This window comes from Engystomops pustulosus, chromosome 3 (genome assembly GCF_040894005.1).
Source record: "Engystomops pustulosus chromosome 3, aEngPut4.maternal, whole genome shotgun sequence".
Lineage (NCBI taxonomy): Eukaryota > Metazoa > Chordata > Amphibia > Anura > Leptodactylidae > Engystomops > Engystomops pustulosus.
Genome location: NC_092413.1, coordinates 209,978,801 through 210,090,301, shown reverse-complemented (window position 1 = coordinate 210,090,301; position 111,501 = coordinate 209,978,801). Strand labels below are relative to the sequence as shown.

The 111,501-nt window shown below is 44.1% G+C and overlaps 1 protein-coding gene across 1 annotated transcript; it reads right to left on the bottom strand.

Moving 5' to 3' along the window:
- Nucleotides 1–4,738: 4,738 nt before the first annotated feature.
- On the bottom strand, nt 4,739–87,449 carry PTCHD4 (patched domain containing 4). Its single transcript, XM_072143697.1, has 3 exons — nt 86,122–87,449; nt 37,835–38,315; nt 4,739–7,560 (listed from the first exon to the last, which is right to left on the bottom strand). Exons 1-3 carry the CDS (start codon nt 86,728–86,730, stop codon nt 5,927–5,929), a joined length of 2,724 nt encoding a protein of 907 aa, XP_071999798.1. The 5' UTR covers nt 86,731–87,449; the 3' UTR covers nt 4,739–5,926.
- Nucleotides 87,450–111,501: the final 24,052 nt, after the last annotated feature.

The following is a 111,501-nucleotide window of genomic DNA, read 5'->3' as shown; positions in this document are numbered from 1 at the left end:
TAGAAGGGCCCAAGTGATTAAGTAAAACAACAGCAACTTCCACCATTGCCAAAATTTCCTTGAAATACTATTGGTGGACCATTTCGAGGCCGTCTATTGCTACAAAACAGTGAACATCGAATCGTGGGGGTTTCAGGTTCCCAACGCAACATTTCTTCTAAGGCTACATTCAAACGATGTATGCCTGCCGAACCGTAGTGTGGCGGGCATACATTGGCGTCGGGGAGAGGAGGAGGGGATGAGCGGCACTCACCCCCCCCCCCTCCATAGCAATATATGGCTACGGCGCCGTATTACGGGGTAAGATAGGACAAGTCAAATCTTTCTCCAGGCTACGGAACGTGTGCTACACCGTAACGCTTCCGTAGAGCGCCGTGAGCCCATTGCTGTGAATGGGGGGGCATATATACGATATATATACGCCGGCCGTATATACGCCCCCCATTTGTTTGTGTGACTATAGCCAAAGTCCTACACCCACAGGACTACATGTATTTTAGAATATTTTTGTGATTTTATGAGGAAGAGGACCTATTAGGCCATCTCAGACCTCAGGGCCTGGACGCAACTGTTATCTTTGGACCCCCTTTAGCTATACAGAAATATCATGCTGCATGTTTAGACTAATCAAAAGATCTAAAAGCCTAGGACTTTGTACCATAACTTACATTGCATTGCATTTATGCTAATTTTGAGGGATCTTTTCTTAGATTTCTGCATTGTGCAGAATAGATCGGCAACTAGGTATTACTGTTGCCCATGCCGTTTCTTGCCTGAAATGTGGAAGGGCTTTTTGAGTGACTTCTCCTTAGCTGCTCTTTCTCCCCTCTCACAGCATGCAATCTCAGAGACCAAAAGAGAGAGATATTGCAGCTGAAGCTCCTTACAGCAATTATTGCGTCATAAATGATTCACTATGTTTAGTCTCCTAACTGGACCAGAATTGTTGAAGATAACTTTAAACTCTGACAACCTGGAGTGATAGTTGTGTATGGTTTACATATGCTCTGTAGTAGTTTAGGCAACGTCTAATAGGGTTGTCACCTCTGAAATATAGAAATGTCCACCATAGGAGGAAGGCCTCAAAAAATATGGGTCACAATAGGAGGCGGGACTCAGAATATGGCCACAATAGGAGGCGGGATTCAAAAATAACTGCCACAAAAGTTGTGTGTGTGTGTGGGGGGAGGGGGGGCTCAAAATAACTGCCACAATAGAAGGTGGGACTCAAAAATAACTGCCACAATAGAAGGTGGGACTCAAAAATAACTGCCACAATAGGAGGTGAGATTCAAAAATAACTGCCACAATAGAAGGCGGGGCTTAAAATGAATGGACCCAATAGATGGAGGAGGCTGCCTTGGTTTATTAATACATGAGGTCGGGGCTTGCATAAGAGGGTTGTGTTCTGTTGCACTGGGCAGAGCCGGTTTGGCCCCCGGGGTTGGTTCGGCTGACAAGCCCATGTCCATGATCACCGATACTCCGGATTGACATCCACATTCCACTCGGCTCCTGCTATCCTGTGGCAAGGTGAAACATTTCATGGCTGAATGTTTGGCTTCTGCACACAACACCAAAATAAATAAAAAAAATCATAGGAATGAAATACATCAAGAATGTAAAATATTTCCGACATTGGATATTGCATAGAATTCATCTTCCCTCTGGATTCACCCTGAAAAATATTGATCATTTTTTTCGGATTTTCAGGGTAAAACTTTTTTTTTTTTCATTTTCTTCATATTTTTTTCTAAAAAAAAACTAAAAATGGCTAAAAATGAGAATAAAATATCTGTTTTGTGGAAATTGAGAGGCGCGGCGATCCCTGACAAGTTCTGTAACAGTCAAATGTTCACATTTTGCTCATATTTTTTGCAGAATTCTAAAGGTTAAATAACATATTTGTAATATTATGTCTACGTTTTTAATTATTAATTATTGTTATTAATATAGAATGCAAATTAGGGGAAACTAATATTCAGAGTCATGTTTCAAGAATAACAATTTACCTGCCTGTAGGTTTCACCGGAGAGTTATTTTTATTTCCTTTAGAGATGATTAGCATATCTTTTCCCAGAATGCATTTCCTGTAAGATTGTAATAGTATCCAAGAGAACTTAAATTGTCAACCAAATTTGAATGAATCAGTAATACAAGTGACTCTGAGTCCCTGTGTAATATATATTATTAGAGGAAAGTGCTTCCACCTCCACTTACTTGGCTCCTATTATCCTTCCTCTAATCTGCTTTACAATCTGAAATATCGGCTGAATTCTGTCTTGCAAGCAAATTGGCTACATACTATTGGAGGTGTCAGTTTACATAAATAATCTTTGAAGAGGGGAGGGAGAGCCATGAGTCACTGCAGGTAGGTCTCCACTCACCGTGGTCACAGCAGGTAGGTCTCCACCCATAAACAGTGAATTACAGCAGGTAGGTCTCCACCCACAAGCAGTGAATTACAGCAGGTAGGTTTCCACCCACCGTGAGTCACAGCAGGTAGGTTTCCACCCATAAACAGTGAATTACAGCAGCTAGGTCTCCACCCACCGTGATTCAGAGCAGGTAGGTCTCCACCTATAAGCAGGCAGTCACAGCAGCTATGTCTCAACCTACAAGTAGCGAGTCACAGCCGCTAGGTCTCCACCAATTGTCATTCACAACTGCTAGGTCTCCACCCATCGTGAGTCACTGCAGCTAGTTCTCCCCCCACAAGCAGTGAGTCACAGTCGCTAGGTCTCCATCCATCATGAATCACAGCAGCTAGGTCTCCACCCACAAGAAATGAGTCACAGACGCTAAGTCTCCTCCCATTCTGAGTCACAGTAGCTAGGTCTCCACCCACCGTGAATCACAGTAGGTAGGTCTCCAACCAAAAGCAGTGAATTACTTCAGTTAGGTCTATACCCAACATGATTCAGAGCAGGTAGGTCTCCACCTATCGTGATTCACACCTACCAGGTCTCCACCCATCATGAGTCACAGCAGCTAGATCTCCACCCACAGTGAATCACAACAGCTAGGTCTCCACCCACAAGCAGTGAGTCACAGACTCTAAGTCTCCTCCCACCGTGAGTCACAGCAGCAAAGTCTCCTCCCACCGTGAGTCACAGCAGCATGGTCTTGACCACGAAGAGTGCAAATTACAGAGACAGACTGTACAGATGAGAGATGCTAGAAAAATAAGAATAAATGTTGCATAAAATCCATGAATAATGTTACTGTTCGTGCACACACAATGGATTCCTGATTATGATGTAAAACGTTCCAACTGCCTATCGTAAAAATCTCTGCTTGTTGTCAGTGAAACCTATTTATATATATTTACAATGATCCAGATTTGTTAGAATCTATGAGTGTAAAAGATATCAGCCAAGTGGGCTAGTAAATGAGGGTCCTGAGCGGGGGACCCCCAATCCATAACTCATAGCTGCTCTGAACTTCTGTTGTTACTGGAGTTATATAATATGTAAAAAGTTGGTTTGGCTGTAGCTGCCAGTGCAGACCACTAGGTGGAGCTGAAGTTACAATTACGGATTAAGAAATGATAAAGTTCTGATCCTTAGATAATGCGATTCCTCACTTTATACGTGACATTAAAATGACATGAGTGTAGCGTCACCTTTCACCACAGCTACAATATAATTCATAACGCCACGGAGGGAACGATATCTGCATTAAATCTACATCATTTCTTCAACTTCTCTTAAAGGGATTGTTACAATAACCCTTTCTTTTGTTGCAAGATTCCCCAAATTTTGCACATATTAAAGGATATCTACCGCAAGTCCTGCCCGAACGGCGGCGAGTGAATACGTTAAAATACCAGGCCATCAAAATCAAGCATGCATAGATCCAGGCACCGTGACTGTGGTAATCTTCTTATATTTGTTATCCACAGCCTCCTCCTTCTAAAATCAACTCTTAAAATTAGGCTTATGAGCCAGAAGAACTCTGGGGTTGTTACCAGCGTCCCTCGGTGCTTTGGCTTCACAGGCTGTTACACTGTTTCACACTTTGCACCCCGAACACTTACCCCCTCCCTCTGCCTGATATCAATGACTCAATGGGAGGTAGAAGTGCTCCTGCACAGTGTATCAGCCTGTGAAGCTGCAGCATAGGGAGAGGGTTTGGTAACACTTCCCAAATTCATTCTGGCTCTATTAGCATAATTGTAAAACATTATTTTAGAAGGAATGAGGCCATGGATAACAAATATAAGAAAATTACTACAGTCCCGGTGCCTGGATCTATGAGTAAGTGTCCCTGGTTTATCATGAATGATTTGAGGGTAGATTTCCTTTAATGGGGTGGTTAAGGACTATCAAAAAAACCAACAAAAAAACTGATTGTGGTATAACATCTCAATGGCAGTGTAAAGGGTTGTCGGGGATCAGGAAAAGCTTCCTTCTTTTGGATGCTTTTGCTCCTGTAGTAGCAGCACACACCATGGTCAGCACCATGGTCATAGTCAGAGAGCTTCAAGATATGGACAACTCCTTTTAGTGAATGGGGCTGAACTGTAATACCACACACTACCTGTAGGAGGTACAAATGCAGCCCCAACAATGCAGCCCCCTTCAGTAGAGAACATGTGTGTACATGAGGAGTAACACTCATTCCGGCCACTATATAATTTATATATTACATAAAAATTGTGAAGAAATTGTAATTCCTGCAGTTACCCTCTAACTCTCAGCTGTCCCTTAATTAATAAAGTCACAGAGCTTCTCCCACAGAGAACACAGAGATAAGAATGGAAATTCTGCTCGTTAACTCAGTCATTGAGGATATTACAGAGAAGCACGGGACATTGCTGATGTGAATAAAGCACTTACTGGTAGCTGCTGCGGTCTCTCTAGCTCAACTCTTAATTCACCCTCCCCTCTCCAAGACATCATTGCATTTGATACATCCAGAAAACCAAGATATATTGTGGGTGAATTCATTGCTGACCCCCGGTCATGCGCCATATTCACTACGCTCATAAATGCGGGTGCAAACTCTGCCAGTTCAGACCTGTAGACCAGATCAGCACTGGAGGAGTTTTTTGTGGATGTGTGAACGCCCATCCATCCTCCACCCACCCCAAAGTGGCGTGCGGGTCTGAGAATCCCGGAAAACTGTCGGGAGGGGGATATGTGTTTTCTCTGCCGGATAACTGATGGAGAAGGCATAATGAATCTCCCCCATTCTGCAGCACCATCAAAATGAATTCTTTTGGGAAATCAGGTATTGTAAACCAAGCAAACTCTACAGATCCCTCAGGTTTTCCACGGTTGGAATATTGGGTATCAGAAGAAATATACTGTATGTAGCAGAAGAATATCAGCAATAAACTGAATTCATCCCTTCCCTTAGGCTCTGTTCACATTAACATTTTGCTAATGGGGGTTTTCACAACAAAAATGTCAAATTCTGCCAATGTATTATTGCCATGAAAGACATTGGGACTATCTCTAATGAGACCAGAAAAACCTGCCCGATGGGTTTGCCTAGGGGGCCAACTTAGATCATGACTGAGAGAGACTCTACACGTCATGTTGCTTTAGAGAGATAAAATTGAGGACTTATTCATGGCTAAGAATGTAAACAAAAAATTGGTCAAAAAAATCTAAAAATATATAGAACATGATCATAGAAATAGAGTTTAATAAATTACACTTTTTGCAGATAAAGAGGATTGGTAACTCCGCCCCTATTTCCACCAAACAGAGTCATTATGAAAATGAGGTAATAGAAAATCCAACCGTAGACTTTTTTTTTTTGCTCTTATAAAAAGATATAAAAATCTTGCACCTTGATGTTTCAAAAAAAATACCCCTTCTTAATATAACTTGCAACTTTGGCCGGAGCAAGCAGCTGAATTTTTTTGCCTACTTTCCCTGTGAAGGTCCAGTCAATGAGACTTGTTAAGAAGAGCTCAAACTGAAGTCACATGATCTGCATTTTCCTGAATTTCGATGCATTCGATCTCCTCTCTCTCCTTCCTTTTGGCTCTTTTCTTTTTCTTGTGACGCTTTTTAGAAGGAGGGAAGAAGGTTAAGAAAACAGGCAAAATGACAAAACAGTGCAGTAGCGTGCAACTACCAGTCAGCAGCAAGCATTTGAACAGTGTGGAGGTCAAGTTCGAAGGCACAAACAGAAGGGGTACCAGCCCGATGAGAAACGTTACGACATTCTGGATTATAGCCGTGCCATGCTCCTTGAGGGAATCTTGTATGCATAGAGTTCTCGTGTGCTCAGTGGCTAAGACGAATGTGTATAGCAGAGGGGAACAGTGATCTATGGCGAAATTCAAAGAGTACATAAGGCACAGGATGGATACACAATCCATGTCAACTTTCCATAACGTCATTAAACCCAACACACCCAACTCAATAGACGTGACCGTAATTATTAGCCAAAAGTTCCCCAGTGGGTGAATAACCAAGAAGAAAGTCAAGATTAACACGAGCAAGACACTAAAACCAGAAATCAGCACGGGCATAGTAACAGCCAAGCCATAGTGGTCCATAAAAACAAAGGTGGGGTTGAACACAATAAACTTGATGCTTTGTATCAAGGAAAGTGGTCTCAACTTCTCGAGAAGCTCAACCACCTCTCGTTGTGTGTTTTCGCTCGTTCTGGCCACTAGATACATTCGAGACGCAATAATGTTCAACTCTTCCCCCGATCTGGATATGATGATGTCATTCTTGAAGTGCTGAAATTCCGTTTTCCTCAGAAAGCCGTTCTGGAGCACGTTAATAAATTCAGTTTTGTTCGACGCCGATATGTTGCCAACTTTTAAAAATTGGTAAAATTGTTCAATCCAAGACTCGGTATTGAATCCGAAACTTAAAGTCTTCAAGTCTTCCTGAACTGTCGTATTCCAATATTCAAGAGGTTCATATATATAGAATCCAATCACGGGACTATAGTTGCTAAAATACTTCTGCTGTATAAATGCATAAGAAACACTTGGAGAGTCACTGGCTAAAAGATTTATAATATTCGACCCACCAGTAATTTGGAGGCAGCCCATGAATGAGAACGATGCATAGATGAGGTAAACTATAACCACAAATGGCTTCACGTATGTATTCGTGATCCAGTCATTATAATGTTCTCGAAGGAAATGTTGAATGAAATGGTTCTCATAAGGGTCCGGTTCATGGTGGGTGGAATGTTGATGACCATCACTCATCATGGCCTGAAACCAAATCGGTTGTCTATCCAAATACTCTTCGGAAGGGATTTTACAACAAAAAATGCTGTGGTACCGATTTTGCTCCAACTGGCCGGCAAAGACCAGGCATGAGCCATAGAAGGAGAAGACGTAGAAGTAGTTTAGGACAATGGTGATGCACATGTTTTGGCAAAATATCTTGACCGCTTCAATATTGGTAAAAGGACTTGCTCCCATTCCGAAAGTGATGATGTAGAGGGAGCTGGTCATCGTATAGGAAACCATTACATCGGAGTAAGCATCGGCCACTCTGTCCTTAAATGGCAAAGTTTCTCTGGTTCTTCTCCATCCTGAAAGAAGTTCAAAAACTCCTTTAGTCCCATGACCTACAAAACATAAAAACAAAACACTGTTACCTTAATTGAACATGATAGTCGACAATGAAAGGGGCAATAAAATGGCGTTAAATGGAGACAGATATTAGATTATTAAGGGTCGGTTTCTGTGGATATAGCCCTATCCTGTGGTCTTACTGATACATTACGTTTCATTAACTTCATTATATTTTGCTACAGGGTGGTGGGAGATCACAAAATATATGAAGGTCAGTGCCATATAAAATGTTAATGTCAAGTAACTACAGGCTAAGATCCATTATGCTTCGGGAAAAGGTCATGGGTGAGTCATTGTGCCGATGCTTGGAAGACTTAAGGTTGCATCTGCTTGACACAGAGTGAGGACACCTCCGGTCTACCTCCATCTCAGGTTTATGAAAAATCAAGTCAAACTCTATGAATAAAGGATGAAGGTGAGAAATTGTAATTGGGGGAGCTGCCAGACGGATCTATGCAAACTCCTGAATATTTTATTCTCTAGGAGATGACAAGGTGTCATTCATTTCCAACATTGCGGTTTAGCAATCAATCACGATGATGGAGCACAGACTAAACCAACACAAAGTTTGCATTGTCTAATCAGAAGGAACTTTTTTTTAAACCATCGTAGAGAATAAAATGGGATCAATTCACAAAAATGTTTATAGGTCCAGATGGTATTATCTGGATGGGGGAGGGGCAGCCTAATCATTAAGTGGTATTTCCATTAGGTACATTTATTTTGTATCCACAGAGTAAGTGTCTAATCATAGGTGGTCTGACTGTTGGGAACCTTGGTGATCATAAGAATACTACATTACGATCGCTGTACCAGTTGGCATGCTTGACCCGTACTCCCATCACTTCTATGGAGCTTCGGGAGAAAGTTGTCCTGGAAATCCCATAGAAGTGAAAGGAGCATTGGTTGATCATGTGAACCTGCTTTCATATGTAGTACCTGGTGGCACTTATACATCCAAGTTATTGTGATCACTGGGGGTCCCCCATTGAGTAGGCCCTCATTTCTTATCCACTTCTTCAACAACTCATTGCCTTTGCACTGGTAGTTGCCAAAGATGAGTCCAGGAACCTGAATTCCTGAGTGCAGCAATCATCTCCACCAGAGTAATAGATGGTGGTCAACTTTTATGCTGTCTATCTCCCCTAGGACAAATGGAGAGGGTTGTCCAGCTCTCCTAGGACAAATGGAGAGGGTTGTCCATCTCCCCTAGGACAAACAGAGAGGGTTGTCCAGCTCTCCTAGGACAAATGGAGAGGGTTGTCCATCTTCCCTAGGACAAATGGAGAGGGTTGTCCATCTCTCCTAGGACAAATGGAGAGGGTTGTCCAGCTCTCCTAGGACAAATGGAGAGGGTTGTCCATCTTCCCTAGGACAAATGGAGAGGGTTGTCCATCTCTCCTAGGACAAATGGAGGGGGTTGTCCATCTCTCCTAGGACAAATGGAGAGGGTTGTCCATCTCTCCTAGGACAAATGGAGAGGGTTGTCTTAGAGAGGCAGCCATATTGGTAAAACCACAAAGTCAACAGGGAATCAATACACAAATGGCAGCCATACCTACGATTACATAAATGAGGACTCTAGAAGTAGAAGATGGTTAAAGAGATTTTCCAGTATGAATTATTGGCCAAGTGGAGGTAAAGGATAAAAGAAATATGAAGCTATATCAGCTTTTTTGTATATTTCCAAAATATAAGCCTTCGTCCGCCTTCGTTTCACTTTGTTCCTTTTTTCCACTGCGATTATTACCTTGTAAATTGACTTTACACCTTAGAGGAAAATGAAGTCTGTTTATACAAAACCTCTGCCAGGAATGTTAATGAGTAAAGTGATTTACTGAAAAGAAGTACAACTTCACTTTCATGTTTTAATTGGCTAAATTAATATGGGAATTCTAAAAAAAACAGGAGATGGTGAACTGGATAAAAAGTATACACTGAGGAGAATGTAGCCCTGATTACAAACTACTTCCTCTCGCGGAGGTGCGGATGTAAAAAGTAAAGAGGTTCTACAAAAATTGTGATATTAAATGCATGTAGAGATGAGTGGACTTGATGTTTCTGCTCGGGTTTGGGTTTAGGGTGAGGCCTGTGCAACCTGGACACATGGTCGTGTTGCTGGCCGTATCTGGCAATATGTGTGGGTCATGGGGGCTGAACCTGATTAGAAACAATGGGTAAGTTCATCCCTAATGGCACATGTCTAATACAAACATGACAGACAGTGCTTAACAATTCAGAAGCAAGGTTCGATATATTGGCCCAACTCTAAGGAGAACTGAAGGCTGATACCTTTAGGAGGTCCCAGTGTAGATAGCAGTTTACCCAACAGGCCAAGTGACCTGTGCATAGCACTAAAGGAACAAACAAGAGAACATTGAGGGACAGGGTGAGGTCAGAACAGCCACAGAACAAGCAAGTCTGCCCCCCTCCTCACTGGCCCCTCCCATGGGACACAGGGCCCAGTTTTGCAAACAGAAAGGTAAACTTTCATTTAACTTATCTTTTTGTCAGAAAAAGCCAGTTGTTCAGTACTATAAAAACTCTTTGGCAATGTGGACACCATTCTCTATGGGGACATAGGGGAACCAGACAAAGGTGCTCCTGATGGCAGGTTCCCTTTAAGGATGCAAAGAGTTGCAATTGAAGGAGATGGTGAAAAGTCCTTTTTTGGCTACATTCACATGGCATTTGTAAGGATATGTCGGGATGATTCCTGATGTGTCCTTACAACATATGGCTAGAAGGTGCTCCACTGTATGCTGATCTAGTGGGATCTGTCCTCTGGTCCCTTCTCCTCCCCATGAATGGGGAAGGGGTGGAGAGTTGCCAGTGATTGGCTACTGCCAATGTTCTGGGTGTTTCCATAGTGGTGTCAGTGTCCTTATATGGTCAGTGACATCACTAGGGTCCAACCTGAGCATTCGGTAAGTAGAGCTCGGAGAGGAGGCATTTTTAAGACGGAGCTTTCTGTGTCTTTCTATTTTTTTTTCCGCTCAGTATTTGACATAAAGGGGCAGATTTACTTACCCAGTCCATTCGCGATCCAGCGGTGCGTTCTCTGCGCTGGATTCGGGTCCGGCCGGGATTTATTAAGGCAGTTCCTCCGACGTCCACCAGGTGGTGCTGCTGCGCTGAAGTTCCCTGGAACGCACTGGAATACACCGAGCCGGGCTGAATGAAGGTAAGTGCAAGCTCCGCGACACATTTTTTTTTTAAATGCGGCGGTTTTTCCGAATTCATTTGGCCACGCCCCCCGATTTCCGTCGCGTGCATGCCAGCGCCGATGCGCCACAATCCGATCGCGTGCGCCAAAATCCCGGAGGAAATCCAGGGGAAATCGGCGCAAATCGGAAATACTCGGGTAACACGTCGGGAAACCGCGAATCGGGCCCTTAGTAAATGACCCCCAATATGTGCAGATAGAGGCAAAATAGCAGCACAATGAAGCCCTCCTCCTTAAAAAATTTTTTTTTTTCAATGTCGATTTTTTTTTTCCCAATTCTAATCTATGGAAGCTGCCCCCCTATGGATATGGATACACTCATCATATATACTGGAAGCTTTCCCGGAATATACACTGACCATATACATAAACGCCATGTGGACCTTGCCTTAACAGCATTAGGTATAGGAGTTTATAGAAAGCCAAGTCTCCAGTAAGTTGGGTTCCCATCGCCCTCGCCCATCCTGTTTTGCCAATGTCACACACAATTCTCCCGGGAGGAGCGGAAGAAACTAAACACGTTGAAGAAACTGATGACATCTTTACATTGCTCAGATGTTCCTGTGTGAAATTAATTTATCGTAGTCGGTTAATAAGCTCCTCTCTTAATTAGATATGTTCTGCTATAGATTCCTGTGGAATAGTCATTCTCCCCGCGTACCAGCCGCCAGCCTCACGCTGAAATATTAATCTAATTATTTCATTATCACATTACCATTTATTCCTGGCCTCAGAAATTAATCTCTCGAAGGACTGTCCTGGAAACTTTCTCATGAGGATAGGCCGGTTAAAGGTCAAAACTAGAGATGAGCGAACACTAAAATGCTCGGGTACTCGTTATTCGAGACGAACTTTTCCCGATGCTCGAGTGCTCGTCTCGAATAACGAACCCCATTGAAGTCAATGGGAGACTCGAGCATTTTTCAAGGGGACCAAGGCTCTGCACAGGGAAGCTTGGCCAAACACCTGGGAACCTCAGAAAAGGATGGAAACACCACGGAAATGGACAGGAAACAGCAGGGGCAGCATGCATGGATGCCTCTGAGGCTGCATAATCGCACCATTATGCCAAAATTATGGGCAACAGCATGGCCATGACAGAGTGACAGAATGAAGCTAGATAGCATCTAAAACATCCAATAATTGACCCTGACACTATAGGGGACGGCATGCAGAGGCAGCGGCAGCAGGCTAGAGAGTGTCATGGCGACATACCCTAAATGGACTCAGGCTTCAAACCAATGGGTGGCAGAGAGGAACCAAAGGAGGTGAGCAAGAAGCGCTCAAATAATATCGGTACATGATAAAAGTTTGCCAGTATATTTTGTGGATTACACAGCAGGGTGGCGACAAAGTTAACATGGAAGCCATGAAAACAACCCAAAATTCTGCCTGACACAGCTCGTTTGATAAGGGGACCATGTATGGAGGCAGTGAACTAGTAGTAGATTAAAGGTGCTGCAGTTAAAACTATGTTAGTTGGATCTTGGCATGGAGCTGGCGCTCCGCTGCCAGGCGAGCTTTCGCCAATCCAAGCCCCTGTCTCTAGGCTACTCCCCAAACAGCACTTCTAAGAACCTTTTGTATAAGATCAAGTGTAGTAGCGTTCTTATAAGTTTAGGATATGCCGGGTGAGGGGAATGTAAACAGATGCGCAAGAAGCGCTGAAATAATATCCCTAAATGGTAAAAGTTTGCAAGTATATTTTGGGGATTACACAGCAGGGTGGCGACAAAGTTAACAACTTTGATGTGGAATGCCCTGTAATAGCTCTTGGGCGGTGTGCCTTTTATCGCCTAGGCTCAGCAGTTTCAGCACCGCCTGCTGTCGCTTAGCGACGGCACTGCTGCTGTGCCTAGAGCTACCGACTGATGGCGCCATGCCCACGGATGGTAATTCGGAGGAGGAGGAGGTGGAGGAGGGGTGGGAGGAGGTATAGTAGGCCTTTGAGACCTGGACCGAGGTAGGCCCCGCAATTCTCTGCGTCGGCAGTATATGACCAGCCCCAGGGTCAGACTCGGTCCCAGCCTGCACCAAGTTAAGTGTAGTAGCGTTCTCATAAGTTTGGGATATGGCGGGTGAGGGGAATGTAAACAGATGCGCAAGAAGCGCATGATGCGCATGGAGCTGGCGTTCCGCTGCCAGGCGAGCTTTCGCCAATCCAAGCCCCTGTCTCTAGGCTACTCCCCAAACAGCACTTCTAAGAACCTTTTGTATAAGATCAAGTGTAGTAGCGTTCTTATAAGTTTAGGATATGCCGGGTGAGGGGAATGTAAACAGATGCGCAAGAAGCGCTGAAATAATATCCCTAAATGGTAAAAGTTTGCCAGTATATTTTGTGGATAACACAGCAGGGTGGCGACAAAGTTAACAACTTTGATGTGGAATCCATGAAAACAACCCAAATTTCTGCCTGACACACCTCGTTTGATAAAGGGACGATGTATGGAGGCAGCTATATGGACGACTTTTGGAGGTAGCAATGGAGACAACGTGTGGAGGCTGCTATGGAGACAATTTAATTTGGATAGTGCCTGTATGTGGCAGTCCCAAACATTTTTCAAACCAGAGGAGCAGGTAGGTGGCCCTCCAGTAAAATGGGATAGATTGAGTGCCTGTATGTGGCAGTCCCAAAAATGTTTCAAACCAGAGGAGCAGGTAGGTGGCCCTCCAGTAAAATGGAATAGATTGAGTGCCTGTATGTGGCAGTCCCAAAAATTGTTCAAACCAGAGGAGCAGGTAGGTGGCCCTGCAGTAAAATGGAATAGATTGAGTGCCTGTATGTGGCAGTCCCAAAAATTGTTCAAACCAGAGGAGCAGGTAGGTGGCCCTGCAGTAAAATGGAATAGATTGAGTGCCTGTATGTGGCAGTCCCAAAAATGTTTCAAACCAGAGGAGCAGGTAGGTGGCCCTCCAGTAAAATGGAATAGATTGAGTGCCTGTATGTGGCAGTCCCAAAAATTGTTCAAACCAGAGGAGCAGGTAGGTGGCCCTCCAGTAAAATGGAATAGATTGAGTGCCTGTATGTGGCAGTCCCAAAAATTGTTCAAACCAGAGGAGCAGGTAGGTGGCCCTGCAGTAAAATGGAATAGGTTGAGTGCCTGTATGTGGCAGTCCCAAAAATTGTTCAAACCAGAGGAGCAGGTAGGTGGCCCTGCAGTAAAATGGAATAGATTGAGTGCCTGTATGTGGCAGTCCCAAAAATGTTTCAAACCAGAGGAGCAGGTAGGTGGCCCTGCAGTAAAATGGAATAGATTGAGTGCCTGTATGTGGCAGTCCCAAAAATTGTTCAAACCAGAGGAGCAGGTAGGTGGCCCTGCAGTAAAATGGAATAGATTGAGTGCCTGTATGTGGCAGTCCCAAAAATGTTTCAAACCAGAGGAGCAGGTAGGTGGCCCTCCAGTAAAATGGAATAGATTGAGTGCCTGTATGTGGCAGTCCCAAAAATTGTTCAAACCAGAGGAGCAGGTAGGTGGCCCTGCAGTAAAATGGAATAGATTGAGTGCCTGTATGTGGCAGTCCCAAAAATTGTTCAAACCAGAGGAGCAGGTAGGTGGCCCTGCAGTAAAATGGAATAGATTGAGTGCCTGTATGTGGCAGTCCCAAAAATGTTTCAAACCAGAGGAGCAGGTAGGTGGCCCTCCAGTAAAATGGAATAGATTGAGTGCCTGTATGTGGCAGTCCCAAAAATTGTTCAAACCAGAGGAGCAGGTAGGTGGCCCTCCAGTAAAATGGAATAGATTGAGTGCCTGTATGTGGCAGTCCCAAAAATTGTTCAAACCAGAGGAGCAGGTAGGTGGCCCTGCAGTAAAATGGAATAGGTTGAGTGCCTGTATGTGGCAGTCCCAAAAATTGTTCAAACCAGAGGAGCAGGTAGGTGGCCCTGCAGTAAAATGGAATAGATTGAGTGCCTGTATGTGGCAGTCCCAAAAATGTTTCAAACCAGAGGAGCAGGTAGGTGGCCCTGCAGTAAAATGGAATAGATTGAGTGCCTGTATGTGGCAGTCCCAAAAATTGTTCAAACCAGAGGAGCAGGTAGGTGGCCCTGCAGTAAAATGGAATAGATTGAGTGCCTGTATGTGGCAGTCCCAAAAATGTTTCAAACCAGAGGAGCAGGTAGGTGGCCCTCCAGTAAAATGGAATAGATTGAGTGCCTGTATGTGGCAGTCCCAAAAATTGTTCAAACCAGAGGAGCAGGTAGGTGGCCCTGCAGTAAAATGGAATAGATTGAGTGCCTGTATGTGGCACTCACAAAAATTGTTTCAAACAGAGGACCGGGTAGGTGGCCCTCCAGAAAAATTAAATGCATGAAGTACTATAGCAAGAGCCAGTGGGCCCTGTCAAAAAATAGCCAGTTTCCTCTGCTTTACTGTACAAAGAGGAGGAGAAGGAGGAAAATGAGGAGGAGGAGGAGGAGTGGATCAATTATTCAGGTTGAGCTTCCTTCACCTGGTGGAGATTGGAAATTCTGAGAAATCCAGCCTTTATTCATTTTAATAAGCGTCAGCCTGTCAGCGCTGTCAGTCGACAGGCGTGTACGCTTATCGGTGATGATGCCACCAGCTGCACTGAAAACCCGCTCGGACAAGACGCTAGCGGCAGGGCAGGCAAGAACCTCCAAGGCGTACAGCGCCAGTTCGTGCCACATGTCCAGGTTTGAAACCCAGTAGTTGTAGGGAGCTGTGTGATCATTTAGGACGATGGTATGGTCAGCTACGTACTCCCTCACCATCTTTCTGTAAAGATCAGCCCTACTCTGCCGAGACTGGGGACAGGTGACAGTGTCTTGCTGGGGTGACATAAAGCTGGCAAAAGCCTTGTAAAGCGTACCCTTGCCAGTGCTGGACAAGCTGCCTGCTCGCCTACTCTCCCTCGCTACTTGTCCCGCAGAACTACGCACTCTGCCGCTAGCGCTGTCAGAAGGGAAATACTGTTTCAGCTTGTGCACCAGGGCCTGCTGGTATTCATGCATTCTCACACTCCTTTCCTCTCCAGGGATGAGAGTGGGAAGATTTTGCTTGTACCGTGGGTCCAGGAGAGTGAACACCCAGTAATCGGTGCTGGAATAAATTCTTTGAACGCGAGGGTCACGGGATAGGCAGCCTAGCATGAAATCTGCCATATGCGCCAGAGTACCAACGCGTAAGAATTCACTCCCCTCACTGGCCTGACTGTCCATTTCCTCCTCCTCCAACTCCTCCAACTCCTCTTCTTCTGCCCATACACGCTGAACAGTGAAGGACTCAACAATGGTCCCCTCTTGTGTCTCGCCAACATTCTCCTCCTCTTCCTCCTCATCCTCCTCCACCTCCACCTCCTCCGATATGCGCTGAGAAACAGACCTCAGGGTGCTTTGGCTATCAACAAGGGAATATTCTTCCCCCGTCTCTTGTGACGAGCGCAAAGCTTCCGACTTCATGCTGACCAGAGAGTTTTTCAACAGGCCAAGCAGCGGGATGGTGAGGCTGATGATGGCGGCATCGCCACTGACCATCTGTGTTGACTCCTCAAAGTTACTCAGCACCTGACAGATATCAGACATCCACGTCCACTCCTCATTGTAGACTTGAGGAAGCTGACTGACCTGACTACCAGTTCTGGTGGAAGTTGACATCTGGCAGTCTACAATCGCTCTGCGCTGATGGTAAACTCTGGATAACATGGTCAGTGTTGAATTCCACCTCGTGGGCACGTCGCACAACAGTCGGTGAGCGGGCAGTTGGAGGCGGCGCTGCGCTGCCCTGAGAGTGGCAGCATCTGGGCTGGACTTCCTGAAATGCGCACAGATGCGGCGCACCTTCGTGAGCAAATCAGACAGATTGGGGTATGTCTTGAGGAAACGCTGCACTATCAGATTTAACACATGGGCCAGGCATGGCACATGTGTCAGTCTGCCGAGTTGCAGAGCCGCCACCAGGTTACTGCCGTTGTCACACACAACCATTCCCGGCTTGAGGTTCAGCGGTGCCAGCCACAGATCAGTCTGCGCCGTGATGCCCTGTAATAGCTCTTGGGCGGTGTGCCTTTTGTCGCCTAGGCTCAGCAGTTTGAGCACCGCCTGCTGTCGCTTAGCGACGGCACTGCTGCTATGCCTAGAGCTACCGACTGATGGCGCCGTGCCCACGGATGGTAGTTCGGAGGAGGAGGTGGAGGAGGGGTGGGAGGAGGAGGAGGCATAGTAGGCCTGAAACACCTGGACCGAGGTAGGCCCCGCAATCCTCGGCGTCGGCAGTATATGAGCAGCCCCAGGGTCAGACTCGGTCCCAGCCTCCACCAAGTTAACCCAATGTGCCGTCAGCGATATATAGTGGCCCTGCCCGGCAGCACTCGTCCACGTGTCCGTGGTCAGGTGGACCTTGTCAGAAACGGCGTTGGTCAGGGCACGGATGATGTTGTCTGACACGTGCTGGTGCAGGGCTGGGACGGCACATCGGGAAAAGTAGTGGCGGCTGGGGACCGAATACCGAGGGGCGGCCGCCGCCATGAGGTTGCGAAAGGCCTCGGTCTCTACTAGCCTATAGGGCAGCATCTCCAGGCTAAGCAATCTGGAGATGTGCACATTAAGGGCTTGGGCGTGCGGGTGGGTTGCACTATATTTGCGTTTCCGCTCCAGCGTCTGGGGTATGGAGAGCTGAACGCTGGTGGATGCTGTGGAGGATCGTGGAGGCGACGATGGGGTTTTTGTGGCAGGGTCCTGGGCAGGGGGCTGACTAGCAGCTGACACAGGGGAAGGAGCAGTGGTGTGCACGGCCGGAGGTGAACGGGCTTGTTGCCACTGAGTGGGGTGCTTAGCATTCATATGCCTGCGCATACTGGTGGTAGTTAAGCTAGTAGTGGTGGAACCCCTGCTGAGCCTGGTTTGGCAAATGTTGCACACCACAGTCCGTCGGTCATCCGGTGTTTCCTTAAAGAACCTCCACACTTCTGAAGATCTAGCCCTCGCCGCAAGAGCCCTCACCACGGGAGCTTCACTAGTTGACAGTGGCGCTGATGCACCAGCTCTGGCCCTGCCTCTCCGTCTGGCCCCACCACTGCCTCTTCCAACCTGTTCAGGTCGAGGACTCTCCTCCGTCTCAGAAGCACTGTGTTCACCCGGCCTCTCAACCCAGCTTGGGTCTGTCACCTCATCATCCTCCGATCCCTCAGTCTGCTCCCCCCTCGGACTTCCTGCCCTGACAACAACTTCCCCACTGTCTGACAACCGTGTCTCCTCATCGTCGGACACCTCTTTACACACTTCCACTACGTCAAGAAGGTCATCATCACCCACAGACTGTGACTGGTGGAAAACCTGGGCATCGGAAAATTGCTCAGCAGCAACCGGACAAGTGGTTTGTGACTGTGGGAAGGGTCCAGAAAACAGTTCCTCAGAGTATGCCGGTTCAAATGCCAAATTTTCCTGGGAGGGGGCAGACTGGGGGGGAGGAGGCTGAGGTGCAGGAGCTGGAGGAGTGGCGATTTCGGTGACATGGGTGGACTGCGTGGAAGACTGACTGGTGGTGGACAAATTGCTCGAAGCATTGTCAGCAATCCACGACATCACCTGTTCGCACTGTTCTGGCCTCAACAGTGCTCTACCACGAGTCCCAGTAACTTCAGACATGAACCTAGGGAGTGTAGCTCTGCGGCGTTCCCCTGCTCCCTCATCAGCAGGTGGTGTCTCACCCCGCCCAGGACCACGGCCTCTGACCCCTGCAGTAGTTGGACGCCCACGTCCCCGCCCTCGTCCTCTACCCCTAGCCCTCGGGTTAAACATTTTTAAAATGAGAGTTATAACTTTATTTTTTTTTTTACTTTTTTTTGTTTTTTTTTGTGTTTTTTTTTTTTTTTTTGTGTTTTTTGTTTTTTTTTGAGTTTTTAAAACCAAACAATGCTATCCTATTGCTATGGCTATTTTCTAGCCAAGTATCAAAGGAAGCACAGTACTATGCCAGATGAGATGACACTGAGTTATTGCCTAATAGAAATCCAACCCCTACTGAATTTTGCCACTTCGGCCTTTGCTATGGATATGTGCGCCACTAAGCGCAGAACACAGCGGTCGCAAGTCCCACTACAAATTGCTCAGAATTGGCAAGTACATGCACTGCAGAAACTACAGCCACCAGCAGATCAACCAGAAATCAAATATATAGAACGCTACTGTAGGCTTCAAGATCAAGAAGCTGTTTGTATTCTCCTATGGCTATTTTCTAGCCAAGTATCAAAGGAAGCACAGTACTATGCCGGATGAGATGACACTGAGTTATTGCCTAATAGAAATCCAACCCCTACTGAATTTTGCCACTTCGGCCTTTGCTATGGATATGTGCGCCACTAAGCGCAGAACACAGCGGTCGCAAGTCTCACTACAAATTGCTCAGAATTGGCAAGTACATGCACTGCAGAAACTACAGCCACCAGCAGATCAACCAGAAATCAAATATATAGAACGCTACTGTAGGCTTCAAGATCAAGAAGCTGTTTGTATTCTCCTATGGCTATTTTCTAGCCAAGTATCAAAGGAAGCACAGTACTATGCCGGATGAGATGACACTGAGTTATTGCCTAATAGAAATCCAACCCCTACTGAATTTTGCCACTTCGGCCTTTGCTATGGATATGTGCGCCACTAAGCGCAGAACACAGCGGTCGCAAGTCCCACTACAAATTGCTCAGAATTGGCAAGTACATGCACTGCAGAAACTACAGCCACCAGCAGATCAACCAGAAATCAAATATATAGAACGCTACTGTAGGCTTCAAGATCAAGAAGCTGTTTGTATTCTCCTATGGCTATTTTCTAGCCAAGTATCAAAGGAAGCACAGTACTATGCCGGATGAGATGACACTGAGTTATTGCCTAATAGAAATCCAACCCCTACTGAATTTTGCCACTTCGGCCTTTGCTATGGATATGTGCGCCACTAAGCGCAGAACACAGCGGTCGCAAGTCCCACTACAAATTGCTCAGAATTGGCAAGTACATGCACTGCAGAAACTACAGCCACCAGCAGATCAACCAGAAATCAAATATATAGAACGCTACTGTAGGCTTCAAGAAGCTGTTTGTATTCTCCTATGGCTATTTTCTAGCCAAGTATCAAAGGAAGCACAGTACTATGCCAGATGAGATGACACTGAGTTATTGCCTAATAGAAATCCAACCCCTACTGAATTTTGCCACTTCAGCCTTTGCTATGGATATGTGCGCCACTAAGCGCAGAACACAGCGGTCGCAAGTCTCACTACAAATTGCTCAGAATTGGCAAGTACATGCACTGCAGAAACTACAGCCACCAGCAGATCAACCAGAAATCAAATATATAGAACGCTACTGTAGGCTTCAAGAAGCTGTTTGTATTCTCCTATGGCTATTTTCTAGCCAAGTATCAAAGGAAGCACAGTACTATGCCAGATGAGATGACACTGAGTTATTGCCTAATAGAAATCCAACCCCTACTTAATTTTGCCACTTCAGCCTTTGCTATGGATATGTGCGCCACTAAGCGCAGAACACAGCGGTCGCAAGTCTCACTACAAATTGCTCAGAATTGGCAAGTACATGCACTGCAGAAACTACAGCCACCAGCAGATCAACCAGAAATCAAATATATAGAACGCTACTGTAGGCTTCAAGAAGCTGTTTGTATTCTCCTATGGCTATTTTCTAGCCAAGTATCAAAGGAAGCACACTACTATGCCAGATGAGATGACACTGAGTTATTGCCTAATAGAAATCCAACCCCTACTGAATTTTCCCACTTCGGTCTTTGCTATGGATATGTGTGCCACTAAGAGCTAAACACAACGGTAGCAAGTCCCCCTGCTAATTCCTCACAAAATGGTAAAAGATGCAAATTAAAATAAAAAAAGTAGAACGTTATTGTAGCCCTAAGAAGGGCTGTTGGGTTCTTTGAGAATCACTCCTGCCTAACAGTAAGCTAATAGAACACCCTAACGCTTTCCCTGAGCAGCAGCAGCTCTCTCCCTAGCGGCATCCAGACACAGAATGATCCGAGCAGCGCGGCCAGCGGCTAGTCTATCCCAGGGTCACCTGATCTGGCCAGCCAACCACTGCTATCGACGTGTAAGGGTACCACGTCATGCTGGGTGGAGTGCAGAGTCTCCTGGCTTGTGATTGGCTCTGTTTCTGGCCGCCAAAAAGCAAAACGGCGGGAGCTGCCATTTTCTCGAGCGGGCGAAGTATTCGTCCGAGTAACGAGCAGTTTCGAGTACCCTAATGCTCGACCGAGCATCAAGCTCGGACGAGCATGTTCGCTCATCTCTAGTCAAAACCTGATATTTTGGGCATTTTTAGATACATATTTCTATAAGCGTTGCATAAGCAGAATAGTGAGTATAATATAGGATGTAACTCAGGATTAGTACAGGATAAGTAATGTCATGTATGTACACAGTGACTGCACCAGCAGAATAGTGAGTGCAGCTCTGGGGTATAATACAGGATGTAACTCAGGATCAGTACAGGATAAGTAATGTCATGTATGTACACAGTGACTGCACCAGCAGAATAGTGAGTGCAGCTCTGGGGTATAATACAGGATGTAACTCAGGATCAGTACAGGATAAGTAATGTCATGTATGTACACAGTGACTGCACCAGCAGCAGAATAGTGAGTGCAGCTCTGGAGTATAATACAGGATGTAACTCAGGATCAGTACAGGATAAGTAATGTCATGTATGTACACAGTGACTGCACCAGCAGCAGAATAGTGAGTGCAGCTCTGGGGTATAATACAGGATGTAACTCTGGATCAGTACAGGATAAGTAATGTCATGTATGTACACAGTGACTGCACCAGCAGCAGAATAGTGAGTGCAGCTCTGGAGTATAATACACGATGTAACTCGGGATCAGTACAGGATAAATAATGTCATGTATGTACACAGTGACTGCACCAGCAGCAGAATAGTGAGTGCAGTCCTGGAGTATAATACAGGATGTAACTCAGGATCAGTACAGGATAAGTAATGTCATGTATGTACACAGTGACTGCACCAGCTGCAGAATAGTGAGTGCAGCTCTGGGGTATAAAAGTGCAGTTTTCCATATAAAGAGAAGTGTATCCAGGCTCACACTTCTATTCAGTGAGATTTATAGTTCTAGTCTAGAGCTTAACTTTCTCTTACTGTATGAAGTAACTGTCTGTTGCTGTGAGAGGCTGTGTGCTGCTGCTGCTCTGAGCTCCAGGAATAATCCACCTCCACCTGGGGCCTGCTCTCTCCCTTCCCAGGGAGGGTGTGGGTTTCCAGGCATGAGCCAGAGCGGCAAGCCCCAGGCTCCTGCTTCCCGGGCCAGGCCGGCGGGGGGAAGGGTAGCCAGCTACCGGCCAGCGCTATGGAGGACTCAGGGGTAAGACGTTCCACCAGGAGTCGCAGCAGTGTGACTCCTACTCCCCCTGAGTCTAGTGTGAAGAGGCAAACCCAGAAGCTGGATGTCCATGAAGGTGCGGGTGAGAGCGGTCCTTCCAGGGCTGGAGCCATGAAGCGGAGTGCTCACAGAGGTAAGGCTGACCATGCAGGGGGAGGCTGGGCGGTGCAGGGGCCCCAGAAGTCTTTGTCCACCTGTGCCTCCCGGGTCCAGAGCCACCTCTGTGAGTACGAAGAGGCGACCAAGACCATCAGGAGGCTCCGGGAGGAGCTGCGATGTGCCCGCGCCAGGGCGAACACAGCGCCAAAGAAGAGAAAAATGGAAATTAATGGAGAAATGAACCACCTGAAGGCAGAGATTGCTAAGCTTGATAAAAGAAAAACTTTAATATTAGATAATAGCGGTCCGTTTAAAGAAAAACTTGTTAATGATGATAGATTTGCTCAAATGGCTGACATCAGAGAGCAAAGGCTGAAGGGGTTGCAGCCTGCGAGCCAGGTGGAGGAGGAGGATGATGATAACGAGCAACAGTTACCACCTGGCAGCCTGCAGGAAGATCAGCAGGCCTTGTGCAGTGGGCCCCCTGCAGGACAGCCAGCAGTAACACCTTGCTCGGGGGAGGACAGTGAGGGGCGCTCATGGCAGAGATCCGAGTCCCCAGTGCGCATGGAGAACTTTTCTTTTGGCGATGAACTCCCAGAGGAAGCCGCTGGGGGGAGCAGCCGGAGGAAGAGTAAGAAGACCAGGCCAAAGCAGCAAAAGAGGTACGATTCATCTTTACCCCCCTCCCTGTAAACCCCCCTGGGCAAAGCGCAGGGTCAGCTCACTGTGCAAGCCCTGCTACCCAAACCCCCCCGAGTTCTGCTGTGGACCCGGTGCAAAGGTGCAGGGAGATTACAGGTATGACATCTGATGTGGCGATGGGCTCCGTCTCTGTTTGTGGTAACAGTGGGGGAGTAGGGGAGGCATTGGCCGCAAGGCCGGACAGTCAGGGCGGCTTGGACGTGGCGATACAATCAAAATCCAGTGCTGTGGTGCGTCCCCCAGTGGGATAGCCCGGCACTGGTGGCAGCTTCCGGTGCCTCTTCATGCTGTTGCCACTGATCAGTGTGGAGGGGTTGCTGAGGCTGAAGGCTCCGAACCTCCCAGACAGAAAGTATTATTCTGTGTCGGTGTTGGGGATAATGCACATTCTGAGGAGACTGAAAATCAGCGGCGCCTCACACCGGCTAAAGAGCAGCGGCGAAGTCCCAGAAAAAGCAAAATAACATCTGCTACTGATGATGCGGAGGGCACAAGTGCGACAAGAGTTGTGGTCCCCTCTGGGCGATGCTCTGCGGGGGGACCCCCATCCCTTGTGCCTAAAGATGCGGAGGTGGTCATGTCCCCTGATTTTGATGCTGGTCCAGCCAGTGTGAATGGTGTCAGTAATGTTGTGGTGGATAATGTGAATGGAGTGAGTGGTGCAGAACCATTACCAGTTATGGGGGTGAGTGATAGAGTAACTGGTGGTGTGAGTGGCATGGAGGTGGGTAGTGTTAATGTGGTGGGTGCAGGGGTTGGTCCGGTTACTCCCCCAGTAGCGGCCCCCATTAAGAGCTATGCCAGTGTTGCTGCTGGGGGAAGTAGGGTTCCATCATCCTCATCTCTGGGCTCTGGGGGCGGCTTTTTGCAACGGCGCCTCCTGCAGGCCTTACAGAAGGGAGAAAGGACGATCAATGTAGCGGGGCAGGAGGTTGATTTGTCGTTTTGGATAGAGAGGCAAGGCCTGTCTGCCTTCCGAGAGCAAAGAGGCAGGGAGACATCATGGTCGCTCCTGACAACCGGGCTGGGTGCTAAACGTAGGAATGGGGTCCGTCTTCGGTGGTGTGGCAGTGATGTGTGTCCCCCTCGGGCACGGGTAGTTGAGCTGCTGCTGAAGATGGACTTCAAGGCGGCTGACATCTTTGCCTTGATCCATCCCTATGGTACATCTGAGTTCGCCAGAGCGAACTCAAGAAAGTGACCGTTCTTACCCGTAACGAATCACTATCTTGCTTTGACATCATGACCTGGATGAATCGTTATGGAGAGGTGCTAGGATTACCCGAGAAAAATCGAGATGAGTATGGTATCTGGTCAGGGGCCTGGACCTTAATGGTGAAGTTGAGGCGTTCAGGTAACTCAGTCGACCACATCCCTTCATCAGCCTTCCTGGGGAGGGATCGGATCCTGATCTTCTACCGGGGCAGCCTAAGCTGTGTCACAGGTGCGGCGACCCCACACATTTCAGCGCAATATGCAGCGTGCAGAAGTGTGCGTTGTGTGCGGGTTTCGGCCATCTCGCTGCATCCTGTACAGGACAGATTAGGTGTAACCTGTGTGGTGATCTCGGTCACCCATACAGTCGTTGTCCTCTTTCCTTCGCTAATGCGGGCTCAACCTCAGCGTATGAAAGCCATGAGGCTGAATCTGCTGGTGAGGGGACTAGCAGAGGCAGAGGAATGGAGGGTCCAGGGAAGAAAGACAGGGAAAAGACGCCTGCCCAGCTAAGGCGTGTAGAGAAGCGTCAACAGGAGAGAGAGCGGGGGGAGTCTCGGGCTACTGGGACAACCTCTGGCGCTGTCCTGGAGAGCACACCTGTCGCTGAGGCCCCAGGGGATGATGTCCTGGATGAGGAGGTCAGGAGGATCGAGAGAGAGGAAGGTGCCACGTCCTCAGACTCCTCCCATTAAGAGAGTATGGATGAGGACAATAGGGCGTGGCTAGAGGAAAAGCGTAAGCGTGGCACCAAAAAGAAGAAAAAGGGTAAAAAGAAGGGAGGCGTAAGATCTCCTGACTAAGGTACCCAAGGAAGGTGCAACCAACCCCCCGCTGGTCGAACTTTCAAATCGATTCCTGGCCCTGGATGGAGCCTCTCCTGCCGATGGAGGGGCTGAGGCTGAAGGGCCAGAGGTGGCGGAGGGGCCTGCAGGGGGTGCCGAGTCTCCCCCTGGGGAGTCAGGGTCCTCCGGATGGGAGACTGGCCCAGAGTCTGGAGACGAGGATGAGGAGGCAGGTCCTGGATCTGCCCCTGAAGCAGATGAGGAAGATGGACACCACAATATGTCTAAAAAGGGGGTGTTCATTTCCCGAGGGTGGTGGTAAGATGGGTAAAAAGAAAGCCGTCTAACTCAATCACTCATGATGGCGGCACCCACTCCGTTGACGCTGGCGTTCATTAATGTCGCCAGCATTAAGTCTGATGCGGCTAGATTTGCGACCTTTGATTTTCTCGGCCCGTTGAAGCCGACATTTTATTTTTGCAGGAGACCAGGCTGCCAGATTTGGCGGCCGTGTTTAAAGCTAAGAGGGAACGGAGACACGGGCCTTCCTATTGGTCTCTTGCGGCCGAGCCGTATAGCGGAGTGGCTGTCCTTTTTACCGCACCGGTAGAATGCCGACGAGTTATTGAGTTAGAAATGGGGAGATGCCTGATCCTGGATGTCCTCATGAAGGGATAAGAACTTCGCCTAATTAACATCTATGGTCCCCAGTCCAAGTGGGACAGGTAGTGTCTCTTTATGAGGATCAAGCCCTACCTTTTTACATGTTGGCAGGTGGTCTCTGGAGGGGACTTCAATGCTGTCACGAGGTCCCAGGATAGGGGAGGTTCCAGAGACAAGCTGACTTATGATAGCGTCGCTCTTAATAGCATAGCTAGTGAGGCTCGCCTGGTGGATGTCCACATCCGGCACACCCCAGGCCACGCGGGATTCACCTATTATAGGGGTAGCTGCAGGTCTAGAATAGACAGGTTTTATTTAAAGGAGGAAGCCATTTCTTCACCAGTTTCTGTTGTTGAGGTGGAGTTCTCCGACCACTGTTTAATTTTGTTTTCTCTGAATGCTACAGAGACCCCCCGGATGGGAAGAGGCTACTGGAAGCTCAATTCGTCTCTCCTGGAAGAAGCAGAGGTAAGACAATCCTTTGAGGACTTTCTTCAGAGCCAGGTACAATTGCTGGGCCTTTGTAGCAGTAAGTCAGAGTGGTGGGAGATGCTCAAGAAAAGGGTGGTGACATTCTTCCGCCAGCTCTCGAGCCTCAGGAGCCTGGACAGGTACCGCCTGTATCAGGGCCTGAGGAGGAAACTCGAGCATCTCGTCTCGACTGGAGGTAGTCGTGAGGACATCTCCAGAGTGAAATCCTCGCTGAAGAGGTGTCAGTACGATAGACACGCATTTTTGGTTTTTGAGAGGGATTACGGGAAATACCGCTCGCCCGACCCTTACAGAAACTGCAAGATGTCAGTGAATGGTAAAGTTGTCATGGGACTGGTTGACAGTACGGGATCCCTGAAAAGGTCCAGATCAGGGATTCTGGAGGTCGTCAGATCCTTCTACTTACACCTCTTGGGCAGGAAGGATCTAGATCGGGATGTGATGTTGGCTTTCCTGGCTGAAACTGTCCCTGAGCCAGGAGTAGACCCCTCTCTTGATGTTTTGACAGATATGATTAGGGAAGAGGAAGTCAGCCTGGCAATTGAAGGGCTCGCCCTCAAGAAATTGCCAGGTCCGGATGGCTTAACATCTGAGTTTTATAAGACCTTTAAGGACGCCTTGGTTCCCCTCTTGACTGAGGTATTCAATGAGTGTCTTTCCTCGGGAGCTCTGCCGAAGTCAATGAGGAGGTCAGCCCTGATCATTCTGTCAAAGGGTACGGACCGATCTCGTGTTGAGAACTGGCGCCCCATAGCGCTTCTCAATACGGACAGAAAGGTTTTGGCAAAGGTGCTGTTTAATCGGCTGGTGCAGTTTGCGCCCCGGATCCTTTCGGGGACCCAGCACTGCTCTGTTCCAGGCCCCAGTACATTTAGTGCTGTGCTTTGTGTCCGGGAGGCAGTGGAGCAGGGCGGGGCTGGTAACTGGAAGGGGTACTTGCTGTCCTTGGATCAGGCAAAAGCATTTGATCGGGTTAACTATGAGTACCTCTGGTCTTTCCTTCTGAGGTATGGCCTGCCTGGTGGGTTTGTCAATAGGCTGAAAGTTTTGTATGCAGGGGCAGAGAGTTTCCCACTTGTGAACGGTTGGATTGGCCGCTCTTTTGAGGTCGGGTCTGGTGTTCGCCAGGGTTGTCCTCTGAGCCCACTACTGTACGTGTTCACGATTGACCCATTCCTTAGGAGGGTTGATCGTGGGTCGGGATGAATCGGGCAGCACCGGAAGCCACTCTTAGAGTGGTAGCGTATGCCGATGATGTCACCGTTTTCGTGTCCTCGGGAGGGGAGGCGCAATGGGTGATGTCAGAGGTTGACCGCTACTCAGAGGCTTCTGGGTCCAAGATCAACCGGGATAAGTGTGAGAGTCTCTGGCTGGGAGAGGGGGATCCAGGCTTTGAACTCCCGGACACTCTTCAAGGGCTCCAGGATTCTGCCAAAGTTCTCGGCATCGAATTTGGCCAGGGGGATTACCCCATGCAAAACTGGGACGGCAGGCTTAAGATCGCCGCTCAGAAGGTGGACCAGTGGAAGGGTTGGTCTTTGACCCTCAAAGAAAGGGTTAACCTGATTAAAACTTACCTGCTCCCGTTGCTGATTTATCTGGGCAGTGTGTGCATGTTGCCAGAACCCCTCTGGACTCGGGTGTACAGTCTGTTCTTCCAGCTGTTATGGGGGAATAGGCTGAACCTAATCAAGAGGGAGGTTACTTACCGCACGAGGAGACAAGGAGGGTTGTGTATGGTCAACCCTGTGGTGTTCCTAGTGAATACCTTTCTTAAGATCAATGTAGCAAACCTCTGGAAAGAGAGGGCTCCTCCGTGGGTATACTCCTGCAGGGGATGGTTTCGGCCTTTCTTCCAGGAATGGGAGACAGGAGGACAAGTGAAGGATCTCCGTACACCGCATGGGCATCTTCCGGCTTACGCTACCCCGGTTCTGAAGGTGATTCGCCGGTGGGGTCTGGGAATGTGGGAGATCAGGACCATGTCGAGGAAAGTCCTTGACAAGAGGGTTCTGTTGACCCATTTCCAGAAGCCTCTGGCCCTCAGGGATTGCCCAAGTCGGGATCTGGGGGTGGGTTTGAGTTTATTGTATTCCATCAGGATCCCCTTGAAGTTTTGGGATGTGACTTGGCGCTGCTTCCATGGAAAGCTGTGTGTGAGGGACAATCTGAAGTGTAGGAGCTCTGAGGAAAGGGGTTGTCCCCGGGAGGAGTGCGGTGGCCTGCTGGAGAGCATGGACCACTTCCTGCTTCATTGTCCCTTATACACAGAGGTGTACAACCGGGTGGGCGCTTCCCTCCATTGGCCCGGGTTGGCCGGTCTCTCCTATGCGGAGTGGGCCTATGGAGCATTCAGAGGCCTGGGTGGCCGGGACCGCTGCACGTTATTCCTAGTTAGCCTAGTGGTCAGGTACCACACGTGGAACGCACGGTGTTTAGTATCGACGCAGCGTAAAATCCTCCCGGTGGATGAGGTGGTTAGGAACATTGTGGGTGACCTGGTGAAGGTGCGCTCTCTGGAGTATGAGAGGCTGGGCACGGGGAGGGCCTCTCTCCTTTGGATGGGGTTCTCCTTTAGTGTCCCTTAGTCTGTCGTCTCCTCTCCTGGTGTTGGGCTGATGCTGACACTGTAGATTTTTGTTTTGTGTTGTGAGGTTATAGTGATGTAGGGGCTTGCAGGCGCCGAACCTGGGCTTTATGTGGTTTTGATTGATGTTGTTGAGATTTAATTTGTATTCTGTTTTCTTTATGTTGTGTTGTAAATACTGTATATAGTGTGTATATTGTATATAGTGGGGTTTGGGATTAGTGTTAGGTTGGGAGGGGGGTGATGGTGGTGGGATTTACGAACTGACCTTGGACTCTATGACCCTGGGCACTGGTCTGGACTACTTAACGCAAACTTTGGACGTTAGACCAGTGTCTGGGGGGAAGGGGAGGGTGCGGGCGAGGGATTTAGTTTAGTGTAGTGTTGTGTGTATTTGTTATTATATATTTAAAAAAAAAAAAAACGGGTGTGGGATGTGATCTGTGTGGGGTGGTTTGTTATTAGAGGGTGTGGGGTGGGTTTATGTATATTTATGGTCATTTATGTTTTATTTGCGGGTGTGGCTTGTGTTGGGTGGGGGTTGTGGTAATTGGTGTTCATTTCGGTGTATTGTAAGTTATTATTTTTACTAGGTGTGAATGTGGCTGGACCAGCAGGTAAGATATTGTATATAGTGTATATTATGTTTTGTTTGTATTGTTATGTTTTTTACTTTTATATAAAATAAAAGATCTACAGGATGTAACTCAGGATCAGTACAGGATAAGTAATGTCATGTATGTGCACAGTGACTGCACCAGCAGCAGAATAGTGAGTGCAGCTCTGGAGTATAATACAGGATGTAACTCAGGATCAGTACAGGATAAGTAATGTCATGTATGTACACAGTGACAGCACCAGCAGCAGAATAGTGAGTGCAGCTCTGGAGTATAATACAGGATGTAACTCAGGATCAGTACAGGATAAGTAATGTCATGTATGTACACAGTGACTGCACCAACAGAATAGTGAGTGCAGCTCTGGAGTATAATACAGGATGTAACTCAGGATCAGTACGGGATAAGTAATGCCTGTATGTACACAGTGACTGCACCAGCAGCAGAATAGTGAGTGCAGCTCTGGGGTATAAAAGTTCAGTATCCCATATAAAGAGAAGTGTATCCAGGCTCACACTTCTATTCAGTGAGATTTATAGTTCTAGTCTAGAGCTTAACTTTCTCTTACTGTATGAAGATCATTTGTCTCATTTACATAAATAAATAAAATAATAATTTAATTCAGTGATTAGTAATTCATCACTGCACCACGGAAAAGCTTTTCTGAACTTCAGACTAATGAACCTTGAATCCACCATCTCCTTCCATTTTATTGGTAAAATATAATTTCGGTTGCAGTTTATTTTTATTCTCGCTTCGCACCAAAAGAAAAGCTGCTTTAATTAGTGAAGTTTACGCAGATTTCTGCCCCCCCCCCTCCCCTGCCGGGAGTTACATAATGTATATCTGCACGGAGAAAGCCTTATCAATACTCCAGTCAGATGCAGAACCCCAAGCCAATTACAGAGAAGTGCTCACCAGGAAAGATTTACATCTTCAGGAGATGCCGGACGCCTGAAGTAGAAACCCGATAACTGATTTCTAAAGACTTCTCCACGTGGAATTGAAGCAAGGTCCTCCAATCAATCATGAGATACGATCAAGGTCAGACCGAGCCCCCAAATTGTACTTCAGTGGTCCCAATTTTAAAGGGAACCTGCCACCAGGAGACCCATTTTTAGCACTCCCCCAGTCCCCACAGAGCATAGTACATACACTGCCAAAGTGTTTTTGTATTAAAAATTGGTTTTACAGAAAAAAAGATATGTTATATTGTACCTTTCATTAGCATCTGCTGTGTGACTAGGCAGTTGCCCAATGGGAGGAGCTGGAAAGGAGCAGTTACCCCCACCCTTGTGAAACTGCTTCTCCATGTGACCTTTTCAAATATATGAAAACACCCATCACTGGGCTTAGCGACGCCCCCTGCTCCTCTACAGCCAATCCCGAGTGAGGGGAGTTATTCATATATTTGAAAAGGTCACATGTTTCCCAAGGGTGGGGGGGGGGGAACTGTTCCTTTCCAGACCCTCCCAGGGGACGAGACCTAAATGTCCAGTAGAAGACAATTGCACATCGAGGAGACATTGAAGAAAATCAGTTACCCCTAAGGTTATGGGATAATTCATCACTCATCTGCTGAAGATGACTCAAGACTCTTCTTATACTCCAAGGATGGCTTTCAGCTGAGGACCCACATGGCCAAGGCAGATCCTTAGGTGACAACGTGATTTATAGGGGATTTTGAAGACCAAAATATTGATGAACTATCTTTAGGATCATCCGTATCCTATCGGTGGAGGTCCAACAACTGGCAACCCCACCAATTAGATGTTTGTAACATTAAAGGGGTATTCTCGTCTGGGCATTCACATTCAGTTTCATTGATCAGCCATATGTATACATTTCTTCAATGAGAAAATGTAGTCATATGGTCCCTTAGAAACAAGACTATGTCCTTGGATATGACCCCCTCTGCTGGACTGATTGCTCAAAGAAACAAAAGGTTTTTGTATATGAAATGTCTGGAAGTCTCACAGCCGCCCCGTAGTTATGAACGCTGAAGCCAGGCAGGGCTCAATAGCACATGTCTGGCCACCTCTCCCAAAATGTGAGGTGGTCGTATCCAAAGGAAGCTATCTCGTTTTATCATGACTACATTTATGAGAAATTATCTTCACACATGAACATTTTTTTTAATAACATCCAATTGAAGAAGTGGTTGAGTGTGGTCTATATCAATAGATGCCATGCATGGTTACTGTGGAGGTTTTAAAAGGGAATATCAAGGACTAAGGTCCTGTATCAATGACCAATTTTACAATATAATAGTTTGGTGTACCTGTATCTGACACCACCATTGCCTCTAAGCACAACACCGCAGATTTGACAGTGGTTGTGCTTGGTATTGCACGTGGGTTGAAACAGTCTAGTTGACTGTTAGGTGGGACTATACTTGTTAGGGAATGAGAAACTTTGAGTTGTTGGTCAATCCCCAAAGCTAAACTTAAACTGGACCCCAACTTTCACTAAGAGGCACAGCATATATTAGGTCCCAAATTCTGTAAGTAGTATCTTCCTAATTAATTTGAAACTATTTTCCCTGAAAGCCTCCACCACTAGAAGGGACAGAGCCATAACTTAGATCTCCTTGACTCGAATATGAACTCTTTATCAAAGCTCCGCACCTACTGTCTATAATACCATTATCTTCTTATGTGGCAGATCTACCTTGGTGGCTCCTCATTCAACAGGACATATGTGCACCTATAACTCACAACCTAGAACCACACCCCCGAGGAGCAGCTAATTGAATTTATATAGAGTACTGTATATACTTGAGTATAATTTTTTCTAATTTTTTCAGGACATTTTGTGCTTAGTACTTACCTCCGGCGCTCCCCACAGCTCCTCTTCTCCCCATGGCTCTGGTGACTTCTTTTCCCGGCTCTCTTGGCTTCCCAGCAGTATGGCCAGAGGCCTGTGCAAACACCATGACACGATGGAGTCGCCCTCCACCACGACGACCGCCTAGACCAGATCTCCCAGACAGTGTAGAAGATGTGGATGTTGCCCCAGGCCCGGCCTCTGTGCTCTGCTGCTGATCTCCCCTCATACTGTAAATCCTTGTGTATAAGCCGAGGCTTCTAGTTTTACCACAGAAAAATAAAAATGGCAAAAGTTATCGACTTGAGTATAAGCCCTAGGGTAGGAAATGCAGCTGCTACTCTAATAACATGTCCAGCAGCAGCCACACCTCATTAATGAGATGTCCACAGCAGCGCCCCCTCTTTAATGAACTGTCCACAGCAGAGCCCCCTCTTTAATTAACTGTCCACAGCAGTGCCTCCTCTTTAATGAAATGTCCACAGCAGAGCCCCTCTTTACAGAAATATCCACAGCAAATCCTCCCTTTAATGAAATGTCAACAGCAGAGCTCACCTTAAATAAAATGTCCAAAGCAGAGCCCCCCCCTTTAATGTAATGTCCACAGCAGAGCCCCCATTTAATAAAATATCCTCAGCAGAGCCCCCTTTAATGTAATGTCCACAGCAGAAACCCCTTTATTGTAATGTCCACAGCAGAGCCCCCTTTAAAGAAATGACCACAGCAGATTCCCCCATTAATGTAATGTCCACAGCAGAGCCCCCTTTAAAGAAATGACCACAGCAGATTCCCCCATTAATGTAATGTCCACAGCAGATGCCCGTTTTAATGTTATGCCCACAGTAGATGCCCCTTTACAGAAATGTCCACAGCAGATGCCCCCTTTAAAAGAAATGTCCACATGAGATGCCCCCTTTAAAGAAATGTCCACATGAGATGCCCCCTTTAAAGACATGTCCACATCCGATACCCCCCTTTACAGAATGTCCACAGCCCCTGCCCCCCTCTACTATTAATGAAATGTCCACAGCAGGGTCCTCTTTAAAAAAAAAAAAACTCTATACTTACCTTTGGCTTCTTGTCCCCAAGCCTCGCAGCTGCATCTTCTCCTGGCAGCTCTGTCTTCACCTTCCGGCCCGCGTGGCGCGTGCACACACTACGGCGTCACGTGTCCGGAACAGTGCCGCGTCATAGTGTGCGCGTCTGGGTTGAAAGGAGAAGAAGGAGTCAGAGGAGAAGACAGAGTTGCAGGGATTGGGAGAAAAAGCAGAAGGTGAGTATAGAGGTTTTTTTTTTTTAAAGACTGATGGCGGATCTTCTTATAGGGCCCTGGTATGGGCTGGTGCCCGGGGCCTTTGGCTCCCTTAGGGGCCCACACCCACATACTGGCTATATGAAGATCTGCCATTGCTCGGGTCGGCTGTATATGAGTTAACTGAATAGAAGCTACGAAAAATCTGTGTAGATTTCTGAAATGTTACGGTCAGGAGAAGCAGTTAAGTCCTGGACCCCGGTTTCAGTCCGATGTCCTGCTGTTCTATCCACCATTGTCAGCAGGTCAGCGAATGCTATGTTTCCTCTGTCGCATGTGCCGCCTCTTCACCTCGGTGCATTTACTTCGCCCATAACCACAAACCTCCCGCAGGTTTAAAATGCAATTTATACTTTTGTGGATGTAACTTCTATTTACTCCGAATGGTAAAAGTATTTTTTTTATCCCTCTGTGTCTTTATTATATCACCAGAGGGATCCGGAGAGATTCAGCCAAGTAGAAAATTATAGAAAACCTTTTAGTATTCCCTCCGTCCTCCTTCTCGCTAAAAACACTATTTTTCCATTGATTCCGCAATCCGTCTTGTGTCATAATCGCAGCATCAATTACTACAGGATTTTTATTTTTTGCCCTGAGCGAGAAAAAACTTTATCGTAAAACGGTTTGTTGAAATAAATATGTATCCGCCGCTTTGAATAGACGTCTGTGCGGAGAAATTAACATTCTGTCCTAATGGGATCATAGAAAAATGTCATGTATTATTATTGCCGATTCTGTTTTATATTATTTTACTGTTATTTTATGCTCCTACAATAGACTTAAAGGAAACTTTGAGCAAGTTTGACTTAGTGGTACTGCAGACAGTATCAGATGAGGTCCCTGGAGATCTATGCAATTCTAGATTTGTGTGTGTGTTAGTAGCAGCAGGACTGCGAAATATGGATTAATATTCCAGGATTGTAGCTTCTCCACATGCAATGAGATGTGTCCTCACACTGTGGTGCTCCATGCTCACTGCAGCCAATGTTATGTATTGTTGCTGGAGATCTGTGTAATTATATCTTTGTGTTTGTTAGTAGCAGCAGGACTGCGAAATATGAATGTATTCCAGGATTGTAGCTTCTCCACATGCAATGAGATGTGTCCTCACACTGCTGTGCTCCATGCTCACTGCAGCCAATGTTATGTATTGTTGCTGGAGATCTGTGTAATTACACCTTTGTGTTTGTTATTAGCAGCAGGACTGCGAAATATGGATTAATATTCCAGGATTGTAGCTTCTCCCCATGCAATGAGATGTGTCCTCACACTGCTGTGCTCCATGCTCACTGCAGCCAATGTTATGTATTGTTGCTGGAGATCTGTGTAATTACACCTTTGTGTTTATTAGTAGCAGCAGGACTGCGAAATATGGATTAATATTCCAGGATTGTGGTTTCTCCATGTGCAATGAGAAATCCTCACACTGCTGTGCTCTATGTTCTCTGCAGCCGGTCTCAAGTTTTGCCCCTAGAGATCTGCCTTATTATACCTTTATGTGTAAGTGATAGTAGCTGCAGGACTGTGGAAAAAGCATTTATATTTCAAGGTTCTTAAAATTTTATTATATTTAGTTTTCTCCCTGAATATTTGTAAAATTATTAAATGACTGCCCTGTAGTGTCAAGAGAGCATCTTATTTTAATGGATAGTGAAATAAACATGTTTTACAGGAATTATGCGCACCAAAAGGGGTTCCACTAAAAAAATACAACTGCACCCACAAAAAAGACACCCTCATACAGGCACATTAAGGAAAACTTCACTTCCTCTAAGACACAAGCGACGTCATAGGTGCCGCTGAGGCCAATAATTGTCTAATACGCAGCACTTGTGGCCGAGTTGTCACTGCAGAAGTGCCGCACTGCTGGAAGCGGGAGCACGACGCTGGTTTTGTTTGTTACCCATTTCCTGGCCCCCTATGGAGGTTTCCAGGATTCCTGAAAAATCCTTTCAATGGAACCTGGAAGTCAGATTAATTCTCCAAACTTAATATATTTTCATAAGTGCAAAGTGAGTCCCATCAGCGTCTTCCCTGAAGCTGAATCAAGCTTGTTCATGAGTTTCCTGCACAGCCACACCTCCCAGTCCTTGATTGACAGCCCATATGATGATCCCTCAGACAGAGCTGTGCCTGATCTCTATAGTTCCCTTCCCATAGGTCACTTGCCACCTCTCCCCTCAGCTAAGTCCTCCTCCTTGTCACAGAACTGTACGGCAGCTCGTGAGAGGAGCAGAGATTCAGCTGCCTGCAGTTATAGGACCCAGCTTCTGTACAGAGGGGAAGGGAATAGGTGTACTTAATGTAGCTGCTGCCTTATCTGTGTCTCTCACAGGCAGAAGCTAAAGCAAACTACCAATCACAGCATTGCTTTACTTTTCTTTACAAAGAGCAGGGATATGGAAGATGTGAGAGGTACCTTTTTGTGAGCTGCTCTTAAAGGTAGTGTTGTCAGAATTAGTGAGAGAGAATAGCTGATAGGTTCCCTTTAAGGGTTTTAATGAGATAGAACAGCTGATAGGTTCCCTTTAAAAAGCTGTTTATATGGCTTGTTTTACTTATTTTTGGTAGATTCATCAATATACTGTATAGTTGAACTTTGCAATCACTCTTTATTGAAATTCTCTAGAGTTTATGTTTATAGCTTCTAGGGAGACCAATGTGTCTCCAAGGTAACAGACTACAAGTCTTGTGTTGTCTGATCCAGCAATCTACACATCCTTCTAGTAGTCCCCTACTTCATGTTTATGTACAATTAATGGGTTAGCAAGCAGTATGGGGTAGATGAGACAAACTTAAGCACAGTATTCACCAAGGAGAAACATAGATCTGCACAGGTGCTGAATACACAAAACGGTAGGTTGTTTTCAATAAAACCAAGAAGCTACATTTTTTAATTTTGGATGGGTCATTGCAGAAAAATAGAGGTTTTCTTAAGTGTATGCGCAAGATTTCTTCAGTTTTAAGGAGGACGGTTCATCTTGTTAATGCCAGTGAAGACGTTCTGCATAAATAGACGGATTTTTGTACACGATCTTCTTGAGGAGCCTCGTAGACTGAATGTTAATGTGACTAAATAGAACAGATGAACTTACTAAGGTCATAGCTAAAGAAACTCTACTAGCGGAATATGAATATTAAAGGGGATGTCTCATTAAACAATCCCATTATCCAATATGGATGGCTGCGTAAGTATCTCTAAGTAAGAGTGATCATAAACCCTGTCTGTCCAAGTGTTATATGAATGGCCAGAATGTAATACCACATTAACCCAGCAGTGGCCGCTGTAGTGGATACAGTATGTATGACCAGCCTTGATTTCATCCAGCTATATATGTGTTTCATCAAAGATTTTGATAGCCAGATCCATGATAATCCACAGACCTTCAGATCTAAAGAAAAGTTAAATAATATATTCCATATGATCCTAAATTATATTTTTAATCTACAAAACATTTTGAACTTTTTTTCTCCAACCAGGTCCGTAGTAAAATTAAAAGACTCACCCTTCTCCAGCTCCCTGTTCCCTCCCTTTATGGTCCCATCTAGAGATGAGCGGACCCAAAGTTCAAGTTCAGGGTCCGGTGCTTGGGTTTGGGTTGGTGGACGAACACCTAATCTGGCAAATGGACTCCGCTAACAAATAGCCATGTCAATGATTGGCCAGGGGTAACCTGAGTTCTAGGTCAGGTGGCCGATCCCGAACAATGAACTGAAACCTGAATATTTGGACCACTCATCTCTAGTCCCGACCAGACCAGAAGTGCCAAAGCTTCCATAACCGATGCTGCCAATCAATGGGTTCTGCAATCGGTTGACCGGTCCCTTGGCACATCCAGTCGGGAACTAGTTTCATTTACCCGAGCCCGGCCTCCAAGAGTTTTTCCTCTGTGCTTTAAAAATCCCTTTAAGAATGTCTGAAACTATATAAAGCTGTACATTAAGTGAGATGTCTACGGTTTTCCTTCTCTTCTGAAAGCAAGAGTTTCTTAGGAGGCATCACTTTTCCTGCTGTCAAAATGGTGGACACAATAATGGATCCCTTTTGATCCCCATGCACATTGTAACAGCCGATACTGGAGATACAAATAGTGAGTACTCCCAGTAGACCCAAAAAAGGCTTACCACGTAGACAGTCCTTCATCGAGCTGGAGAGAGTGGCAGCCAGGAGGACCAACATATGATGGACCCAACATAATCCAAGAACACTGATCCATCCCAGATTCAGGAAGAGGTCTGAACACTGCCTTCGATTTTACAACCCCCATTTACTATATTTTAGTTGGCCTCACCTACGAGGATGTCCTCATACTATAGCCAGTCACAGTTCTAATATGTAATCATATATGTAAAATGAATCCTTACCCATAGCAAAGAATGGTATGCCCAGCAGAGTCGAGTTATATCTTCCACCCGTTACGAAAAATATCCCTGCCGCGGTGACACTGGAGATACAAATAGTGAGTACTCCCAGTAGACCCAAGAAAGGCTTGCTACGTAGACAGTCCTTCATCGAGCTGGAGAGAGTGGCAGCCAGGAGGACCAGCATAAGACTCACCACAATCTTACTTCTAGACAACTCTATGGTTTTCTGAAAGTCTTTGAGCAAGCTGAAGGACGTCAGTGAGAACATCTGGATATCTGGATGCTCCTCCTGCAGCTGGTGAATGAGTGTGCAAAATTCGGTTTCCCATTGCTCGTTGATGTGGTCTTGGGTAGCGGAGCCATAATTCTGGAGGTAGTAGGTCATTTGAATGGCTCTTGCAGTCTTGACCCGTTGATCTTTGCTGTTCGGGACTTCTGCAACACCTCCCAACTGGTGTCCGATGAAACTCTGTCTTCCATTCTGCAAAAACACAAGATAATCAACGGCATGTAAAAAAAATGCCCAACAAATCCAATAACACACTACGGGTGCTAATATTTATTAAATTCTTCCATTTATTTCTTGTTTTACTAAATACATAGTGTATGGATCATATAGGTAGCGTGTAGAGGATGGGCTCCCTCTAGGTGGCCATTACACACTATGGGCCAGATGTATTACTCGTTTTTTCTGTTGTTTTTGCGCCTTTTCATAGTGTCGGACTGTTGTGCCCATTTTGAGACTAAACACCAAACTAGCTGCACAGTAAAAATAACCATGTTTCCCTCATTTATCCTACCATCCCAGATGTTTTGCTGCACCTAATAATATTCATCATTTGCAACTTTTCATTCAGGTGCAAAAACGGGCACAAAAACACTCCAGCCTGAAGATGACGTAACCTGAGAAGCAGCACAGTGTGATAAATGTTCCCCAACACTGAGCTCACGTGCAGAGCAGCTTATCCCCAGCAGCAGAGCTCAGCAGACACTACAGACACTACCTGCAGCCTCTGTTTACAGTTCATGAGCTTCTATTTACAAAGCAATGTGCAAAAGCCTCAGCTCAGAGCAGGAGAGGAGAGAGGTGAGTAGGATATTGCAGATAGTACAGAGAAGTGTCCCCGTGTAGCAAGAGAGAAGAGAAGTGAGTAGGATAATGCAGATAGTACAGAGAAGTGTCCCGTGTAGCAGGATAGAAGAGAAGTGAGTAGGATATTGCAGATAGGACAGAGAAGTTTCCCCCTGTAGCAGGAGAGAAGAGAAGTGAGTAGGATATTGCAGATAGTACAGAGAAGTGTCCCCTGTGTAGCAGGAGAGAAGAGAAGTGAGTAGGATATTGCAGATAGTACAGAGAAGTATCCTGTGTTGCAGGATAGAAGAGAAGTGAGTAGGATATTGCAGATAGTACAGAGAAGTGTCCCCTGTAGCAGGATAGAAGAGAAGTGAGTAGGATATTGCAGATAGTACAGAGAAGTGTCCCCTGTAGCAGGAGAGAAGAGAAGTGAGTAGGATATTGCAGATAGTACAGAGAAGTGTCCCCCGTGTAGCAGGAGAGAAGAGAAGTGAGTAGGATTTTGCAGTTAGTACAGAGAAGTGTCCCCTGTGTAGCAGGAGAGAAGATAAGTGAGTAGGATTTTGCAGTTAGTACAGAGAAGTGTCCCCTGTGTAGCAGGAGAGAAGAGAAGTGAGTAGGATTTTGCAGTTAGTACAGAGAAGTGTCCCCTGTGTAGCAGGAGAGAAGATAAGTGAGTAGGATTTTGCAGTTAGTACAGAGAAGTGTCCCCTGTGTAGCAGGAGAGAAGAGAAGTGAGTAGGATATTGCAGATAGTACAGAGAAGTGTCCCCATGTAGGAGGAGAGAAGAGAAGTGAGTAGGATATTGCAGATAGGACAGAGAAGTGTCCCCCGTGTAGCAGGAGAGAAGAGAAGTGAGTAGGATATTGCAGATAGTACAGAGAAGTGTCCCCTGTGTAGCAGGAGAGAAGAGAAGTGAGTAAGATATTGCAGATAGTATAGAGAAGTGTCCCGTGTAGCAGGAGAGAAGAGAAGTGAGTAGGATATTGCAGATAGTACAGAGAAGTGTCCCCTGTAGCAGGATAGAAGAGAAGTGAGTAGGATATTGCAGATAGTACAGAGAAGTGTCCCCTGTGTAGCAGGAGAGAAGAGAAGTGAGTAAGATATTGCAGATAGTACAGAGAAGTGTCCCCCATGCAGCAGGAGAGAAGAAAAGTGAGTAGGATATTGCAGATAGTACAGAGAAGTGTCCCCCATGTAGCAGGAGAGAAGAAAAGTGAGTAGGATATTGCTGATAGTAAAGAGAAGTGTCCCATGTAGGAGGAGAGAAGAGAAGTGAGTAGGATATTGCAGATAGGACAGAGAAGTGTCCCCCGTGTAGCAGGATAGAAGAGAAGTGAGTAGGATATTGCAGATAGTACAGAGAAGTGTCCCCTGTGTAGCAGGAGAGAAGAGAAGTGAGTAAGATATTGCAGATAGTATAGAGAAGTGTCCCGTGTAGCAGGAGAGAAGAGAAGTGAGTAGGATATTGCAGATAGTACAGAGAAGTGTCCCCCGTGTAGCAGGATAGAAGAGAAGTGAGTAGGATATTGCAGATAGTACAGAGAAGTGTCCCCTGTAGCAGGAGAGAAGAGAAGTGAGTAGGATATTGCAGATAGTACAGAGAAGTGTCCCCCGTGTAGCAGGAGAGAAGAGAAGTGAGTAGGATATTGCAGATAGGACAGAGAAGTGTACCCTGTGTAGCAGGAGAGAAGAGAAGTTTGTAGGATTTTGCAGCTACTACAGAGAAGTCTCCCCCGTGTAGCAGGATGACCACACTGGTGTCTGAGGAGGATACTGGCCAGAATTACAGGGGGGCAGCAGGAGATCAGCACTGGGGAAAGCCCCTGTTGAGGAGATCACTGGGTGCAGGGTGTCACACACCTGGGTGCTGCTGTGAGGGTCATTCTCATGCTGGGGTGCAGGAGAGAAGCAGAGAGGAGCTTGTAGGGGGATCACATGTAAGTGCCCCAATCTAACATTGCGCCTAAACTGCGCCTAAAGTAAAGTGATTAATAAGAGGCAGGAACTCAACTCATCACAGATGGTTGTAGTTTGTGATAATTCTGGCCCAACAGTGCACCAGAATACAGGCGCAACAACTACACATAAGCGCAGAAAAGTGATACATCTGACCCTATATACACTATTTTAACTCCTATGGAGCCCAAAGCCCCTCAGGCTCATTTGCATAATTTCAAAAGCCTTTTTTTGTGTAAAAACTAGAAGCATTAGAAGCTAAAAGAAGAGCAGATCCTGCCAGAGAGGACACACACCAGTATATCAGTGTACTTGGTTTACAATCCTTCATCCTGGTGGTAAATGTCCTTTAACTGATTTACACACATTTATTTATTTATTTATTTAATATCTAATTATTAATTCACACTTGAAAATACACAATTTTTATCACCATGAAAACAACAACAAAAGAATAAACATTCTCATTGTGACCTCTATATATTCTTTATCCCACATGGGGAATATTATAACAAAAACGATACCAGAATTCCCCCTTTCTTCACCTTTTCCTCCAAAAAAATCTATGTGATCAAAAAGTTATTTATACTCCGATCCTGTTACAATGAAATGTATACAATATTTTTGTGAATTTTTATAGTGAACTGGAATGTTCCTTTAAGGGCACAACAACATGTGTCGGAAATACTGCATATATCTGCGGAACTATCTATATTACATACCAATCACAATACAGGCGGTCCCCTACTTAAGAACACTCGACTTACATACGACCCCTAGTTACAAACGGACCTCTGGATATTAGTAATTTATTGTACTTTAGTCCTAGGCTACAATAATCAGCTGTAACAGTTATCACAGGTGTCTGTAATGAAGCATTAGTGTTAATATTGATTCTTATGACGACCCAACATTTTTAAAATCCAATTGTCACAGAGACCAAAAAAGTTCTGGCTGGGATTACAATGATAAAATATACAGTTCCGACTTACATACAAACTCAACTTAAGAACAAACCTGCAGACCCTATCTTGTATGTAACCCGGGGACTGCCTGTAAAGAAATTTAAAAAAAATTCCAGAATCCAGTGTCCGATGTTTAGGAATAATCTTGTCAAGATTCAATGTCAGTTTTCTGTGAATACTAAAGGACCTGATGGCACCTATGACTTGAGAATGCGCTCATACTCACACACACTCAGCTCTGCTACCTCTGCGGTGACACCACTACATCCCACACATGGATACAATGATTCTCATAGAGGACACAGAAAATGTGTTTTTTTTTCTATTATAACAAGTAGCAAAAGAAAATGAGTCATTGTCTCAGCGGAGAAGGAAGCGCTAACCTCATTATCGGGGAAACAATGGCTGCGGCTCCGTCACTATGTGCCGCATGTGGATTTTGTGTGTCAGATGCACGTGTCTACAGGAGATAACAAATAAGACATAGCTTCCAAATACCCACCGGGAACAGAAGGTGCCAGGACCGGGAGGGAAACATCACCGAGACATACAGAGAGGAACACGGCGTCATGTGTGTAGCCTACAGCAACCAGGACTATAATAGCTATCTATCTATCTATCTCATATCTATCTCCTATCTATCTATCTATCTATCTATCTATCTATCTATCTATCTATCTCATATCTATCTCCTATCTATCTATCTATCTATCTATCTATCTATCTCATATCTATCTCCTATCTATCTATCTATCTATCTATCTATCTCTATCATCTATCTATCTATCATCCCCTATCTATCTATCTATCTCCTATCTATCTATCTATCTCATATCTATCTCATATCTATCTATCTATCTCATATCTATCTATCTATCTATCTCATATCTATCTATCTATCTATCTATCCATCTATCTCATATCTATCTATCTATCTATCTATCTATCTATCTATCTATCTCATATCTATCTCATATCTATCTATCTATCTATCTCATATCTATCTATCTATCTATCTATCTATCTATATATCTCATATCTATCTATCTATCTATCTCATATCTATCTATCTCCTATCTATCTATCTCCTATCTATCTATCTATCTCATATCTATCATCTATCTAATATCTATCTATCTATCTATCTATCTATCTATCTATCTATCTATCTATCTATCTCATATCTATCTATCTCATACCTATCTATCTATCTATCTATCTATCATCTATCTATCTCAAATCTATCTATCTCATATCTATCTATCTCCTATCTATCTATTATCTATCTATCTATCTATCTATCTATCTATCTATAGATAGCCGGGGCCCAGAATACCGGAGTGGCTGGCACGCTGATGTCACGGTGTTTGGTATGGGGGTTGGAGGGCTGTCCTACAGCCTGGCAGGTCTCCGGCAGATGGTGTGTGCAAGAAATATGGAGGGAGAGGCTGATGTACTGGTTCTCTCTGGGGCAACTCCTGAGTGTCTGAAAGACAGGTCCCTGGGTAATGGATGGGGAAGCCCGTGGTGGTAACAGCCGTATCAGACGATGGCAACGTTGTACAAATCAACTCCACGTTCTTTATTGAACAACAGGTAGCAGGCAATGGGCCTAAATGGTCTAACAGCAGATTCCGGTACTGGAGTGGTCGTGGAGAGGGTCCGCAGGAATAGTGCACCAGCCTGGTAGTAGATGCAGGCTGGGATAATGGAGATGGAGCTGTGTCCAAACTGTGAAAGCTGCAGCTCTGGGTTACAGTCTCCTGACTCTGGGTCCTGGGATTGGGTTCGATGGTAGCACTGAAGGTGTCCTGTACACTGACTCCCTCTTCACTCTGTCCATATGCTCAAAGACACTGCAGACTGGACTGGACCATGTGCTCCCCCTGCACAGGGCTTTTGTACTCCCCCTGGTCAGGTGGTAGCAACTCTCCAATCACACTCCAGTTTACAATACAGCCACATAATTGGATCACATCTTACACCCATTTAACTATTGCCTTTTAAGGGCTAATCCTCACGTCCCCACAATCTTTTGCTAACTTTTATTTGGCAAATATGTACATTTTCTAAAGCGGCTACTGAGCATGGAGTAGCCGGAGCTGAGGCTACACGGTGCGGCTACTACACGCCCCAGTAGCCCCTTTGTTCCTCCTACCAAAAATCTCCGTGTGCAGCTCCTCGTAGCTATACGCCCGAGAACCCTGCCGTCTGTGCATGCGCAGTGGCTCTGGCTTCGGAGCAGTGACTGTGCAGCCGTTGGCCTGCTGTTCTGCACAGGCACAGGCGGCAGGTTTCTCGGACGAGGGCGTGCAGGTATGGGGAGCTGCGCGCCGAAGATTTTTGGTTGGAGGAACAAAGGGGCTACTGGGGCGTGTAGTAGCCGCACCGTGTAGCCTCAGCTCCGGCTACTCCACGTCCCAGTAGCTGCTTTAGAAAATTTACAGATTTGCCAAATAAAAGTAAGCAAAAGATTGTGGGGACGTGAGGATTAGCCCTTAAAAGGGCTATCCTCATGTCCTATAGATGTACCTACCACCTGATCTACCTTTATAGGTAGATATGTTTTGGTAGGTTCCCTTTAAGGTACAGGCATCATGGAATAAATATTCATGGCACAATCCATGGATCAACGCGTTTCAGCCCGTATGCGTCATAACTAAGGCCCGTACGGGCTGAAACGCGTCGATCCATGGATTGTGCCATGAATATTTATTCCTTGATGACTGTACCTAAAGAAACAAAGAGAGGAAATACATTTTTCATTCCATACTGGCTGTTGCTGGACAGTTTTTTCGCTATACTAATTACATTTTTGGTTGTGGGGTTTGTCATATGTTCATATGTTCTACTTGTGACTTATAAATGTTCATTTTTTTTGCCTAAAAATATGTTAAAATATCATTAGAATCCTCCAAACCATCTTCTTGAGTGCACTCGACGGCCCCTCTACGCTCAGTGAGATACGACTGCTGAGCCCAGCGCCGTCCTTTCTTCTGTGTATATAAAATCCCATTAAAAAAACTTCATCTTCCACTTTGCGAAATACCAAACTGCGCAGCCCAGCCGCTCCATAGATTTATTATGCAGATTTGTCCGCTTGCCGCCTCCCATTGAATACAACTCGGGGCTGTACAAAGCATCGATGTCACATTTATATTACAAACAGAATAACATTACACGGGGAGGCAGAAATATAAATATACAACACAGAGCAAATGGATGTAACACAATGCTCAAGGGTTCAGCGCTTTCAATACGTTTCCACGGCCGATCCTTATTGTTACTAGCGGAATGCAGGAGCAATACATAGCGCAAAGAGACGGAAAAATTATTACCGCTACACTGTAATACAAAGAGGCAACGAAACCCTACCAATAATATAACAACATCAAAATCCATCCTGATAAACCAGGGACATTACTCATAGACCCAGGCACCGGGACTGCGGGAATCTTCTTATATTTGTTATCCATGGCCTCCTTCCTTCTAAAATCAACTTTTAAAATTATGACAATGAGTCTGAAATGCTCTGAAGGAGTGTTACCAGAGCCTCTGTAGCTTCACAAAAAATGCACCACAATTCTCGGACACAACCTCTTTCCCCACAAGCCACACCTTCTTTCCTTGGGCCACACCCTCTTTGTCACACTAGATGTAAAACTCCCTTAAAGGAAATCTACTATTTGCTTTTATGCATTATGAACCAAACATACCTTGAGAATGCTCTAGCTACACTGATGCAGAACCATATCTTGTTAAATCCCTGAGCTGAATAATTTTGCAGAAAAAACAATTATACAATTATGATAATGAGGCTCTCTCGCTCCTTTTGCTGGTTTAGCGCTTCTTCTCTTATGCACTGCTCCAGACTTGTCCTTCCCAGCATAAGCCGAGAATACATTATTACTGTCTTGTCCCTGACAGACAGAAGTAATCAATCGCCGCACCATCCCTCAGCTGCTGTGTATGAGTCATCCAGCTCAGGTTGATTAGTCCTGTCTGGACAGTTCAGGAAGCCCTGTGTAATATGTAGGCACCCAGCTTTCCCACGGTCCTAAATTATATAATTGTTTTTTTGGCAACACCACTCGGATCAGGGATTAAACAAGATATGTTTCTGCATCAGTGTAGCTCCAGCATTCTCAAGCTATGTTTGCTTCATAATGCATCACATCAATTGCTAGATTTCCTTTAAGCTCTGATCAATGTGGAGCAGAGCAACAGCTTTATAAGAATCCTTTACACTATAGAACAGAACATTACTTTTGTTATAACAACAGATTCATGCAAATGACTTGCTGTCGCTTTAACCTTTTCCAAAAATGAATTAGAAATGCAAATTTTACAAAAATTTTAGCTCACAACAGGAGCAATATTTTTTTTACATGAGTTTTAAGTATTATGGGAATAGCGAAGTTTGTAAAAAGTTTGGTTCGGGGTTTGTGCATTATTTTTGCATTGCATGTCATGTATCCTGGCACGTAATATAATATAATGATACACTGCCTGTCGGAGAAGGATGATATAACAGATCAGGATATATATATATTATTCCTCCGCTTGCTGACTGTTGATATTGAGGTGACATCTATTGTTATCCGGTGGCTCTCCGGCTGTCAGGACGCTGTGCAGTCGCTGAGAGCCCACGCGTGCATCCGTCTGCGCTATCTCGTGTCTTGTGAAAGTTTCTGACATTTCATCAGATCTAGGGGGAAACTTGCTTTGCAAATAGAGACATTGAATTATTCACCGGCAGATAGCGATCAGATGCTCTTAGGAACTTTCTGCTTTTACCATAAATATTGCCGGCTCCGGGAACGGATAAATCGGATAAAAGCTTTGCTAAATGCATCCTAGACGTCCCGCAGAAGTGATATGTACTCATCATCCACTCCGACTTATCCTGAAGGAGAGATTCATGGCGGGTATAGTAATAGCAAAGACCGATCACCGCTTCACATCCATGACATCAGTAGCCAAGTATAGAAATCATATCCACTGAGGCCTAGCACCCGGGAGTGGAGAGGTAAAAGTTTTCCCCTTGGGTATCAAAATTTTTTAGAAACAGTCGTAGTTAATAGACATATCCTAGGAGTAATAGCAATGACCAGAGGTGGATTAAGACTGCCGCAATGTGCCCTGGGCCGTATGAATATTATGGCCCCTACAAGTCTGGAATCACTTCCTACATCCGGTGCTAGAATCAGCTTCTTGGGGAATGGAGGACGTGTCCCTTCTGCAGCTTTCAATCTGTGGTTTCAGGACCTTTGGTGGACCTTCAAGGGTTCTGAATTGGCTCTTGTGTACATGTGTATTTAGAGCAGGAACAGATATACGAGGATTTCATAGATGAAGCTGCTTCTTAGTATAACATTTGGTTGGTCAAGGGCCCCCTAGAAAGCTTGGGCCCTGAGGCTACTGCCCAAATAGCCTATATTATGGTCCACTAGAGACAAAGACTAAATACCCCTCCCCATATATTTCACAAATGTGGCTACAGCCAACTTTAGAAACTATCAATTGTGTCTGAGCTATAGGAAATAGAGATGTCCCCTTGGGTCATGGTGCTGGATAGAGGCCAACGCGTATCTAATAGGATTATCACAGTCCTGACTAAGAGGCAAGATATCATATTATTATAGTTTACACGGTTGAAAAAAGACACATGTGCAACACCCTCGCCGATGCAATGGCGAGGTAGGGTTTGCGAATACGTCCCACCTGCATGTAATCACCTTACACTACATGGTCCTGATAGGACATAGTGGTATTGCAGTGGTGAATCCTGCCTGGCAAGGCAGAGGTTAAGTATTTTGTATGATGCAAGATGCTGTTGTCCAATGATATGTGTTACATCCTGTGCTCTGTAAGCTGAGATGTGATTGGAGGAGCAGCCACCACCTGACCAAAGGAAGGTAATAAAACCCCTGGCAAGGAATGTTCTGGAGAACTTTTGAGAGGATTGAGAGAGATTCCAGTGTAGGAGAATCTTAGAGAGAGTGAGTGAGTGAGCAATCTCTGTCTAGCCCATACCAGAGCAGGAAGAGCCTAGCCCCTGCCTCTGAAGAGTGGAGTATAAGACTAGAGTTAGTGTAGTGAGGAAAAGGGGTATCATCTTACCTTTAAAGGTGATACCTGAAGCCCTACAGGACAAGCTGAAGCTTCCTACCAGGACACAGCTGCCTCCCAGCCTGCCCTCTACATCCAGGCTGGTGAACTATCTCCTGAGGCTCCCTCCAACTCACATCTCAGCACTCCATCTACCTGTTAAAGGCACGTTTGCTGCGGTTCCTGCCGGTTCAAATAAAGAACCGTAAGTTGTTTTCTTCAACTTCTGTCTCCGTCTGGTCCCTGCTAATACGGCTGCCTTCATCACCGGCACCCTGTCCATCACCCAGAGACTCACACTCGGGACATTAAGGGGTTGCCCCAGGGAGATCCGCTATAGAAGCCTCTCCCTCCTCATTTCTTGCCAACACCACCCTGCTGGAGACCTGCCAGGCTGTAGGACAGCCCTCCGGTTCCCCCGTACCAAGCACCGTGACAATAGCGTGCTTAGGCCGCAACCGCCAGCCACTCCGGTACTGCGGGCCCCGGCTGACTCCAGGCCTCACCGCAAGGGCTAGGCCCCGGTGGGGGATGTTGCACATGTCTATCAAGTTCAACCAAGGAAGGGAAGGGATTGTGTGTTATAACTTATCTTGCACCCTGACAGAATCCTCTGTGTAGTCCCAGGGGTTGGGCTTTGGTTTGGATGCATTTCAAAAAACAACATGTGACTAGTCTGTGCTCCTCAGCTCTAGGCCCCCACCTTTGTGCTCCCTATTTTCCCAGAAAACTATATTCAGGAGCACAAAGGTGGGGGCTGAGAGCTGAGGAGGAGTCTGCAGCACAGATAAGTCACATGTTGCTTTTTGAAATGCATCCAAACCAAAGCCCAACCCCTGGGACTACACAGAGGATTCTGTCAGGGTGCAAGATAAGTTATAACACACAATTATATTGTAATGCAAATGCTTAGACAAAGCACAAAGGCAAATGTGCACTGCAGGTGTGAAGGGCTTCTGTAACCTGCCTGTAGTGAAAATTAGGTCCCTGGTGACAGGTTCCCTTTAAGTAAGCCAATAGAGGAACTGCAGTTTTTCTGTTTTGTTTTAGTATTCACTCCAAGAATGAACTAATTAAAGGTAAAATATAGATGTGCAACACCCTCGCCGATGCAAGGCGAAGGAGTGCTTGCGAATACGTCCCACAGCATGTCATTGCATTACACAGGGGACATTGCAGTGGTAGATCCTGCCTGGCAAGGCAGGAGTTAAGTGTTTTGTATGATGCAAGATCTGTCGTCCAATCACTTGTATTACACTCTATCTCTGTGAGCTGAGAGGTAATTGGAGGAGCAGCCACCACCTGACCAGTGGGAGTAATAAAACCCCTGGCCAGGAATGTTCTGGAGAACACTCTGAGTAGTAGTCAGTCAGACCAGTAAGTCTGAACAAGTTAGACAGAGAGAGAGAGGAAAGGGGTATCATCCTACCTTCAAGGGTGATACCTGAAGCACTCCAGGACAAGCTGAAGCATCCTTCCAGGAAACAGCTACCTCCCAGCCTGCCCTCTGCATCCAGGCTGGTGATCTACATCCTGTGGCTCCCTCCAAATACCTCTCCAGCATCCCACCAGTCTGTTAAAGGCACGTTGCTGATGTTCCTGTCGGTTCCAATAAAGAACTGTAAGTTGTTTTTGTTCAACCTCTGCCTCCGTCTGGTCCCTGCTACTACGGCTGCCATCATCACAGGCACCCTGTCCACTACACAGAGACTCATACTCTAGACACCAAAGGGTTGCCCCAGGGAGATCCGCTATAGCAGCCTCTCCCTCATCATTTCTTGCCAACACCCCCCTGCTGGAGACCTGCCAGGCTGTAGGACAGCCCTCCGGTTCCCCATACCAAGCACCGTGACACTAGCGTGCCTAGGCCACAACTGCCAGCCACTCAGGTACTGCGGGCCCCGGCTGACTCCAGGCCCCGAGAAAAGGCTAGGCCCCGGTGGGGGGATGTTGCAGATGTAACCCCCAAATGGTGCCATTTAAAACAAAAACATGTACCACAGAAAATTAAAAACGTCATTCCAGTACTAAAATTATGGAAAAATGACTCTTAGAACGTGACGATCAAAAATACATGTCCATGTTAGACACCAAAAAAACTAAAAGATTTGGGCGATTCCTCAACCAAAGACGCGCAAAATGCTTGGCCACAAAGCAATATCCTTTGCCTCATCAACTGCTGCAAAACACCAGCACTGGTAGTTGATGTTTCCCAAGTTGTTTCTCAGTTTGGAGATCAGAACCTTAAAGTTTCACTAAGTTCCTCCCTTGTCCGTGGTCCTTAAGACTCTGTGGACTCTGCGTGGCCCCTCGCTGGGCACATAATGATCATCCTAAGACGTTTTTCTGGGTCTCTAGTCCCGGCTCTGTTCTCAGGATTTTGGATTAAACTTCTGTTTGATGAGAGCATCAAAGCCGCCTATCAGCCAGGCTCTCAGTGGTGGAGCTTGACTTCTGCAGCATATGTGTGTATGTGGTGCCGGCCGGAGGAGGGCGATTGGATTATCGTGGTGTATTTTTAGTTTCTTGGCTATAACAGAAGTCGGTGAAACATCAAAAAAAAAGTGTTTTTAGAAGTAAAAATCTAGCAGCAGGTTCTAAGATGAAAAGATGTAAAAGTACAAAAGGAGAGGCTTACAGTGACGCAACGCGGCGACACACTGAAACAAAAACACCGCTCTGCAGCACAAGTTCATTATCTTAACACTGAGGATTAGTATTTCGGCAGACTTTAAGGGGTGGCAATAATCCAGGATCCCAATTAATTGATATGGTTTCTGTAAAGAAAACGTATACAGTTTTCCAATATATTTTCTGGGTCAATTTCTAGATCTCTGCTTGCTGTTATTTAACAGGACACTTCATTGTTTACTTCCTGTGGATAGAAATCTCTCCCTGGTCATGTGATGTTACACAGGTGCACAGCTCGTTGTATCACAGAGTAATCAGATGTCTGTGTATGATATACTGAGCCATGCTCCTGTGTGACATCACGTGATCAGGGATATAACGAGCCATGCAACTGTGTGACATCACATGACCAAGGATATAACAAGCCTTACAACTGTGTGACAGCACATGACCAGGGATATACTGAGAACTGCACCTGTGTAACATCATATGACCAAGGATATAACAAGCCTTGCAACTGTGGGACATCACATGACCAGGGATATAACAAGCTGTGCACCTGTGCGACATCACATGATTAGGGATATAACGAGCCGTGCACCTGTGTGACATCACAGTCTTAATTGTCTGGATGTATATAATGTATTCAATTGGAGTCACCTGACCAGGGATGTAACGAGCAGTGCACCTGTGTGACATCACATGATTAGGGATATAACGAGCAGTGCACCTGTGTGACACCACATGACCAGTGATATAACAGTTGTGCACCTGCGTGACATCACATGACTAGGCATATACTGAGAACTGAACCTGTGTAACATCATATGACCAAGGATATAATAAGCCGTGCACCTGTGTGACATCACAGTCTTAATCGTCTGGATGTATATAATGTATTCAATTGGAGTCACCTTCTGGCTCCTGATGGGGCCCATATCCATAGGAAGGACAGATACTCTGGATCAAACAAATTCCAATTGTTACCAAAAAGCCGCTATTCTTGGGTAGGTCCACCAAGCCAGGGGAGGATAACTGTGATGCATTTCGGACATCATAATTGCTGAATTTTGAGGTCTCACCCGGTGTCACCGCTTTTACCCACAGTTGTGCTGCAGTAGTGCTGCCACCATCGCACCATCATCAGGAGGACCACATCTTCTTCCTCACATTATCATACATGGTAATCATTCTATTTTTATGTCCTTACATCAGACTGATAATCCTGGAGTCCCGACCATCCATCATCTCCCTGTTCTCATGGGCGTTTAGCATATATGTAGATGAATTATAAGAATATCCCGGTCTACCCCTGAGGATGGATGCTGCGTCCTAAGACGTCTTCTAGCTCCTTGTATTTATTACATGGAAATTGATTCGGATTCACTTGTTAGCCGAGGTAGACGCTGCCTGGAAATATTCCCCCTAGCCGGGATCTTCTTGGACCCAGATCGTGACACTGATTAATTGCTATTTTCCTCGGCAGAATATGACACAAGTATAATTTCCAAAAGGAATCATCTCGGCTAGAAATACAAGCTCCTTCTCATTTGGAAACTGCATGTCAGAAGATTTGACTGGTTCATAATTCACAGCCTATTCCTATGTGATCTGAATGCTGACTGTGAGCAATTACAATGATAGATCTAATCCATTAAGGTCGGACACCGCTTTCCCCGGTAAACTCGTCTCTCCAGCCACTCGTACGTCTGGAAGGAGACGCGGGGACTCGTGCGACGCTTTGCTCTTTTGGAGGAATCTTGGGGCACATTTTGCTTGATGCATTTTCTTACAAATGTTGTTTGCAGTTCCGAGATGTTTTTACCAGCAAATAATTTCTTGCTTTATCATGTTGCAAAACGGAGAAGAATAAATAATACGTTTCTTCAAAAGGCGAGAAGATCACCCGAACAGCAATTCCCCGGCAGGTGTTTGTGATATTGGATTTGGCTTTAGTAAAAAATACTATTTACTGACAATATTCCAGATGTCTTCAAAGATGTTGTAGGTCGGGATGGGTAGACCCTACCGGCGGCACAAGCTCGTTTGTGCATGGATCGTCACATGACGTCACGGGGAGTGAAGATCCTTGAGCATTGATGGCGAACCTTTTGGAGACAGAGTGCCCAAGCTACAACCAAAACCCACTTATATGTCACAAAGTGCCAAAATGACATTTTAAGCAGTAACTTATTGATCCCAGCTGTATCACAGGTTTTAATCGTATTGGCGTCCTGAGTTCACCAATACAATAGAAAGATGATGGAGAAATTTGGATTGTAGCTTCCCTCCAGGGTCCCCTGAAGAGGAAGAATCAGGGGAGCCAGAGCAGGAGCTCCAACAATAATCTGTCTCTATCCACACCTTCTCGTGAGGATGTCACTTTAAAATAGCGCAGAGCATGGTGCGTCCCGGGCTTTATTGGATCACAGGAGAAAGTCTTTAGTCCAAGCTGGCAAACTCTGTGTTGGGGTGAAGGCTTGGGTGCCCACAGAAAGGGCTCCGAGTGCCACCTCTGGCACTCATGCCATAGGTTCGCCACAACTGCCCTAGAGTAAAGGATTTACTGATAACATCTAAAGAGTTAACACCCGCAATTGGTGCCAGTAACCGGTTTTGGGAGCTTAATGTCGGACCCGAATTTCTGGTGTTTGGTCCACTGGTCATTAGTTGTAGAGCGTCAACTCCCCTCTTCTATCCCGTCTCCTCCTCTGCTTTTTGTCTTTTATATTCCATTGCTCTTCTCATCTTGATGTCTCCTACTTGGTCATGGGTTGGAGGTGTAACCTCCTTCATGGTTCCCTTTGGCTTCCGGCGGTCATCATCTAGGCCCTTTTCTTCTTCTTTTGCTCCTCTCTACTTGAACGTTCAGCTCAACTTTCTATACTTTTCTACACCAATGAGTGGAGTTATGACCTCTTTCCATTACTCCTCTTGGATTCTCTACGTCTACCATGTCATTGGTTGTCCTTATACTATTCTTCTTAAGTGTTCCTCTTATATTCCACCATTGGGTGAAGCTATAACTTGTGTCCATTGCTCCTCCGGTCTTACTGTCTTCTACCAGAACCTCTTTCCACTTGGCTTCGTACCTTCTAAGCCATTGGGTGGAGGTTTAGCTTCCTTCCATTGTTTCTCTCCTGTTATTGGATGGAGTTGTGACCTTCTTCTATTGATCGTCTCAGCTTTTGTTTCCCACCTATGCCATTGGCTGAGACATATCTAAAAGTTCTCCATAATAAAACCTGTACCAGAGCCCCTCCAGCTGCCCTTGGCGCTTCTTTACACAATGGAGGGATATTTGCAGGGACATCCCTTAACACTCATGGGTCCTATGGCAAGAGTTTAACTTAGGGCCCCCGCACAAATGTTACTCATGCTCATCCTTATCTTCAAACTTTCTATATGAGCCATTTCTGCAGAACCTAAAGGTCTGGTTCATTGTCAGAGTCTTAAAAGTTTTGGGGTGCATGCCGACTTTCCTCCCAAAAATTCTATTTACTTTGGTAACACAGCTTTTCTATCAAGACAGCTGAGATACAGAATTTACCTGCTCTATGTAAAGTGGATCCCAAGATAATGTCAGCTTAGATACAGCAGTTCATCTCTATATAATAGACACCTCTATAATATTGTATGTATATCACCTGGACAGAGTGAGGAGGGATTATGCTCCAGTTATATCCATCGAGGTCTTTTGTAAAGGTATTGAGAATGGAGAATACTGATATGTCTCTATATATTTCTATGTATAACTATATATAGTTACTAGACACTATATATATATATATATATATATATATATATATATATATATATATATATATATATATATATATATATATAATGTCTAATGCCATTTGTGGCAATGATTTCCAAAGGAACAGCCCAAGAGCAAACGTCTGGCAGCCTAAGTTATAAATACCAGTGTGCAGAGTAACTTGAAGGATTTATGATGCTTAAATTGCGAGATGTCAATATTTTAAAGAAAATCAAATAGTTGTACAGCAGCTTGTGAGTTATGGACTCAGTTACAACTCCAGCCACTATAGTTACACCACTGCATATATTGCAAGATATGTATAGAAACCAGTGCATTCACGGTTGACTGCGGCCTCCCAATATGCACGGTAGAGTTCTTCTAGATAACAGAACAATTCAATGTAAGGAAATCCTAAACAATTTCTCTGGGACTGTTTTAACATGTACATTTCTGTGGTAGAAAATGCAAAGTTTATCTGACACGTTTTAGGCCTTAGTCATAGAAAGCTGCTATAGCCGAAACATATTTTCCACCAATGCATGTAAATTATAAAAGGACTAAAAAAAAGATTTTTTTATATTATCGCAGAGCCGGATATATCATTTATGGTTTATCTCAACCACTGCATAGTTGGACCCCAGGGTACTGGTGATTTTGTTCCTACTACACCCTATACAGGAAGTATAGGTTACCTATAAGATAGGTTCTTTGGGGGAGATTTAGCAGAAATGTCTGAGGTAAAACTGTTTTAGTTGCCCATAGAAACCAATCAGAGCTCAGCTTTCATTTTGCAAACAGCTGTGGGAAAGTGAAAGCTGAGCTCTGATTGGTTGCCATGGGAAACTAGAACAGACACTTATGATAAATCCCACCCCTTTAGGTTTGTACTTAAGTTGAATTTGTATGTAAGATCAGGTATATTTTATAATTGTGGCTCCAGACAGCATTATTTTTGTCCCTCAGACAATTGGATTTTAAAAATGTTGTGTTGTCATGGGACCAAGGATTATGAATAAAGCTTCATTACAGACACCTTACAGCTGATTATTGCAGCCTGGGACTATAGTAACATCCAGAGAGCTTCACCAGAGGTCACAGTGGGTAAAAGGGTCCATCTGTAACTAGGGGTCGTCTGTAAGTCGGGGACCACCTGTACTCAAGCCCCTGCTATAAAGGACCCTCCTGAATCATGCTAGTTTAACCATGTTTTCCCTGCACTTCATTCTTGGTCTCCAGATCTGATATTTACCTCCGTCCACCTCCATCACCACCACCTGATCTTTGTTACAATCCCCTGATAATTCTCTTAAAGGGAACCTGTCACCAGATTTTACCCCATTAAACTACCAGCCCCATCAGGTGCAGGAGGAAATGTCCTTTCTAGACTTCCCGCTTTTATTTGAAATCTCACCCATTTATGTATTAAAAAAAATCTCCATCAAAGTCAGGCAAATATGACTCTTCTCACCTCATTTTCACAAGATGAGTCAAGTTTAGTGGTTGTCACTTCAGAAGCCCCTATCTTGTGTTCTATAGCACCTACAAACATATATATGTCATATTAAAGATAAGAATCTCTCCCAGAACATTACTGATCTGTGTTCTACAAAACGGGACAAACGGGCAGTTAAACTACAGGTGGATCTTTATCTGCAGCTTACATTTCCAGCTAAGTTTTTAGGTGCCACCTCTTCTGTAGCTCCCAAAGCCTTAAGCCTTGTGTAATCTAAAAGATAAGATTTGTATCTTTAAAATGACATAAAATAGATATTCCTAGGTGCTATAGAACAGAAGATAGGAGCTCTGAAGTGACACTACTAAACTTGACTCAACTCGTGCAGGTGAGAAGAGTCATATTTTTCTGACTTTGGAGGGAATTTTTTTTTTTTTTATAGTTAAACGGTTGAGATTAACTATGAGTGAATTCTAGAAAGGACAATTCCAACCTCACCTGAGGGGGCTGCTAATTTTGTGGGGTAAAATCTAGTGAGCGATCTATAAACGTCAACCGTCTTAATGGCAATAAATGACGCAAAGCCTCGCGCTCCGTGAAACCATCAGTCGCAGCCATGATTATACAAGCGGCTCCGCTTATTTCTTGCTGAGAACGCTTTTGTTTACCGCACGCGGCGTCGCACAATAAGTGGATTTATGAGTTATTCATGAAGAATAAGTGGCAAATCCAATTTCTCCGGTAAAGTATTGCGCAGCTACTTATGACACAGGAGAAACGCTGATGATTAATGACGCGTCTGTAATGTTACAGGAACGCTCTCACGTTTTATACATTGGATGGCGTTTTTTACGGAAAGCGCGGCTCTGGAGCGGGGGGGGGGGCGCATCTATATTGGGCACAAAACACATAAACACATCATAAAACACATAAACACACGTCATACTTTACATTTTACTGGAAAAGATCATGGAAAGTGTTCCCGACATTCCTCTGCTGGATCCCTATAAATCTGGGACAGGCCTCATATATATCACTACAGCAGCGGCGTACAGACTCTATAGGTATAAGGGTCACATTGTTATATTATTCAGAATACTGCACTACAGAGAGGGGAATATCACCTCATATACCGGAGCGCACCACAAAAATATCTCCAACTCCAAGTCATATACAAAATAATACAGATCAGACATTAAATAATGATGCAGACTGCATGTGAGACAACTCTTGCTCTATAATATGCTGTCTACAGATGGGACACTATGTACAATCTGCTCAGCTACTCCTGCTCTATAACATGCTGCCTGCAGATAGGACACTATGTACAATCTGCTCAGCTCCTCCTGCTCTATAACATGCTGCCTGCAGATAGGACTCTATGTACAATCTGCTCAGCTCCTCCTGCTCTATAACATGCTGCCTGCAGATAGGACACTATGTACAATCTGCTCAGCTCCTCCTGCTCTATAACATGCTGCCTGCAGATAGAACACTATGTACAATCTGCTCAGTTCCTCCTGTTCTATAACATGCTGCCTGCAGATAGGACACTATGTACAATCTGCTCAGTTCCTCCTGTTCTATAACATGCTGCCTGCAGATAGGACACTATATACAATCTGCTCAGCTCCTTCTGCTCTATAACATGCTGCCTGCAGATAGGACACTATGTACAATCTGCTCAGCTCCTTCTGCTGTATAACATGCTGCCTGCAGATAGGACACTATGTACAATCTGCTCAGTTCCTCCTGCTCTATAACATGCTGCCTGCAGTTAGGACACTATATACAATCTGCTCAGCTCCTTCTGCTCTATAACATGCTGCCTGCAGATAGGACTCTATGTACAATCTGCTCAGCTCCTCCTGCTCTATAACATGCTGCCTGCAGATAGGACACTATATACAATCTGCTCAGTTCCTCCTGTTCTATAACATGCTGCCTGCAGATAGGACACTATGTACAATCTGCTCAGCTCCTCCTGCTCTATGACATGCTGCCTGCGGACAGGACACTATGTACAATCTGCTCAGCTCCTCCTGTTCTATAACATGCCTCCTGCAGATAGGGTACTATGTACAATCTGCTCAGCTCCTCCAGCTCTATAACATGCTGCCTGCAGATAGGACACTGTGTACAATCTGCTCAGCTCCTCCTGCTCTATAACATGCCTCCTGCAGATAGGACACTATGTACAATCTGCTCAGCTCCTCCTGCTCTATAACATGCTGCCTGCAGATAGGACACTATGTACAATGTGCTCAGCTCCTCCTGCTCTATAACATGCTGCCTGCAGATAGGACACTATGTACAATCTGCTCAGCTCCTCCTGCTCTATAACATGCCTCCTGCAGATAGGACACTATGTACAATCTGCTCAGCTCCTCCTGCTCTATAACATGCTGCCTGCAGATAGGACACTATGTACAATGTGCTCAGCTCCTCCTGCTCTATAACATGCAGACATGAAAGGTTGCATATAAAGCCTTGCAGATGGATACAATTCTCTATCTCTTGTGACCTGCAGCTCTCCTGACACTTATAGTTTCTATTAAATAACTTAAATCATTGCTTGAGATTACAGAAAGGTGTCTATTGTTATTCAGGGACAGCGCCCCCTCATGTATGTGGTTGTTTCCGGTATTGCACAGCTTTTGCCTGTTATTGATATTCCGGATGGGGGTGGATATAATATTTATACCGGAGGAGATACAATACAAAGAGTTAACATGCCAATCACAGTCTGACAGCAGTAAACGTCTCGCACACGTGATGGGAATGCAGGTTGTCAGATTGTCAGATGTTCCATCATCGCAACAATGTGCTTGCGGCAAACTCCAGCCGCTCATTCATTAGATCTCACAGGAGCGGCTTTGTGTCATTGTATCTGGATTGTGAGAACTCATTATGATAACTAGGTTATAGAAGGTAAAGCAGATGGGATCCATGAGGAGGAGGATACAAGACTGCACGCAACACGGCCAAATAACCAAACTTCTGTATTAGCTGCTGAGCACAACATACACACCTCAGCTGCTGCAGAACATCATAATACACACCTCAGCTGCTGCAGAACATCATAATATACACCTCAGCTGCTGCAGAACCTCATAATACATACCTCACCTGCTGCAGAACCTCATAATATACACAGCAGCTGCTGCAGAACCTCATAATATACACCTCAACTACTGCAGAACCTCATAATACACACCTCAGCTGCTGCAGAACCTCATAATATACACAGCAGCTGCTGCAGAACCTCATAATATACACCTCAGCTGCTGCAGAACATCATAATACACACCTCAGCTAGTGCAGAACATCGTAATACACACCTCAGCTACTGCAGAACCTCATAATATACACCTCAGCGGCTGCAGAACACCTTAATATACACCTTAGCTGCTGCAGAACATCATAATACACACCTCAGCTACTACAGAACATCATAATACACACCTCAGCTGCTACAGAACCTCATAATACACACCTCAGCGGCTGCAGAACATCATAATACACACCTCAGCTGCTGCAGAACATCATAATACACACCTCAGCTACTGCAGAACCTCATAATACACACCTCAGCTGCTGCAGAACATCATAATACACACCTCAGCTGCTACAGAACCTCATAATACACACCTCAGCAGCTGCAGAACATCATAATACACACCAAGTCACCGGGCCCCAATCGTCTTTCCTCTAAACCTCAGCAGCAAGGGCAGACCGCATTTTAAAGGACCGAAACCTACTGACAAGTTCCCTTTAAGGACCAAAATACAACCGTGCTTAAAGGGTTAAAATGAAATTTGACAAATAAAAAAAGTAACAATAACAGATAACCCCGAGTATAACATCGCTCTGCGGGATCCGTCTATTTGTTGGTAAGAATTACCTTTATTGTACATAAAAACACCAACGCATCAGAGAACCTTCTCCTTGTGAAGAGGCTGCATAGATTTCGGCTAAGCCTCAGATAAAGCGCTTCATCTCTGCTCCGTACAATCTGAAGATTTTACACAAGACTCACAGACAAGTGATATCAGCGTCATCCGCCGCAGCCACAGGATTTATATCAGGGGGGAGAAAAACATTTCTTTAGGTTTTTTATTCCACCCCAGCAGAGAGGTCACTTCCCCTAATTCAGTGATGGCGAACCTTTTGGAGATAGAGGGGCAGATTTACTTACCCGGTCCATTCGCGATCCAGCGGCGTGTTATCTGCGGTGGATTCGGGTCTTCCGGCGATCCACTAAGGCAGTTCCTCCGACGTCCACCAGGTGTTGCTGCTGCGCTGAAGTTCCCCGAGGCCCGCCGGAGTTCACGAGCCTATTCCTGATGCAGGTAAGCACGTGTCCCGCGACACTTTTTTTTTAAAAAATGCGGCGGTTTTTCCGAATCCGTCGGGTTTTTGTTTGGCCACGCCCCCGATTTCCGTCGCATGCATGCCGGCGCCAATGCGCCACAATCCGATCGCGTGCGCCAAAATCCTGGGGCAATTCAGGGAAAATCGGCGCAAATCGGAAATATTCGGGTAATACACCCGTGCCATAGGTTCGCCCCCCACTGCCCTAATTTATCGTGTCAGTGGTTCCAGTTCCAACATCGGGGCCTTTGCGTTCCCAGTAGAGCCAATATTGTCGGGTGTCACAAGCGGCCAATCAGTGGCCTCATTCAGCTCCAGCAGGAACAAATTCCTGGGTAAACCAGATAAGACTTTAAAGGAGTTTTCCCACCAAACATTGCTGATCGATGGGGGTCTCAGTGATGAGACCTCCACAGATCACAAAAACAGGTGGGTCCGATAAGGTCCAAGGTACCTCAGTCGGACCCCTCGTCGCTCCCTGAGATGAGTGGCCGGCACGCTTGCCAATGTCCTGCAGCTACATAGAGATGAATGGAGCAGAACGGAGATGCCCGGCCGTCTGCTCGACTCATCTCAGGGAGGTCCCAACGGAGGTCCCTCAGACTCCATCAAACTCCACGTTCTCGTGATCTTTTGGGGTCCCATCACTAAGACCTCCATTATCTGCAAGTTAGGCCCTATCCTGTGGACTTGTTTAGTGAGAAAACCCCTTTAATGATACCCCATGTGTGGTTAATGGTGCCTGGAGTAGGGACGGGAGCTAAGCCCCTCCACACATGATGGATGTCACCCACTACTGATGCTGCCTCCGATCACTATAAAGCATGGGAACCACTTACCCATAGATCACAAGCTTCCACCATCACTGTAAGGTCTCTAAACCCTCTCACGATGCCGGGGGTGAGGACAGAGAAGAAGGTGCGGCTGAGGCTGGGAAGGAAATAGAGGTTTGTGTGTGTAACAGTGCTGTATGTGTGTTTGTATAGCAGTACTGAGTGTGTGCATAACAGTGCTGTATGTGGGTGTGTGTGTGTATAACAGTGCTGTGTGTGTGTATAACAGTGATGTATGTGTGTGTGTGTATAACAGTACTGTATGTGTGTGTGTGTGTATATAACAGTGATGTATGTGTGTTTGTATAGCAGTACTGAGTGTGTGCATAATGTGTGTGTGTGTATAACAGTGCTGTGTGTGTGTACAATAGTGCTGAGTGTGTGTATAACAGTGCTGTATGTGTGTGTGTATAACAGTACTGTATGTGTGTGTGTGTGTATATAACAGTGATGTATGTGTGTTTGTATAGCAGTACTGAGTGTGTGCATAATTGTGTGTGTGTATAACAGTGCTGTGTGTGTGTACAATAGTGCTGAGTGTGTGTATAACAGTGCTGTGTGTGTGTGTACAATAGTGCTGAGTGTGTGTATAACAGTGCTGTATGTGTGTGTGTGTATAACAGTACTGTATGTATGTGTGTGTGTATATAACAGTGATGTATGTGTGTTTGTATAGCAGTACTGAGTGTGTGCATAATGTGTGTGTGTGTGTATAACAGTGCTGTGTGTGTGTACAATAGTGCTGAGTGTGTGTATAACAGTGCTGTGTGTGTGTGTACAATAGTGCTGAGTGTGTGTATAACAGTGCTGTATGTGTGTGTGTGTATAACAGTGCTGTATGTGTGTGTGTATAACAGTGCTGTATGTGTGTGTGTATAACAGTGCTGTATGTGTGTGTGTGTGCGTGTGTATATAACAGTGCTGTATGTGTGTGTGTGTATAGCAGTACTGAGTGTGTGCATATAACAGTGCTGTGTGTATATGTACAATAGTGCTGAGTGTGTGTATAGCAGTGCTGAATGTGTGTGTATAGCAGTGCTGAGTGTGTGAGTTTATAATAGTGGCGAGTGTGTGGGTATAACAGTGCTGGGTGTATATGTATAGCAGTACTGTGGGTGTGTATAACAGTGCGGAGTGTGTGTATAGAAGTACAGAGTCTGTTCGCATGTTTCTATAGCACTGCTGACTGTGTTCAGGTGAGTAAGTACAGCTGGAACTTTTCTTTTCTTTTTTGATGACTAAATCAGGGGTGCGCCTTGTAATAAGGTGCATCTCCTAGTCTGAAAAACATGGGTAGTTTTGATTATGGAAGCAATTTCCTTTAATATTCTAAGGGAACATAGACAGGTCCTTGTGTTATATTGGACAATTCTCCAATTCCTGCAAATACACCGCATAGACAATTCATAGAAAAATCCCGAGCTCCAGCACCGGATCAGATACAATCAGAGCCGGGTAATAGAACTAGACCTAATGATCCCATTAGTAACTGCTGCCACCAATATGAGAGGACAGTGATGTCACCGTACATGAATAATACACACAGTGATGTCACAGTACAGGGATAATACACAGTAATGTCACAGTACAGGGACAACTACATACAGTGATGTCACCGTACAGGAATAATACACACAGTGATGTCACAGTACAGAGATAATACACACAGTGATGTCACAGTACAGAGATAATACACAAAGTGATGTCACAGTACAGGGATAATACACACAGTGATGTCACAGTACAGGGATAATACACACAGTGATGTCACCGTACAGGAATAATACACACAGTGATGTCACTGTACAGGACAATACACAAAGTAATGTCACAGTACAGGGATAATACACACAGTGATGTCACAGTACAGGGATAATAGGCACAGTGATGTCACAGTACAGGGATAATACACACAGTGATGTCACCGTACAGGAATAATACACACAGTGATGTCACAGTACAGGAATAATACACACAGTGATGTCACAGCACAGGGATAATACATACAGTGATGTCACAGTACAGAGATAATACACAAAGTGATGTCACAGTACAGGATAATACACACAGCGATGTCACAGTACAGAGATAATACACACAGTGATGTCACAGTACAGAGATAACACACACAGTGATGTCACAGTACAGGGATAATACACACAGTGATGTTACCGTACAGGAATAATACACACAGTGATGTCACAGCACAGGGATAATACACACAGTGATGTCACAGTACAGGACAATACACAAAGTAATGTCACAGTAAAGGGATAATACACACAGTGATGTCACAGTACAGGGATAATACACACAGTGATGTCACCGTACAGGAATAATACACACAGTGATGTCACTGTACAGGACAATACACAAAGTAATGTCACAGTACAGGGATAATACACACAGTGATGTCACAGTACAGGGATAATACACAGTGATGTCACAGTACAGAGATAACACACACAGTGATGTCACAGTACAGGGATAATACACACAGTGATGTCACAGTACAGGGATAATACACACAGTGATGTCACAGCACAGGGATAATAATACACACAGTGATGTCACAGTACAGAGATAATACACAAAGTAATGCCCCAGTACAGAGATAATACACACAGTGATGCCACAGTACAGAGATAACACAAACAGTGATGTCACAGTACAGGGATAATACACACAGTGATGTCACCGTACAGGAATAATACACACAGTGATGTCACAGCACAGGGATGATACACACAGTGATGTCACAGTACAGGACAATACACAAAGAAATGTCACAGTACAGGGATAATACACACAGTGATGTCACAGTACAGGGATAATGCACACAGTGATGTCACAGTACAGGGATAATACACACAGTGATGTCACAGTACAGGGATAATACACACAGTGATGTCACCGTACAGGAATAATACACACAGTGATGTCACAGCACAGGGATAATACACACAGTGATGTCACAGTACAGGACAATACACAAAGTAATGTCACAGTACAGGGATAATACACACAGTGATGTCACAGTACAGGGATAATACACAGTGATGTCACAGTACAGAGATAATACACACTGTGATGTCACAGTACAGAGATAACACACACAGTGATGTCACAGTACAGGGGTAATACACACAGTGATGTCACAGTACAGGAATAATACACACAGTGATGTCACAGTACAGAGGATAATACACACAGTGATGTCACAGTACAGGGCTAATACACACAGTGATGACACAGTACAGGGATAATAAACACAGTGATGTCACAGCACAGGGATAATAATACACACAGTGATGTCACAGTACAGAGATAATACACACAGTGATGTCACAGTACAGGGATAATACACACAGTGATGTCACAGTACAGAGATAATACACACAGTGATGTCACAGTACAGGGGATAATACACACAGTGATGTCACAGCACAGGGATAATAATACACACAGTGATGTCACAGTACATGGGTAATACACACAGTGATGTCACAGTACAGGGATAATACACACAGTGATGTCACAGTACAGGGGATAATACACACAGTGATGTCACAGTACAGGGGATAATACACACAGTAATGTCACAGCACAGGGATAATACACACAGTGATGTCACAGTACAGAGATAATACACACAGTGATGTCACAGTACAGGGATAATACACACAGTGATGTCACAGTACAGGGATAATACACACAGTGATGTCACAGCACAGGGATAATAATACACACAGTGATGTCACAGTACAGAGATAATACACAAAGTAATGCCCCAGTACAGAGATAATACACACAGTGATGCCACAGTACAGAGATAACACAAACAGTGATGTCACAGTACAGGGATAATACACACAGTGATGTCACCGTACAGGAATAATACACACAGTGATGTCACAGCACAGGGATGATACACACAGTGATGTCACAGTACAGGACAATACACAAAGAAATGTCACAGTACAGGGATAATACACACAGTGATGTCACAGTACAGGGATAATGCACACAGTGATGTCACAGTACAGGGATAATACACACAGTGATGTCACAGTACAGGGATAATACACACAGTGATGTCACCGTACAGGAATAATACACACAGTGATGTCACAGCACAGGGATAATACACACAGTGATGTCACAGTACAGGACAATACACAAAGTAATGTCACAGTACAGGGATAATACACACAGTGATGTCACAGTACAGGGATAATACACAGTGATGTCACAGTACAGAGATAATACACACTGTGATGTCACAGTACAGAGATAACACACACAGTGATGTCACAGTACAGGGGTAATACACACAGTGATGTCACAGTACAGGAATAATACACACAGTGATGTCACAGTACAGAGGATAATACACACAGTGATGTCACAGTACAGGGCTAATACACACAGTGATGACACAGTACAGGGATAATAAACACAGTGATGTCACAGCACAGGGATAATAATACACACAGTGATGTCACAGTACAGAGATAATACACACAGTGATGTCACAGTACAGGGATAATACACACAGTGATGTCACAGTACAGAGATAATACACACAGTGATGTCACAGTACAGGGGATAATACACACAGTGATGTCACAGCACAGGGATAATAATACACACAGTGATGTCACAGTACATGGGTAATACACACAGTGATGTCACAGTACAGGGATAATACACACAGTGATGTCACAGTACAGGGGATAATACACACAGTGATGTCACAGTACAGGGGATAATACACACAGTAATGTCACAGCACAGGGATAATACACACAGTGATGTCACAGTACAGAGATAATACACACAGTGATGTCACAGTACAGGGATAATACACACAGTGATGTCACAGTACAGGGATAATACACACAGTGATGTCACAGCACAGGGATAATACACACAGTGATGTCACAGCACAGGGATAATACACACAATGATGTCACAGTACAGGGATAATACACACAGTGATGTCACAGTACAGGGATAATAATACACACAGTGATGTCACAGTACAGGGATAATACACACAGTGATGTCACAGTACAGAGATAATACACACAGTGATGTCACAGTACAGGGATAATACACACAGTGATGTCACAGTACAGAGATAATACGCACAGTGATGTCACAGTACAGGGATAATAATACACACAGTGATGTCACAGTACAGAGATAATACACAGAGTGATGTCACAGTACAGAGATAATAAACGCAGTGATGTCACATCACAGGGATAATAATACACACAGTGATGTCACATCACAGGGATATTAATACACACAGTGATGTCACAGTACAGGGATAATAATACACACAGTGATGTCACAGTACAGGGATAATAATACACACAGTTATGTCACAGTACAGAGATAATACACACAGTGATGTCACAGTACAGAGATAATACACAGAGTGATGTCACAGTACAGTGATAATACACACAGTGATGTCACAGTACAGGGATAATACTCACAGTGATGTCACAGTACAGAGATAATACACAGAGTGATGTCACAGTACAGAGATAACACACGCAGTGATGTCACAGTACAGGGATAATACACGCAGTGATGTCACAGTACAGGGATAATACACACAGTGCTGTCACAGAACAGGGATAATACACACAGTGATGTCACAGTACAGGGATAATACACACAGTGATGTCACAGTACAGAGATAATACACACAGTGATGTCACAGTACAGGGATAATACACGCAGTGATGTCACAGTACAGAGATAATACACACAGTGATGTCATAGTACAGGGATAATACACACAGTGATGTCACAGTACAGGGATAATACACACAGTGATGTCACAGTACAGGGATAATACGCACAGTGATGTCACAGCACAGGGATAATGATACACACAGTGATGTCACAGCACAGGGATAATAATACACACAGTGATGTCACAGTACAGGGATAATACACACAGTGATGTCACATCACAGGGATAATAATACACACAGTGATGTCACAGTACAGGGATAATAATACACACAGTGATGTCACAGTACAGAGATAATACTCACAGTGATGTCACAGTACGGGGTAATACACACAGTGATGTCACAGTACAGAGATAATACACACAGTGATGTCACAGTACAGAGATAATACACGCAGTGATGTCACATAACAGGGATAATAATACACACAGTGATGTCACATCACAGGGATAATAATACACACAGTGATGTCACAGTACAGGGATAATAATACACACAGTGATGTCACAGTACAGGGATAATACACGCAGTGATGTCACAGTACAGGGATAATACACGCAGTGATGTCACAGTACAGGGATAATACACACAGTGCTGTCACAGAACAGGGATAATACACACAGTGATGTCACAGTACAGAGATAATACACACAGTGATGTCAAAGTACAGAGATAATACACACAGTGATGTCATAGTACAGGGATAATACACACAGTGATGTCACAGTACAGGGATAATACACACAGTGATGTCACAGTACAGGGATAATACGCACAGTGATGTCACAGCACAGGGATAATGATACACACAGTGATGTCACAGCACAGGGATAATAATACACACAGTGATGTCACAGTACAGGGATAATACACACAGTGATGTCACATCACAGGGATAATAATACACACAGTGATGTCACAGTACAGGGATAATAATACACACAGTGATGTCACAGTACAGAGATAATACTCACAGTGATGTCACAGTACGGGGTAATACACACAGTGATGTCACAGTACAGAGATAATACACACAGTGATGTCACAGTACAGAGATAATAAACGCAGTGATGTCACATAACAGGGATAATAATACACACAGTGATGTCACATCACAGGGATAATAATACACACAGTGATGTCACAGTACAGGGATAATAATACACACAGTGATGTCACAGTACAGGGATAATACACGCAGTGATGTCACAGTACAGGGATAATACACGCAGTGATGTCACAGTACAGGGATAATACACACAGTGCTGTCACAGAACAGGGATAATACACACAGTGATGTCACAGTACAGAGATAATACACACAGTGATGTCACAGTACAGGGATAATACACACAGTGATGTCACAGTACAGGGATAATACACACAGTGATGTCACAGTACAGGGATAATACACACAGTGATGTCACAGCACAGGGATAATACACACAGTGATGTCACAGTACAGGGATAATACACACAGTGATGTCACAGTACAGGGATAATACACACAGTGATGTCACAGCACAGGGATAATACACATAGTGATGTCACAGTACAGGAATAATACACACAGTGATGTCACAGTACAGGGATAATACACACAGTGATGTCACAGTACAGGGATAATACACATAGTGATGTCACAGTACAGGGATAATACACACAGTGATGTCACAGTACAGGGATAATACACACAGTGATGTCACAGTACAGGATTATACACACAGTGATGTCACAGTACAGGGATAATACACACAGTGATGTCACAGTACAGAGATAATACACACAGTGATGTCAAAGTACAGAGATAATACACACAGTGATGTCATAGTACAGGGATAATACACACAGTGATGTCACAGTACAGGGATAATACACACAGTGATGTCACAGTACAGGGATAATACGCACAGTGATGTCACAGCACAGGGATAATGATACACACAGTGATGTCACAGCACAGGGATAATAATACACACAGTGATGTCACAGTACAGGGATAATACACACAGTGATGTCACAGTACAGGGATAATACGCACAGTGATGTCACAGCACAGGGATAATGATACACACAGTGATGTCACAGTACAGGGATAATAATACACACAGTGATGTCACAGTACAGAGATAATACTCACAGTGATGTCACAGTACGGGGTAATACACACAGTGATGTCACAGTACAGAGATAATACACACAGTGATGTCACAGTACAGAGATAATACACGCAGTGATGTCACATAACAGGGATAATAATACACACAGTGATGTCACATCACAGGGATAATAATACACACAGTTATGTCACAGTACAGGGATAATAATACACACAGTGATGTCACAGTACAGGGATAATACACGCAGTGATGTCACAGTACAGGGATAATACATACAGTGCTGTCACAGAACAGGGATAATACACACAGTGATGTCACAGTACAGAGATAATACACGCAGTGATGTCACAGTACAGGGATAATACACACAGTGCTGTCACAGAACAGGGATAATACACACAGTGATGTCACAGTACAGAGATAATACACACAGTGATGTCACAGTACAGAGATAATACACACAGTGATGTCATAGTACAGGGATAATACACACAGTGATGTCACAGTACAGGGATAATACACACAGTGATGTCACAGTACAGGGATAATACACACAGTGATGTCACAGCACAGGGATAATACACATAGTGATGTCACAGTACAGGAATAATACACACAGTGATGTCACAGTACAGGGATAATACACACAGTGATGTCACAGTACAGGGATAATACACATAGTGATGTCACAGTACAGGGATAATACACACAGTGATGTCACAGTACAGGGATAATACACACAGAATTTGGCATAAATACCAGATACTTATAGTCTAATAGTAATGTAACTTCACTTCATTTAGTAAAAAAAAAAAAACTTTTTGGTGTCCATTAACTTTAAAAAAAAAAAAATCCTCTGGGGCACTATCCAGCGTAGCTCAGCATCTTCCACATCTCATCTCTGCATAATGTGAAAAGCGCATTTCCTCTGATCTCGGCCATTCCCTCTGTACCACTAATTACTAAATCCCTGAAATAAAGCCAACATTCCCTTCTGTTATCATTTACACTTACACTAATCATACAGGCCAGCGGAGAGCAGCGCTGCGGTCATGTGACACCACGAGGAGCGGCGCCCAGGGATCCCCCGCCTAGGACTTTTACTGCACACAATGCAGATGTTTTCTATAACAGATCATCAAAGTGTAAGAAACATCTTCCTAATGAGCAGAAATCTTCCGGAATATACTCATTTGTGCCATATTTAATTTACTAAAATTCGAAACACAATGAACTATTATTTACCAGACAATAAAAGATTGACGGCCACAAGAGCTGAAGGCTATATCTCTCTTCTTAAAGGACATCTACCACCTGGATGAAGGATTGTAAACCAAGTACACAGACATTCTGGTGAGTGCCCCCTCTGGCAGGACTCACTCTTCTTTTAGCTTCTTATTTCCATGGTTTTAGAAAAAAAGGGTTTTAAAATTATGCAAATGAGGCTAAGGTGCTCCAGGACCAAATATTTGTTACTGGAGCCCCTCAGGCTCATTTGCATAATTTTTACAGCATTTTATTTGTAAAAACAAAGGCATAGGAAGCTTAAGGAAGCTTAAAGAAAAGTGGATCCTTCCAGAGGGGACACTCACCAGTGTGTCAGTGTGCTTGGTTTACAATCCTTCATCCTGGTGGTAGATTTCCTTTAAGGACATTTACATGGACAGGTCACTGATTGCTATGAAATCAACACACTCCACCCATGCTGCCGCCATCTGTCTCAGTGGGGGTCATTTACTAAGGGCCCGATTCGCGTTTTCCCGATGTGTTACCCTTATATTTCCGATTTGCGCCGATTTCCCCTGAATTTCCCCCGGGATTTTGGCGCACGCGATCGGATTGTGGCGCATCGGCGCTGGCATGCACGCGACGGAAATCGGGGCGTGGCCAAACGAAAACCCGACGGATTCGGAAAAACCGGCGCATTTAAAAAAAAAAAAAGTGTTGCGAGACTCACGCTTACCTTCACTAGGAATAGGCCGGTGAACTTGAGTGCATTCCGGCGTGCCTCAGGGAACTTCAGCGCAGCAGCGCCACCTGGTGGACGTCGGAGGAACTACCTTAGTGAATCCCGGCCGGACCCGAATCCACCGCAGAGAACGCGCCACTGGATCGCGAATGGAGGTAAGTAAATCTGCCCCATTATCTTGTTGGCTATATGTTGCCTTACTATGACGTACTGTAGCTAAAGTTGTATGGTCCCAAGTGAGCACAAGCTCCTATAGTCAATCAACTTTTGGATTGTACCATAAATTTCATTATTCCCCAAGGGACCAGATAGTGGATGGTGCCATCAGTGAAATGGAGAACCACAACCCTCCTTCGCTTCTCTGCTATGCCAAATTCTGGTTCTTTGGCTCTTTTTATACTAGACTGCACTAGTATTCATTAATGCTTGCATGCTTCCATAATACATTTTGATAACATACTAACACAACGAGGAAGTTTGTCGATCGCTTTTCCTGCCTAGTTGCCTCATGCACTCCAAATTAGTACAGGGTGCAAATAAAATAATTTTATAGCTAAGTTACTGGTAATTTTTAAAGGGATATTGCTATGCATGATCTGGAAAGTGGAAACAGTGTACCCTAGGACTAAGCGCCCTCCCTACCTACTTGCCCCACCTACCATGAGTGGTAAAAGACAACTTGTCAACGTTCCCTTCCTTTGCCAAAGTGCAAACACGGAGGCAAAGACAAGACAGAACAGAGTGGTTGTGGTGGAAATCAACCAAGCTTCCTAGGAATGGATGTGTTTGGACTAGGAAGAGGCAGAATAAAGCAAACAGAATCAGTGCATCCTTAGCCATACTTTATGTAACAAGGATGATGCAGACATAGATTCTACAGATATTTCCTCCTAAAACACTCTCACTTTTTTTTAAACATTAACAACATTATTTTCAATCTGTATTGACTGGGAGCGCCATAGAGAAGAAGTTGGGTCAGGCCATTTCCAGATTATCATTAGAAGAGAGGCACAACTAAAGACTCCCAGATCCCAGGGCATAACTGTAGCTTATGTCTATCAGTACCTTTCAGCAGATGACAAGGCCCATGTAACACTAGCAGTCTACTGCTACATTAAACGGTCAATTATTCCCTAAATGGAGAGACATGTCAGGCAGGTTGTGTCATAAATCTCAGTGCACAGAGTAAGATTGAAGGATTTACAATACTTTAATTGTAAGATGTGAAGGAAATCAAAGTTTTGCTTTGCCTTTTTATAGTTCTATAGTCATTTATATTTAGTCAGGACATTTGTGGGTGTCTTTTTTTTTATTTTTTGGGTTTTGGACTTGTTTCAGTTATCTTAGAATGTGATATATCAGGCATGTGTGTCTGTTGTTCTTCTGTATCCCGCTTCTAAACATTTGCCTATGCCTTCTCAGGACTGGAGTTTATTTGTGCCAAAATTGAGACCCTTTTATGTGCGATGTGAGACACTGAAAAATTCTTACGTGTCTCACTACAAAAGTCAAAAATTTTGATACTTATATGCAAATGCCCCACAAATGGTGGCAAATATAAGAGAAAAGAAAAATTAACCCCAATGTATTTTGTAAGAATAGCCAGGCCTTCCTTATTGGCTATACTTGGAGTTCCCTTGGAAATGATTGGATAGAGCTTTGTATGTGTAGCCATCTTTTCACTCCCTGCTGTTTCGAGACTGTTAGGCCCTTTACTGTCAGGTGGGCGCTTCCCTGGTGACTGCTCTGGCCTAGAGCCTCACAACTTACAGCTGAGAGTCTAATTAGCATATGTGGAGAGGCAGCTACCACATGGATTGGTCGGTAAAACGTCCTCTTTAAGTAATAGAAATCATCATCTAATAATAATAATAGTTCTTTATGTATATAGATATTCCCAGAGTTTGCCAAATCAGTCCCTGTCCCCAATGGCCTCATAATCTAATCACCCTACCAGTATGTTTTGGAGTGTGGGAGGAAACCAGAAGACCAGGAAGAAACCTAAACAAACACGGAGAGAACATACAAACTCTTTGCAGATGTTGACCCTGGGACTTGAACTCAGGTCCCCAGCGCTGCAAGGCTGTAGTGCTAACCACTAAGCCACTGCGCTGCAAGGCTGTAGTGCTAACCACTGAGCCACCATGCTGCCTTCTATGCCCTCTAGTTGCACAACAGAGGTAGAGCTTCTGTTTGGATGCTAAAGAGGCTTCTGGACTAAACTATCCATTGATAGGTGAAGCGTTGCACCCCTACCATCCAGCTGATCTGGAAACCAACAGCTCCACCTGCAGTTGGTGGCCGCCCAGGCCTACGCAGGATAAGTTGTTCTAAATAATTTATGACAGTAGACACCTCCCCCTTCTTCCTAAATTATCAATCTCACCTCTCATTACGGGAACATGGTCTTCCGGGCTCCTGGGACATCTCCGTCTTGATGTACAAATAAGTAAGAAATATTGGAAGCCGAGTAACTGATGGAGTCACTGATCTCCTCGGGTCTTTAAAGCCGAAGGCCCATTTTTGTACAAGATTTTGAGATCATTTATTTTTAATCAAGTACATCTATTTCCCATCAGAACCTCATCATGTGTCGCGGACGTCCAGAGAAGAGAACTCCGGGCCTCTCCATCTCCTCCAAATCACATTAAGGGCGGATAATATTTTTAAATAATTTTCCATTTTAAGCCACTTCAGAAATTTCCTGATATTAAAACACTGAAATTACTGGAATTCAAAGCCATCAGTAACCTCCTCACGTCCATCAAGTCCAGCTTAAAGATTAAAAAATTATTTTTTTTTTGGTTCAAAAATTAAATTTTTTTACCCTTCACCTTTTTTTTAAAAAAAAAAACAACAGGATGATATTAATATCGGAAGAAAACCTCAAGGAAATCCCTCGCTTCTTTAACCCTTTTGATTTTTGGATTTCCTTTTTTTTCTTTCCAGTTTACAGAGATGTGTGAGGCCTTGCTTTTTTCCGTTGTCCTTCCTGTTGTGAGCATTTAACCCCTTTCTGACCAGGTCTTAAAAGGCTAACTTGTGCGACACTGTAAAAACTTTACATGTTTTGTAAACGCAAATGTTAACAATAATGTGAATAGTCAAATCTCCTCTCCTCAGCTGTTGTCATGTGTTTCAAAACGCAACTAAAACGCCCCGTGTAACGTCACTCTTAAAAGTAACCAATACATTTAAACAAAAATTGTAAATGCCAAAAATGTATGAATTTTAAAAAAACAGGTTAATGTCCAAAATTTTTAACATTTAAAGCATGGGAAAGAATTCCAATTTACATGATAAAACAGGGTCCATGGGAATAAATCCGTCCTTTGCACCTGCCCTGGACCAGGTGCAGTTTTGCGCCTATAAAGTGGCAAAAATATGCAACAAAAGTGAAACATAAGTGAAAAGTCACACGGAACATCTGGAAAATAAAGATACATAAAGCACAAGGTGCAGACTTGGGCCCCTTCCACACTTGCGTTGCAGATGACGTCAGAGTTTGATCAGGGAGCGATCAGGGTTTGGTCAGTGAAAAACGCACATTTTGCATCAGAGTCCAATCAGTTTTCAGTCAGAGTTTGTTCAGTGTCTCAGTTTTTCACGCGCGTTTTCAATGCAATTTCAATGCGTTTTTCACGCACAGATAATGCACGTGAAATGTACTCAGGACTGAGCTCTATCTTTTCTATGGCAATTGATGCGTGAAAAACGCATTGCATGTGCATGTGTCTCAGAGTGCGATGCGTTTTTTGATGCGTCTCCATAGACTTGTATGGTGCGTTTTTCACGCACGTGCAAAAGTAGAGCATGCCGAGATTTAAACATACGTGAAAAAAAAATGCCCAGTCTGAAAAAGTCTGAAAAAGCCCATTGATTACAATGGGTCGGAGTGCAATGCAAGTTCAAAAACACGCGCAGAACACGCGCGTGAAAAACGCAAGTGTGGAAGGGGCCTAAGGTGTACTTGAAATACGACAGCAAAAGTCACAGTGAAAAGTTGCAAAAACTTCAAAAAGTTGCAAAAATGAGACAATTGAACTACCATAAATAAAGATACATGTCCCCCTATATTTTCGTGATCGCAGGATATAGAGTTGTAGTAAAATAAGTCTTACAACGTCTTATTAGGACACATCTACCGACAGTACATCTAGAGCTACTTCAAGATGGTGGGAAATGGGGCTCAAGGTGACCTGGAGGATGTTAATGAAGGAGGAGACACCAATCTCTTTTAGATGTGGGCTCTGGTACGATTTTCCGTGCGGTCCCAATGCAGTTATTATATATTGAATGTCTATTTTAGCTGCACAAGCAGAACTTTGCAGAAGAACAATCGCTCTGCACATCTCTTCTAGGGACGTAGCCAAAATACTTCTCGTGTTCTCTAGAAACTCTGTCAAACTGCAATTATTATAAATGTCTCTGCCCGGAGAGAGACGTCCCCAACTCTATTTGTTCTAATATCCTGGACACGGCTGACAGTCCAATTAATAGAAACAGGGGAACAGCGCGGGAACAACTTTCAGGACGTCTAGGTGTTGTGAGGTTATCGCTTTACGACAACATCATTTTCAGACCAGGGGTGTAACTTGAGGGGGTGCAGAGGGTGCGGTCGCACCTGGGCCCAAGAGGTTTAGGGGGCCCTTCATTTGTCACTTTCACATATGAGAAGACTATTACTATAAACCATACATTGTAGTCAGGGGCCTGGCACAGACTTTGCACTGGGGCCCATCAGCTTCAAGTTCACTGTTTCAGACTAAAGGTTATAGGTGCTGGTTTTTAAATGGGAACCGCTACTCTTTAGCTCCCCCAATGAATGCCCTCTTTCTTGTTGTATACCCCTATTTCAGTACCACCCTGTTAATTATACCACATTTTCTGTAAGATTCACCACCACCACTCTCTTTATTTGTGAAAACAAAGGTAATTAGATACTGACCTTCCCCCATTCTCCTACTGCATCTTCCCTCCTCTTCCGTGGCTTAGTATGGTTTTGAAGTGGGCACCACAATATGCCTTCGAGACTCATCCAAACACAGCAGCAGAGGCTCAATCGTGATGCAAGGAGCCGGTGGCTCTCTGCTTCACCATAACAATTTACTGTACATCGAGAAAAAGCAGAAAGTTGATGCCTGAAACATACCTCCTTCAGTGCCCAGAGATCATTCTCAAAAATCCAAGACTTTAGAGTGGTATGTACCCAGTGAAAGCAACATTTATCAGTCCTCTTTCCCTTTAAGCTTGTAAAGTTTGAAGCCAAATTTACTTAATCTTGTCTAAGACATGGACATATGGGTGGACATTTATCATACACTGGCACTCGTGAACCCTCCGGGCCCAGCCTCTTGATGTATCCAGTTGAAAAGTTGCCGGCTGCAGCAAGTGTGCCGATGCGGGGACCGGAATACCCCGCGGCGGCCCACTGCAACTCTCATACCCAATTATTATTTTAGTGGTTTTTTAATACGGTCTAAGTTTTGATTTTCTACTATTTGACTACTATTTGATTTTAAACCACACCTTTTTGTAAAGCCACAAAAACGACTTCTGCAAATCACTCCTACCAAATGTACAAGACATAAAAGTGTCCAAAACTTCTAATATATACAATACAATAAAGCATTATTGATCCCGAAAGAAATTGGGGTGTACGTGGCTCTGGCATGTCCTGTACAAAGACGGAAATCAGAGACATAGACAGGAACAGTGACAAATTAAGAGTAGAATATGGCTTGGTGGGGTCTCCTCCTCTTGGATTGGGCTCAGCTCTTCTCCGACAATGCTTGAGACCTTCTGGTGACTTTGGTCAGGCTATTATAGACGGTCCCCTACTTAAGGACAACCGACTTACAGACGACCCCTAGTTACAGACGGACCACTCTGACCTCTGGTGACCTCTCTGGATGTTACTATAGTCCCAGGCTGCAATGATCAGCTGTAAGGTGTCTGTAATGAAGCTTTATTGATAATCCTTGGTCCCATTACAGCAAAAAATTTTGAAACTCCAATTGTCACTGGGGCAAAAAAATTTTTTTGTCTGGAACTACAATGATAAAATATTCAGTTTCAACTTACATACAAATTCAACTTAAGAACAAACCTATGGAACCTATCTTGTATATAACATGGGGACTGCCTGTACATGACTTTTTTTTCCCAAATGAACCGCCCCAGTAGACAATGGCGTAGCGTGAAATCCGATAATAGATTCATAGTACGTCATTCTAGAGGAAGCATTTTTGAGCGCCATGTCACTGTTCCATCGTCCATTCTAGCTTATAGTCGGTTACGACAGGGAACCTGTCAACGCTGTTTCAAAAAAATTAATCTAAGACAGGACTAAAGGACTCTATAGGAACCTAAGGGCTCCCCTTTTTCAACTAACACCAAAAGCAGAAAATCAAGTTTTTTTCTCTACCTAGTAATTAGGGAGAACCCAGAGAGTCGAGTTGGGCGTATCACCTCAGCTCGAGTCCTCGCTCTCCTCTCTGCATGTCAGCCAGCGCACACCTCTATCTGTCCTACGTCACGCGGCCCCCTGGTTGAGTTCCCGCACATGCGGCCGCTCTCTGCTGTCATTGCTAATCAGTGAGCAGGAAGCCACACGTGTGCAGTGAGTCGATGGAGTTCACAGGCCGCTGTGATGCTCACTGCACATGACGGCCGCATGTACGGAAACTCAAAAGGGTGCGACGTAGGAAAGATAGAGGCGTGCGCTGGCTGACATGCAGAGAGGAGGGCGAGGACTCGAGCCGAGGTGATCCGCCCAACTCGACTTGCTGGGTTCTCCCTAATTACTAGGTAGAGAATAAAACTTGATTTTCTGCTTTTGGTGTTAGTTGAAAAAGGGGACCCCTTAAGACTAAAGGGCTCTATGGGAACCTGTCTTAGATAAATTTTATGAAACAGCGGTGACACGTTCCCTTTAAGACACATGAATGTATGGACCTGGTTGATGAAGATCGCTTTGTGGGCTAGTCTTTTCCTCCACCGGTCTATGACCATTTCTTTCATTTTTACCATGTTTAGTAGGAGGTTATTAACTTCGCTCCATTCCACAAATTTTTTGTAGACTTCCCTACAGGTTTTTTTTTGTCACCCTCTCGGGTGCAGCCAACAATGACGTATAAGTCCGAATATTTCTGGAATAGAGAATTTCTGGAATGACTTGTGGTTCTCCTTGGTTACTGACAAAGAGTTTTCGATAAGGACATATTGAGGTCTTTCAGTTAGATAGTTTTATATCCAGATAGTGATAGACTGGTTTATATTTAGATTGGGCAAATTATCCCTCGTTAGAACCTGGTTGATGGCATTGAAAGTCCTTGAGAAATGACAATAGATGATCGGCAGCTCTAGATATGGGCACATCTTGTAGGAGGAAAACAATGGCATCGTCCTCACTAATTTTGTTAGATGCAAATTGTGGCGGATCAGTGCTCCCACTCACAACCTCCATCAGGTGAGCTACAAGTGCAAATCCCCCTCTACCTCCCATAAAAAGATGTGAGATACCTGCGACACATAGGGGCACATTTACTAAGGGTCCGCGGACATCATTTCTGCTAGGTTTCCCGACTATTTCCGATTTGTGACGCATTTGACAGGGGTTTTTGAGGCACGCAATCGGATTTTGGAACAATCACGCCATGCAACACAAATGGGGGGGCGTGTCGTCGGACAACCCAACTGTTTCAGACTGAGCGCGGGATTTAAAATTCAAATTGTGTCGCAAGACAATGCACTTACATGCACCGGGAAGAAGAAGGTGAACTCCGGGGACCTGAGCGGGGAAGCGACACATGCAGGAAATCGGGCGCACGATCTTAGTGAATCGCGCCGGATTTCATACTGCACCTCGGGGATCGCGACAGGACTGGGTAAGTAAATGTGCCCCATAGATTCGACAATCCCCTTTAAAAAAAAAATTTAACTAAGGCTACATTCGCACTGCCGTGAGCCCGCCGCACCGTAGCACGGCGGGCACACGGCAGCGCGGGGAGAGGAGGAGGAGGTGAGTGCCCTCTCCATAGGAAGTAATGGCGCACGGCGCCGTAATACGGGGAAAGATAAGACATGTCCTATCTATCCCCGGGCTACGGAGCGGTACGGTGCCGCACGTGTGCTGCACCGTACCACTCCCATACAGGGCCGTGAGCCCATAGAAGTGTATGGGGGACGTATATCGGTCGTATATACGTCCCCCATACTGTAGTGTGAATGTAGCCTAACTCTGGAAATACACAAGAACTTGATTGATGAGTATTTATAATCAGCCTCACACAGCTTCTACCTGCAACATTTACATCGACATTATCAAGCATTAAAGGGGTTGGCCACTTTACCTCATGTTTTTTGTTATATATGTGTGTGTGTGTGTGAGGGGGCAGGATATTAGGTAAGTTACCAATATACATCTATTAATAGTTATTTTCCACTTTTTTGATATGTAAAGTGAATCCTTACCAGCTCTCCTTAGCTTCTTAGGCAAGTTAGGCACGCCAGTGATATGGCAAGATAGGAAGGAGTACCATTTTTGGGCAGATATGCCTCACCCTTGGGAGCTGACTCTGGAGGGAGGGATGCGGGGGACTTTCTGTATTGTTTTTGGTTTTTTTTCCTTGTTACGGCATTTTGTCTCCAAGGTCCCTGCTGCATCTCTGGAGCTCAGTCACAATGTTCTTGGGGTTCCTCTTTACCTCTCTCACCGAGGGTCTTATACCAGGGTTGCTTAGTTTGGCTGAATGAGGAAGAGTTGTGGTTGTCCCAAACTTCTTCCATTTAAGGATTATGGAAGCCACTGTGCTCTTCGGATCCTTGAGTGCTGCAGAAATTCTTATGTAACTTTGGCCAGATTTGTGCCTCACCACAATTCTGTCTCTGAGCTCCTTGGGCAGTTCCCTAGACCTAATGATTCTCATCTGCTCTGACATATGCTGTGAGCTGTGAGGTCTTATATAGACATGTGTGTGTCTTTTCTAATCAAATCAAATAAATTTAATCTAATACAGTTGGACTCCAATGAAGGAATAGAACCATCTCAAGGAGGATCAGAAGGAAATGGACAGCGTGTGAGTTAAATATGTCTGTCACAGCAAAGGGGCTGAATACTTATGACCAGGTGATATTTCAGTTTTTCTTGTTTACTAAATTAGAAAAAAATATCTACATTTCTGTTTTTTTCTGTCAAGATGGGGTGAAGAATGTACATAAGAAAAGAAATGTTTTGATCTCACTAAATGATTGCAATGAAAGAGAGAGAGGAAAATTTTAAGGGATCTGAATACTTTCCATACACACTGTATGTACACACACATATGCAGTTGTACAGTCATACACACATTTTTACACTAATACACACACATTCATGCACTCAGATTTACATTGATACTTACTACTTTAATGCATATAGTTATACACACATACAGTATATACCCAGATACACACACAAACAGTATATATACAGTTTATACACAGTGGGGGTCATTTACTAAGGGCTCGATTCCCGTTTCCCCGACGTGTTACCCGAGTATTTCCGATTTGCGCCGATTTTCCCTGAATTGCCCGGGGATTTTGGCGCACGCGATGGGATTGTGGTGCATCGGCGCTGGCATGCACGGGACGGAAATCGGGGGCATGGGCGAACGCAAACCTGACGGATTGGGAAAAACCGCCGCATTTATAAAAAAAAAATTGGTCGCACGGGCCATACTCACATGCACCAGGAAGAGATCAGTGAACTCCGACGCAACTCGGCGGACCTCGGCGCAGCAGCGACACCTGGTGGACATCGGGCGCAGGACCTTCATGAATCGCCCGAAGACCCGAACGCTCGTCCGAGAAGCCGCCTCTGGAACGCGAATGGGTAAGTAAATGTGCCCCAGTATGTGTGTATATATATACAATTATATACATCATATTATTACACACACAGTTTATAGATCAAATATATAACATTCAAAATAAACACACATACACGTATATACACATACAGCATAAACATCAAATATACACAAACAACGCAAGTATATATCACATACTATACCATGTACAGACATACAGCGTATATACGCCCACATATAATATATACACAGAACATTTATACAAACACATATACATTCTTCAGTGAGGCACCCCAGGTGGATGACACTCTGGGCCCCATAGCAGCTGCTATGGCTGCTACCCCTGAAGTCATGCCCCTGCTCAGTGTTAGATATTGTCCTTGGAGATCTGTATTATCATCCTTTTGCATGTGTTGTTAGTAGCAGCAGGACTGTAATAAATAGGTCTATACACCAGGATTGAAGCTTCTCTAAGTGCACTGGAGGCATGTCCTCACACTGCTGTGCTCTTAGGTCTTTGCCCCTCACATTTCTCATAGCAAAAGTTGTAGAAGGCTCCTGGCCGGACACTACATTAGTCACAGCAGTGTGAGGACATAACTCAAATGCCTGAAATCTAGGAATATAAACATTTCTTTTACAAATTTCTCAAGGGACAATCTGTAACCCTCTCTGCAGTACGACAGGGTGTATACTCACAGGTTCCCTTTGACATTGATAACCTTTGGGACGATGACCCCTAACCTGTGGCCTGTTGGGAAACTACAACCCCCAGCATGCCCTAACTGCAGTAGTTTAGAGATCAACCGTATAGCAATGGGTAAACAAATGGTTAATCCCTACGAAGCCAAATATTCAATGCAATCCCATAAATACGGGAAGGAGAGCGCCATCAATAATAGTTTAATCCCGGAAGTATTTCCATAGATTGTACTTGTCACTTATGTCAATGCAGCATTTACTAAAGTGCGTGCGCACAATGCGACCTGCGTGCGAGGTGTCACTGACAATATATGGCCGCAGTCCATACACTCAATACTGATCTATACATCAGGCGCACAAAGCACTGACACATAAAGAAGGGAATTCTCAGCATGTAGCAGAGCCGAGGGGGTCACATGTTGTAGTATGGGATTACTATAGGATTACAGGTGACCTGTCCCTATGATATGACAATGTACATCACAGACCACACAGGGTAACAATGCCGACCTCTGAGATGCTGCGGCACTGCTGTCACATCCCTCTATAGATAACCCCCTCAATGCACAACCTGCTGCCAATCCTCCAGCACACAATGCCCACCGCTGGGTACAATGAGTAACAGCTAGAGGGGAACAATACAATACACTGCCTGGCCAATAATCACAGGAGCAGCTAGCCAGGGGTGCAACGCAGTGCAGGGGCTACTGCCGGGACCCCCACATTACACCACATGGTGCCAACTACTCCACTTCTTCAAGAATTCCAAAAATAGTTTACACACCCAAATGATCTCCACAGATGACAAGTGACAGATAGTATCCAGATGTATTGTGTGTGATGGCTACAGTATATCCATCATAGTTACACAGCCTCATATCTGACATCTATACAGCTCTAGCGCAGAGTATACACCTATGTATACATCTATCTATCTGTCAATCATTCTTAGCGTATGTAGAACTTTGTGATGGCTTGATATTATGTAGTCCATGTTTCCATGCATTCTATCTATTTATCTATCATGTATTTACTTGTGTTTCCAAATCAATGAATCAATATATACAGTCAATATTTATCTATATAGCTATGAGTTATCTATCCATCTATCATGTATTTACCAGTGTCTATAAGAATTTATCTTTTCCATAACTATCTATATATCTATCATGTTGTTATCCGTATCTATTGTACTAGTAATCTATCTATTTAATACCTATGTATCCACCTATACAACTAATATTTATCTATCTTGTATTTACCCATGTCCATTACTCTAGGAATCTATTTTATATCTAGAGTATGTATCCACCTATACAACCAATATCTATTTATTATCTGTGTATGTACCTTTGTCTATTACTCTTGGAATGTATGTATTTAATATTTATGTATTCACCTAAACAATTAATATCTATCTATTTATCTCATATCTATCTATCTATCTATCTATCTATCTATCTATCTATCTATCTCATATCTATCTATCTATCTCATATCTATCTATCTATCTATCTATCTATCCAGTGGCGTAACTACCGCCGTAGCAGCCGTAGCGGTTGCTACGGGGCCCGTGAGGTTCAGGGGCCCGGGGATGCACGCTCCCTGCAGTGCTTTGCCACGGCCTGGGGTAAGTGGTCCGGGGCTGCAGTGCCGGATCGTGCCCCCGGGCCCCTTCCTCTCTGTGCATCTACACGTCTCCTGAGCCCGCCCGCCTCTTTCCGGGATCCCTGCCTGCTCATATCCTTGACCCGCCCCCCAGCCACCTCTCTGACCCGCCCCCCTCATCTCCCTGACCTGCCCGCTCATCAGCCTGCAGGGCGGCACAGTTGATTCTCTGCCCCCCCCCTTCCCCCGCTCGGCCCCCCCCTTTCCCCCGCTCGCCCCCCCCCCGCTCGCGCCCCCCCCTTCCCCCGCTCGGCCCCCCCTTCCCCCGCTTGCCCCCCCCCTTCCCCCGCTCGGCCCCCCCCCGCTCGCGCCCCCCCCCCCCCCCGCCGTCTGAATGCATCTGGACACCTGCCTGAACACCCATACAGCCCCCAAACTTCCTAAAAGGTAAGTATATACAGATGTATTTATCTGTATGTATATATGTATTTATCTGTATGTATATATGTATTTATCTGTATGTATATATGTATTTATATGCATATACTGTGTACATATGTATATACAGTGTATATACAGTGTGTATATGTGTATATATTGTATATATACTGTGTATATGTGTGTATATACTGTGTATATGTGTGTATATACTGTGTATATGTGTATATATTGTATATATACTGTGTATATGTGTGTATATACTGTGTATGTGTGTATATACTGTGTATATGTGTATATACTGTGTATATGTGTATATATTGTATATATACTGTGTATATGTGTATATATTGTATATATACTGTGTATATGTGTGTATATATTGTATATATACTGTGTATATGTGTGTATATACTGTGTATATGTGTATATATTGCATATATACTGTGAATATGTGTGTATATGTGTATATATTGTATATATACTGTGTATATATACTGTGTATATGTGTATATACTGTGTATATGTGTATATACTGTGTATATGTGTATATATTGCATATATACTGTGTATATGTGTGTATATGTGTATGTATTGTATATATACTGTGTGTATATACTGTGTATATGTGTATATATTGTATATATACTGTGTATATGTGTATATATTGTATATATACTGTGTATATGTCTATATATTGTATATATACTGTGTATATGTCTATATATTGTATATATACTGTGTATATGTCTATATATTGTATATATACTGTGTATATGTCTATATATTGTATATATACTGTGTATATGTCTATATATTGTATATATACTGTGTATATGTCTATATATTGTATATATACTGTGTATATGTCTATATATTGTATATATACTGTGTATATGTCTATATATTGTATATATACTGTGTATATGTGTATATATTGTATATATACTGTGTATATGTGTATATATTGTATATATACTGTGTATATGTGTATATATTGTATATATACTGTGTATATGTGTATATATTGTATATATACTGTGTATATGTGTATATATTGTATATATACTGTGTATATGTGTATATATTGTATATATACTGTGTATATGTGTATATATTGTATATATACTGTGTATATGTGTATATATTGTATATATACTGTGTATATATTGTATATATACTGTGTATATGTGTGTATATACTGTGTATATGTGTATATATTGTGTATATGTGTATATATATATAAATCCTATGTATATGTATATATGCATCTACTATGTATACATGTATATACTGTGTATAAATGCATTGAAGCAAATACTGTATTTTTACATGCATGTATTTATATTAGCATATATATATATATATATATGATGTGTGTTTTTGTATGTGGTAAGTATGAATGCTGTATATACTGAATGTATGTTTATATTCTGTATGTATAGCAGCATGTGTGTATATGGTGTTTTTATCCTGCATGTATGTGTATATATGGTCAGTGTATACTGTATTTGTGTATGTATGTATATATATATTTGTGTGTGTATTGTAAATGTATTATATGTATATAATGTGTATACTGTATGAGTTTGTATATACTCTGTGTATTAGTGTATAAATGTATATGAGTGCATAAATGTGTGTATAAGTGAATGCTTGTATGTATAAGGGTGTGAGTATACGAGAGTAGAACTTTATGTGTGTATAAAGGTGTGTATATATCAGTGTATAAATGTGTGTAATTGTATAAACATGTCTGTATAGGGGTACCTTCCCAAGAACATATGGGGGACGTATATCTGGCCGCAGATTTGCTGCCGGATATACTTCCCCCATAAGCTTCTATACGCCAGGGCTCGGCACGGTGAGCACAACGAGTACTCACTGTTTTGAGCAAAAGAGATAGAGCGTGCTCAATCTATGGCCGTAAGAACGACCATGCGGCTCTATTCTCTATGGAGAGGGGAGGGGTGAGCCGCGCTCACCTCTCCTCCTCTCCAGCGCGCCCGACGTGTGCCTGCCATATATATATATATTTTAAGGGGTAGGGGGGCCCCATGCAGAAATCTGCTATGGGGCCCAGCCTCTCCTAGTTACGCCCCTGTATCTATCTATCTATCTATCTATGTATATATCTATCTATCCATCTCATATCTATCTATCTATCTATCTATCTCATATCTATCTATCTATCTATCTATCTATCTCATATCTATCTATCTATCTCATATCTATCTATCTATCTATCTATGTATATATCTATCTATCCATCTCATATCTATCTATCTATCTATCTATCTATCTATCTATCTATCTATCTATCTCATATCTATCTATCTATATGTCATCGATATATCTATGTAGTATCTGTTCCTTATTATTTATGCTGCACGTTTTTCCAGGCATGGATAGAATGTAATGTTGCACTCCATGAAAAGTGTAAGGTTAAATCTAAAATATCTTTGTTACTAATTTATACAATGTATCTAAAACATAATATTTATTTGTAGAATGATATATATTTATTACACACTACATACAGAATGTTGACATAACTTAGATATATAAATAGACACCACATAAATATATATATAAACAACTCACACACATATATACCTGTCACTACCTCCCCCCCCCCTTGCAGTAGTAGTAGATACCTTGAGCTTGGTGTTGGGGTAGGTGACAGCCACCTTGCTTGCTGTGATATTGGACAGAGTGGCTGCCCTGATCTCCTCCAGCACTGCTATGATATCATCCAGGAGACATCTCTTGTCCTCATTGCCCAGCACACACAGATGGGAGAAGGTGTAGTTGTAGCCCCTGTAGTTGACCTTCATGTCCAGCACAGCCCTGTGGATGTGGAGGATGTGCTCAGCCTGCAGCAGGATATTGCCCCCAGGCTTGGAGAGCAGGATCACCCTTCCATACCTCCCTGGGGTGTGCAGGTCTGAGTACAGCTGCTTCTTGGACTGTTCCAGGGGGAAGAGGCTGCTGGCCAGGCTCCTCTCTATCTTGGCCAGGCTGTGGCTTGGGGCTACCAGGGCTTCCAGGTCAGTGTCTGCTTTGTAACGACTGAGGAAGATGAAGCCAAAGATGATGGTGAGGACTGCAGGCAGGGTGAGGAAGAAGACTGGGTGCCTGCTGACAAACAAGCCCAGCCTGTAGAAGAATGTCTTGAGCCCTCTGTGGATCACCTGCCGCAGCATCCTCCAGCAGATCCTGCTCACCACCACTGATGATGCTCCAGGTGGCCTTAAGAAGCACATGTGACATGTGTGGGGCTTTGCCCTCCTTGGTCACTTGCTATGCACTCTTCTACTCTGCTCTAGACTGCAGCAAGTTGCAGCAAGCCCTGCCAAATATTGATCTGGGGGGGCTCCAACAAGACTGCCCCTCTTCTTCTTCTTCTTCTTCTTCTTCCCCCCTCTCCCTGTGATCAGCTCTTGTACTGGGGATTATTTGCTCTTGCAGTAACAAAGCTTCTGTCTTTGATGTTGTCTTCTTCAGGGGAGGAAGGCAAAGCATGTCCGCCTGGTATGGGAGCAGCATGGGATGGCATGGTCCTCCTCAGTCATGGCACTGGATGATGAAGAAGAAGCCTTCATTCATCCCTTCATTCATTCATCTGGAGGAATTATGACACTGCAAACACATGAAGTGGCTGGAGTAAAGCGCTTTGGAGGGAGGCTGAGAGATTAAATCCATTTTACTGCAGTGTAGTAGCAATGAAATGAGGAGGGGGAGGATGGGGGGATCTCTCGGAGATGCTGCTGGTCTTCTACTCTGTCTAGATGGGGATTCCTCCTGGAGGATTGTGCAGTATTCTTCATAGTGAGGCTTCTGCATACATGTAGCCCGGGCGGCTGGCTGGTATCTATGCGGCTTCAATAGCCCTGTGTATTAGGGAGACGTATGGGATACATGCAGCGGAGGGAGCCATAGCATTGGTGTGTGCACAGTGCATAGAAATACACATATTCAATAGATAGATAGATAGATAGATAGATAGATAGATAGATAGATAGATGCAATGTTCTATGGAAGCTGCGCCCCATCCTTCCATACATTACTATATAGCCGGAGCCTGCAGACCCCTCTCACCTCCTCCTTCTCCCTCCACGTGGGAAGCAGAGCGGGAAGCTGCAGAGCACAATGCAGGCAATGTGGAGCAGCATCCTAGTACGGATACAATGCAAGTAAATAATCGTAAAGGGGCTCGTACACAAAGGAAATTCTGTAAATATCCCCCTCTCTAGAAAAATCTTTACTATTACCAGTATTTCAGCCCATATTGTGCTACAAAGGGCAAATATACTCCATAAATTGGCTCAATGATGAATATGAAGTCATTAATAGCAATAAACGGGAAATAAATATTCCGGGGATCACCTATCTTTTCCTTCCGTCTGTGTTTTTGTGCCTTTTTGCTACGTAATGGGGCTCATTTACTTAGGGTCCGTCAGACGCACTTTCGTCGGGTTTCCTGTCGATTTCCGTTTTGCGCCGAATCGCCCCGGGATTTTGGCGCGCGCAATCGGATTTTGGCTCATCCACGTCGGCTTGCACAGAATCGGGGGGCTTGCCATCGAACAACCCAATGGATTCGGACATACTGCAGAATTTAAAAGCGCGATTGTGTCGCAAGATCAAGCACTCACATGCACCGGGAAGAAAAAGGTGAACTCCGGCCGATCTCGGCGGGGAAACGACGGATGCATGAACTCGGGCGCACAATGTTCTTGAATCGCGCCGCACCCGAATCGTTGTTGGACAACGTGCCGCGGGATCGCAACAGGACTAGGTAAGTAAATCTGTCCCAATGGCTGTTTTGCGCCCTATTTGACTTTACATTGCGCCTCTTTACAGATGTTTGTGCCCAATTTATTATAACGTTGCGCCTTTATGGGCGCAAATAATTTCGCAGTAACACGGCAGTCCAAACCATGCTTAGGAAAGGCATTGGTGCGATTTTGCGCAACAAATTTTGCCATTTTTAAAATTTGCGCCTAAGAAGGCTCAAAAAAACCCTGTATTTGACAAAGAGACGAAACTACAAAGACAAATGAGGGGCAAAGAATAGACTCACAACAGGCGCAAAAAGAGCTCAGAGAAGGGGGAAATAAGATAAATGACCCCCCCAACCTCCATCTTTATTGTATAACAACATAAAACACAATGAAAATCATAAAACAGATTTAATCAGGAATTCAGAGAGACACGCCCTGACACAAAAGAAGAGACATGGGGGGGGGGGGGTCATTTATCTTATTTCCCCCTTCTCTGAGCTCTTTTTGCGCCTTTTGTGAGTATTTTTTGCCCCTCATTCGTCAACATCTTTATCGTTTTGGCTCTTTGTCAATTTCGCAATTATTCGCACCCATTTAGGTGACAATCAAAGTTAAATAAGGAACAAACATCTGGAAGTAGGAGAAATACAAAGACAAATTAGAGGCAAACCAGGAAACGGGTAAACGACGAACTCCGGCGAACTGCTTGAAAAAGGCGGAAAAAATTGTACAAATACCCAAATGCACCCAAAAAGTCACTAAAATACAACCAAAAAAGGCGCCGCAGACTAAGATAAATCTCCCCCATAGTATATTCAAGGGCGTAACTAGGAGAGGCAGGGCCCCATAGAAGACTTCTGAATAGGGCCCCTCTTCCCACTTAGAAAAATATACATGTTACACTCATATACACACACATTTCTATACCTATATACACAAACATATTAACTTATACAGATTCATATATACACTTACACACACATATACAGCCTATACACATCACATATACAGACATACAGCATATATACACACCATACACTATATACACATCACAGATACACACACATATACAGCCTATACACATCACATATACAGACATACAGCATATATACACACCATACACCATATACACATCACAGATACACACACATATACAGCCTATACACATCACATATACAGACATACAGCATATATACACACCATACACCATATACACATCACAGATACACACACATATACAGCCTATACACATCACATATACAGACATACAGCATATATACACACCATACACCATATACACATCACAGATACACACACATATACAGCCTATACACATCACATATACAGACATACAGCATATATACACACCATACACCATATACACATCACAAATACACACACATATACAGCCTATACACATCACATATACAGACATACAGCATATATACACACCATACACCATATACACATCTCAGATACACACACATATACAGCCTATACACATCACATATACAGACATACAGCATATATACACACCATACACCATATACACATCACAGATACACACACATATACAGCCTATACACATCACATATACAGACATACAGCATATATACACACCATACACCATATACACATCTCAGATACACACACATATACAGCCTATACACATCACATATACAGACATACAGCATATATACACACCATACACCATATACACATCTCAGATACACACACATATACAGCCTATACACATCACATATACAGACATACAGCATATATACACACCATACACCATATACACATCACAGATACACACACATATACAGCCTATACACATCACATATACAGACATACAGCATATATACACACCATACACCATATACACATCACAAATACACACACATATACAGCCTATACACATCACATATACAGACATACAGCATATATACACACCATACACCATATACACATCACAAATACACACACATATACAGCCTATACACATCACATATACAGACATACAGCATATATACACACCATACACCATATACACATCACAGATACACACACATATACAGCCTATACACATCACATATACAGACATACAGCATATATACACACCATACACCATATACACATCACAAATACACACACATATACAGCCTATACACATCACATATACATCCATATAGCTTATATACACACCATACACCATATACACATCTCAGATACACACACATATACAGCATATACACATCACATATACAGCCATATAGCTTATATACACACCATACACCATATACACATCTCAGATACACACACATATACAGCATATACACATCACATATACAGACATACAGCATATATACACACCATACACCATATACACATCACAGATACAAACACATATACAGCATATACACATTACATATACAGACATATAGCTTACATACACACCATACACTATATACACATCACAGATACAGACATATAGCATATATACACACCATACACTATATACACATCACAGATACAGACATATAGCATATATACACACCATACACTATATACACATCACAGATACAAACACAAATACAGCATATATTTATCACTTATATGTAATATACATATTATACATTATAATGTGCAGCATAATATGTGTCAGGTAGGATGATGGGGCCCCCTGACACTGCGGGCCCCATAGCAGCTGCTATGGCTGCTACGACTGTTGTTACGCCCCTGAGTATGTTATAAAGTGCTAGTGTAACACTAAAATTTGAGTTAAACATAAGTTTACATACATGGGGACCCCCAGATAAAGGTGTGATCCGCTGAAATGTGCGTAGGGTTGGTGGCTTCAGACTAACCTTACATGAGTAAGATGTTCAAACTTCTTAACTATATTGTTTGTTTTTCAATGAATATAAGGTGTCAACAGGGTTTTAAGGGTTAATGCAGCAGCATTAAGTGTTAATATAGGAAATGTCTGTATAGACCTGGGTGCTGTACTATGTGTATGCCTGGTATATGCAATATATATAGTGTGTGTATACTCCATGTATGTGTGTTTCTGCTGTGTGTTTGCACATGGTGTGTTAATACCTGGTGAATGTGTATATAGGGTGTGTATACACTGTGTATAATATGATGTATATATTCTATATGTGTGTATTAGACGTGTCTATACTGTATGTGTGTAATAGATGCATAGTTATTGTATATATTAGTGTATAAATGTGTGTAAGAATATATAAATGTGTAGAACTGTAGGTGTGTGTATGTAAGTATATAAATGTGTGTAGGAGTGTATTGATGTGTATGATTGTATAAACATGTATGAGTGTACAGATATGTATATTTTTTTGTAAGGATAAGGGGGGCCCCATGCAGATGTCAGCCACTGGCCCAGCCTCTCCTAGTTACCCCATGCCGCACATGTATAATAATCAGTCAATTTTTACCATAATTTACTGTGTTATGGAACTAAATGCAAAATAACTTTGAGACCACTAGGTGGGACTGTCAAATATGATGGTATAAAACCACTAGGTGGCGCTAGTTGTTATGTAGCAACTAGATGACACATTGGGGGTTATTTACTAAGAGCCCGAATCGCATTTTTCTGACGGGTTACCCGAATATTTCCGATTTGCGCTGATATTCCCTGAATTGCCCTAGGATTTTGATGCATGCGATCGGATTGTGGCGCATTGGCGCCGGCATGCACGTGACGGAAATCAGGGGGCGTGGCCGTTAGAAAACCTGACGGATTCGGAAAAACTGCCGTATTCAAAAAGTGTCACTTGACACGCACTTACCTGCACTTAGCGTAGGACGGTGAACTTCAGTGAACTACGACGGAATTCAGCACAGCAGCGACACCTGGTGGACATCGGGTGCACTACCTTAGTGAATCGCGCCAGAACCCAAATCCTCCGCGGAGAACGCGCCGCTGGATCGCGAATGGCCCGGGTAAGTAAATCTGCCCCATTATTATAACTGTTCTATTTATTTAGTAGATCAGGGGTGGGAAATAAATTTTCCCATGAAGCCACATAAGAAATTGGGATGGTTTTAGAGGGTAAGACTAAGATACTTAACTCAGTTCTACCCAATTCCTACAGAGGGAATGGAAAGTATTCAAACCACTTTACATTTTTCACTCTTTGTTTCATTGGAGCCAATTGGTAGGATCAAAAATGTTCTTTTCTTTGCTCATGAATGTGGCCTCTGCCCCCACCTTGACAGAATAAAAACAGAAATGTAGATTTTTTTTCTAATTTATTAAACAAGAAAAGCTGAAATATCACATGGCTATAAGTATTCAGCCCCTTGTGATAAGTGTTCAGCCCCGTTTCACTATTGCGATTGTATTTGGCAGGTGATGAGCAGTGCTTGGTTTTCTCCACCGCTTAGAATCAACACCAAAAAGTTCAATTTTCATCCCATCATATCAGAGAATCTTATATCTCATAGTCTGGAAGTCCTCCAAGTGTTTTGCACACTGGATGTGGCTTTCATATGTCTGCCATAAAGCCCCGACTGCTGGAGGCTGCAGTGATAGGAGACTCCCATCTCCCTCCTGCATCTCTGGAGCTCAGCCACAGGGATGGTCGGGTCAAGGAAGAGTTGTGGTCATCCCAAACATCTACCATTATGGAGGAGTACTGCAGAAATTATTTTGTAACCTTGGCCAGATGTATACCTCACCACAATTCTGTCTCTGAGATCCTTGGGCAGTTCCTTAGACCTCATGATTCTCATGTGCTCTGACATGCACTGTGAGCTGTGAGGACTGAGTTAAAATGTGATTGTCTAATGATATTATGGTCATACAAGCTGGAAGGTGATTGGAGAGGTGCTACCACCTGACCAGGGGAGGATATAAACCCTTGCTGGGCAAAAGCACATTGGCGGAGTAAGAGACTCCTTGAGTCAGTCTCTTGCTAGAGTCTACAGACAACACCAGACCTCAGGGTCTGTCTGCCACAGCTACTGTCCTAATTCCAGGAACTTCTAGTGCCTCAGGTCTATTGCTTAAGTTGATTTGCACAACGTATTATGGGCCCCCGGCTGCCTCCAGGCCCCAATAAATGGTTAGGCCCCAGTGGGGGATGTTGCACTAGCATCCCTTTACTTAATAAAGAACAAGGCATTAACCCAACGTGTGGACCAAAACCAAGCATGGGCATCCTGGCAATGCCTGTCAGGGTTGGTGGTGGCGGAACCACTTTGGACCTGCTTTGGCGGAATACCACAGGAAGGTCACTCCACAGGCGCGACTTTGCTCGTGGGGTTTGCCAAGACGAGGTACAGAATCAGCAAACAGAATCGGAGTCGTGGTCAGGCAAAAGGTTAGGACAGACGTCACAGGATCGGTGTCCGGGACACCAGGGGAGTAACTTGAGGGGGTGCAGAGGTTGCGGTCGCACCAGGGTCCAAGAGGTTTAGGGGGGCCTTATGGTGTCATTTTCCCTTATGAGAAGATTATTAGTATAAACCATGCATTAAAGTCGGGGGCCTGGCACGGACTTTGCACTGGGGCCCATCAGCTTCTAGTTATGCCACTGAATATAACTGTTCTCCTGTATATATGGGCACAGCACCGTACTACCCTGTTTCCCCCAAAATAAGACATCCCCCGAAAGTAAGACCTAGTACAATTTTGTCCAGGCTTAGAAATATAAGGCCTCCCCTGAAAATAAGACCTAGCGGCCGCCATTGCAGCAGCTCCCCCTGTGCCATACATTAACATTAGTAAATCTTTTAGATGCTGCAGAAGGATGTGACATGGAGAAGAATTCATGGAAGTAAATCACTGGTTGTTGTGCTGCAAACGTGATACCAGCAGCTACCAGGATAAGAAGGGTCATTTATGGAAAGTGCTTTTACTAAACATGAGAGATTGGGGTCAATGATTCTAATAGAAATGGAGTCACAAGAAATACAGCATGAAATTCAGAGTTTGGAGAGTCATAAGGATGTTAGAGAAGTTGATTTTTTGTTCAACGATAAATGTAAATTCTTGTTCATGGAAAAATAAGGCATCCCCTGAAAATAAGACCTAGTGCCTCTTTAGGATCAAAAATTAATATAAGACACTGTCTTATTTTCAGGGAAACAGGGTACTACTCCTATCCTGTATATATGGGCACAGCACAGTACTACTACTCCTATCCTGTATATATGGGCACAGCACAGCACTACTACTCCTATCCTGTATATATGGGTGCAGCACAGTACTACTACTCCTCTCCTGTATATATGGGCACAGCACAGTACTACTACTCCTATCCAGTATATATGGCCACAGCACAGTACTACTACTCCTATCCTGTATATATGGGCAAAACACAGTACTACTACTCCTATCCTGTATATATTTGGGCACAGCACAGTACTACTACTCCTATCTTGAATATATGGGCACAGTACTACTACTCTTATCCTGTATATATGGGCAAAGCACAGTACTACTACTCCTATCCTGTATATATGGGCACAGCACAGTACTACTACTCCTATCCTGTATATATGGGCACAGCACAGTACTACTACCCCTATCCTGTATGTATGAGCACAGCGCAGTACTACTACCCCTATCCTGTATATATGAGCACAGCGCAGTACTACTACTCCTATCCTGTAGATACTGTATGGACATCACTCTGCACTACTTGTATATTGGGGATACAGTGGGGGTACGTAGTGCTGCTGTATCTCTGGTTGGACTATGATGGACAGTGTTACAGATTATCCTTGATCTCTCTCCCCTGTGTCCCGTGTTGCTGGGGAGTCTCTGCGGTGCCATGTGCCCTCTAATGTACACTTTCCATATTGATCGGACATGTAACATGGACATAATTTTGATTTATTGCTTCTGTGTCCTTACACTTTGGTGTCTGTAGATTGCAGGATTTATGTCCTTCTTCCATGTATTTACTATCTATTCAATAGCGGACCAAAAAAACTCGCTCTGATGCTGCGAAGTCTGAACACGACCAATAATTTCATCTCATACAATCAAAATGGGAAAATTACTTGATCTTTAATGGTCTGGTGGGTTCCTATGGGCCGGAGATGTTGTCATCTATAGGAAGCGGGGACCTAGATAGATTTAGACACAGATAGTACTGCCCTCTAGTTTCTCTATTTAAATGGTGGAGAAAATGGTTACAGATAGTACTGTCTCCTAGTTTATGTAAATGAGGGTATCCCTACTTCTCCCTTTCAATCATTTATTACTTTTCTATTTAGGTCAGTGGTTCTCAACCTTCCGAAAGGTGCAGCCCCTAACCATAAAGTTATTTTCTTTGCTGTAGCCAGTAGTCACAGTGATGCCCCCAGAAGCCAGTAATCATAATGATGGCCACAGTAGCCAGAAGTTAACAGTGATGTCCCCAGTATCCAGTAGTCATAGTGATCCTCCAGTAGCCACAGTTATTCCTCCAGTAATCATATTGATACCCACAATAGCCTTTAGTCACATTGATTCCCCCAGTAGCCAGTATTCACTGTGACCCCCAGTAGCCAGTAGTCACAGTGATCCCCCAAGTAGACAGTAGTCACAGTGATGTCCCCACTAGACAGTAGTCACAGTGATGTCCCCAGAAGCCAGTAGTTACAGCACCTGCCCCCAGTAGCCAATAGTCCAAGTAATGCTCCCAGTTGTCACAGTGATGCTCTTAGCAGCCAACAGTCCCAGTGATGATCCTAGTAGCCAGTGGTAGTCACAGTGATCCCCCAAGTAGCCAATAGTAACAGTAATCGCTCCAGTAGCCAGTAGTCACAGTGATCCTCCCAGTAGCCAATAATTACAATGCTCCCCCCAGTAGATAGTAATAACAATAATGCCCCCAGTAGTCACAGCACCTTCCCCCAGTAGCCAGTATTCACAGTGACCCCCAGAATCCAGTAATCACAGTGATCCCCCGCAGTAATCATAGTGATGCCCACAGTAGCCAGTAGTCACAGTGGTGTCCCCAGTAGCCAGTAGTCACAGTGATGCCCCCAGTAGTCACAGCACCTGCCCCCAGAAGCCAGTAGCCACAGTCATGCTTTAGTAGCCAGTGGTAGTCACAGTGATCCCCCCAGTAGTCACAGTAATGCCCCCAGTAGCCAGTAGTCATAGTGATCCACCCAGTAGATATTAGTAACAGTAATGCCCCCAGTAGTCACAGCACCTTCTTAGCAGCCGGTAGTCACAGTGATGCTCCTAGTAGCCAGTAGTCATAGTGAGTCCCACAGTAGCCAGTAGTCAGAGTGATGCTCCTAGTAGCCAGTAGTCATAGTGAGTCCCACAGTAGCCAGTAGTCAGAGTGATGCTCCTAGTAGCCAGTAGTCACAGTGATGCTCCTAGCAGCCAATGAACACAGTGATGCCCCCAGAAGCCAGTAGTCACAGTGATGCTCCTAACTGCCAGTAGTCACAGTGATGCTCCTAACAGCCAGTAGTCACAGTGATGCTCCTAGCAGCCAGTGAACACAGTGATGCCCCCAGAAGCCAGTAGTCACAGTGATGCTCCATAGTAGCTAGTAATCACAGTGATCCACCCAGTAGCATATAAAAAAAAAATACTTACCTTGTTCCTCTGTGTGTCTTGTCTCTACCCTTGCCGCTGTCTTAACTCTATTCTGGAGCTGTGATACAGGCAACACTTGATGACATCATCACTTTGGAGGCAGACATGTCATCATACACGCGCGCTAGTGGTCTGTGTAACAAATGGTGAGCAGCACAGGACGGTTGGGTCCCTAAAAGGCTTAGGTCCCCGGGCTAACACCCAAACCACCTCCATTATAATCCACCAATGCATCCAGCTATCTTTGGAAGTCTCATTGCCATCCTCCACCTCCCACTTATTACACCATGAGACCCCTACCCCCATTCTTGTGTTCTGGTGGGGTCCCTGCAGTCACATGGATCTACAATGAATCCCCTCTTCCTATAGATAGAGAATAACATTAAAAACATGAGCGAACCCCCTTCCAGTACATGAAATCTGCTGAAATATGTGTGGAGCGCTCCCTGCAGCAGATCTTTAGAAAAGCAGCAGAAAACTTTATTAATTAAGAGCTTATAATCTTGTCACCCCAAGGCATTTGGGTACTTTAGCTCCCTATGAGAAAACCTCAAATCAAATGCATTGCTACGAGGGGATCTCCAGCACAGATTTTGCCTTTGGGCCCCAGTTGCGCCTGCGGACTTTGCTTTATAGAACACGGTAGGAAATCCTGAAACTCCACAATCTTGATTTAGCTCCTTGATAAGATTTTTTTAATCCCTTTTAGGTTCTTTTTCATAGACCTGTACGAGGATCCGGTCTGCGGCTTTTCTTTCCTTGTCCTCCCCGGCTTTGTGGTCAGCCCTAGAGATCGCTCAATTATGTGCAGAATCCAGACTGGGGCCAATTAGTGGGATTTTATTACAGCCTGGTAGAGCACTAATCATCAGCAAGGTAAATAACTTCATGGCTTCAGTGCTGTGTCTCATGCGTGGGAGGATAATGCACTTATAGAGGGAATGGAGAACCTTAGTTTTCGATATTTGAGTATATAATGTGAATAATGTTCGATCCATCTATATGTTGTTAATAAATTCTATCAATGAGGATGGGGAAGATATTTTACCGACAGCAGTGACAGATATTGGAAAGTAAGAAAATAATGGGGCACATGTACTTACCCAGTCCTGTTGCGATCCCCGAGGTGCATTGTCCAACGAGGATGAAGTCCGGCGCGATTCACTAAGACCGTGCGTCCGATATCCTGCATGTGTCGCTTCCCCGCTCAGGTCCCCGGGGTTCACCTTCTTCTTCCTGGTGCATGTAAGTGCATTGTCTTGCGGCACAATTTGAATGTTAAATCCTGCGCTCAGTCCGGATCAGTCGGGTTGTACGGCAGCCACACTTATGTAGATATAGATCTAAATTCACAGTTGCTACAGTCAGAAAATGAACTTTTATTTTACTTCCCACTGCAACCTCTCATATATCATTGTACAGATGGAGGGAGGCGAGAGGAGGACAGGAGCATCCATTGTCTATCACCCATAGAAAAAACATTTCATATATAACCCTTATATAAATATATAATATTTAATATCAGTTTACAAAGGGTACACAGACCTTGCTTGAATTATCTTCAAAAATAGTGAGCATGCTCAGTGGAGTTGTTAAATATTACAGATTTACAATATTCTAATTTGGGTGTGAAAATGTACTCAAGAGTTGATCAAGCACAACATGGTCAATGAGATAAGATACAAATGTGAGGATTAAAATACAAATGGAGAGTAAGTGTGTACTAATCATGAGTGTAAGATCAGGACCATACATGGGCAGCATTGGTGTTGTATGTACATTCTTGACATATAGCTAAAGACCTATGGAAGGAAGCAACCTTCCCCCAACCACATCCTATCACATGGCATTGGTTATCCTTTACCATATAATGGTCTATGTGTTAGCTGGTCATAAAGGAATGTTACCATATATGGTTATGGACAAGGCCAATGGAGGAGTTTGGCTCACAATGTAACTCTATAGGACTGTACTCTTTATAAGTGACTCTGTCCAAGGGGGAGGGGGACATTGAGCATATCACACACACCAAGCTCGCTCTCACACGCTGACATATGGAGGAGATTTAAGGACACAAGATGGAGATGAAGAATGAAGGAAGAAAGACCAACACAAGATGAAGAAACCTTCACCTAAACATAATTTCATGGACTGACTGACTTTACCACATGACTAATAATCTGCACAAGTATTCTGCAACCTGGACGACGACAATAAACGTAACTTTTTATAATAATTACTCATAGTCCTTCTATTTTTGGAAGAACATACTAAAGTACGCGGGAAAGATTTTATATTCATCACGGTAATTTATTACATTTGGCGAGCCAGCCTACGACTTTGTTTTTTTTATATTCTCCTAACACTTGCAAGGGGGGAATTCCAATTGACTCTCATGTTGGTGCAAGTGTCAGAGAAAAATAAACAAAGAAGAATCTATAGGAGTGATGCACGTGATCTTTCCCAGACGTACAACAAACGGCGGCCTGAGGAGGACAATAGGTGTCAGGATCCAAGGTTGTAAGTATGGAAATCATTGATTCTTTTACTAAGAAATGTAACTTAGAGTTTAAGTTTGTGCCTAGTGATCAGTCAGATCTAGAAAATGTTTGGTTAAGTTTATATGATGAATGCGGAAAGGAGAATAAAAAGATAGAAAGTAAACGTGTTTCTGTCAGTAAAGACAAAGAGAAATTGAGAAACATTCTGCAGATGGTAAAAGTCTATCATCAGGCAGTGCTGGACAGATCCATAGTCAGGAGCTCTAGTTCTACTCTTAATACAGATAATGTGATCTGTGAGGAGATGGATAGTGCAGGTAATACATGTGATGATGTAACTCAGCAGAGTGACCAGGGACAGGTCTGTGTCCTCTCTGCTGGAGGTGACTCTGTGTCTACAGACGTGGAAGGGTCTTTTCAAAGACAGATATTGGAGATGAAAGAATCCAGTTTAAAGTTAAAAATGCAGAAGCAATTATTAAATCTGAGCAGAGAGGTTCCCATGTATGATGAGAAAATCCATGTGTGCAGGAATCTTGAAATCTTTGAGAGTTTTGTGGAGAAATTTGATTTATCAACTGAACAGAAAAATCAGTTGTTTAAAATGTGGCTTCCTCTAAAGTTTTCTAGACGATTAGAATCAGAAGATTTACTTGATGACGAGTCTAGGGAGTGGTCACATGACAGTGACGTAGACAGATTGAAGAAGTTACTCTGGTGCACTACAAGTGACAGCATGCCTTCATATGAGATTTTACATGAACTGAAAATTGGTAGAAAGGAATGTACCTTCTCATTTATGTCCATGTTTGAGAGAACGTGTAAAGCGATTGCAATTTGTAATCCTCGCTCAATAGTGAGAGAATTTATTAAGAAATTTACATTTCTTAATGCTGCTGCACTTGTATTTGCTTCAGATCAATCTTCTTTATTAGATGCTACAAAATTTTTAGATAATATTAGAAAGTATCAGAGAAAGAACAAATCACAGGATCAGAGAGAGAGTATAGAGAGAATAGAGGCAGATGGTTACAGAAAGTCATATAAGAGAACCGTGCCTGAGCAGACACAAGAAGAATATACTCCTAGGAAAAAGGTATATACTCCTAGGAGAAATTGGGACAAAGTCTATGAGGAACATAGAAGAGAAACACAAGAAGTATATACTCCAAGGAGAAAGGTATATACTCCAAGGAGAAAGTGGGACAAAGTCTATGAGGAACATAGAAGAGAAACACAAGAAGTATATACTCCAAGGAGAAAGGTATATACTCCAAGGAGAAAGTGGGACAAAGTCTATGAGGAACATAGACGAGAAATACAAGAAGTATATACTCCAAGGAGAAAGGTATATACTCCAAGGAGAAAGTGGGACAAGATATATGAGGAGCGTAGAAATCTGCATGTAGCAAGGAAAGCTTACAACATGATTACTGAATCTGCTCCACCTAGTAATTCCCTGTTACCTGTTGTAAGTAAAGAAGTTATTCAGTGTGAACATTCAAATTGTAAAGACAATGTAATCAGAGAAGAGAAAGTGCCAGATGTACTGGAGAGATCATCAGACATATCCAAGGCTTTGGTAAACAAAGCTAAAAATATTCAGGAGAAGGAAGTCCCCACATGTGATGTCTCCTCAGCCATGGAGACTAAATTTGACAAAATGCAGTATTGTGAATTTATGAATGAATCCACCAAATCCATGTATCATAGGAAGGACACATTGATGAGGATATTCAATGATATTGTAGAGGGAAAGATTTTTAGACATGGGTTAGGTATTGGCTGAGAATATACCCCTGTATACTACTGAGTACTATTGGTGTAATGACTACGGCTTGTTAATGGATATGGTTTTCAGATAAGAGGTTTGATAGAACAAAACATATAGTTCTGGGACTTATGTGACAATAACCTTATCAGTGTATTGTGCACATTATTTTATTTCTATATGGGCAAGGTAGTGTCATACATGATGTTATACATAGACCTGAATAAGGTGATGTGATAGCAGTATCATGTTTTAGTTTGTAAAGTCTTAGTTAAGCATTTATTACATCTAACACTCAATATGTAAAATGAATGTTGTATTGAATACATTTTTAACATTGTTCCTATTTTTTCTTCAAAAAAGATACAGGAAAGAAGCAGCAATGCAGTAAAGATCTTCTGGTGTTAATGTGATAGAGAAATTGATTACAGTGATTGAATAAGAGAAATAATCAATTATATAATGATTATATATGATTGTATAAAATTAAATAATGTGTAACTTTTACATTATACAGAGATGCTGCTGCCTGGTTTACTCTTCTGCATGAGCATGACTAACACACGCTAATATCTTGAGCTCTGGCCATACATATATGTCATTGTCTATGTGTGTCTGTGATTGTTGTATCCTGTGATCTGCAGATCTGTGACGTCTATTGTCAGGCCTGAGAATAAAAATGGTTTGTCTTTTATGTTATTTGTTGTCCAAAATGAAGTACTTCATGTCTAAATTTAAATTGTGGTTAAATACAATGGTAAATGGTAAATTTAAGGGTTCATTAATGGACAATGAACAAGTCCATATACATCAGTATATGAGGAATGTGTGAAGAATCTCAGTGATGATGGCAGCTGCAATGAATCATCAATGGCAGAAATGTAACGCTCTATGGTAGTAGGAAAAATTACATGTGATGGAATATTATTAATTTTGTTTTTCATTGGTTTATTAATCAATTTATGGATTTAAGTTTTGGGGATTTTACTTTTATTTTTATTTTAATTGTTTTTCTATGGTTTACATAAACGTACACACATAACACATACATTTCTATACATACACACAATGTTATACATGTAAATTAAGGGAACATACGTGATGTATCTTTATTTTTTGGGTTTATTTGACAAAATATGCAATGATTGACCATCTATAATATTATAAGGATGATTACCTACAGAGATTCAGTAGGATTAGGTTTCAGCCAAGAAGGGTCTATGGTATAACATATGGAGTAAGATCACTGACAATGCATAAATTTAATATTCTGAGGAACTGAAGTTCATTGGTTGACAAGGATGAATAATATATGTGAAGGGTTATCCATACTAAATTCAGTATGAGGGGATTGATGAAAAGTTTGGAATTAAAGGGTAGGATATTGCATTTGGGAACAATACAATATGCAATACAGTAAGAGTAAATGGTTTTCATTCAAAAGACAAAATGGTTGTTATGAAAAAGAATGGAACATTGAAGTATGATTAAATAATTATTTGGGTTATATGCATATTTGATTAAAGGTATTAGGGTAATCTTAAGGTATTCATTAAATAAATGGATCTTGTTCTTGAATTCAATTAATAAGAAACCACATGATGTACCAAAAATTCAACAGGATTCCTGACATTTGTCAAAATTAATGTGATGGTTATTGTTAATAATATTTGTTATTTTAAGTATTATTTAATAAACAATGTTATATTAATTAGTTATTAGTAACAAAAATGAATGATATGGTTCACTGTGATCGTTATAAGTCAGGTAAAATCACCGATTTTGGTGTAGATTTAGGGCAAAAGAAGATTTCTTCAATCAAGTCTCCAAATAAATGGAAAAGACTTCGAGATTTATTATGGATCAAAACCTGATACTTACAATTACAAGTGCTATAAATCCCATGAAGGTAAAGAATTGATGTGCATATGTCTTAGGTAACAACATGAAGGTGATAATGTTACACCTTATGGACTTATCTGATGGACTGTGTTATCACTAAATGAATGACAGCTGATTATTATAATGCATCCAGATGACAATAATTGGACTGAGATTGTTTTGGTCAAAGATGTCACCAAACCGGTGAGAAAAGGGTTATTGATACAACGGTGATTAAGGACTGTTATACTTTGACTAAGGTTACACTTTGCTACTGAAGGAGACATTGTCAATGTTAACCCTTGCATTGCTATCACAGCTGTTTCAGTGAAGAAGCACTGATGACTCCCAGGGGGAACTCAAATTACAACAATTATTTTGAGTCAAGTAAATTCCAAGGAGGTAACTGCTGTACGGATATAAGAAGTACATATTCCTTACGGAGACTTTGGTTTTACATCTATATCTTTCTAAGACTTTGTGCTACATACTGGAAGAAACTAACAACAAGGAAATGTAATTAAAGGTTTCTGCACATAATAATCTATCAACAGTAATAATAAGGCATCTATATTCTAAAGACTGTAACTAATCCTTCTACTGGACAAGAAGATGATGACCATAAGAAGATGACAAGAAGCTTCATCTAGTTTAGATTTAGTATATAGTCTATCAATTTATTTGTATTTTGATCACAGTACACCATAACATTTATTAATATCATAATTTTTAGAAATGAGTTAATATTGATTGATATTCATATAACGACAATTTATTTATTACGGACATTCTAATCAAAGGGAAGAAAAATCATCTGATGATTCATTGGTGAATATTGTTAGTGGATTTTGAGGGATCGAACAGATGTATCTCACCCTCAAGAGGGGGAAATGTTAAATATTACAGATTTACAATATTCTAATTTGGGTGTGAAAATGTACTCAAGAGTTGATCAAGCACAACATGGTCAATGAGATAAGATACAAATGTGAGGATTAAAATACAAATGGAGAGTAAGTGTGTACTAATCATGAGTGTAAGATCAGGACCATACATGGGCAGCATTGGTGTTGTATGTACATTCTTGACATATAGCTAAAGACCTATGGAAGGAAGCAACCTTCCCCCAACCACATCCTATCACATGGCATTGGTTATCCTTTACCATATAATGGTCTATGTGTTAGCTGGTCATAAAGGAATGTTACCATATATGGTTATGGACAAGGCCAATGGAGGAGTTTGGCTCACAATGTAACTCTGTAGGACTGTACTCTTTATAAGTGACTCTGTCCAAGGGGGAGGGGGACATTGAGCATATCAGACACACCAAGCTCGCTCTCACACGCTGACATATGGAGGAGATTTAAGGACACAAGATGGAGATGAAGAATGAAGGAAGAAAGACCAACACAAGATGAAGAAACCTTCACCTAAACATAATTTCATGGACTGACTGACTGTAACACATGACTAATAATCTGCACAAGTATTCTGCAACCTGGACGACGACAATAAACGTAACTTTTTATAATAATTACTCATAGTCCTTCTATTTTTGGAAGAACATACTAAAGTACGCGGGAAAGATTTTATATTCATCACGGTAATTTATTACAGGAGTATATAGGTGCCACTGCACAGAGAGGAGAGGGAGGGGAGAGGGGGAAGAGCTATCACCTACATAAAGACTCTTTTAGTTCTTAGGCCCGTTTCACACTTGTGAGTGTGATGCGATGAACTCGCATCACACTCGTAACGCATGCTGCTGGGAACACACGACCCGAACGCTGCACCGCGGGAGTGAACTCAGCATGTCAGTTCAGCGGTGTCGGTGCAGCGTTCGGGCCGTGCGTTCCCGGCAGCATATGTTGCGAGTGTGATGCGAGTTCATCGCATCACACTCGCAAGTGTGGAACGGGCCTAACCCTTCAGTCACCAAACTTTTATTCTGCACTTCGATCAGGATGTAGTGAGCATGCTCTGTGCCCTGAGTACAGGTGAGCTGAGCGTGCATTACACAGTATACATACAGTGGGGGTTTCCCGACGTGTTACCCGAATATTTCCAATTTGCGCCGATTTTCCCTGTATTGCCCCAGGATTTTGGCGCACGCAATCGGATTGTGGCGCATCGGTGCTGGCATGCACGCGACGGAAATCGGGGGGCGTGGCCGAACGAAAACCCGACGGATTCGGGAAAACCGCCGCATTTAAAACAAAAAATCTGTCGCGGAGCTTGCACTTACCTTCACTCAGCCCGAGCCGGTGAACTCCAGCGCGTTCCGATGCTTTTCAGCGCAGCGGAGGAACTACCTTAATAAATCCCGGCCGGACCCGAATCCACCGCAGAGAACGTGCCGCTGGATCGCGAATGGACCGGGTAACTAAATATATGCCCCAGTATTTTGGTCAAGTCCACCCCAAAAATTGGGAAGTGTTCAAAAAGTTGTCTTTACTCCATAATGATACAAATGGTACAACTGTAACTCACCTAGGAAAAAGAAAGTCCTCACACAGCTCTACAAAATAGAAATATAATAACATTATGGGGCTCAGGTTGTGGCAGTGGAACAACAGAATTACAACACATTACATAAAACGTGAATGGAGCCATTTAAAATTTAAATCCAGGCCTGCAAAAAACAAGCCCTGGAAAAAAAAGAACTTTATGGCTATGGAAGATGAGGAGGAAAAAAAAACTTAATGGAAAAATGTGTGTGTCCTCAATGGATTATAAAATACATTTGGTGTATTCTGGGTTAATATTTCACTCATACCAGTCCCTGTACCCAATCACGGTCAGGTTTTTTTTTTCACTAATAATTTTAATAACAAAAAAAAAAATAGTACAAAAATTTAGATGTCTTTATCCTTGGATTTTGTCTGCTTTTTCACTTTACAGGCAGTCCCCGGGTTACGTAAAAGATTGTTCTGTAGGTTTATTCTTAAGTTGAGTTTGTATGTAAGTTGGAACGGTATATTTTAAAATTGTAACTCCAGACAGAATTTTTTTTCGTCTCTGTGACAATTGGATTTAAAAAATGTTGGGTTGTCATAAGAACCAGGATTAGTAATAAATCTTCATTACCGACACCTCTGATAACTGTTACAGCTGTTTATTGTAGCCTAAGGATAAAGTACAGTGATTACCAATATCCAGAGGTCCGTTTGTAACTAGGGGTCGCCTGTAAGTCGGGTGTTCTTAAGTAGGGGACCGCCTGTATTTGCATTTAAGTGTCTGGTGCTATGCTGCAATACCACTCACATCCTGTAAAAAAGGGTGGCGCTGTTTCTACAAGTTTACCATGCCTATTCCCACTATTTTCCTGTAGTTTTATGACATTCTGCAGATAATACTTGATTTTTTTTCTCCCAGTTTCCTAGGAAACTAATCATATTTCTGGATTGTGGAGATTAATAGGTGTACGGACAGAAACAAATACGCAGATATTCAGATACAAGCCCCGAGCCCTTTCCGTGACCAGTACCTTAGCCTGGTATTCATCATCATCATCATCAGTCCTGGCCTCATCTAGGTCACTGACTGCCCTCCACCCCCTCCCCCGCTCACGTTGCTCCATTTATTATAATACTGTCTATTAGTTTATAGGAGAAGTTGTACTAAAAGGGAAACAATGAGGTAGTGGATATATATAGACAGAGGAGCCGTCCACTATAGAAGGTCATCCAATATTCCCTGTCTAGTTCTGCGCAGGATTTATACAGCAGAAATCTGAGATAGAGTCAGACCCTATATGACCTTTCCCCTTTTAAGGTCATGTACAGGATTAGAGGCACTCGATGATACTTAATATTATAATAGTTGGCAAATTGTCTCTCCCAGGGCCGGCTCCAGGTTTTAGTGGGCCCCTGGGTGATAGAGCCTCAGTGGGCCCCTTCATGGGCCGCCCTCCAGTAGCCACACTGCCGCCCCTACCTCGCGTAGCCACACTGCCCCCCACCCCTTTTGCCTCACTGCTCCCCCACTCCTATAGACACACTGGGGGTCATTTACTAAGGGCACGATTCGCGTTTTCCTGACGTGTTACCAAAATATTTCCGATTTGCGCCGATTTCCCCTGTATTGCCACGGGATTTTGGGGCACGCGAACGGATTGTGTCGCATTGGCGCCGGCATGCACGCGACGGAAATCGGGGGGCGTGGCCGAGCGAAAACCCGACGGATTCGGAAAAAAACGCCGCATTTAAAACAATAAAAGTGTCGCTTGGGACGCGCTTACCTTCACTTGGTCCGGCCCGGTGAAGTTGAGTGCGTTCAGATGCTTTTCAGCGCAGCAGCGCCACCTGGTGGACGGCGGAGGAACTACCTTGATGAATCCCGGCCGGACCCGAATCCAGCGCAGAGAACGCGCCGCTGGATCGCGAACGGACCGGGTAAGTATATCTGCCCCACTGTATCCCACCCCTCCAGCTACACTGCCCCCCTGCCCCTGTAGACACACTGTATCCCCCCCCCCCTCCAGCCACACTGCCCCCCCTCACCCTGTAGACACACTGTATCCCCCCCTCCAGCTACACTGTCCCCCTCCCCCTCCAGGAAAGAAAAAAACTCACCTTACCGTGTTACCCCGAAGCAGCGCAAGAACAGCCGTCATCTTTCTTCGGCATGCACCCGCTGTACGCGCCGACTCTGGATCCGGCACAAGTGATCCAATGACCTCATCATGTGCGCTGGCTTCAGGACCGTCGCATACCATGCGGATCGCAGCTTCGAGGGAACGAGGACAGGTGAGTTCCGGAATCCGCTTCTATGCTGCGCTCCCGACGAGAAAACAACACTAGCTGGAAGGGGTTTATTTGTACCAGTGTCTTAAAGCGACACTGGTACAACTGATCCCGGGTAAGCCGGTTGCTGGCGCCGTGCCTGGTGTCTCCTCCAGAAGGAAGAAGAATGTCTCTCTACTGTCACCTGTAAGAGATATCCTGTAAGTCAATGTTCAACCCTTAAAAAAACCCTTGATATAAACCAAAAATATGATTTTGGCCGAATTAGATGGGAAAATGTCATAATAGTATCTTATTACTTTTTGTGTTGTGAAAAAAAGAGTTAAAGGGATTGTCTATTTTGCGAAAAATTGTCAAGGTGCTCGGAACTAGTGATGGGGGTCACTTCCCTACACTGCCACCTCAGGGCTAGTGCAAATTTCCCGTTTGCAAAAAATACAGTTTGAGAAAATATAGCTGATATTACTTAAAGATTTTTTTAACATCAAATATGGTAGCATGAAACTGGCCTAATACATAAGGTTCCTTCAAACCCTTTCCATGCCAAGGATGCATCTCATACCTCCTCACAGTGTGGCACCTCTATGGCCAAGGACATATGAGATATGTCCTGGATTCTAGGAGCTGTAACTTTGGATCCCTGGCACCTAGAATCTTGGTACATTTTTTTTTCAAATGATTTGTGTTTGTCACAAAGTTGCATGATGGTGGTACAGGATGTCAACTGTTAATTAAGACAAATGCAATTGCCAGGTCACTGGATAAGAGCTTTTAAGTGAAATATTATCTAGGTTCCTAAGGATATTATCTTCAGCCTCCTCTCATTATCTATGTGTTATGTACGGAACCTGTATGGAGCATACAGAACGGAAATACATAGGCCATGCTCTATATTTTTTTTACGTTACATTAGCGGTACGCTGGACAATACGACCATTAAAATGGATGGTCGTATTGGCCATTGTAATGAATGGGGCCGTATGCTACACGTAAATATGGCCTTTTAAATGTCCGTTTTTTGTGTGCAACAGCTGACCCAAGCAGGTCAGGTGACAATAGTGCAAGGCACTGGTCATGCAGGAAATAGTCAAAGAGAGACCAAGGTCGGGGAAGGCAGAGAACGGGGTCAGAAGTACAAGCCAGGGTCAGGCCAGGCCCAGGTCATCATTAGGGATTTGAGGTTACATGCCAGGTGAGGTTACACGCCAGGTGAGGTTACACGCCAGGGGAGGTTACATGCCAGGTGAGGTTACATGCCAGGTGAGGTTACATGCCAGGAGAGGTTACATGCCAGGAGAGGTTACATGCCAGGAGAGGTTACATGCCAGGGGAGGTTACATGCCAGGAAAGGTTACATGCCAGGAGAGGTTACATGCCAGGAGAGGTTACATGCCAGGTGAGGTTACATGCCAGGAGAGGTTGCATGCCAGGAGAGGTTACATGCCAGGGGAGGTTACATGCCAGGTGAGATTACATGCCAGGTGAGGTTACATGCCAGGAGAGGTTACATGCCAGGAGAGGTTACATGCCAGGAGAGGTTACATGCCAGGGGAGGTTACATGCCAGGAGAGGTTACATGCCAGGAGAGGTTACATGCCAGGTGAGGTTACATGCCAGGAGAGGTTGCATGCCAGGAGAGGTTACATGCCAGGAGAGGCTACATGCCCGGGGAGGTTACATGCCAGGGGAGGTTACATGCCAGGAGAGGTTACATGCCAGGAGAGGTTACATGCCAGGGGAGGTTACATGCCAGGAGAGGTTACATGCCAGGGGAGGTTACACGCCAGGGGAGGTTACATGCCAGGGGAGGTTACATGCCAGGAGAGGTTACATGCCAGGAAAGGTTACATGCCAGGAGAGGTTACATGCCAGGGGAGGTTACATGCCAGGAGAGGTTACATGCCAGGGGAGGTTACATGCCAGGAGAGGTTACATGCCAGGAGAGGTTACTTGCCTGGGGAGGTTACATGCCAGGAAAGGTTACATGCCAGGAGAGGTTACATGCCAGGGGAGGTTACATGCCAGGAGAGGTTACATGCCAGGAGAGGTTACATGCCAGGAGAGGTTACTTGCCTGGGGAGGTTACATGCCAGGAAAGGTTACATGCCAGGAGAGGTTACATGCCAGGGGAGGTTACATGCCAGGAGAGGTTACATGCCAGGTGAGGTTACATGCCAGGAGAGGTTACATGCCAGGAGAGGTTACATGCCAGGAGAGGTTACATGCCAGGTGAGGTTACATGCCAGGAGAGGTTACATGCCAGGAGAGGTTACTTGCCAGGAGAGGTTACATGCCAGGTGAGGTTACATGCCAGGGGAGGTTACATGCCAGGAGAGGTTACATGCCAGGAGAGGTTACATGCCAGGAGAGGTTACATGCCAGGAGAGGTTACATGCCAGGTGAGGTTACATGCCAGGAGAGGTTACATGCCAGGAGAGGTTACACGCCAGGAAAGGTTACATGCCAGGAGAGGTTACATGCCAGGAGAGGTTACACGCCAGGAGAGGTTACACGCCAGGAGAGGCTACATGCCAGGAGAGGTTACATGCCAGGGGAGGTTACATGCCAGGAGAGGTTACATGCCAGGAGAGGTTACATGCCAGGAGAGGTTACATGCCAGGAGAGGCTACATGCCAGGAGAGGTTACTTGCCTGGGGAGGTTACATGCTAGGAAAGGTTACATGCCAGGAGAGGCTACATGCCAGGAGAGGCTACATGCCAGGAGAGGTTACATGCCAGGAGAGGTTACATGCCAGGAGAGGCTACATGCCAGGAGAGGTTACTTGCCTGGGGAGGTTACATGCTAGGAGAGGTTACATGCCAGGAGAGGCTACATGCCAGGAGAGGCTACATGCCAGGAGAGGTTACTTGCCTGGGGAGGTTACATGCTAGGAAAGGTTACATGCCAGGAGAGGCTACATGCCAGGAGAGGTTACATGCCAGGAGAGGTTACATGCCAGGAGAGGTTACATGCCAGGGGAGGTTATATGCCAGGGGAGGTTACATGCCAGGAGAGGTTACATGCCAGGAGAGGTTACATGCCAGGGGAGGTTACATGCCAGGAGAGGCTACGTGCCAGCGGAGGTTACATGCCAGGGGAGGTTACATGCCAGGAGAGGTTACATGCCAGGGGAGGTTACATGCCAGGAGAGGTTACATGCCTGGGGAGGTTACATGCCAGGGGAGGTTACATGCCAGGAGAGGTTACATGCCAGGGGAGGTTACATGCCAGGAGAGGTTACATGCCAGGAGAGGTTACATGCCAGGAGAGGTTACATGCCAGGGGAGGTTACATGCCAGGAGAGGTTACATGCCAGGAGAGGCTACGTGCCAGGGGACATGCTGCATGCTGATCGCAGATCAGACACTATAAGGAGCATTAGATGATCCATTATACCCCATACAAAAAGACCATAATAGTTGGGGTCTGGTTCAGATTTTGCTTTGGGGAGCAGCAGCTTCATATTACATCTCCGGACACCCGGTTTATTGTGATAAGTTCCCTTTAAATGAAGTTATGGGCATGTTGCCGAATTTACACCGGTCAAATGCCGTTACATAACCCTCTCTCCTAAAGCTGCATTAACGTCGCGGAGTTGTAACATCACTTTGCTGACTCTGCTCTGCGTCCCACCCATCACCAAGAGAAAAGAGCCTTAAACTTGGGAATAATGTAATCAGAGAGCACAATAAAGCCCAACTCAGCAGAATTTTAATGAGCGGAACTTTACATGCAAGTCATGGCCATCATCTAGCAGGGGAGTG

Bases quoted from the DNA above. Each gene is read 5' to 3' on its own strand.
- PTCHD4 (XM_072143697.1), bottom strand. From the start codon at position 86,730: ATGTGCTTCTTAAGGCCACCTGGAGCATCATCAGTGGTGGTGAGCAGG. The intron at 38,316-86,121 runs GTATCTACTACT...GTGTTTTTGCAG, and splicing joins ACCCCAACACCAAGCTCAAG to AATGGAAGACAGAGTTTCAT. The intron at 7,561-37,834 runs GTAAGGATTCAT...TATGTTTTGTAG, and splicing joins CATACCATTCTTTGCTATGG to GTCATGGGACTAAAGGAGTT.